At 34.7% G+C, this 144,179-nt stretch overlaps 9 protein-coding genes and 3 pseudogenes across 15 annotated transcripts; 7 read left to right on the top strand and 5 right to left on the bottom strand.

Annotated features, from left to right (window-relative positions):
- The first annotated feature begins 5,630 nt into the window (after positions 1 to 5,630).
- Positions 5,631 to 12,832, top strand: LOC142621007 (UPF0481 protein At3g47200-like). Of its 4 annotated transcripts, XM_075794332.1 has the most exons (4): positions 5,631 to 5,787; positions 6,508 to 6,564; positions 8,378 to 8,467; positions 11,343 to 12,832. In XM_075794332.1, exons 1-4 carry the CDS (start codon positions 5,767 to 5,769, stop codon positions 12,630 to 12,632), a joined length of 1,458 nt encoding a protein of 485 aa, XP_075650447.1. In that variant the 5' UTR covers positions 5,631 to 5,766; the 3' UTR covers positions 12,633 to 12,832. The 4 variants fall into 4 exon arrangements, with proteins under 4 accessions (XP_075650447.1, XP_075650444.1, XP_075650445.1 ...); XM_075794329.1 differs by lacking the exon at positions 6,508 to 6,564; XM_075794330.1 differs by lacking the exon at positions 8,378 to 8,467.
- Positions 12,833 to 46,467: 33,635 nt separating this feature from the next.
- Positions 46,468 to 49,790, top strand: LOC142620758 (UPF0481 protein At3g47200-like; annotated as a pseudogene).
- Positions 49,791 to 53,316: 3,526 nt separating this feature from the next.
- On the bottom strand, positions 53,317 to 55,781 carry LOC142620756 (protein FAR1-RELATED SEQUENCE 5-like). The gene is made up of 2 exons (XM_075794073.1): positions 55,640 to 55,781; positions 53,317 to 55,534 (listed from the first exon to the last, which is right to left on the bottom strand). Exons 1-2 carry the CDS (start codon positions 55,779 to 55,781, stop codon positions 53,700 to 53,702), a joined length of 1,977 nt encoding a protein of 658 aa, XP_075650188.1. The 3' UTR covers positions 53,317 to 53,699.
- Positions 55,782 to 67,578: 11,797 nt separating this feature from the next.
- LOC142618471 (protein FAR1-RELATED SEQUENCE 5) lies at positions 67,579 to 72,606 on the bottom strand. Of its 2 annotated transcripts, none has more exons than XM_075791412.1 (3): positions 72,466 to 72,606; positions 71,382 to 71,833; positions 67,579 to 67,945 (listed from the first exon to the last, which is right to left on the bottom strand). In XM_075791412.1, coding segments are annotated over exons 1-3 (654 nt in total). In that variant the 5' UTR covers positions 72,467 to 72,606; the 3' UTR covers positions 67,579 to 67,744. The 2 variants fall into 2 exon arrangements, with proteins under 2 accessions (XP_075647527.1, XP_075647528.1); XM_075791413.1 differs by having other exon boundaries at positions 71,382 to 71,872; positions 72,466 to 72,595.
- Positions 72,607 to 79,122: 6,516 nt separating this feature from the next.
- LOC142618982 (protein FAR1-RELATED SEQUENCE 5-like) lies at positions 79,123 to 84,621 on the top strand. The gene is made up of 3 exons (XM_075792055.1): positions 79,123 to 79,374; positions 83,198 to 83,619; positions 84,241 to 84,621. Coding segments are annotated over exons 1-3 (627 nt in total). The 5' UTR covers positions 79,123 to 79,373; the 3' UTR covers positions 84,445 to 84,621.
- A 1,737-nt stretch (positions 84,622 to 86,358) lies between these two features.
- Positions 86,359 to 93,627, top strand: LOC142618654 (protein FAR1-RELATED SEQUENCE 8-like). The gene is made up of 3 exons (XM_075791625.1): positions 86,359 to 86,647; positions 89,309 to 89,909; positions 93,172 to 93,627. Exons 2-3 carry the CDS (start codon positions 89,355 to 89,357, stop codon positions 93,379 to 93,381), a joined length of 765 nt encoding a protein of 254 aa, XP_075647740.1. The 5' UTR covers positions 86,359 to 86,647; positions 89,309 to 89,354; the 3' UTR covers positions 93,382 to 93,627.
- A 1,250-nt stretch (positions 93,628 to 94,877) lies between these two features.
- LOC142618801 (putative CRM domain-containing protein At3g25440, chloroplastic) lies at positions 94,878 to 99,580 on the bottom strand. Of its 2 annotated transcripts, none has more exons than XM_075791826.1 (4): positions 99,175 to 99,580; positions 98,374 to 98,695; positions 96,524 to 96,931; positions 94,878 to 95,574 (listed from the first exon to the last, which is right to left on the bottom strand). In XM_075791826.1, the coding sequence occupies exons 1-4, from the start codon at positions 99,297 to 99,299 to the stop codon at positions 95,038 to 95,040; spliced, it is 1,392 nt and encodes a 463-aa protein (XP_075647941.1). In that variant the 5' UTR covers positions 99,300 to 99,580; the 3' UTR covers positions 94,878 to 95,037. The 2 variants fall into 2 exon arrangements, with proteins under 2 accessions (XP_075647941.1, XP_075647942.1); XM_075791827.1 differs by having other exon boundaries at positions 98,374 to 98,673; positions 99,175 to 99,571.
- A 3,109-nt stretch (positions 99,581 to 102,689) lies between these two features.
- LOC142620755 (uncharacterized) lies at positions 102,690 to 103,586 on the top strand. The gene is made up of 3 exons (XM_075794072.1): positions 102,690 to 102,801; positions 102,952 to 103,157; positions 103,263 to 103,586. Exons 1-3 carry the CDS (start codon positions 102,690 to 102,692, stop codon positions 103,584 to 103,586), a joined length of 642 nt encoding a protein of 213 aa, XP_075650187.1.
- Positions 103,587 to 110,396: 6,810 nt separating this feature from the next.
- On the top strand, positions 110,397 to 110,771 carry LOC142620754 (F-box protein PP2-B1-like). Its single transcript, XM_075794071.1, has one exon. The coding sequence runs from the start codon at positions 110,397 to 110,399 to the stop codon at positions 110,769 to 110,771; it is 375 nt and encodes a 124-aa protein (XP_075650186.1).
- Positions 110,772 to 113,955: 3,184 nt separating this feature from the next.
- On the top strand, positions 113,956 to 114,505 carry LOC142620753 (F-box protein PP2-B1-like; annotated as a pseudogene).
- A 4,720-nt stretch (positions 114,506 to 119,225) lies between these two features.
- On the bottom strand, positions 119,226 to 126,659 carry LOC142618653 (uncharacterized). Of its 2 annotated transcripts, XM_075791623.1 has the most exons (3): positions 126,475 to 126,642; positions 124,832 to 124,892; positions 119,226 to 121,267 (listed from the first exon to the last, which is right to left on the bottom strand). In XM_075791623.1, exon 3 carries the CDS (start codon positions 121,205 to 121,207, stop codon positions 119,399 to 119,401), a length of 1,809 nt encoding a protein of 602 aa, XP_075647738.1. In that variant the 5' UTR covers positions 121,208 to 121,267; positions 124,832 to 124,892; positions 126,475 to 126,642; the 3' UTR covers positions 119,226 to 119,398. The 2 variants fall into 2 exon arrangements, with proteins under 2 accessions (XP_075647738.1, XP_075647737.1); XM_075791622.1 differs by lacking the exon at positions 124,832 to 124,892 and having other exon boundaries at positions 126,475 to 126,659.
- Positions 126,660 to 130,791: 4,132 nt separating this feature from the next.
- LOC142620752 (nucleosome assembly protein 1;2-like) lies at positions 130,792 to 140,718 on the bottom strand (annotated as a pseudogene).
- Between the last annotated feature and the right edge of the window lie 3,461 nt (positions 140,719 to 144,179).

Here is a 144,179-nt window from a genome sequence, read left to right as displayed (position 1 = left end):
TCACAATTTTCATTTGAATTTTCACGATTTTATACACTTAATGAATTCGAATTTTTCAACAAATTTGTATTATCTGTACATCTAATGTACACTATTTTTCCTTAAGTTTTCACGGTTTTGTACATTCAACGAATTCAAATTTTTAAACAAATTCATACGATCTGTACATCTAACATACATACTTTTCCATTGAATTTTCATTATTTTGTACTTTCAATGAAGTCAAATTTCTCAACAAGTCTAGGCTATCTGTACATCTTATGTACACCTTCACGATTTGGTACGTTCATTGATTTTCCATCGATTTTTTCCCGAATTTCTACATTCGACTAATTCAAACTTTTTTACATATTCAAATTATTCGAGGCATTTACCATTAGATGATTTATAAGAATCACTCATTTTTCTTTCTTGGAGTTTGTCCATTATTCATATGGTTACATATTTTTAAAAAAACACAAAAACCATTTAAGTGCAATAACTGTGCCAACGCTAAAAATAATTTATGCAAAAAACAGTGAAATTTTTTATAAGAAAACAGTGAACAATTTTACTTAAGGCAAAAAACAAATTTTATGAATGTAGTAAGCAGATTCGAATATACAGTAAACATGATGTGCAGAGAGCAAATTTTATTAATATAGAAATAGATTTTATCAATGTAAAAAAATAGATTCGATTATTGTGAAATTCAAACATGAAAAAGCATTCAGATTTGGCATTTAAATTTAGAAAACACAATTTCACTAGGTGTTTTATGAGAAAACAGCGAACGATTTTTTAAATAGTGAACAAAAAATAATTTACGCAGAAAAGAGAGTGACCAATTTTTTAAATAATGCTGAACAAAAAATAATTTTAAGCAGAATGCTAGAAATAGTTTATGCAAAAAACAGTGAAAATTTTTTATGAGAAAACAGTGAACAATTTTACTTAAGGCAAAAAACAGATTTTATGAATGCAGTAAGCAGATTCGAATATACAGTAAACATGATGTGCAAAGAGCAAATTTTGTTAATGTAGAAACAAATTTTATCAATGCAGAAAAATAGATTCGATTATTGTGAAATTCAAACATGAAAAAGCATTCATATTTGGTGTTTAAATTTAGAAAACACAATTTCACTAGGTGTTTTATGAGAAAACAGCGAACGATTTTTTAAATAGTGAACAAAAAATAATTTACGCAGAAAAGAGAGTGAACATTTTTTTAAATAATGCTGAAAAAAAAATAATTTTAAACAAAATGCTAGAAATAGTTTATGCAAAAAACAGTGAAAATTTTTTATGAGAAAAGAGTGAACAATTTTACTTAAGGCAAAAAACAGATTTTATGAATACAGTAAGCATATTCGAATATACAATAAACATGATGTGTAGAGAGAAAATTTTATTAATGTAGAAACAGATTTTATCAATGTAGAAAAATAGATTCGATTATTGTGAAATTCAAACATGAAAAAGCATTCAGATTTGGCATTTAAATTTAGAAAACACAATTTCACTAGGTGTTTTATGAGAAAACAGCGAACCATTTTTTAAATAGTGAACAAAAAATAATTTACGCAGAAAAGAGAGTGAACAATTTTTTAAATAATTCTGAACAGAAAAGAATTTTAAGCAGAATGCTAGAAATAGTTATGAGAAAAGAGTGAACAATTTTACTTAAGGCAAAAAACAGATTTTATGAATGCAGTAAGCAGATTCGAATATATAGTAAACATGATGTGCAGAGAGCAAATTTTTTTAATGTAGAAACAGATTTTATCAATGCAGTAAAATAGATTCGATTATTGTGAAATTCAAACATGAAAAAACATTCAGATTTGGCGTTTAAATTTAGAAAACACGATTTCACTAGGTATTTTATGAGAAAACAGCGAACAATTTTTTAAATAGTGAATATAAAATAATATACGCAGAAAAGAGAGTGAACAATTTTTTAAATAATGTTGAACAGAAAATAATTTTATGCAGAATGCTAGAAATAGTTTATGCAGAAAACAATGAACAGTTTTACTTGATGCAAAAAACAGATTTTATGAATGCAATAAGCAGATTCGAATATATAGTAAACATGATGTGCAGAGATAAAATTTTATTAGTGTAAAAGCAGATTTTATCAATGTAGAAACATAGATTCAATTATTGTAAAATTCAAACATGAAAAAGCATTCAGATTTGGCGTTTAAATTTAGAAAACACGATTTCACTAGGTGTTTTATGAGAAAACAGCGAACAATTGTTTAAATAGTGAACATAAAATAATTTACGCAAAAAAGAGAGTGAACAATTTTTATGAGAAAACAATGAACAGTTTTACTTAATGTAGAAATTAAATTCATATTTTGAAATTAAAATCTATGTATTTTACAATGCTTCTATTTAAATAAATAAAAACATAAAAAAGCTACTTATGTTTATGTTTATGTTTATTTGTCGATAATCCAAAAAAAAAAAGTTACAAGGTACTCGAACTTAGTGAGCTGGAGTACTATAGAAATAAAATAAACAACATTTTATATTTATGTTTATTTGTCGATAATCCCAAAAAAAAAAAGTTACAAGGTACTCGAGATTGGTGAGCTCGAGTACTGTAGAAATAAAATAAACAATATTTTATGTTTATGTTTATTTGTCGATAATCCCAAAAAAAAATTACAAGGTAATCGAGCTTGGTGAACTCGAGTACTGTAGAAATAAAATAAACAGCATTTTATTTATAAAAGGTACTCGAGCATGTTATACTCGAGTATTGTGTTGCATGATACTTGAGTATACCAAGCTCGAGTACCACATTACTTGTTTTATTCGCCAAATTTCCACCTGAGCAGTGCCACGGTGTCAAAACTTCTAGGAACTCGAGTGTCTTAAACTCAAGTTCCAAATGGTACTCGAGTTTGCCAAACTCGAGTACCATAAAAGTGGTATTTCCCTATTTAGTTCCGAAACAACGTTTTTTTGCTAGAAATTTCTGAAAATTGTGGTATTTGGCCATTTTGGCCAAAATATCCCTATATATAAAAAGTGCCAAGTCAGTTAGTGCTCCAGTACTTGCGCTACACTACTTTGTTATGTTCAATTTTATAGTGCTTGCACTACAGTTTTTCGGTTTGTTCATTATCCACCGTTATGCTTGCCTCCGTTGAACTTGCATATATAATAATAATAAAATATTAGTGGATTCTAGTTAGCTTAACTGGTAAAGTCTCTGATGGTTGTATAAGAGATCTAGGGTTCAGTCCCCGCCTACACTAAAAACTGATTGATGTCTTGGTCTGATAATAAAGAGTTATTATTAGGAGCGAACGCCATAGGTTGAAACTCTTTCAAAAAAAAATTTAATAAAATATTAATACAAGTTTTCACAATATTTTCATAATTGTTGAGAAATTGAGATGTTAATTTTTATAATATAATAAAAAATCATACGGAAATCAACCACACCTAAAAATAAAGGTATTTTGAATAAAAAAAAGTGCTACATCCACAACATTTTCATAACAAACCTTAGATAGTAAATTGTTATTCTAATTTAAACTTACTAATAAAATTACTTTTTTACCTACTAATAATAACCCGTAACAACCTGCTACTTATGATTTGTAATGAAAATATTGTGAACATAGCATTTTTCTTGTGAAAATATTAAGACATCTTGTTGTGATCACAATATTTTCACAATTGCTGAGGTATCAATTCTTTACAAGTCAAAGTAAAGTATAACAAAGTTGTAAAAGTATTATGAAAATGTTATGCCATTCTTTGTGTTTCTAGAATTTTTTTTTATTAGTCAATTTTTGTTGAGTCAAAATTCACAGTTTCATGTACAGTTTTCTTGAGTTGAATTTTTGTATTTTTTTCTTTATGCACTATTTTAAGTAAAAACACATAGTTTTACACAAAAACTTGGAAATGTATTGATAACTTTTTCTTTTCTCATAAATTTCTTCTAAAAATATTGCTTATACCAAGCCCTTAGACATCCAATAACTATTTCCATATGTTAAAACTAATTCAACCTAATTAAAGTTACTTCCGACTTAAAAATTCTCTAAGAATTCTAGAATTTAACTAAAGTATAAAGACAAACTTCTATGATAAATTTATTGAACAACACCATATTCCCATTAAAAGAATAAAAAAAATTGTGCCTATTCAATATATTTCCATAATGAATAAATTTTGATAAAACATTAAAAAATGTCATAGTATCACAATAGCAAATATTGTAATAGGAAGTAGAAAGTATATACATAAATATATCAAAAAGTATCTTCTTTTACCTACTAAAATGAAACAATTCAATCTGGCTATTTATTTACTCTACGTATCTATCAAACTAACAGTGAAATCATCTATTAAAAGATTTCTACCACAAAGAACTTCCACCACAAATCTTTGAAGATTAAGAAAATTCGAAGAACCCATGATGAACATGAAAAACGTGAAGCACAAAAAATCTCTAACAAGCACACAGCTAAAGATTAATTGCAATTTCATTCCTAAGTTTTTTTAGTGTGCGTTTGGGAGGGGCTAAAACGCCCAGCATCTGCGTTTCAGCCCCTTCCCTTTTTCTTTTTCTTTTTTCCCTTCACTGGGACGCGCATTGTGTACTGTTCATTGGCCATGAACAGTGATTTTAGGCCAATGAACAGAAATTTTAAGCATGAACAGTATTTTTTACACATTAAAAAATTATTTTGCTACAGTATTTTTTAGTTTTCAGTTTCAGCTACTTCCAAACGGACCCTTAGTCCACTTTCCAATCCATGTGGAGGACATCTTTTGTTCGAGTCAAGACTACGTTGACGAAATACTTCAATTAAAGACTTTTCTAAGGAGATCGAATCAGAGGATTATTCTATTGTATTAAAATCTAAATATAGAGAATTGTACCTATAAATTCATCAATACAAATCAATACAAATTTATACTTGTGAAACATATTCAATTATTTGATTTTAAAACTTGAAACTTTGTGTTTACAGTGGGGTCAAAGTAAACTCAAAAAGAAGCAAACGTCAATCCACAGTTTTTAACTTTTCAAGCGTTTTTTTAACTTTTCTTCTCTGTTAAGGGCTAAGCAACAAGACAACATTGAAATTTGAACCCGTTCCCTTTCATAAGTGGCGGAGCCACAATCGGACCGAAGGAGACTATGGCCCCCCAGAAATTTGGGGAAAAAATAGTAAACAACAGAAGTAAAAAAAAAAAAAAAAAACTTAAAAGTCAAAACCTCTGGATTGACATCTGTTTCTTTTTGAGTTTACTTTGACCCCCATTGAACTGTTTTTTTTTCTGGATTGGCGTGTAGACTACAGCCTTGCATCCTCCAATAGCAATAGGCTTCACATTGATTGACGTCTAATGTGTCCCGGTAAATGGTATGGATTGTATCAACTTGACTTACCCAAGGTTGATGCAAGAAGACAGGAGAAAATGTGACGAAAGGTCACGGAGAATAAATGACGTAATAGTTGCAGTGGTCTTTGAAAAAAACTTTTTTAGAAACTGAAAAAGTGTTGATAATTTTTTTTAACTTTTAAGAAAATTTTATAGAAAATAAGTAGTTTAATGTGTACTTTCGACCCTATATATATTGCAGTGGTCTTTTATAGTTTATACCTTATAGTATCTCACAATCTCAAATGCCCTCTCTCATCTTTTTCTTTTTCTTTTCCCACAAATCGCATCTCGGTCCAGCATTCCTATCTCGCCTTTGACTGCTAGTGCTAGTGCTAGTGCTAGTGCTACACAAACAATATGGCAACAGGTGCGACTGAGGTATGCTTTCGTAATATAATATTTCCTCGTTAAGTTCCAATTGTCTATCTATCTATTTATTTAATTTCTTGTTATTTATCTTGCCGAAAATCATCTCTTTTTTATACTAATTAAATCTTTCCATACAACGATTAGTTAGGGAGCTGTTTATTTATTTTTAACTTGTCTTTGTTTAAGTTTTTCTTTCTTTGAAAAATTCCTCTTTTTTGTTTAGACGAGAGATTAAAAACTTAAATTCAATGAAAATGTGATTAATATAACAAAAAGTACCTTCTTTTACCTACTAAAATGAAACAATTCAATCCGACTATTTAATTACTCTACGTCTCTATCAAACTATAGTGAAATCACCTATTAAAAAAAAATTATTTAAGTACTAAAATTATTTGTTCAATTAATTATTGTTTCAAAAGAAACCATTTTAAAATTCTTCATTCAAAATTACCATTGTCATCCAGTTAAAATATTTGCAAATCTTTTATGTGATTAGCTTTACAGGACAATGGAGGAGGACGATTAAATTTATTTATTTTTTATAAGAAGTTTATAAACATTAAATAAAAAATGATCATTATTCTTGTAACAGCACTGCAGCAGTGCATTTTAACATATTAAAAGATTGTGCCATAGAATGAACTTTGAAGTCAAATTATAGCGTATTGTACTTCACACGGTTCCTCCCCTAGCGTTTTTAAATCCTAGTGGCTCTTATCTTGATAGGCAGGAGGCTCTTCAACTACAACTGAAATCCAAAATTTGGAAATGTCAACAAGTGAGGTATGCTTGTTAAGTTTTAATTGTCTGTCTATCTATTTATTTAATTTCTTGTTATTTGTCTTGCCGAAAAATCATCTCTTTTTTATACTAATTAAATCTTTCCATACAACAATTATTTGCTAAATTTTCTATCATTTTTTTTTTTTTTTATTAACAGACAGCAGCATGTCTTATCTTTGAATAATAATAATTTTTAAAATACCGTATGAATATAATATAATTGGTTTTAGGCAAAAAACACTATTTTTGATCTTATATTTTGGATTCACAATCAATTTAGTCTCTATATTTTTGTAGCAATTAATTTAGTTCCTGTAATTTTTATCTTGTAATCAATTTAATCCTTACTGTGACTTGGCAAACGGACTGCACACTTAAGCTTACATGACAAGTAAAATAATATTAAACAAATTTATTTGATATTTGAATAATGTCACGTCAGTATTTAAAATTTATAAAATAAATAAAATAATATAAATTTCCAATATTAAAGAAATAAAATTATTTGTAAAAAAACCTCAATTTTTCTGCATTCTCTTAGCAACTAAACACGCCAACACCTAAACACAAAATATCATATTTACCGATCACCAACTCTCCTAAACAAAAAAATAACCCAAAAATCCAAACGCAATAGCATCTTTGAAAGAACATGTTCGGTCTAATCCTCTCTCTTCTCTTTTTATTCACGCATACCCACTTGGAGCAAAACAAAACCTTTGCCTTGAAAGCCAGCTCGTTAAATTGAACCATTAACTAGGAAGAAGAACACCATTTGATGCAATGTTTTGAATCCCTTCGTCCATCAGATTGGTCAAACCTTACCTTTTTTTTTTTTGTTAATTTATGTGATGAGAAAGCACAGGTCCACAAAGTTAAGCAAATAACTCAGTTATGCCAACGGATTATCCAAAAAAAAAAACTCAGTTATGCCAAAGATGCATCACTCTGCTACACGATGTGGGAGTTTTGTTCTGATTTGGGTTTTCTTGCTTTGGTTTTGCTTGAAATCTTACTTCTTTCATAGATTGCAAACATTTCTTTTTGCCTATACCAAGCCCTTAGACATCCGATAACTTTTTCCTAATTTTAAAACTACTTTCAACCTAATTAAAGTTACTTCTGACTTAAAAATTCTCTGAGAATTCTAGAATTTAACTAAAGTACAAAGACAAACTTCTACGATAAATTTATTGAACAACGCCATATTCCCATTAAAAGAAAAAAAAAATTGTGCCTTTTCAATATATTTCCATAATGAATAAATTTTGATAAAACATTTAAAAAATTTCATAGTATCACAATAACAAATATTGTAATAGGAAGTAGAAAGTATGTGCATAAATATATCAAAAAGTACCTTCTTTTACCTACTAAAACGAAACAATTCAATCTGGCTATTTAATTACTCTACGTTTCTATCAAACTACAGTGAAATCATCTATTAAAAAAATGAAATGAAATTATTTAAGAACCAAAATTATTTGTTCAATTAATTATTGTTTCAAAAGAAACCATTTTCAAATTCTTCATTCAAAATTACCATTGTCATCCAGTTAAAATATTTGCAAATCTTTTATGTGGTCAGCTTTACAGGACAATGAAGGAGGACGATTAAATTTATTTATTTTTTATAAAATTTTTATAAACATTAAATATAAAATGATCATTATTCTTGTAACAGCAGTGCATTTTAACATATTCAAAGATTGTGTCATGGAATGAACTTTGAAGTCAAATTATAGCGTACGTATTGTACTTCACACGGTTCCTCCCCTAGCGTTTTTAATCCTAGTGGCTCTTATCTTGATAGAAAGGAGGCTCTTCAACTGCAACTGAAATTGGAAATTTGGAAATGTCAACAAAATCTAATATAATACCAGACATATTGCCAACAAGTGAGGTATGCTTTCATAATATAATACTCCTAGCAGTTGAGTTTTAATTGTCTATCTATCTATTTATTTAATTTCTTGTTATTTATCTTGCCGAAAATCATCTGTTTTTCATACTAATTAAATCTTTCCATACAACAATTAGTTGCTAAATTTTCTAACATTTTTTTTTATTAACAGACAGCAGCATGTCTTATCTAGTCCCTACATTTTGAGTCCACAATCAATTTAGTTCTTATATTTTTGTAGCAATCAATTTAGTTCTTATTATTTTCATTTTACAATCAATTTAGTCCAAGTGTTATCTCACTAACGAAATATGCTTACATGACAAACCCTTTATACACTAAAATTTTGAAAAAAATAATAAAATAATATAAACTTTCAATATTAAAGAAATAAAAATATTTGTAAAAACAACCTCAATTTTTCTGCATTCTCTTAGCAACCAAACACACCAACACCTAAACACAAAATATCATATTTACCGATCGCCAACTCTCCTAAACAAAAAAATAACCCAGAAATCCAAACGCAACAGCATCTTTGCAAGAACATGTTCGGTCTAATCCTCTCTCCTCTCTTTTTATTCACCCATACCCACTTGGAGCAAAACAAAACCTTTCCCTTGAAAGCCAGCTCGTTAAATTGAACCATTAACTAGGAAGAAGAAAACCATTTGATGCAATGTTTTGAATCCCTTCGTCCATCAGATTGGTCAAACCATACCTTTTTTTTTTTTTTGTTAATTTATGTGATGAGAAAGCACAGGTCCACAAAGTTAAGCAAATAACTCAATTATGCCAAGGGATTATCAACAAAAAAAAAAACTCAGTTATGCCAAAGATGCATCACTCTGCTATACGATGTGGGTATTTTGTTCTGATTTGGGTTTTCTTGCTTTGGTTTTGCTTGAACTCTTACTTCTTTCATAGATTGCAAACATTTCTTTTTGAAAATCAACCATTTCCACTGAAATTTGTGGACCCACTTGAGCAATCTGACTTATGCTCTCTTCAATCTACACCGTTTCTTCAGATTTCCTCTTCGGACAATTCTTATTTTTTTTCCTTCTTATTTTTTTTGAATCCCAACCGTTCGCAAAGTCAATCCACATAGCTATGAGTTACCAGCAAACCCAGTAAAGTTGATACTTTGACCTTCAACTCTACAATTCAAATTTTAATTTTAAATAGAGAAATTAATTTTTCTGGGTTTATGTTGTTCTTCTGGGTTCAGGTTCTTATTCTTTGTTTCTTTGGGTTTATGATTTTTCTTTTTTGTTCAAATTTTTCTTTTCTTTTCTCCTTTAGAATTAAGAAATTAATTTTTGTTTATTTTTTTAATTTAAATGTTGACATGGCTTTCACTTAAAATTATATCGTCAAGCACCGCCTCATCCATCAATAATTTCAGACAAAGAAAAACAACAAAAACAAAAAACCTAACTCTCTTTTTTTTTTTCTTTTTTTTTGTTGGGAATACAGAAAGAAAAGCTATAAGAACAAATTATGGTCAGAAAGATCGGATTCTGACAGCCGAATAGCTTTTTGTTAAGAAAGATATTACGTACACAACATTTTCACAATAAATCACAAAGATTAGTTGTTATTGGTTCAAATTTAAACTTAACACGAAAATTACTTTTTTGCTCTAATAATAACAACTAGTAATAACCTAATACTTAAGATTTGTTGTAAAAATATTGTGAATATATCATTTCTCTTAACAAGAGAGAGAGAATAGTATCAATATTTAACGGCTAAAAATATACGAAAGAGATTTCAGCGGCTTTTTTCTTCTTCATCATCATCTGGGTTTTTTTTTTTTTTTTTTTTTTTTTTTTTTTTTGGAGTTCCCGCTTGGTAATGAGAAATATGAGAAAGAGACGGAGTTACAATGAGGTGTTGTTTTGTTTTGTATGTAAAAAATAATAATTAGGTATTATTAGAGCCTGATAGAGAGAGCCCTAAAAAATAATGATGAGGTTTTAATTTGTGAACCCTATCTTGAAATTTAGGGATCATGCGTCTCGCACGTGACTTGGGGGCTAAGGGTCAACTCATTTTGTTAACTTTTACTGTAATGATGTGACTTTGATTATAACCAAACCTCCCATGTATATCCTGATTTTTTTTTTCCTTCCTGTTCATTTTATGGTTGTTGATTTTGTAAAATTTTTTATATAAATAAATAATTAAATAAAGTTTTGTTCACATATTCTCTTAGAATATTAATTAATAGACTATTTTAATAATGTTTTAATATAAATTTTATAGGAAATATAAATTTTTTTTTTTCATAAAAATTTTAAAAATATTTTATAAACAAATATTTTAAAGACATTTGTTAACTTTTTTCATCCCAAATAAGTGAAAGTAACAATTTTTTTAATTAAAATAAACAAAAATGAAACAATTCTATATTTTAATTTTAATTTTCTTTTATAGGCTTATTTTCACTTAAAGTTCCTTCTTTTACATACTAAAATGAAACAATTTAATCTGGCTATTTAATTACTCTACATCTCTATCAAACTACAGTGAAATCATCTATTAAAAAAATAAAATGAAATTATTTAAGTACCAAAATTATTTGTTCAATTAATTATTGTTTCAAAAGAAACCATTTTAAAATTCTTCATTCAAAATTACCATTGTCATTCAGTTAAAATATTTGAAAATCTTTTATGTGATCAGCTTTACAGGACAATGAAGGAGGATGATTAAATTAAAATTTTATAAACGATTAAATATAAAATGATCATTATTCTTGTAATTTTAACATATTATAAGATAGTGCCATAGGATGAACTTTGAAGTCAAATTATATCGTGTTGTCCTCACCTAGTGTTTTTGATCCTACTGGCTCTTATCTTGATAGATAGGAGGCTCTTCAACTGCAAATGAAGATGAAATATTGGTAAATGACATCCGAGAAATGTTTGCAATGGCGAAGCAAGATATCTCAACTGGGAGTTTGGGTTTGATCAGTGTTCCACATCACCTTCGCAAACTGGATGAGCAACCCTTCACTCCTCTGCTTATTTCAATTGGCCCTATTCATCGCTCCAATCCAAACTTACAAACCATGCAAAGAACTAAAGTACAGGTTTGTGAGCGTTTCTTGGAAGAGGCTAAGATGGACTTGAAGAATTTCGTAGAGTGCGGTGGATCGTGGGAAAATGAAATTCGCTCTTGCTATGAAGAGACTATTGTGTCCAGCATAAGCAGAAATGATTTTGTGAAAATGATTCTGGTGGATGGGATGTTCATTCTTGGGTACTTCTTGTACTTTATACCACCTATCAAATTTTTGGGAGTGGACGGTAAGATGCCAGAATGGATGCTTACAATTTTGAAAGCTGACTTGGTATTACTTGAAAATCAGCTTCCTTTTTTTGTTTTAGAGAGGTTGATCCAGAAAGCAAACTTAGGAAATCGCTCTACTTTAATGGAACTTGCTTTTGATTTCTTTCAATGTTACAACTTTCAAAACATGGCCTTTCAGGAATTGGACTCAGAAATAGAACACTTCACAGATTTGGTTAGATTGTTTTATCTAGGTAAATGTGAAGACTTACCGGAAAGAAGCTCTGGAGGGGCTAAACTAGCATACTCTGCAACCCAGCTGCATGAGGCAGGAGTCAAGTTTGAGAAGGCGACAAAACGTTATAGAAGGAATAGAGGCTTCCTTGACCTAAGGTTTGATTCAAAGAATGGAGTGTTGGAAATCCCATGCATTACATTAAATGATGAGAAAATACGTCTTATTCGAAACATTAGTGCATTAGAGCAATCCTCTTTTGTAGGGCACACATATGTTACCGATTTCTTTGTCATCTTGGATTTCCTTATCAATACTTCCAAAGATGTAGATTTACTTTGTGATAAGGGAATTCTTGTTAATTACCTTGGCGACAGCAAAGCAGCAGCAACAGTTGTCAACAGTCTTAACACCAATATCTTATGGGATTATATGAACCCTAGATACTCAAAAATATGTGAAGATTTGAATGCGTTCTATAAGAAACGTTGGCATAGATGGAGGGCAACGTTATGTCGTCAATATTTTAGCACTCCTTGGAGAGCTGCTTCTACCAATGCTGCTATTATCCTTCTTGTGCTCACAGCCATACAAACTGTATGCTCTCTGAAGTCCACAAAGTGGTGACAAATATGTAGTAGTTTTGCTAATCACTTTAGCCTTTGTTATCTGTTAAGTATCTTTTGTTTTCAGTTGTTACTGTTTTGAACAAGGGTTTATCCTTACCAATAGGAAGTCTTTTTGAGTGTGATAGTGTTGGAATTGGATCAGATAAGCACAGTGCTTATCTATATCCGTTTAATTATCCTTTTGAGTTCTGTAATAATTCTATTCAAGACTGCATGTTTTTCAATAATAATTTTATTAGAAAATTTATCAGAAACTTTAATTGCTATTTGGGAGTTTTGGTTTTTATCATAGATTCAAATTGGTTGTAGGGAGAAAGGACAAAATTGTGATTGGCTTCTTGTCACGTGGATCCATCTTTTTTTTTTTTTTCCTAATCACAATCAACAGCATGAAGAGTTGTGACGAAAGTTGTGTATTTTTTTGTGGTACTAGAATTTTTGTTTTCTATTTATTATGCATTAGGTCCTATCAATAAAAAAAAAAAATACTATAAAATATTTATTATGCATTAGGCAAGATAAATAAATAAGCGTGTTATATTTTGTACAGATTCTGGGAAATTTTGATTTGTACATCATGCACCATGTATGCCAAGAAAACCGTGGCTGATTTGTACATTTCCAAATTTTAATTTTTTATTACAAATTATTGAGTTGGCAATAGCACTTTATGGTCACCACTAATTTTGGAAGTTCACGTATTTGATTTGCCACTGCAATTCAAATAATCCCATTAAGCTCACCTAAATTAAGAATTGATTTCAGAACTCAACTGCTATCTTAGCAAAGATTCTCAATACACAATATAACCTAGAATGTCCAAGTTCAGACATATATAATAGCTAATCGGCAAGCTATTTAGCCTTATTAATTGCATGAATGGAGAGGAGAAGCATTTTAAAGAGAAACCTTTTCCTTTAGCTATTATCTTTACTAGTCGCAGACACGCGCATTGCGTGAGATAATTTTTTTTTAGGGTGATCTTATTAAATATATTTGGGGTAATAGGTAATATCACTCTCCCATTCTGTTTATGTTAATAACAAAATATTTTAAATTTATTTAAGAATCTGTTTATAAATGTTTAACCATGGTTAGTAAGGACACTACTCATAACTTTAGAATTAAAATACAAATTTATAAAATACCAAAACATTTGAAATGACAAATCTCTCCATAACTCATTGGGAAAAGAAAAGGGGGAAAAAAAAGCAAAAGACATTATTTAATATTTTGAAATACACTTTAATTTAAAATAAGAGAATTTAATTTTAAAATTAAGGATAATTTTGGAACCTACCTTAAGCACAAGCAAGTTAGTACACAATATTTTAATATTAATTTAACAAAGTTTGGTCAAACAAATGTAAAGGATGAAAATATTTTTTCCTTTCAAATTTAGGGTAGAATGTCATTTCCTCAAACCTCAAGGAAGGGGAATGTAATTACCCCTATATTCTTCTTCTTCTTCTTCTTCTTCTTCTTATTCTTCTTCTTATTAATAATTGAATTTTCATTTTCTTTTAAGTTAATAAAAACCTTACATAGACCTTTTTATTTATTTATTCATAAAATATACAATTTTTTTAACCTTTACATATCTTTTTTTCAATGTGAATCTTTACATATACTTTAAGTAAACTCTATATATTCCACTTCTTTAGATGTGTAAAATCATAGACTACTACTTCATAATGATAGTAGCTAATTAGTTTTATCACTTTTTTTTTCATAATTTCATTTATAACATTTTTTTACTATTATCATATATTTTCTGGCTAATGATTTTCATAACGAAGTTAAATGAGATGTAGCATCATTTATTAGATTTTTAAATGTAATTGTGTATGAAGATCACACACACACACACACACACACACACACACACACACACATATATATATAAAGTTAAATGAAATGTCAAAAAAGGGATTTTAAAATTTTCTAACTTTATTTCTTATGTAATTTCTATTATTACATGAGAACATCTACTTTTAGTTATGAATTAGAGTTTGATTAGTTTTAAGTTTAAATATATTACTATGATTGTGTTTGTAGGGGTATTGGGCCCAGTAATTTATGAAGGATGGCCCAACGAAGTCTTTTGGGCTAGAAACCCAAATCCGAAGACATCAAAATGATCGTGGAGTATCTAAATGTCCAAATACGTCCGAGGAGTAGATTTGTCCTCGGATTGTTAAGCCGAGGACATAGGAAGAGAAGTTTAGTGTCCCCGGGTTATGTTATAAAGAATCCTACGACTATGGGAATACACGGTACACGTGGAGGACAATAGAAAGAGCGGTGGAATGTCTAAAGTAAAGCTGCTACCACCGCCCATACATTAAAAGCTCTGTAATTGATACGATGACTGTATAGATGGAAGGATGGGACCTGAGCATGGAGCTTGGAGCTTGGAACTTGGTCCCTAATCCCAGCGGGCTTTAGGGAAGAATGGATGGGACAAGTATCCAAAATCAGGATTGCAACCATAAAGTGGAAGATAATAAATAGAAGGGGAGACATACGAAGAAGTGAGAGGCTTTTTCAGGAAGAAAAAGAGCCAATAGTAGATGATAATCAATATTTGTATCCAAACTCAAGGAAATATTATTATAAACTATCCTCAGATTTCGTCCGAGGAGTAATTCTCAGTCTGACTTTTGCAAACAACTCTTTAATTTGTCTCATTGGGCCCAAAGCTCGTCCTTTCCCTGATTGTCTAAACCATCCTTGAAATCTAGATTACAAACCCATCTTCTACAAATTTATTGTAAAGAAAGGCCTTTCAAGCCCATCTCCCTCTAGTCATAGTTTGGGAATTTGAATTGTGTCCTTACAATTGGCGCCGTTTGTGGGAATTTAGTCTTTAAGGAAGTTTAGGACATCATGGTAGGATCAGGACCACAACGCAGCGCGGAGTCCGTGGGCTCCCAGCGTGAGGATCACCCCTTACATCCTGATCACGGAGAGAACCGAGAAGGAAGTGTACATACTACACACACCATCAGAAGTGCAAGCCATTCGCAAGGAGGAAGCAGAGTTCCTTATGAAAGAAATGTCAGGGCCATGCAGAAGGAGATTGACGGCCTAAGGAGGAGATTGCGTCAAAAGAGGCGAAGGGGAACTCCTCCGGTCTCTGACCCCTCTTCGGAAGGATCCGAGGATGACAATTACGGGCAGAGATCCAGAACTCCCCCAGGTGAATATTTCTCTTCCGAAGAAGACAATCTGCATGGGAGGCATGGCAGAGACTACCCCTCTAGGGGCTTGGGAAATGACGCAATGGGAAGAGCGTTACACCAAATCTCCAAGTCACCCTTCACGCGCAGATTGGAGGAAGGGAGGTTACCTCGGCGCTTCACACAACCAACCTTCACTATTTACAATGGTCGGACAGATCCTGTGGAGCACGTAAGCCATTTCAGCCAGAGAATGGCAGTGCATTCCAAGAATGAAACTTTGATATGCAAGATTTTTCCTTCTAGCCTGGGGCCCGTGGCCATGAGATGGTTTGACGGCTTAAGGGCAGGCTCCATTGATTCTTTCAAAGAGCTTACTAGAGCATTTGGTTCTCGCTTTATCACGTGCAGTAGAGTTCCTCGTCCATTGGATTCTTTATTATCCATGGCTATGAGGGATGGGGAAACCCTGAAAACGTATTCGGACAGATATTGGGAAATGTTCAACGAAATTGACGGAGACTTTGATGATGTAGCAATAAGGACCTTCAAGGTCGGCCTACCAACGGAGCATGACTTGAGGAAGTCCTTAACGAAGAAACCGGTCAGAAGCGTATGTCGACTGATGGATCGCATCGACGAGTACAAAAGGGTTGAGGAAGATCAGCAGCAGGGAAAAGGCAAGGCGAAGGTTATCCCACAAGAAAGGAGGGATTTCAGGTCGGACAGATACAACAACAATAAGCCTGCGCGGGATTTTTCCAGGCAGGCTGGTCACATACCCCCACAAGTGGTCAACACCGTCTTCAGGGAGCCGGTGCAGCAGCTGTTGGAGAAAATAAGGCATGAGCCTTTTTTCAAATGGCCAAATAAAATGGCAGGGGACCCTTTGAGACGCAACCAAAATCTCCATTGCCATTATCACCAGGAGAGGGGTCATACCACCGAGGATTATCGCACTTTGTGGAATCATTTGGAACAATTGGTTAAGGAGGGAAAGCTGAAGCAGTTCCTGTACCAACCTAATGGGCGAGGAAACCAATCAGGAGTGGCAAACCACGACGGCCCTTCGTCGAGACCTCCTCTAGGTACTATCAATGTCATTTTTGCAGCACCTGGAAGGACTGGCTCAGCTCCTTTCAGGGTAATGTCAGTGGCTCGAACATTGGCCGAAGAGTCACGGGATCAGCCGAAGAGGATTAAGGCAAGTATCCTGCCAGTCCTAGGTTTCTCTGAAGAGGACAAGATGGGGACCATCCAGCCTCATGATGATGCCTTAGTGGTAACCCTCAGAATAGGGAACTATGATGTAAAGAGGGTAATGGTTGATCAAGGCAGTGGTGCAGATATCATGTACCCTGACCTATTTAGAGGCTTGAATTTAAGAGTTGAAGATCTTATGGCATATGACTCACCCTTGATAAGCTTCGAAGGGAGAGCTGTCGTCCCGAAGGGACAAATTAGACTGCCTGTGCAATCAGGTCCGGAGGTGGTAGATGTAGATTTCATCGTGGTTGATGCTTATTCTCCCTATACGGCTATTGTAGCGAGACCTTGGCTGCATGCGTTAGGGGCTGTTTCCTCAACCTTGCATGTCAAAGTCAAATTTCATTCTGGAGACCAGGTGGTGGAGTTACTTGGGAGTCAGTCTGTGGCTCGACAGTGTGTCACGGCTGCAATTCTGCGTCAACCAGAACCAGACTCCTCGGCCGCGGCTAACGGAGAAGCATAGCAATCAAAGTCTCTTGCCACAGCCGAGGTTGGAGTTCAGTTGCCACAGGAAGAGAAGACGGAGCTGATTTTATTTTTAAGGAAAAATATGGATGTATTTGCTTGGAATGCGTATGAGGCCCCTGGGGTTGATCCGAGCTTCATATGTCATCATTTAAAGGTCAATCCAACTGTAGTACCGAGGAGGCAACCACCTCGGAGGTCCTCCAAAGAACATTCCGAAGCCGTAAAAGAGGAAGTGCTCAAACTCAAGAAGGCAGGTGCTATCAAAGAAGTGTTTTATCCTGAATGGTTAGCCCATACGATGGTGGTGAAAAAGAAGAATGGGAAGTGGAGAGTTTGTGTAGACTTCACAGATTTAAACAAAACTTGCCCGAAGGACTCATTCCCAATGCCTCGGATTGATCAATTGATTGACGCTACTGTTGGACATCCTCGGATGAGTTTTCTTGATGCTTTCCAAGGTTATCACCAGATACCTTTAGCCGTTGAGGACCAGGAGAAGACTGCATTCGTCACTCCTACGGGAAATTATCATTATAAGGTAATGCCTTTTGGTTTGAAAAACGCAGGGGCTACCTACCAAAGGATGATGACGAGAATGTTTGAGGCACAGCTAGGAAAAACTATTGAGGTATACGTGGACGATATGGTGGTAAAGAGTAAGAAGTTTCTGCACATCTGGAAGATCTGAGCAACACTTTTCAGAAGCTAAGAGAGTATAAATTGCGGCTCAATGCCTCTAAATGCTCTTTCGGTGTGGGATCGGGCAAGTTTCTAGGATATATGGTGACTCATCGGGGAATTGAAGTGAATCCTGCTCAGGTTAAGGCAATAAACAGCTTACACCCACCTCGGAATCCTAAAGAAGTGCAAAGGCTAACAGGTATGACTGCTGCTCTCAACCGATTTATATCTCGGTCCGCGGACAGATGCAGACCTTTCTTGCAATTATTGAATAAATGGAAGGGTTTTGAATGGACCGAGGAGTGCGCGGTGGCTTTCCAACAGCTAAAAGAATATCTCTCATGACCGCCAGTTATGTCTCGACCAGAAGTTGATGAAATTCTGTTTGCATATATTGCAGTGGCTAACCATGCAGTTAGCTTGGTTCTTATCCGAGATGACAATAATATCCAGAGACCGGTTTATTATGTAAGAAAATCTCTGCATGAGGCCGAGCTGAGTTATTTGCCACTGGAGAAAGCTATCTTGGCGGTGGTACATGCTACACGAAGACTTCCCCATTACTTCCAGTCTCATATGGTTGTTGTTCTTACACAACTCCCTCTTAAATCAATTCTGCGAAGTGCAGATTATATGGGAAGAATTGCCAAATAGGGAACTGTCCTAGGAGCTTTCGATATCAAATATATGCCTCGCACCTCTATAAAGGGACAGGTCATCGCGGACCTTGTGGCGAAATTTGCTGAGCCTTCGTTAGAAGACTATCAAGAAGGCATGGGTAAAAAGTCAGTAGGCATGATTTCGTGCGAAGGGCCTCCATTATGGAAAGTCCATGTTGATGGAGCAGCAAATCAGAGGGGATCTGGTATAGGACTAGTTTTGATATCCCCAGAGGGAATTACTTTTGAGAAATCTTTGAGATTAGGATTCTCGGCCACCAACAACGAAGCAGAGTATGAGGCCGTCCTCGCAGGGATGAACATGGTTCATAAAATGGGAGGAAAGACGGTGCAAATGTTCTCAGATTCACTGTTGGTGGTAGGCCAAGTAGAAGGGAAGCTAGAAGCAAGGGATTCCAGAATGCGAGAATACCTAACCCAGGTCAGGTATATGCAATCTAAATTTGAGTCTTTTTTACTATTACATGTATCCAGATGTGGCAATACCCATGCCGACTCATTAGCCACGCTCGCAACATCCTCGGCACAAAGTCTACCATGAGTTATCCTTGTTGAAGATCTGTTGAAACCCACTGGGACGGATGGTAACTCCACTCAAATTCTTCAAATTAGGACAGGGCCTAGTTGGATGGATCAAATAGTAACATTTCTCATAAATGACATCCTGCCTGGGGAAAAGGCTGAAGCAGATAAAGTCCGTAGGAAAGCCACTCGTTTCTGGTTATCCGAGGACCAGAAATTGTACAAACGTTCCTTTTCGGGACCATATTTGTTATGTATGCACCCCAAGGCAATGGAGCTACTTTTGGAAGAGTTACACGAAGGGATTTGCGGAAGTCACACAGGGGGAAGGTCTTTAGCTCACAGAGCCCTTACTCAAGACTATTGGTGGCCAAATATGCAGAGGGAGGCGCAAGATTATGCAAAGAAGTGTGACCAATGTCAAAGATTCGCTCCAAATATACATCAACCAGGGGAAGTCCTGAATCCTCTATCTAGCCCTTGGCCTTTTGCTTAATGGGGCTTAGACATTGTTGGACCATTCCCCAAAGCAACAGGAAACAGACGGTGGCTCCTCATGGGAACAGATTATTTCACCAAATGGGTTGAAGCCGAGCCATTATCAAATATCAGAGACATGGAAGCAAAAAAGTTTGTATGGAAGAATATCGTTACCAGGTTCGGCATCCCTCATACTCTCATTTCGGATAATGGTTTACAATTTGATAGCAAAGCCTTTCGGAAATACTGCTGTGATCTGGGCATCACGAATAGATATTCCACTCCGGCTTATCCCCAAGGAAATGGGCAAGCCGAGACTGTCAACAAAGTAATAGTGAGCGGACTAAAAAAGAGGTTGGGTGACGCCAAGGGGAGGTGGGTGGAAGAACTGCCACATGTCTTGTGGACGTATCGAACTACACCACGAAGATCCACAGGTGAAACACCCTTCGCCATGACTTATGGAGCCGAGGCAGTAATACCCTTAGAAACTGGGTTCCCAACCCTGAAGAAAAGCTCCTTCATTCCAGATGGCAATGATGATCTATTAATAAGAAACTTAGACTTAGTTGAGGAACGACGAGAAAACGCCATGGTGCAACTAGCTTATTATCAACATAAGCTCAAGCAGGGGTATGATTCTCATGTGAAACTTCGACCTCTTGGACCTGGTGACTTAGTATTAAGGAAAGTTTTGGGCACGACGAAGAATCCTGCATGGGGAAAATTGGGGCCCAACTGGGAAGGACCTTATCGTATTACTTCGGTCGCAGGAATAGGGGCCTACAATCTGGAAGATTTGGACGAACGTGTTGTACAACGTCCCTGGAATGTAAATAATCTACGAAGGTACTATTACTAAATAAAAGGCACTTTGGCTGTTTTTTTGTTGTAAATTGATATCCTTTACCAAATGTTAAACAGAACCTAAGTTACGTCTGGTCCTCGGATCATCTACTTTGGAAAAATTAACATTTCAATTTGTTCGTCTAAGTATCAAGCTGAAGTTTGGTATGCCTGGATCCTCGGACCACATACCTCGTCTAAATTGATATTCTTTACTAAAGTGTTAAACAGAACCTAAGTTACGTCTGGTCCTCGGATCATCTACTTTGGAAAAATTAACATTTCAATTTGTTCGTCTAAGTATCAAGCTGAAGCTTGGTATGCCTGGATCCTCGGACCACATACCTCGTCTAAATTGATATTCTTTACCAAGTGTTAAACAGAACCTAAGTTACGTCTGGTCCTCGGATCATCTACTTTGGGAAAATTAACATTTCAATTTGTTCGTCTAAGTATCAAGCTGAAGCTTGGTATGCCTGGATCCTCGGACCACATACCTCGTCTAAATTGATATTCTTTACTAAAGTGTTAAACAGAACCTAAGTTACGTCTGGTCCTCGGATCATCTACTTTGGGAAAATTAACATTTCAATTTGTTCGTCTAAGTATCAAGCTGAAGCTTGGTATGCCTGGATCCTCGGACCACATACCTCGTCTAAATTGATATTCTTTACTAAAGTGTTAAACAGAACCTAAGTTACGTCTCGTCCTTGGATCATCTACTTTGGGAAAATTAACATTTCAATTTGTTCGTCTAAGTATCAAGCTGAAGCTTGGTATGTCTGGATCCTCGGACCACATACCTCGTCTAAATTGATATTTTTTAGTAAAGTGTTAAACAGAACCTAAGTTACGTCTGGTCCTCGGATCATCTACTTTGGGAAAATTAACATTTTAATTTATTCGTCTAAGTATCAAGCTGAAGCTTGGTATGCCTGGATCCTCGGACCACATACCTTGTCTAAATTGATATTCTTTACCAAGTGTTAAACAAAACCTTAGTTAGGCCTGGTCCTCGGATCATTTACTTGGGAAGAATTAACATTTCTTTTCTTTTTGTCAAAACATCAAATCTTTGCATACCTAAGTCAAAAGACCATATGCCTTATTTTTACATAGTTCAACTAGAGATCCAAAATGAAGAATCAATTACTTAAATGCATCACTTAATGCAGTTCCCGGCATAATTAAAACTTCCTGGAGTATCAATTTCAATTCAGGTTATTGCTATTAACTTTGGTAAAGAGCAAAAAGATGGTACTTTTGGAATAATATGATCAAAACAAAGCAAAGAAGTAAGAATCATCTAAACAAGGAAAACAACATTCGTGCTTATATTAGATTCCAATAGTACTTTTGCAATTACACTTAGAAATTACACTTAGAGATAAAATAAAATAAAAATAAAAAAGAGAAAGGCAACAAGCAGTCATTGTTTCAGCTTAATCTTCAGAGGGCCTTTGGGGTCTTGAGGAGATGGAAGCTGAACCGAGGACTCAACGGCAATTCCTTTGCCTTTGGGATCATCTATCAAAGTAATTGGATTTGCCTGATCACCCAACTCATCCTTTGAAGATTCCTGAAGGTCACTTGAGGGCTGTACGTCTTCAAGTGCCTTTTCTTGTGCTGGGTCAACTTGTTTAAGAGCATCTTCAGGAAGAGTTGAGTCTTCAGCCAAATCACCTCCCTTATCCTCAGATGATCCCTGGGCAGCTTCTTGGGCAGCTTCAGGAATGGTAGAAGCTCGAATTGCAGGAGGATAATAGACACTCTCTGCTTTCCAAAGAGTGGAAGAGGCATTAACCCCAGCTTGGGAAAGTGCCTCATTCCACACTTGGAGGCAGTAATGCCTACATACCTCGGGAACCTAAGCTTTGAAAGTTTCGGTGACCTCCTTCACACCTATATCATAACCGTCTTGCTCGGCTTGGTCCCTTGAGATCTCGGCCTCTTCTTTTGCTTTCTCAGCCTTTTGCTTCTCCTCAAGGGCTTCCTCTTTACCCTTGATGGCCTCCTCTTTGGCCATCTCAGACTCGTTTAAATCTTTCTTGAGATCCTCAATGAGCCTTCGTGCTGCTAAGAGGTTATCGTCGGCTTGACAGAGCATTAGGCGCTGATCCTCGGCCTGTTTAGTCGTTGTTTTCAGATCAGCCTCTAAGCCTGCCTTATCACTCTCTGCCTTAGCCAACTTTGTTGAGACCTCCTGCAGTTTCTTCTTGTGAAGGTCCGAGATCTTTTGGGCGGTTTCACGCCTGGATTTCTCGGCCCTTAGAGATTTGTAGGAGCTGATGGCAATCTCTTCTGCCCTATGGGCAGATTGAACAGCCTACGAGCGAAACATATAAAACTTAGAAATATATATATATATATGTAATAAAAATAAAAGCCAAGGTTTTAGGGGAAAAAACTCACCATTGCAAGCTCCTTCTTCAAGGTCATAAAAACGGTGTGGTCCCTTTTCTTTCTAAGCTCAACCATGTCCTCGGGGAGTAACAGCGCCTGCTCCAATGCATCTGTGACACATGCAGCTGTCCCTTCATCGGAGTTTCTGATGGACGCGTCCACGGTGATGGCCTCGTCGTCCATGGACATGTCAAGAAGCCATATAGGGGCGCGCATGGCCACCTGTTGTTCAGTTCTTCTTTCCGACCTAGTCTGCATGGTGCGGGCCTGCTTTCCACCCTTTTCCACCTCGGGCTCCTTAGAAAGAGAGCCCTTTCCTGCCTCCACCACTTCCTTCCCTTTCGGCTGATCCCTTTTTCTTTTAAGATCAGCTATGTTGGTGCGTTGAGTTTGGGAGGATGGGGGAGGAGGAGGAAGCCTAGTTTTAGGGCCTTTGTCAGCACCCTTTTCTTGAGTCTGAGGGTGCACCTCTTTAGGAGGTTCTTGGACTCTAGGGCCCTTGTCAGCGCCCTCGAGGACATCTTTTAGGCTGGGCTTAGTCTTACGTTGAATGCCCATATTGTCAGGTTCTTGAGTAGTAGCCTTTGAGATTTGTGTAGAGGTGCCGAGGATGGGAGTTGAATCTTCAGGAGAGTAGGGTTGATTAAAAACCTCAAACTCGTCCTCGGAATCTGATACCTCAACTATTTCTTCTCCTTCTTCCTTTACGGTAAAGTGGGAAGACGCAGCTTCACCAGAGATTGATTGTGTGGAGAAAGGGACTGTGGGAATCCCAACTGGAACGAATTGTGGTGGTTGGATTGGTTGAGTGATCAAAGTGCCTTGAGGAATGGTAGTCCCCTCCGTTAGCAAGAAACCTTCAACGGCAACGCTGATCCGAGGAAGGCGAGGGTCGTAGGCTTTGATCACACACTTCGGCACCTGAAAAGCTTTGGATATCGGAGTGTAGCCGAGGATCAGATGAGCCGCTCGGAGTTGGCCGTCGGTATGCACGAAAACCTCAGCTTGTAGGATCCTATCCAACCGTCCAAAATCAACAAGATTAGGATGACGATCGGCGGCGTGTGAATCTGTAGAGTTATCCAAGTAAAAGTGGGTAAGAATAAGTAAAAAGACAAAGGATAATAGTATGTAAAAGAAACTTCACCTAGAGTCCCTTCCCTTGTCGGACAGGGGAGGCCGTCGTGCCAATTTCCTGATACGATCAGGAAGTCGTTTTTTAGGCCCTTGTTTGATTCAGGCAAACATTGAATTAGCCTAACTTCTGGGTATCTAGATTTTAGGTAATATTCGTCTTTTTTGCTTAAGTAGTGGAGGTTATAAACCCAGTTCACGTCGTGGTGAGTGAGCCCTAGGTTCATCTTCTCATTTAAGGCATCTATGGAACCAAGGATCCTAAAGACATTTGGGGCGCACTGGGTGATAGCTAATCTAAAAGCCCTAAGATAATCCCTAGTCACGGTTGCCATGGGGATTTTAATTCCCCCTTCGATGAACGCAATCATCGGGATTACAACTTCCCCCGTTTTTCTTTTTGTATAATATTCTTCCTCGTTACAGTACCTAATAGATACATCCGAGGGGATTTGGTACTTAACCTTAAACTGCTCTATTTTTTCATTTGAATCCACCAGGGACGCAAATCTACCCATCTTTAAAAAAAAAAAAAAAAAGGGGTGGGAAGAAAACTAGCAAAGAACTACGCCGAGGATGAAAGATAAAGAGAAAAAGAGAAGATGGGAAGGAAAAAGAAACAAAAGAAACAAAAAGCTGATAAGGAGGGAAAAGAGTATTGAAGAACTTACTTTTAAAAAAGAAGGAAGCACGGTCACCTCGGACAGGGTACTTGATAGAAAGAGAAAGTACGGGGAGATGGAAAGTATGGCAAGTACGTTATGAGGTTACTGTAGTGTGAAGAAATTTTTGAAGAAAATTGGTATTTATATATCAAAAGGTGTTTTGAAGCGGGCGAACTCCCGCCTCAACACAGGAATCGCTCTCGACCATTGGATATGTGTCACATCATTGAAACGTGGGAGACATAGAGGCACCAATAATTAATTCGGGGGCGTTTCGCATACCGAAGCATCGGGAACACGCGATGGGTAATTCATAAGTTATTTCCGTCAGCAATATTGCCAAGATTCTGCAGGGTAAAAAGGTCTTTTAAGTCGAGATCCTATTTTCCTCCCGAGGTGAAAAAATAAAGAATCTCGAGGGGCTATTGTAGGGGTATTGGGCCCAGTAATTTATGAAGGATGGCCTAACGAAGTTTTTTGGGCTAGAAACCCAAATCTGAAAACATCAAAATGATCGTGGAGTATCTAAATGTCCAAATACGTCCGAGGAGTAGATTTGTCCTCGGATTGTTAAGTCGAGGACATAGGAAGAGAAGTTTAGTGTCCCCGGGTTATGTTATAAAGAATCCTACAACTATGGGAATACACAGTACACGTGGAGGACAATAGAAAGAGCGGTGGAATGTCTAAAGTAAAGCTGCTACCACCGCCCATACATTAAAAGCTCTGTAATTGATACGATGACTGTATAGATGGAAGGATGGGACCTGAGCATGGAGATTGGAACTTGGTCCCTAATCCCAGCGGGCTTTAGGGAAGAATGGATGGGACAAGTATCCAAAATCAGGATTGCAACCATAAAGTGGAAGATAATAAATAGAAGGGGAGACATACGAAGAAGTGAGAGGCTTTTTCAGGAAGAAAAAGAGCCAATAGTAGATGATAATCAATATTTGTATCCAAACTCAAGGAAATATTATTATAAACTATCCTCGGATTTCGTCCGAGGAGTAATTCTCAGTCTGACTTTTGCAAACAACTCTTTAATTTGTCCCATTGGGCCCAAAGCCCGTCCTTTCCCTGATTGTCTAAACCATCCTTGAAATCTAGATTACAAACCCATCCTCTACAAATTTATTGTAAAGAAAGGCCTTTCAAGCCCATCTCCCTCCAGTCATAGTTTGGGAATTTGAATTGTGTCCTTACAGTGTTTAATTATTGATTATTGATTCAATTTTTTGAGTGAATGTAACAGTTGATTTTATTATACTGTAAAGTTTTTAATGTTCTCCATATTGGTCATATTTATTTTTTATTTTTACTTTTCCTTACAACCTCTTTGCTTTCCAATTAATAGTTACTAACTGACATTTGATTTTCGTTTTCTTTAGCATCTCTCTCTCTCTCTCTCTCTCTCTCTCTCTCTCTCTCCATAAGCAACCTACTGTTTTCCAAAATTTGATGATGATGATTTTATTGCATTAAATATACATTGTAGTTTTTTTTTTCATTTAATTTTGCTACCCTTAAGTTAGTATATCCATAACTATTCTTTATATTATATTTGGTTTGATATTATTATTATTATTATTATTATTATTTAGTGTTTCCCAATTGGCATTTGTTTTGTATTATATTTTTTCTTTGATGTATTGGGTTTGAGAATGAGTGTGTCCCTAGTATTACTCCACTTTATGAGGACACTGTTATTTATTGAATTTAAGTAAAATTTTAATTTTTTAATTTTTTTTAATAAAAAGGAGAGAAAAATATAAATAATTTAATGATATGGAAGATGTGGGGAGATGAATAGTGATATTAGGGTAGAAGGTAGTGGGGAGATGAAAAGATAAAGGTAAGGAAAAAGCTTGGACAAAGTGTAAATGTAAAAAAAAAAAAAAAAAGTACAATTTTTTAAGGATAATTTTATTGATTTGAATTTAAATAAAATATTCCATGTTTAATTATTATTAAAAAAAAGAGAAAATATAAATAATTTAATGAAGTGGAAGATGTGACTGAATTTAAATGTTGAATAACATAAGATGAGAAGAAAAAAAAAGTAAAAATAAAATATATATAACAATAAATACCAATAAAGAGAACAATTGCACATAAAATATTTTTGTTTTTTTCTTATAACTCTAATTAAGATTGATGTTTTTTTTTTTTAATATGTGTTTTTGTATTGTGTTTTTTTAATTTCCCATCAGAAAGTCTTTTCTTTCCCTTTTATAATTTTGATTGAATTTTGGTTTGGATTAATACATAGTTGTTTTTGGAAATAGGAATTTGAATATGCCTACCAGTTTTTTGACTAATAAATTATTATAAAATCTATTTTTTATTTCTTTATTTTTATTTTTATTTTGGTTAAGTTAACATTGTAATTTTGTGATGATTTTTTATTATTATGATAATTTCCTTATTCCTTAAGAGATGAGTTGTATATTTAGCAAATGTAACAAACTACAACAAAGTTAGAAGAATATGGTTCACCTTAAAAAATATTAATGAAATACACAAAAATATTAAAATGATATATTTGTAGAGATAAAAAGATTTAAAAAAAAAATAAGTGCAAAAATCTTCTTCTTCTTCTTTTTTTTTTTTTTTTGAAAAAAAGACAATGCTTGAAGTAATTGTTACTTTTTATATATTACACTTCATTGCATAATATTTATATTCCCAAGCATCGCGCGAGTTTGCAGCTAGTTTCCTATAAAAACTAAATGATTCTACAAGTCTTCTATTTGGAATAAATTTTAATCTTAGGTTGCTAAATGCAAATGTAGTAGAAACATGGTGAGAGAGAATAATGGGTTGTGCTCATGGTTAGTGTAATAAGCATGTGATATGATTGTGGGCTTCCTTTATAATAGGATCTTTTGTTCCTCTTAGAGCAAACAAAATGACGGCTTATCCCCACCCAAAATGTTTTCATATAATGACAAGCTTTATCTTTTAACATCTAAGAAATGCAATACAATGGCCAAATGATATGCCCCTTTAATATATTGTCTCTAATCAAATAAACAAAGGCTCCTATCCCCTTTAGGTACAGGTTTATACGGAATTCAATTGTTTTCAATTTTTTCTTTTCTCTGTAAGAAAGAACCATCAACCTTAACTAACCAAAAAAAAAAAAACAGAGCCATCAACATTAATTAGAGTTATAAGAAAGAACAAAAATAGGATAACATTTAACAATTAAAGAGAAAAAAAAAACATTTTAAAAAACATATCTAAATGGCATTAACCAATGTGGAGTTTTAAAGAACTCTTGGTTTACGTAGAATATAATAGAGAAAATAAAAATGAGACTAATACTAATTCTAGGAAACATATATAGAGAAATAGAAATAAGGATGCAAATTAAAGAACATTGGCAATACCATCAATCCCGTTTGAAACTTAATCATAGCTCCACTAATTTGCTAACTTTCAACTTTTGGCTGGTATATATTTAGGCATTCTCCAATGCTGTAAAATTCCTTATTGTCTAGTTTTACTTGAATTCCGGCTAACTACCCGATTAAATTAAGTGAGAAAATGAGCATAATGATTCTAGTGTAGGAAAAAAAAAAAAAGAATTCCCAAAGATTAGTAATTTGGCATAAATAGAAGAATGTATAAAAAAAATGATCAAAAAATTGAGAGAGAAAGATAGAGAAAACCTTTTTTTGAGTAATTTGGCATAAATAGAAGAATGTATAAAAAATTTATCGAAAAATTGAGAGAGAGAGAGAGAGAGAGAGAGAGAGAGAGAGAGAGAAAACCTTTTTTTGTTAGAGAAAACCATGCATAGAATGGAATAGATAGTTACAAAATTATAGTAAAAGAGTGTAAATAAGAAGAGACGAAATAAAGGAAGATGAAGAGAAAGAAGAATAATAATATTTATGTAGAGGGTAGTGGAGAGATGAAAAGAAGAAGAATAGTATTTATGTAAAGGGTAGTGGGAAGATGAAAAGATAAGGATGGAGAAAGATTGGAAAGAGTGTAAATATTAAAATAAAATAAAAAGTAAATGTTAAAAACAATTATAGGAAAATTGGAAAGAAAATGACAATGAGTTGGACGCTGACGTGGCTCAACTGAAGCGTAGCAACAATAAATGCTACGCTTCAGTTTTTAAATATATATAGATTCCTATGCTAGTAACGAAACACTAGAAAAACTTCTTTTCTTTTTCTTTTTTTTTTACTTGTTAAGATGATAAGTTTCAATTATAAAAATAGTCACCAAAATATGACTTTTAAAATATAAAAATTTTTGAAAAAAAAAAAGTCAAATAGAAATGAAAATCCTTATCCCTAATTTATTGATTCCTACATTGTATGTTGTTATTTGGATGGTCATAAAATTGTGTAACCTTAAATTGATATACATTTAATTTAACGAGTGTCCCTGTGTACTCATTAAGGAGGTTTCAACAGGTTCTCACCTGCATTTAGAAAATAGCAAAAACTAATAAAAACAAAGAATCAATTGAATTATAAAATTCAGTCTTAGTGGGTGCTCCTGCTATCTTTTTTGTTCATTAATTTTATTTTTATTTTTTAAAAAGTCCTATTAACTAGTGTTTACTACCAACTAATGTATTGTGAGCTTATTTACTTTTTTTTTTTTTTTTTTTTTTTGCGAGATAAAAAGTGACTATCAAATTAAAGGTATAACATGCTCATCATGTTTTCTATCAACATCCCCAATGCTAAAAGACACTTCTTTTTAGAATGTGATTCCTCTAGCTAATCCTGGTCAAGTCTTAATTGTTAGTAATACTGTGATTGCAATTCCCTTGGAATGTTTTTTTTTTTTTAAAATGGGATTAATTATGATTCATTGATAAATCATTCAATTTCTCGCTACCCATTATACTTCTTCACTCTCTTGGAGTAACAAAAAGAATTTTTCTTTAGCTAGTTTATTGCAACTAAAACAAGACTGTTTCATTCAGCTAGTAACAAGTGTTCTGCCGCAACGATTCCATGTATCCTAGGCAAGTTCAGCAATACATTGGAAGAAAATTAGGAGAGTTTTATGGTCTGCTACTGGCAAGAAGAAGAAGTATTGTTCTTAGTCTTGAAGAAGATCTTAATGCTACACTTAGAAGATCTAAAAATTAGAGATGGGAAAAGCACTTCTTTGTGGTATGATATTTGACACCCCTTCAAATTTTGTGTCTTGATTCAAAGAAGATTCTTCAGGTGGTGGCTTTTTTGAGTATGCAGCTTCTTCTTCTTCTTCTTCTTCTTTTTTTGGCTGAATGGAAAATTTTTATTAAGAAGAGAGTTGAGAAACAACACCAACATCTTCCAAAATTACATCCATAAGATTCAAAGGAGCCGAGCTTGGGCCAAAGAAACCAAAGATGCTATTCAGCAAAGACCAGTGGGCCAATATATGGGCAGCCCTGTTAGCAACTCTGGGGACCCAATCAAAAGAGATAGGTCTATTTATAATTACAGTTTACTAAACTTTTGATCTCACCTATAAGCTTACAATTCTTCAAGGAACAATGACACATGAAGATAGCCCTAGAAGGCTTGAATAAAGGTTTTGCAATCACCCTCTATGCATACCGTGGTCAGGTTGCAATGCATAGCCATGTAAACTGCATTTTCAAATCGCCTCTACTTCTGCTTGGACAGCGACATTGCGATTCACAGCTCGAGTAAGGTCCAACTCAACTATTTACATTGTTTTGATAATGGTGGTCATGGCTAAAAGTTGGTATTTATAAATCTTCTACTAGGATATTGCAAATGCAATCAGTTAGTCAGAATGTTGTTTCAATTGGAAGGGTAAAGCATTATTCACTTCCTTTAAAAAATCATAGATTCTAGATTCTAGATTCTAGTATTTTTGGAACAAAAGAAAATAAAGGAGACAAGAGGAGAGTAGCGAAGAATGGCCAGAATATACTAATCTGGAATTACCCTTAAAATATCAAGTGCAGATTTGTAGGTATAAACCCCAGTAAGCATCAAAAGTTATGCATTTGGTGTCATACAATCTGAAATTTTCCCTGTAGAAACTGGATTCCTCTATTGTTTCTTTAATGTGCTTTTGGTGGTGATTAGAGTGCCTTCAAATGCAGATTTTTACTGAAATTTTATTTGCTAAAAGTTGATTAAAATATACTGAAAAGTTATACATGAACAAAAAAAACAGAAAAGTTACTTTAAAAAAAAAAAAAAAAAAAAAAGTGGTGATGGTTTATTTGCTGAAAGTTGATTAAAATATACTGAAACGTTATACATGAACAAATAAAACTGAAAAGTTACTTTGAAAAAAAAAAAAAAAAAGTGGTGATGCCAAGGAGAGTTTATTTGCTGCTTAATACCCCACAAGTAGAATTCACACAGCATCAGCTGAATCAGTAGTTCACATCATCCTCTTTTTTTTTCTTTTTTATGTAAAGTACCAGCCAGCCATTTAGATTCTAAATATGATTATAAAGCATCTACTAATGGCCAATTTGCTAATCAAAGTTTTTCTGCTATGCCATGAATTGGAAGAGCAAGCACACAACTGCAAAGTGCAAAGTTTATTGAAGGCCCCACATTCAGCAAGAATGGTTGGTTGAAACTTGAATATGTTTATTTTGTAAAAATACCGCTGCTGAAGGCCTGAAATTGTATTGGTTATTTATATATGGCTGGTTTTACCATTTAGAGTCATAATGTGCGATTTCAATTTTTACTCAATGGTAAATACAATAAATCAGGTACAAATTCATAGATTTGAATCAAAATGACTAAGAAACCCCAGTAAAAAATTAAAAAAAATGATGAAGGTTTCATTTTCAGTAGCCATGCCACAAATCAATCTAAAGACAATTTCAGTCAAAGCACCAAGAATACATTTGTGGATTCAAAATCGAATTGTATATATTGATGCCTAACCTTACTAGCATATCTGAAAGATAAATAACAATACTATATAATTGGAAGATTAACAAGATTTTAGTACCTAAGTTTTGGATCAAAATAGTATTACCTTTTAGGCAAAACTCGTTTGTGAGTCATAGACTTCCAATCCCCAACAATATGAACACAATAGAATTCATCCAAGAGAGTGAAAATACAGCTTAAAATGGAAATTTTCAAATTGAAGTTTTGGCTCTAACTTCATCTTGATGTTTGATGTCCTATAATTTTTTCGCTCTATGTTTGCGGGGATCATGAAGTGGAACAAGAAATTCAATAGATGCTCACACTCCCATACCTAACTAGTTTGCAAGCCTAGTAGATTGCTTAGGTTCAAATCCTGCCTATTAAACCTAAACCAAAAACAAAAGAGTAATGCTACAAACACAATATCTTTTACAACTGCTGAGTTAGTAAGATGTTATTGATTCTCATACCAACCCACCACTAACACCATTTTAGTGTCTACTATTATTAACTTGCCATCTCAACAGTTATGGAAATTTTATGACTAGAGTTATTAAAAACAAAAACAAACCAGCACCAACTCGCTAAACACCTCACCAAATTTTATTTGCCTTATTTATTATACAATAAGAGGAGTTCAACCTACAATGCCAGACTAAAAAGAAAAACCTACAACTAAAATTTATATCTTGAAAATAAATGATACATAATCAAAGAAATTGTACAGAGACAAATCAAATTGAACATCTACTGCAGCCACTAGCTATGCGAAAGGGCTAACCTCTTTGATTCAATTTTCCTCACACTTTGAACTATGTCATCAATGTTTCTAGATAGGTGATGCGAATGGTCCTCCATATCTCTTAGAAACATATCAAGTTGTTCTTGAAAAGCTGCAGATCGCTTTTGCTCTCACCGTAACTCAGCAGTCAATTCTCGAATTTTTACATCTTTCTCATCCTGAATGAAATATCAACAAAACTAAAAAAATATTTGTTGAATAATTATATACTTTACTAGAGGTCATATAGACACGTACCTTTGGTGGAATAAATCACCAAATGTTCGGATCTTGTCCTTTGCTTGCTTTACGAACTCCTTACAATCTCCTTTGTGGAACACCTCCAAGTCGCAAGAGAGGCTACTAGAGTCTCTCCTAATTTCCACGCTCCAAATTCTAGGGAACAATTGATGGTGCCCTAGAGAGATGGCATATTTTGAGAGAGTACTCAAAACTATATGTATGTTCTCAAAAAACTGTGTCTATCATCTTTTTTTTAACTGATATAGGAGTATTTTAAAAACTAGTAGAGATCCACTTATTATCAGATATATGTGATCCCTAAAAGATCTCATCTGATAAATTTAAATTACTCCTCTACTGATATTGATAACTCATATCAATATCTGTTAAGTTTAAATTACCCCACAACTGATATTGATAACTCATATTAATATCAGTTAGTTTAAATTTAAACTTACTTATCAGATAACCCATGTGGACGATTCATGGGCCATGGTTTATGGGTTGGGTCAAAGCCAACCCAATTTCTAACATCTCCCACTTGTCCACACTGGATACTACTGTAAAAAATGGCTCCTCTCAATCTCTTGTCCAATCCTCTCTTTATACAGAAAAATGGAGTGTGCGACCTGACGAGAAGGTGTAGGGTAGGAGTACTATATTAAGTCACCATTTAAAACTAACATAGTACATCACTCATAATATCTCGTCTATGCCCCAAATTATTTGATCACACCCAATCAAGTTTCTTTAATCCCTCATGAGTTCAAAAAACTCAAAGCAACACTTGATTCTATACCATATAATATGCTCATGATTATGTTGAAAAAACAAATTCCTCATAATCGCCCGGGCTATGAGCCATAAAATAAATGGTGTGTTCTAAACAATCTTCCCCAGACACTCATGTCAATTCATTCACACTTGACTACTTTCCTAGACATGCTCCGCGAGACCGTATATATCATGGCCTTAAGATAACATGCTAAAGTAGTGACATTAAGCATTCACTTCATGACATAGTTCTAGGTCGAAAAAAGGCACAAAATGGACCATATAATGGTCGACTAGGGCTCACATAGTGATGGAGTAGGGATGTATCCAATCACTCCCTTAATTGGTCAGCTATAGCACATACAGTATAATTTGTATGCTATGGTGGAGCTCCCACTCAATTGGGCTTGTCACACTCAAACACCGTACAAATCTTAGTCCAATTGCCATAAAGGCAACCAACCTGAGTTTCTCAGCACAGTTACACATAAGTTCCTGTCCAAGATCTCACATGTGGCTTTATTCAGGCTTCATGAAGTTGTGGATACACTTCAAGTGCGACTCCCATAAGTCTCATCTTAGCCTAGCTAAGGCGACATTCATTATATTATCTTGTACGCCTCTCTAAGCGTCAAGATGATCACTTACTTGATTTACAAAAAAACAAAGTGATTACTATGTCTCATCCTACTCGCTACTCAATCGCTAGGGTGATTGTCTATGTGAGTAGACTGATCTAAGCCTAGTGACATATTCTCAAATAATGTGTACTCAGTATGCAATATCAATCACATCACAAGATGAATCAAAATGAATAACATCATTATTGCATAAAGTATGAATAAACATAAATGTCCATAAGGTATCAAAAACATATCAAATCCTACAAAGTCCCAAACTCCTAACATGAGCCTGAAATGCATCTCTAGCAATGGCTTTAGTAAGTGGATCAGCCACCATCCTGCTAGTGGAGATATGTTGGAGGATCACCTCTCTTTGTGTAATAGCAAGGCGAATGTAGTTATAACGAGTCTGTATGTGTTTGCTTTTGCTATGATACTTAGGATCTTTAGCATGAGTGAAGGCTACCATACTATCATAATACATCTTTACAGCTTCATCTGCAAGAGATGTCACCTTTAGGCTTTGGAAAAAATCTCTTTAACCAAACAGCTTCTTGTGATGCTGCTGAACAAGCAACATACTCAGACTCCATTGTGGATAAAGCAATGCAAGACTGTTTCTTACTGCACCAAGAGATAGCTGCACCACTAAGTAGAAATGCATAACCTGTAGTGGACTTGCGCTCAACTCTATCACTGGCCCAGTCAGCATTAGAATAACCTCTCAATCTCAAATCTCCACCCTGATAGCAAAGAATGAGATCTGATGTCCCACGAAGGTATCAAAAAATCCTCTTAACTGCTTGCCAATGAACAAGTCCTGGATTACTTTGATAGCGACTAACCTTACCAACTGCAAAATAAATGTCTGGTCGAGTACACAACATACCATACATCAGACTTCCAACTGCACTTGCATAGGGAACTTTTGCCATATCTCTCTTTTCCTTTTTTGATTTAGGGCAATTTTCAAGGCTTAATGTATGTCCCTTCTCAATTGGAGTGTCTATGGGTTTGGAATTATGCATTCGGAATCACTCTAAGATCATCTTTGTGTAAGTTTCTTAAGACAAGCCAAGAAGCTTCTTTGAGCAATCCCTGAAGATCTTAACTCCAAGCACATAATTAGCCTCACCCATGTCCTTCATTTCAAAAATAGAGGACAACCACCTTTTGGTGGTGACAATCATCTCCATATCATTTCCAGCCAACAAAATGTTGTCCATATACAAAGACAGGATAAGCAAACTCTTTCCTGATCATTTGACATACACACAATGGTCTTCTTCTATCATTTCGAAACCAATCAAGATAATAGCTTTATGAAATTTGAAATTCCATTGTCTAGACACTTGCTTTAGGCCATAAATGGAACACTTAAGGCGGCACACTTTGCGCCCTTGTTCCTTGACCTCAAAGCCAATAGGTCGATCCATATAGATCTCCTCGTCTAGTTCTCCATTGAGAAATTCAGTCTTCACATCCATTTGGAAGAGTTCCAAATCCAAATGTGCAACAATAGCTAGAATAAGGAGAATAGAGACAAATCTCACTACTGGGGAGAAAGTCTGTTCATAGTCTATCCCTTCTCTTTGGGTATAGCCTTTTGCCACGAGACGAGCCTTATATTTGTCAATCGATCCATCTACCTTGCGCTTTATTTTTAAGACCCACTTGTTTCCAATGGTCTTGCGCCCAGGCAGAAGGTCAACCAACTCCCAAACTTGATTCTTTGCCATAGAATCCATCTCATCCCTTATAGCAACTATCCATTCATGTGAAGCAGGTGAAGCTAATGCTTCCTCAAAGGAAGCAAGCTCATCAAGGTCTAGTGAATCACATATAAAAAATTCCCTCTCAATCTCAAAATGACGACGGGGAATAGTTCCACGTTCACTTCTACGTACCTTGGATCCTTGTGTGTCATTATCTAGCAATTTGCTCCCACTAGAAGCCAAATCACTCCCACTATCTTTGGCGATTTCAGGATGAAGTTGTGATTCTCCACCCTCGCCCAAAGATGGTATGACACCTTCAAGTTCTTTTAGCTCATAAAGTTGAAGATCTTGTTTTGCTTCACTGATGCTTGGAAAATCATTTTCAATGAAGTTGACATCACGAGACTCTATCTCAGTCATTCCACTATCAGAATGTTCACCATACATTACATACCCCTTTGAGCTTTCTGAATATCTTATAAAGATTTTCTTACTTGCTCTAGGGCCCAATTTCCCATACTTATAGGAAGTACTGTGAACAAAACCTGCACAACCCCAAGGCCGCAAGTTTTCCAAATTGGGTTTTGCACCAGTCCATAACTCATATGGTGTTGTGGGAACTGACTTAGAAGGCACACGGTTAAGGATGTTGGCAGCAGTCAACAATGCATCCCCCCAAAACGAAATTGGAAGGTTAGCTTGCGCCATCATCGATCTAACCATCTCTAATAGAGTACGATTCCTTCTCTCTGCAACACCATTTTGTTGTGGAGTGCCAGGAATCGTCAATTGCCCGCGTATCCCTTTTTCCTCACACAGTTCCTGAAACTGTTTAGACAAATATTCACGACCCCTATCAGTTCGAAAAACCTTTAGGTTCCTTTCTAATTCTCAACCTCCGCCACAAAGCACTTAAAGCAATCTAATGCTTTAAAGCGGTGGGAGATCAGATAGACATAACTAAAACGTGAATAGTCATCTATAAATGTGAGAAAATAAGAGGCGCCATGGCGTGCCTTAACATTCATAGGTCCACATATGTCCGAATGGACTAATTCCAAAGGATGAGTTGCCCTTGGAGCCTTACCAAAAGGCTTACATTAGTGATAGACCCCAATAGGCCTTCTCTAGCTAGTCTAGCCAATCTATCTTTTCCTATGTGTCCAAGTCTAGCATGCCACATTACAGAATCAGAAACATCATCATTATGAGCAATAAAAGAAAAGGAGGAATGATCTAAATCCAACATTAGGAAATTATTAGATAAATAACCGTGTCCATACAAGGTTTTATTTAAATAAAAATCCAATTGAGGACCATCGAAATGGAAACTAAATCCAAGTCTAAGCATAGTAAGTACTGAAAATAGATTACATTGGACACCAGGTGCATGAAGTACATCATGAAGAAGTAACGTACGTCCCATATGCAATTTGAGCTGGTAGGTTCCAACTCCTATGACTTCTTCTTGAGCTCCGTTACCCAAAATAACGTATTGTGTGCCTGTTGGTATCTTTTTGTAATCCACACACCCAACTCTATCTCTGGCTATATGTTTGGTTGCTCCCGAATCTACAATCACCTAGGAATAGTATGAGCAACAAGAACATGTGTACAAACATAAGTAATAGCAGAATTTTTAGGAAAGGATACCTTCTTCGGCTCAGTGCACTCACGAGCGAAGTGACCCTTCTTACCACAATTGTAGCACTTGATCTTTGCCTTGTCCTTCTTAGCACGCTTGCCCTTTTGGCACTTTGCTATCTTGCCTTCTTTAGGCCCAAGGTTACCTGCTCCTTTGGCATTCCTCCCTTGTCCTTTGCGTTTAGGCTTGAATGTCTTCCGCTGCCCAGATTGGGCGACAAGGAGGGTGTTTTGGTGCGCCCCTATGCGCTCTGCCTCAAGCTCGAGATGACGAGAAATATCAGCAAAAGGCTTGATATTCTCAATATGTGTCAAAACAAGTTTCATTTGCCCCCAAGTAGGTTCAGGCAGTGAACGTATCACCGTTGTGACCTGTTGTTCATTAGAGAGATTATTGCTAGCAGCCTTTAGGTCACGGATCAATGCTGACATTGTCCTTAGATGTTCAGCTATGCTATGTTTGGAATCCATAACATATTGCTCAAACTTCAAAGTAAGAGCTCGCAACCTAGTTTCTGAAGTTCCTCCATAGGCAATCTTAAGCTAGTTCCACATCTCTTGGGCATTTGGGTAGTTCTCAAACTCCCTAATAAGATCATTGTGCATGCTACTTAACATAGTGAAGCGTGCACAACGATCTTTCTTAACCCAAGACTCATAGGCCTCTAAGTCACGGCGATGTTAGGCAGTATTCCCATTTTCAGGTTGCATCATCACATTGGTTAGGGTTTCAAGGACCTCTTGTTCATTAAGCAGATATTGAATTTTTCTATGCCACATATCATAGTTGGTTCCATCTAGTTTTTCTCCCTTAGTTAGATCAGCAACTACATTCTTAGTGGCCATGTTCGCTACATTCATTACACAAGTTGACATTAGCACATACATTTTTAAATTTTATTTCCAACCAACTAGACCATGATATTCCTTTCTACATAGTGACATCAAAAATTTCGTTAAGCTCATAATCATCTCTCACTATGTAAATTGGAATAACACATCTAATTGATTTTTAAATAAAATTTTGTGAATAATAAAACATCACACAATCCACATATTAAATTATACATATAACATGTGTCCATACATCTTTGTGCACAACACATTGTGCATGGGCTCCACTATAAACCCTATTGGTAATTTCATACAACATGCTAAGACAAAATTTGAAAATTATAGGTAAACCTTGAAACACATCCCCTTACATGGCTTCCAAAACTAAATTACATTGCCAAAAACAATGGCCCAAAAAATTGCCAAAAAAACATTGGCCCAAAAATTACATATTTAAGTACCCTACTACAAAGATTCTATTTGTAATTAAAAAATTGGGGATGCCACGTTACCAAATAATTTCAAAAAATTGTCTTATCTATCCACAATAACAATAAATAAAAATATACATGTTGCATAAATTACCAATATAATCTCTAACTATAGAGATGAGCCAAAAAGTCTCACAAACCCTTTGAACACATATTCAACAATGCATTCATATAATATCAATTCAACCATATCACAATATGCTAAAAAGACATCATAAATTAATTCAAAAATTAAAACCATGCATAATTATAGAGAAAATTAGAAAACTAATCTCACAATTTTCCCATACCACAATTCTATTTTAACATCACAGTAAAAATGCCACTACAATTTACATATATGTCATATTAAAAAAAATGTGGTCTAAACAAAATTAAGAATATATAATGTTTTACTATAAATTAAAATGAATAAATAATGAGAAAACTCACTGTGCATGTTATAACATTTAATTTTGATATAATTTTCTATATTGTTATAACTCAATTCCTTTGTAAACTATGTTATAAATTCACACAGCATTTGTAAATAATATTACAAATCCGCACAGGCACGTAGCACAATTTCCTTATCAAAACAAAACCACACAGGCCACGCAGTTAATGTCCTTATCAAAAGTGTAACAAATACACTAACGTGGGCCTTTGATTGTGTGCAACCGAAACAAGGACAAAAAGGAAGATGTGTTCTAGTGTATCTAGCTAATACGGTCAAAATGGGCAAATAGCCATAGATGCTGAAGAATATAGTTAGTAGGCATCAGTTCAAAAGTATATAAAATAGTAACATCTCGACTCTTTAAGAGTCGATTTTGGGGTATAAATCGACTCTTTAATGCTCGATTTTCATGGTCTGATTCTGTCCGATGTGGCATTTTTTTCACGTGGCGACTACTTGGAAATCGAGTCTTAAAGACTCGATTTACAAGCAAAATTTTTTTTTTTTTCTAAGTCCATCCGTTCCCAGTGCAAAACCCACCGCCAAAAAAAAAAAAAAAAAAACCCACCTGGGTCGCGCTGCCAGGCCGCGACCCTGCCTGGTCGCGCTGCACCCAGGGCGCGCGACCTGGGTCGCGCTGCCAGGTCGCGACCGTGCCTGGGCTCGCGACCCTGCCTGGTCGCGCTGCCTGGGCGCGCGACCTGGGTCGCGCCGCCCGGCTCGCGACCTGGGTCGCGCCGGCTCGGCTCGCGACTCCGGGTCGCGCCGCCCGGGCTCGCGACCGGGTCGCGCGCCCAGTCGCGCGACCCGGCGCCGCGACCAGTCGCGCGCCCCGGGTGCGCCGCGACCCGGGTCGCGCGCCCTGGGTGCAGCGCGACCCAGGTCGCGCGCCCTGGGTGCAGCGCGACCCGGGTCGCGCGCCCATGCACATGCGACAGCAGGTCGCGGCCCGGGCACGCGACCTGTGTGGGTTTTTTTTTTTTTTTTTTTTTCGCACTGGGAACGGATGGACTTAGAAAAAAAAAAAATTTTGCTGGTAAATCGAGTTTTTAAGACTCGATTTCCAAGTAGTCGCCACGTGGAAAAAATGCCACATCGGACAGAATCAGACCATGAAAATCGAGCATTAAAGAGTCGATTTATAGCCTCAAAATCGACTCTCTAAGAGTCGAGATGTTACTATTATATATACTTTCAAACTAATGCCTACTAACTATATTCTTCAGTATCTGTGGTTAATTTCCCATTTTGGCCTAGCTAATACACTACATCACCGTGGGGCTCATTATTATTTTTTAGATGACCACTCCACCAATTAGTAGTAACGTGGCTCTCCAGGACTCATATTTGGCTGGCCCTTGAATAGTGAATACATATTCACTTGGTCCTCCGTGTAGCCTCACAATACGTGGCTTACATATTTTATGGTGTTCAATTTTAATCACAACTTTATCATTTAAAGTCTAAATTAAACATGTAAACACTCAAAAAAAATTACAACTTTTTATTTTTCTCTCTACATGCCATAACATGCTTCAAAAAAATTACAGATCTGAAAATTAAAAATTACTTAAACTTTTAATTTTTATGCATGCATATAAGATTACATATATTAGAGATCATGACATCATTTAAGAGTGAAAACAAGCATAAAATAGCTCTAATATCAATATTGAATAATTATATACTTTACTAGAGGTCATATAGACACATACCTTTGGTGGAATAAATCACCAAATGTTCAGATCTTGTCCTTTGCTTGCTTTACGAACTCCTCACGATCTCGTTTGTGGAACACCTCCAAGTCGCAAGAGAGTCTACTAGAGTCTCTCCTAATTTCCACACTCCAAATTCTAGGGAACAATTGATGGTGCCCTAGAGAAATGGCTTATTTTGAGAGAGTACTCAAAATTATATGTATGTTCTCAAACAAACTGTGTCTATCATCTTTTTTTTAACTGATATAGGAGTATTTTAAATGCTAGTAGAAATCCACTTACTATCAAATATATGTGATTCCTAAAAGATCTCATCTGATAAATTTAAATTACTCCACCATTGATATTGATAACTCATATCAATATCAGTTAGTTTAAATTTAAACTTACTTATCAGATAACCCATGTGGACGATCCATGGGTCATGGTTTATGGGTTGGGTCAAAGTCAACCCAATTTCTAACAATATTGATAGTAAAATGTAAAGAAGCTTTTCTCCAACAAAAATATAATGTATTTTTTATGGCTCGAAAAATCAAATTATCAAATCAAAGAAATCATAACAATTAAGGTACCCATTTTAAGGTCAGAATTCATTTGCTCAGAGAGAGAGAGAGAGAGAGAGAGAGAGTATTAGTATTTTTGTTCTTCAATTATCTATTAGAAAAAATTATCAGGAAAAATATCCAACATCATTGTCAAGGACAATATATTTATAATGATAGTGGATTAAAAGATTCAAAGCACTAACATTTTCTTACGTGTTAGGGGACTTAGAAAAGATAATGCCACTGATTTTCCTGCTCTTCCATTCATATAGTGGAAAAGCTAAATGCTATAAAAAATCATCCATTGGTCAAGTGTCATCTAGTGAATTAGAGAAGCCAAGATCTGGAGGACTTTGCTAACCTTTTTCACAAAACAAATTAATATCTCAAGAGTGAGCTATGGCTTTTCCAAGCTTTCAGAATCTACAATTTTGAAATCATTGACTTCCAGCCATTCTCAGTGTTGTTAAAAGTTCCAGGTGCATTTAAATGCAAATGACTCTTAGAGCCTAGACAGAAAATGCAAAGCGCAGGTGCACGCCTGATTCAATTAAAGTGCACATTTTTAAAAATATAATCTAAAGTCTAGAGAAATATTCATAACATTTAATTTTAAAGATGAAATAGCAATATATTTTGGGTAATAATACCAAAAAATTCCTTGAGGTTTGCCTGTAAATCACTTTAAAGAGTTATCTGCTAACCAACAACCTTTTATTTTCTTCTAAATCTTATCCTGTAGGTTTTGATATATATAATAAGAAATATTCTTGTTTGTAGTTAGCACAGCCTAAGAATAGTGTTTTTTATAATCCAATAACTAATTTTATGATCCAACGGTTAATTGTAATTGATTCATATACTTTGAAAGTTTGAACTTTCCCAGTGCACCTTACGTGCTTTCATTCAGGTAACAAAAGTGCTTCGCTCCTAGAGCTTCACCCTCTGCACGCTTGCACCAAGGCACTTTTAATAACATTGACCAATATTAAAGGAATATTTGCCTTCTTTTCTTCAAGCATCTAGAACTTTGAGCATCTTATTCAGTAGATGACTAATTAACACTCATTCAAAGATATCATTATCTTTTATAGAAATCTAAACATAAACAGCATTAATACTGCTTCAAAAAGGCCTTCATTAAAGAAAATAATAGTTTGGTAATCAGAAAATTTTCATTTTAACAATGTTAAAGATTTCAAGATGTACAGAAACAAGAAAAAAAAAAAAGGCCTCAAATGAAGATGATTTATGAGCAAAAGAGGTTCCATAGTGCGGGAACCAAATATTTTGCTGATTAAACCAAATTTGTGCTTATTTGAAATTTGAATGATTTTTATTTTTATTTTGATTGAGGATTTTATGGAATTGTATTCATGGCATGATTATAACGTTCCTTGTTGATGTAAGCTTGAAAACCCTATTAAAAGAGGTTCCAGTAAATGTTTGGGACGTTGAATTTGAATGATCTAATGGATAAAAAATGCCCAGTTGAGTTTCCTGTATAGCTTGGTGGTGATTCCAAGCAGTCCTAGGTAGTTGAAACCTAGAGTTTGTGCCCATTTCCCTTGTTTCCCTTTATTTTCTATTTGTGTATCTACCTGTGTTGCATCAGATTTAGTATCAGAGCAAACCTCAATCCATCACAGTTTTGCTTTTCCACACCAATATCCAAGACACCATCACTGGCATCAACAATATTAACAAATTCGCATCCATACCCACAAACTAGAAATCACCCAATCTGCCCAAATCCAACCACCCACAGTGATCAAAACACCACAAGCTCCAAAAGACCAAGTCTCTCCCACCTAGGGGAATTGATGCGGGTACTAGACATTATGTTGATTTGAACCAAATTTTCTCTCATTTGTACTCCAAACATAAGCAGTCTATTGACACTGCAAAATCTCTCCACAAATTTTTACCTTAACAAAAAGTGAAAATTTATTATTTTGGAGAACAACTAACATTAACATATCCTTCTATGTCAAAAGTAGCATCATCCAATAACAAAGATACCCGACAAGGGTTCGATGCTTCTCGAAGAGATCAAAAACACAGAAAGGATAACCTTTCTAAGCCCATATAATTAAACAAATTCATGTTATTAACCTTATTATCAACCAACATAATTGCATCTTGTAACTAAAACCAATTTGCGAACAAGTAAAAGCTTCAAATCATCTAAACCTAACTTAAGGTTCTATTGCATGACTATAGGACATACATTATTTATGCATTCTATGATGGAAATATTATGAAAGCATCAGAATAACTGTTAGGAGGAAGATCACAACATTTTTTAACTTTTGAAAATAGGGAAAGATTTAATTACAACGAAGGAGGGGGGATTTGAACCATGGATATCATGGACACACCAAGAGGTGCCTAGTAGTTGAGCTACAACTCTTTTGGCTAACGACATAAACTAGAATAAAATTTAACCTTATTAAGAACTAAAAAATTTGGTACTCAACTAACATAAAGCTACCTCCATGATCTGTTAGATAACCAGGTTATAACAACTTGAAATTTTCTATGATGCTACTGTAACAGTATAAGAATATAATGGTTTAAAACCACATTATACTAGTAGATAATGCAATCTATATATATATATATATAATAGGTGAAGCAGAGAGAAACTTCAATTGCAATTCTAAATTCTAATCCTAATTTTGTGTCATGTGTCAAGATTCATGTGGTTCTATTTATCTAAATTTAAGTGGATCAGTTGTAATTCCGGTATACTCTTTTTTTTTCTTTTCTTTTTTTTCCACACTTGCGTATTTGAAGGTTCATCTCCCATTCTCCAATAATAACTTTCATATACAACTTCCCTGTTGTTCAATGGATGCTATGGAATTTGATAAGAATCTCTCGGTATCAATGATGCATGTATTTGGGTATTTCTATATTTTATATAAGAAGAGGTTTTCCATAGATTCGTATTGTACTCCCAATTTTAATGGTCCTGGTTTATGCTTCATAAGGTTTGATTAATCCTTTCTTTCATCTGCCTATACTTTCATTTGTTCTTGTGAATAATTGTTATTTGTTACTTAGATAATATTGATTTTCTAGGTTTAAATCTTCGAAACTTATAATTTACCTATGAAAAATTTGATGACACATGCCTTTTGTTAAGTTAAAGATTGCACCTAGAAAAAAGAAGAAAGTATGAAGGAAAATTTTTCATTGTGTATGGTTGGATGTATTGGATGAAGAATTTCAATTATAGCATATAACATCATTTATTGTGAAAATTTAAATATTGTGATAAGGTTTTAGCAAAACTCAATTTCTTATTGTTGGAAGATGATATTCGTTATCATTCTTAAAAGTTTTTAATGAGTGGATATTGTTTTTAGCAAATAGATATCAAAATTCTTATACAAATGAGATTAACTTTGTATAACATACATACATAGTTTCATAGTTCTTCAAATAAAAATTCTATCTTAATTTTCTTACTCAAGAGGTAACATGTGTCTTGCATGTGCCACCTACACTAGTGTGTGTCTGTGTGTATATATATCAAAAACTATTTACATTCTAGTTTAGTAAAATTTTAATTATTAAACTTTTTTTATTTAAACTATATATATATATATATATATATATATATATATATATATATAGTGGCAAATCTAAAACGGTTACTGTATGAAATCGACTTCCTTACTATTATATTTTTCGACTTTTTAATGAATTTTAAGTTGCTTGTGATAATCAATTGTTGAATTTGGTTTATCCACTCTATTGATATCATTTCGGTCTCCCTCTTCTAGTTTTTTTTTCTTTCAATTAAAAAAAATTTGCAAGGAATATTATTAATCTATACATAATTAAAGTGGAAGTTCAACAATTAAGTTAATCCACATTAATTTTATGCTTTTCTTAAATTATATTGTCAATCTACTGAAATCTTATATCAAGTATCTGTATAATTTTTAATACTTCCAATTTGCTTATATGTTAAGGGTCTAGTTAACACCCATATAAAAAGTTGTCAAAAAAATTAGTTTTTCTTTTTCTTTTTGCATAATTTTTTTTAAAAAAAATATGGCCTATACCAAGCTCTTAGGGCATTTGATAACTTTTCCCATATGTTAAAACTATTTTCAACCTAATTAAAGTTACTTCTGATTTCAAAATTTTGAGATTTCTAGAATTTAACTCAAGGACAAAGACAAACTTCAATGGGAAATCTATTGAACAATACCATATTCCCATTAAAAGAAAAAAAATTGTGCATTTTCAATATATTTCCAAAATGAAGAAATTTTGATAAAACATTAAAAAATGAAACAATTTATTGGGAAAAATTCTATATAACTATGAAGAAATTTCAGTAAGTACAGCGGAAGCACAATCACACAAGAACACAAAGATTTATGTGAAAATCCTTTCTTCTTGAAGGAAAAAACCACGGAACATACTCTGAATAATTTCACCATATTAAATAGATTTTACAACACTTAAAGATACAACTTGAGTAAATAAAAAAACTATCTTTTTCTTTTCACTCACTGTATATCTCTCACAATTTTCTCTTACTCTTTATATTTTTCTCCTCCTTTGCTAGCTCTCACTCATGCAGGTCTCTAAGACTGCACTATCCTCAGTCTCACTCACTAGGACTTCTCTTCACTCCTCTTCTACACCAAATGGCCGGATGGCCTTCTTTTTATTTCTTCATCTTTTTTTTCTTTTCTCCCTTTTCGCACTCTTGACATCAATTCACAATAAATACAACCTACTTACCTTTTGCAAATAACAAAGATGACTTCAACTCCTCTTTTTGGCAAGCTTCTCCAGCAAGTTCACTTAAACTTTCTGACTTTTGTACGTGATGAAGAAAAACTAAGACTATTAAAAGACAAGCTCATTAAATGAGCATGTCTGTTACAAGTGGGTTGGGCCCATGGTGCAGGGCACTCAACACAATTCAATCTAGCTATATTTAATTACTCTATGTCTCTATCAAACTAACAATGAAATTATCTATTTTAAAAAAAACAATGAAATCAAATGATTTAATTAGTACCAAAACTATTTGTTCAATTAATTACTATTTCAAAAGAAACCATTTTAAAATTCTTCATTCAAAATTACTATTGTCATCCAGTTAAAATATTTGCAAATCTTTTATGTGATCAGCTTTTCAGCACAATGAAAGAGGATGATTAAATTAAAATTTTACAAACGATTAAATATAAAATGATCATTATTCTTGTAACACCAGTGCATGCATTTTAACATATTAGAAGATAGTGCCATAGAATGAACTTTGAAGTCAAATTATAGCGTGTTGTACTTTACACGGTGTGTGTTTTTAATCCTAGTGGCTCTTATCTTGATAGATAGGAAGCTCTTCAACTGCAAATGGAAGTGGAGATCTGGCACTTAACATCACAACAATGTCTGGAAGTTCGAAGCAACTATTCTCAATTGGGGATTTGATCAGTGTTCCAGATCACCTTCGCAAACTGGATGAGCAAGCCTTCACTCCTCTGCTTATTTCAATTGGCCCTATTCACCGCTCCAATCCAAAATTACAAACCATGAAAAAGTGTAAAGTGCGGTTTTGTGAGTGTTTCATTCAACGGGCTAATATAAACTTGCAGAATTTAGTACACGCAATAAGAGATAAGGAAGAAGAAATTCGCTCTTACTATGCAGAGATTGTCAGGAACGGAGCTAGAACTTGAAGTTAGGAGGGGCAGTTTTGTTGTTGGTTGCGTGTGGTAGCTTTAGCCTTTAGCTTGATTGCTTAACAGCTAATATATATATATATATATATATATATATATATGTGTGTGTGTGTGTGTGTGCATCCAGGTATGGACAAAATTATTTTTTTTAAAAAAATTTATAGGGTCAAGTCGTTTGTTTTGGATAAAATTGGTTGATTGAGTTTAATTGTTTTTAGCTTTACTATTGGTAATTTTTGTTGAAAAATTTTTTTGGGCTTGTTTATTTTGCTTTAGATTTTAGATTGGCATTTAAAAGGAGAAAAATTCTAGAATTTCAAACTTTTTTACCAATTATTAATGTGATGAGTGGTTATTGATAAGTAAAAATGTGATATAAGCAATGGACCCAGATGCAAATCAATAAAATTTTACTACGTTAACAGTTTGTAAAAATGTTATAGAAAATTTTGTGGCTAGAGTAGTATTCTTAAAAGAATCAATGATAATGTTAAGGGGGCTAAGTGTGATTTTATATAACAAAATTGCTAAAATTAGTGTCTATGTATATATTAATTTCTATTTTTTTAAAATTGTTGGGGCAATCCAAGTCTCCCTTCGTCCCTAAACTCCACCAATCATAACTTGCCACGTAGGAAAGTTGTGACAAAAATTGTCATTCAGCTACTAGAGACTAGAACATATACTGCTCATTCATTCCCTACAAACTATAGTAATGCATATGTGGTGATAATAATTACCATTTTTCATGTTATGTTTTTCCATATTTCAATACAACAAACATCATATTGCAATTTTGAATATCTTGAAGGTATATGCTATTAATTCACAAATCTTTTTGCAATAGATTGCAAATAATTGACCAAAATATGTTGGATTAAATTATTGCAATGATATTTTCATTGTAATAGATAATTACTTCATTTTGTCATTGCAATAGATTATGAAGTAATTGATATCGGGTTATTGCAATGATATATTTGTTGAAGGTTCGTGTTTGCGATTGCAATAGATTGCAAAAGAATTAATATCAAATTATTGCAATGATAACTTCGTTGCAATAAACTATTAGTTTAAAATTTTCATTGTTAGAGATTGCAAAAATAATTGATATCAATTTATTACAACAATTTTAAGTTATATTAAAAAATTTATTGTAACCGAAAATTATAATGTATTGCAATTTATTATTGTTGATGCAATAATTTAAAAGTTACTATTACAACAATTTTAATTAACACTTGATGTAATAGATTTTTTTTTGGTGTAGTGTGAGTAGGACACTACTTCTTAACTAGGTGTCTTCTCCTTGGTCTTTGAGGCCTTCTATCCAATCCCAAAAACGGTTAGACCATGAGACTTGGTCATGTAAACTCATGCTCATCTTCCTTAAGATAGAGTGCTTAGAGTAGTAGTGTGACTGTTGTGTCCAGCATAAGCAGTGATGATTTTGTGACAATGATCCTGGTGGATGCGATGTTCATTCTTGAGTACTTCTTGATATCTTACTCACATTTGGAAGAGGACGATCCTACAATCAGGATACCAGAATGGATGCATCCAATTTTGCAATCTGACCTAGTATTACTTGAAAATCAGCTTCCCTTTCTTGTTTTAGAGATGTTGTTCTAGCAAAAAAACTTTCTGGCTGAATCAGAGTTCAAACTCCTTTCTTTAAGGGAACTTGCTTTTGATTTCTTTGGATGGTACAACTTTCAAAAGATGGCCTTTAAGGATTTCAAGGTGCAAATAGAACACTTGATAGATCTGGTTAGACTCTTTTATCTAAGTGAAAGTGAATAATTACTATTCGGAAGACCTGGAGGGGCTAAACTGTCATACTCTGCAACCCAGCTACATGAGGCAGGAATCAAGTTTAAGGTGGCCCCGAAAAAATATGGTAGACGCTTTCTTGACATAAGGTTCGATTTAAAGAATGGAGTTTTGGAAATCCCATGCATTAGGTTAAATGATGAGAAAATACGTCTTATTCAAAACATTATTGCATTAGAACAATCTCATTATGTGGGGCACACATATGTTACGAATTTCTTTGCTATCTTGAATTTCCTTATCGATAATTCCAAAGATGTAGATTTACTTTGTGATAAGGGAATCCTCGTTAATTACCTTGGCGACAGCAACGTAGTAGCATCAGCTGTCAACAATCTTAACACCAATATCTTATGAGATTATATGAAACCTGAATACTCAAAAATATGTGAAGATTTGAATGCATTCTATAAGAAACCTTGGCATAGATGGAGGGCAACATTATGGCATCAATATTTTAGCACTCCTTGGAGATTGGCTTCTACCTATGCTGCTATTATCCTTCTGCTGCTCATGCTTGCACAAACTGTATGCTCTCTAAAGTCCACTAAGTGGTGACAGATATGCAGCAGTGCAGTGGCACTCATCCATATTAGATGTGGATCATTTTATCTTTTGTTTTCAGTTTTTATTGTTTTGAATAAAGGTTAACTTATGATTAGGAAGTCTTTTGAGTGTGTTAGTGTTGGAATTGGATCAGATAAGCATAGTGCTTATCTGTATCCATTTAATTATCCTTTGAGTTCTGTAATAATTCTATTCAAGACTGCATGTTCTTTAATAATAATTTTATCTGAAAATTTATCAAAAACTTTAATTGTTATTTGGGAGTTACGGTTTTTATCAAAGAATCAAATTGGTTGCAGGGAGAAAGGACAATATTGTGACTGGCTTCTTGTCACTTTCACATAGACCCATCTATTTGTTTTCTATTTCCTATTGAAACTACAGAGGAAGAGAGTATTGTCCATAGCAAAGGGATACATTATGCATTAGGTCCTATCAATAAAAAAAAAATTACTATAAAATAAGGACAAAGTTTAACTACAAAACCAGTTGTAGCTTTAGGCTACAAATTATTCTAATAAGATGACATGTGTAAAAAAAAGTATGTGCATTACACATGATTACTTAAGTAAACTTAACTTAACTAACCCTAGTTAACTACACCACCTATTAAAAAATAAAAAAAATAAAAACTAAAAACCCAAAAAAATATACGGATAATCTCTCTCTCTTTCTCTCTAAACTGTAACCCAAAAGGCCATAACCTAGCTCCAATCGATCATCCATCTCCACTGCCGGCCGGCCAGCCCAAATCCTCCTGTCTCCACCGCCGACCAACCACCTCAATCTTCCTCTGTCTCCACGGCCTGCCAACCACCTCAATCCTCCTCTGTCTCCAACGCCGGCGCACTCAATCTCCGCCGCTTCACCGGTTAAATTCCTTTTGTTTATTCATAGATAACTAAATTTACTTTTTTTTAATTCTATTATTTTTTTTCTGAATGAATCGTGTTTATTCTATTCATAGCTCTCACTTTCTTCAATTGGGTCAAGAATGATTTAAGTCTCAGATTGTCAAAGTCATTGTTGTATGAGTGATAGGAAATGGGGTTTGCCTGGATAGTTTTACTTGTCGAGTTGTTGTGGAAGGACATAGAAACAAGACTAAGTTGCTTTCAGCTTTGAAATTGTTGTCAGAGCTTCAGGGATTTGAAATTCCTATTTTTGCTGACTTTTATGAATATCTAGTGGTCAAACTGTGTGAAGAGAATCGGCCAATTGCCGCTACAATCAAAATTTTTAAAACTTTATTTTCTACATTTTTATTCTGTTTTTGAATTGAAACAAATCTAAAAGGTGTTGGAGAGATCCTATATTCTATTTACAAGTATTGTTTCATAGTCTGCAAAAGGAGAAATTTTTTTGAACCTTTTTCTATTCTGTCATCTCAAAAGAACTTGTCTATTTTCTCATGGGTACATTTAGAAGTCAGTTTTCATAAGATTAAAAAATAATAGCTTATATATTTGTTGTTCATAGGTGACAAATTCGAATTTTTCTAGCTGCTTACTATCTCCCATGTCACGTTTCATGTATAACTAAAGAATGAGTTAAAATCTATGCTTAATTTACAAGTCAAGAATGTGATTTTTTTTTTTTTGGTTTCTCTCTCTTTGCACAGCAACCATCACTGACAACACTGAATTCAAGAGCTTATACAGACAGAATATCTCTGTTTTTGTTCCTTCTACACATGGTTGTTGCTGTTGGGTTAGTTTGTTTTCTTATATTCAAGGGAATTCAAGGCCTAATACAAGCGTCAGAATCTATTAAAACGAAAGAGAAAAGGGTGTTGCAGTTTTATCTGCCACAAGTTGAAGTTGCATATTTTTTGAGCATTACTCTTGCATTGGCATGGCAAAAGGCAGTCAGGAAATGGCCTCTATTTGTGGTTCATTTCATACTATGGAGCTCTTTTGTAATGTCCCTATCTGCTGGAATTCTCCTTATTTGCTTCCAAAAACCTACCACTGAAGGCATTGGAGTCTGTTTTATTGCCTTTGCAATTGGCAATGGATTGTATGCTTGTTGGGTCACAACGTGTATTAAGTTTTGTTGTAAGATCTTGATGAAAGCACTTGAGCCAAGTATTTAGTCCTTTACCTGAGTGGTACAATTTATTATTAAAATGCTTATTTCTTATCTGCTAATGCAGTAATTTGAATTTCTTTGACAATTATGTGGCAGAGGCATTAGCTTGGAAAGTTGAGATGGTGTATAAAATTTAAAACCCAATCTCACTGCATATAGGGCTATAATAGACTGCTTGTGTAAATCTCTAGTGTAAACTTTATAGGCTTCTAGATTTATACATTCTAAAACTCTAGTGTTTGTAAGTAATTCATGGAGAGTCACCCATGTTGCTTTTGGAGATAAGATGAATTACTAAGTGCTTTGATTTTAAGATTGAATTTATTTGTTGTACAGTTTTTCTATTGTGGGTAAAATATGTACTTTTTGAATTGAACTTTTGGCCTTAAAACTTGTTTTTAATTCAAGTATAAATGTCAATGAAAAATTCTATTATGTTCTAATGAATTGGTTGTAATCTTCTTTATATTTTTAAAACAACTCAATTTTCATAACTTATTTGAAATTCTAAACATTAAGTAAATTCATTATGTTAAAATTAACAAAAATTATGCTCAAAAGTAAAGCGAAAGTATATAAATCGTCAAATTACCTTTTCTTAAAATTAAAAAAAATAAATAAAATCAAGGAATTCATAATTAACAATTTGCACATTCTATTAAAAGTTATCCTTAGATTCATTACAAAGTATTTTCAAAGAATTAACAAAAATACTAAAACGAAATCAGTAGTATTAAGCTTAGGTATGAATGTTTAACATTTATCTAATTGACCTTACATCATGATCTCTACGTTGCATCCAATGGACAATCTTTAGTACGGAGGATGTAGCAATTATGTCTCATTTTCAACACTTTATCTTGTTTACCTCTACTACTATACTTTTGAAAGTGTAATCAAATTGATCATGATGCAAACAAATAAAAAAAATTTAAACAGTAGTATTAGTAAATCTTCAAATAATTTCATGTGCACCACTTTTGCATCATCTCACCTGGAAGCAGCTGGTATTCCTATGACATTGTAATGACAGCATCAAATAGGCCAACACACATAATCAAGCAGAAATGTCTTGAAAGAAAATAATTCAGTTGATTCCCAACCATCTATAGTGACACATCTTTGGTCATTGGAAGCATTTATATATATATATAGTTGATGGTTTATTAGCATTGAATTAATCTGCCAATGGTCTAACCATTAAAAATAGTCTTCAATATGCCAATGACATCACAATAAAAAATACTAAAAGGTTAACAGTTTGCCAATAGTCTAACAATAAAAAATAGTCTTCAATCTCTAACAAATAAAAATGCATAGTCTTCAATCTCCATCCAATAAAGTTTCACCCTAACTCCAACCTATTTAGTGCTTTTGCCAAAATGGTGCTCTTCTTGGATAACATCAGAAGTACTTGTTGAAACTTGAAAACAATTGCAAAGAATAATTGTCACAGACTGTAACAAATTTATGTGCCTACAAGATTGATATATTATAGTGGAATGTAACAAATCTTACTTTATTTAGGCTTCCAAGTGATTCAACTTGTCTCGCCTCACAAGCTTTTTTTTGTAAGCCACTGGCATGTTTTTTAGCACGTATTGTTTTGCTTTGAGATTTACCATTTTTCTTCTCTAATGCAGATTGCAATCTTCTCTTTGGACGCCCAACAGTAGGTTTGGTTTTAATCCTATATATGCTATCACCTTGTAAAACATCTGCAGTAACATCACCATGGACTTCTATGCAACTCTCCATATTATTCGAATGACATTTTTTCTAATCTCTTGCAAATCCCTCATTAATTTTTCAAAAACATTCTTTGGTATGTTTATACATTATCTCATTCTCTGCTGCAAGTGTGGAAATTTCACGAGCATTGTGACTCAAATGAGAGTCGCGTTTTCCTATCGACTCTTGAGCATTACCTTTAATATCATTGCCATGATAGTCCTTGATAGAACCAGCCCTTGCATCTTGCGTCCATCTTTTCAATACATATTGGACAGGAAGTCTTTTAACATTTTTATGTTCAAGAACTTTCAAAGCATGGGCACAAAGAATTCCTACAAAGCTGAACTTCTTGCAACTGCATTCCACCGTTGTAGTTGAGGCTTCATATTTAACTATGTGCTCTTGAATTCTTTGACTATATTTGACCTTGTATTCTGTGATAGTATCAGATTTATTAGCCTTGTAAATAGTACAATCAGCAATCTTCATATATTCATCTTGAAACATTTGAAAATTTTCTGGGGTGTACAGCTCTACAACATGTCTCAACATCTCTACATTAGATTGTAAAATCGGTTTTGTTTGCCTCATTTTGAAATCTGCCTGTAGTTCTTGATGTCTCTTATCAACCAAAACTCTAGAGTAATGTCCTGAAAAGCGCACAAAATCATGTTTTGGTTTCAAGTATTTCTTCAACACACTGTTTATTGATTCACTACGTTGGGTGCTTTTCATATCAACAGTGAACATATGTCGACCATATACCATAGCCCATTTTTCTTTCACATCAAATATGCTACATAACCGTTTATTATCAGTAAGACCATATTCCTTAAGCATATAATCCCATGAAACAAGCCATTCATCTTCATCTTCATACTCATACAAACAATCACTAAAATCATTTGCAAAATGCTTAGATGAATGAAATACATGATGTAGATTCTTAGCAGCATTCTGATAAATATGCCATACACACAAACGATGATTAGATTTAGGAAATACCTCTATTATTGCTTTAGCCATTGCAGCAGATTGATCTGTAAGTATAGTTCTTGGCTGCTTTCTTGACATTGCATTTAAAAAAATTTCAAACAACCACTTAAATGACTCTATAGTCTCATCATAAAGTAAAGCTGCACCAAAGATAATTGATTGTTTGTGATGATTAACCCCAACGAATGGAGCAAAGGGACGATCATATCTATTTGTTCGATAAGTTGTGTCAAAACAAATAACATCTCCAAAGTGCCCGTAATCAACTATTGATCTAGCATCAACCCAAAAAATGTTCATGATTTGACCATCATCATCAACTTGTATTGAATAAAAATAAGATGGATCTGCCAATTGCATCTTATGAAAGTACTCCATCATAGTAGGTCCATCTCCTTTCCTCAAAGCCATACTCCTCTCATTATGTACATAATTCTTATAATCAACATCCATAAACCCAAGATTTTCACGACTCCCAGCTTGCATGCTCAATAATTCAATGGTTTGTTTAATTGATATTCCAGACCTCTCTGCATCATTTGCAATGGCTTTTTGAGCAGATGAAATTTTTCTCTTTGATCTTAACATATGTTTCATTGGCGAAGGAGCAAACTCATGATTATGTTGACCATGAAAAGAAACAACATGTAACATACCATCCTTTTGAAGATGACAGGTCATCTGTGCTAAACAACCTGTTTGTGAAATTGGACGACGATAAGATACATTTTCGCGACGTTTGTCGACAGCTCGTTCACCCTCTTTTGAGCAACTAAATGTTCTCCTTATAATTTGCCCTGCATTTCCTCGCTTTACATAATGTTTCCGTACACTAAAGCCAATTCGGTGAGCATATTCTTTGTAAAATTCATATGCACTCTCATCACAATCAAATTTCATGCCAATTGCTGGAGTATTTGATTTGTTTGGGCTTCCAAGAGTAAGTTCTACTTTAGTCTCCTCCTGTTGATCAACTATATAACCAATGAATTCATCTTCCAATACAATTTCTGGTACTTCTACAATTTCCTTGCTATGTCTACTTAGAGTAATTGAATTTTTTGGGCTTCCATGAGTAGGTTCTATTTGAGCCTCCTCTTGTTGATCAGCTATGCAATCATTCAATTCATCTTCCAATAAAATTATTTGACTAGTATCCATCATCTGTAGTCAAGATACATATTCAAAATCAAATTAGAAAAAAGGAAAAAAATTTATAAACAATATTAAAAAAAAATTCCAATATTCAGGACCCATTAAAGAATACTCTCCATGAATTACTTACAAACACGAGAGTTTTAGAATGTATAAATCTAGAAGCTTATAAAGTTTACTCTCAGTTGCTTATACTTTTGAAAATCAAGTCAATATGAACAAGAACAACAATTTTTTTAGATGAATCAAAGATAAATTCAATACTAAAGAAAAATGAATACAATTTGTACAACTTAGCTAAATTTAGTATAAAAAAAAACTACAACAAAACCATACTACAAGACAGCAAATAGTAAGGAGCCAGAAAAAATCAAATTTGCCACCTGTGAACAGCAAATATATAAGCTATTATTTTTAATCTTATGAAAACTGACTTCTAAATGTACCCATAAGAAAATAGACAAGTTCTTTTGAGATGACAGAATAGAAAAAGGTTCAAAAAAGTTTCTCCTTTTGTAGACTATGAAACAATACTTGTAAATAGAATATAGGATCTCTCCAACACCTTCTAGATTTGTTTCAATTCAAAAACAAAATAAAAAGGTAGAAAATAAAGTTTTAAAAATTTTGATTGTAGCGGCAATTGGCCGATTCTCTTCACACAGTTTGACCACTAGATATTCATAAAAGTCAGCAAAAATAGGAATTTCAAATCCCTGAAGCTTTGACAACAATTTCAAAGCTGAAGGCAACTTAGTCTTGTTTCTATGTCCTTCCACAACAACTCGACAAGTAAAACTATCCAGGCAAACCCCATTTCCTATCACTCATACAACAATGACTTTGACAGTCTGAGACTTAAATCATTCTTGACCCAATTGAAGAAAGTGAGAGCTATGAATAGAATAAACACGATTCATTCAGAAAAAAATTAGTAGAATGAAAAAAGTAAATTTAGTTATCTATGAATAAACAAAAGGAATCTAACCGGTGAAGCGGCGGAGACTGAGTGCGCCGGTGTTGGAGACAGAGGAGGATTGAGGTGGTTGGCAGGCCGTGGAGATAGAGGAAGATTGAGGTGGTTGGCCGGCGATGGAGACAGGAGGATTTGGGCTGGCCGGCCGGCGGTGGAGATGGGTGATCGGTTGGAGCTGGGTTATGGCCTTTTGGGTTACAGTTTAGAGAGAGAGAGAGAGAGAGAGAGAGAGAGACAGAGAGATTATCTGTATATTTTTTAGGGTTTTTAGTTTTTATTTTTATTTTTTTTTATTTTTAATAAATAGTGTAGTTAACTAGGGTTAGTTGAGTTAAGTTTACTTAAATAATCATGTGCAATGCACATGTTTTTTTTTACATATGCCATCTTATTAGAGCAGTTTGTAACCTAAGGCTACAATTGGTTTTGTAGCTGAACTTTATCCATAAAATAAATAAGCATTTTGTATTTTGTACAGATTCAGGAAAATTTTGATTTGTACATCATGCACCATGTATGCCAAGAAAACCATGGCTGATCTCTATGTTTCCAAATTTTTGTTTTTGATTACAAATTATTGAGTAGGCAATAGCACTTTATGGTCACCACTAATTTTGGAAGTTCAAGTATTTGATTTGCCACTGCACTTCAAATAATCCCATGAGGCTCACCTAAATTAAGAATTGATTTTCAGAACTCAGTTGCTTTCTTAGCAAAGATTCTCAGTACACAATATAACCAAGAACGTCCAAGTTCGACATATATAATAGCTAATCGGCAAGCTATTTAGCCTTATTAATTGCATAAATTGAGAGGAGAAGCATTTTAAAGAGAAACCTTTTCTTTTAGCTATTGTCCTTGTTCCTATGCTAGTAAAGAAACACTAGAAACACAATTTTTTTTTTTGTTGCTTGTTAAGATGATAAGTTGTAATTATAAAAATAGTCACAAAAAATGTGACTTTTATAATATAAAAATTTTTGAAAAAAAAAAAGATCAAAGGGAAATGAAAATTCGTGTCCCTAATTACGTTGTATGTTGTCATTTGGATGGTCATAAAATGGTGTGACTTTAAATTGAGATAGATTTATGTTAGTGGGTGTCCTTATACACCGATTAAGGAGGCTTCAAAAGGTTCTCACCTGCATTTGAAAAATAGCAAAAACTAATAAAAACAAAGACTCAATTGTGTTATAAAACTCAGTCTTATTGGGTGACCCTTCTATCTTTTTTGTCCATTAATTTTATTTTTATTTTTTAAAAAGACCTATTAACAGAAGTGACCATCAACTAATGTACTGTGAGCTTATGTGTTTACAGAAGTGACTGTCAGTATTAGTGTTTACCACCAACTAATGTACTGTCAGCTTATTTACTTTTCTTTTCTTTTTTTTGCGAGATAATAAGAGACTATCAAATAAAAGGTGTAACATGCTCACCATGTTTTCTATCAAGGTCTCCAATGCTTAAAGGCACTTCTTTTTAGAATGTGATTCATTTAACTAGGCCCTGGTCAAGTCTTAATTGTTAGTAATACTGTAATTGCAATTCCCTTAGAATGTTTTCTAAAAAAATGGGACTATTTATGACTCATTGATACATTATTCAATTTCTCACTACCCATTTTACTTCTTCACTCTCTTGGAGTAACAAGAAGAATTTTTCTTTAATTGGTTTATCTATACTACTATTTAAGACGCTTTCTATATTTGGACTGGACATTTTTTTAATTCTAAAATAACCTCACAGCCTACGTTTAAGTAGGGGGGGCAAGCTTGAGGATAACTCTGTAAAAATATATCTCTAACTCTCACCTAAAACATTTTTTACAAAATATGATCACTCTCCCACTAACCTACTTCTTGAAAGCAACTATATGTTTATTGTTTTTTTATTTTAAATAGAAAAACAAGTTAAACAAAAAAAAGTTAAGCAATACCAAGTTACTGTTTTTTTTTTTTTTTTCCTTTAAAAAAAAATCATCCTCCGTTTATCTTCCTATCAATTTTTTTTTTGTTAAGTCTCAAGTTTATCCCAAAAAAAAAAATGAAATAGATATATACACATTTGATTACAATTTAAACTACAAATTATAATAAATGTAAATTATTAGTTTTTACCAAAAAATAGAAGTGCTCAGAGACTAGTTACAACTAAAACAAGACTTTCATTCAGCTAGTAAGAAGTGTTCTACCGCAACCATTCCATGTATCCTAGGCAAGTTCAGCAATATATTGGAAGAAAATTAGGAGAGTTTTATAGTCTGCTACTGGCAAGAAGAAGAAGTATTGTTCTTAGTCTTGAAGAAGATCTTAATACTACACTTAGAAGATCTAAAAATTGGAGATGGGAAAAGCACTTCTTTGTGGTATGATATTTGACACCCTTCAAATTTTGTGTCTTGATTCAAAGAAGATTCTTGCATGATGCTCCAACTAGTTAGTTGCCACAATCATCAAACTAATTTGGAGTTATCTTGAGTCAAATTTCTTAATAATGGCACATTAACTGAAACAACTTTACCCAAAAACATTAGTCTTTTGTTTCCCAGAAACCAATAGCAGAATAAAAGTTTAAAAGTTTTGATCCAGGTCTGATCTCCTTGAGGCCCGGCTACCTCAAATTAGTCAGAAATTCTTTTTCCGTTTCTTTGTTTTTTTTTCTGTTTTGGATCGATATGGGTGGATCTCGCAATTTTTTTATTGAATCGAAGTTGTTTCAATTGGTGGTTGAGGAAGGGGGGAACTTTTTCTCCCTTAAGATTTTTGAACGAGGGAAGTATTTCATGCACTCAGTGTTTATGGGTAGGATTGCAGCAAGTTGGTTAATGCAAAGCTTGGAACAAATGGTGCTTGGGGTCAACCCCAAACATTTCTTCACGCTCAAGGATGGAGATTCTGCATACACAGTGCAACGGGGTTCTAACCCGTTTGGGCTTTTTATTTTAGTAACAGAGTTAAAAGTTGGCGGGATGAGAAGATCGATCATTATTCCGGCGGGCAGGGCACAACAAGGTTGGAGGGCCTTTGGAATTGAATTGCGGAGAATGTTGGAACCTTCTCATTATGCGTTGGGTTCAAAAGCCATACCGTATAAGGCTAAGTTGGGTTCAGTGATTCATCCTTCCCGGTCCTTTGCTGAAACGGTAAAAGCGCCTGTGCAAGTAAGGAAGCCTTTGCACCAGCCCTTCATTAGAGAGACAGAGAAGTTTCAGGTTGTGGAGAATACAACGCAGCCTCCGAGAGACGAAGTGGGGATTCAGGTGGTGGCTCTTGAAGCTCCGGCTGATAATGTTTTACCGTTTGCCGTGGGTGGTGTGGAGGGGAGCCACCGTAGTATTAATGGTGCTGCTAGGCTTAAGGAGAAAATCCCGGAACAGAATAAATTCAGATTCACTAATTTGAATTTGAAAGCTGTTGATTCTGGCAGGGAGCGTCAATTTAGGAGTTATGGCTGGTTAAGGAAAGGTTTGACTGTGGCAGTAGATGAATTTGGTAAGAGGCGGGTGTCTTGGCAACGTTATAGGGGAGATAAGCAAGCTGTTAAGTGGGTGGAACGTGAGGAAATTTCTGCCCAGGTTGTGAAGGAGGGAATGGACAATGGGCCTTTTGAAGCCCATGCAGTTAAGTGTTGCCCAGGCCCACTGTTGACTAGCCCTTTTGTTTTTGAGGCAGGGGCCTGTTCCAGACAGTCAGAACTTATACCCAGCCCAGGTCTTACAGGCCCAGTTGCTGAGGATGATAAGTTAGAGTCAAGCACGTCGGGTCTGAGCACATTCTCGAAGGGTGCGACTGTCTCAGCAAGCTCGGTGCTCGGTTCTCTACCACCAAGGAGGACGACGAAGGCTCCGGTGGATTCCATAGGCTCGACTCCTCCCATATCGGCGCTGGAAGTTTCTGGCGGGAGTGGGTCTTGCGATCCGGTGAGTTCGAGCTGCCTTACCCAGCCTCCTACAGTGCCGATATTGACGTCGGAAGTGGTGCAGGATGCTTGCGAGGTGGGTTCGTCAACAGCAGCTCCGATATGCACTTCGGTTGAGCCGGCAGTGATGAAGGTGATGTCTTCAGGGGTTTTGGTTGAAGAGGTGGTGGAGATGTCGTCATCTCCGACGAAGACGATGGAGGAGGATGATGAGTTGTTGGGTCCGGAGGTAAGGGCGACGGAGCACGAGGCCTCTGATGGTAAGATGGTATTTAAACATCCTCCCACTATTAGGGAATTGGTCAGTGACTTGGATAAATCATGGGGTAATTCCAAAGAATGGATGCTACAATTGCGAGATGGTCGACAAGTAGTGATTCCGTTAGCTCTATATCGATCTCCAGAAAGCGTGTCGGATTGCTCAGTCACTGATGTAGAGGCTGTAACAGGTAATGACACTGTTATCATTGACGGTCAGCTAATTAGTTGGTCAGAGGACTGTGATGGGTTAGTTGAGTCTGTGTCTGTTGTTAAGGAGGCAGAGGAGGAGATGGGGGATTTTGATGAGAGGTTGATGTCTTGGGAGTGTAGTGGCAAGCCGTTAGAGGTGGTACCTTTGGCCACAGAAGTTCCTTTGGATATGGAGTGTGGTTCTGAGCGGGGGGTTGGGTGTTTGGAGTCGGGTGATGGTAATAATTTATCAATATGGGTAACAAATCGGATTAAGGCTTTTAGAAAATCAGTGGGCACCTCCTTGGAAGGTTTTGAGGAGCAGATTACGGGATTGCTGCTGGCTATAGAGGCCAAGAAAAAGAATAATAAGCTTAAGGCAGTAGATGATCTTATGAAGCACGGTAAGTCAGGGCAGAAAGGTCAGCGGGAGTTGAAAAATTTATTGACTTCTCTGAATGTTGAGGTTGATTCAACGAAACCGAGGAATATAAGTAAGGAGAGGGCTGTGGTGGTTCATCAATGAATTTGAAGATTATTTCTTGGAATGTTAGAGGGCTGAATGATAGGGATAAAAGGCTTCGGATTCGTAATTTGGTAAGGAGATGGAAGCCAGATATTATTTGTATTCAAGAAACTAAAATGGACTTGATAACTAGAGATGTGATTCACAGTTTATGGAGGGGCCAACATGTCGATTGGTCTTATCTAGGCTCTTACGGAGCTTCTGGAGGGGTGTTACTGATGTGGGATACACGGGTTGTGAATAAAGAGGAGGAGGCTGTGGGGCGATTTTCAGTTTCTTGTAGATTTACTAGTGTGTCAGATCAGTTTGTTTGGGCGTTTACTGGTATCTATGGTCCTAATTCTGTGAGAGATAGAAGATTCTTATGGGAAGAATTATTTGGCTTGAATAGTTGGTGGAATGTTCCATGGTGTGTGGGTGGTGACTTTAACGTGGTTAGGTTTCCTTCTGAGCGTTCTGGTTCAACCTCTTTTACTAATGCCATGCGGGAGTTCTCCAATTTTATTTCTGAGCTAGGTCTCATTGATATTCCGCTTCAAGGGGGATCTTTCACTTGGTCTAATACTCGTGAAGTTGCTTCGAAGGCTAGGCTGGACAGGTTTTTGTTTTCTGTAGATTGGGATGATAAGTTTCCGTCTGTTTCTCAACAACGCTTGCCTAGGCTGTTATCTGATCACTTCCCGATTGTTCTTGAGGGTGGTTCCTTTCAGAGCGGTAGGAGGCCATTTAGATTTGAGAATATGTGGCTGAAAGATGAGGGTTTCGTGGAGAGGGTGCGATCCTGGTGGGCATCTTATAATGTCCAAGGAGCTCCGAGTTTTGTGTTGGCCTATAAATTGAAGCTTTTGAAAAATGATTTGAAGAAATGGAATGTGGAGGTTTTTGGAAATGTTGAAGATCGGGTGAGAAAATTGTGGCAAGAGCTTCGTGATTTAGAGATGATTGAGGATAGTCGAACTTTAGTTGCGGAGGAAAGGCTGGAGTTGGAAAGAATTCGAGGTGAATTAGAAAAAGTTACTTTGATGGAGGAAATCTGTTGGAGGCAGAAGTCTAGAGTCCTTTGTCTTAGAGAAGGGGACAGGAATACCAAATTCTTTCATCGTATAGCTAATTCTCACAGAAGAGTTAATTCCATTGATAGGCTTATGGTAGATGGTGAATTGTCTTCAGATCCGGAGGCTATAGCTGGTTGTATCTCTCATTTTTATAGGCAACTATATGCTGAAACTGTGGCTCATAGACCTTTACTAGATGATGTGGAGTTCTCTTGTATCTCAGAGGATGATGCAGTGTGGCTAGATAGGCCTTTTGACGAGGAAGAGGTGTTTGGGGTGATTAGTGATTTTAAGGGTGATAAGGCTCCTGGCCCGGATGGCTTTTCTATGGCGTTCTTTCAGTCTTGCTGGTCTTTGTTGAAGGCTGAAATTATGGCAGTGTTCCAAAACTTTCATACTCAGGCTGTGTTTGAGAAGAGCCTTAATGCTTCTTTCCTTGCTCTTATTCCCAAAAAGGTGGATGCTGTGGAGATTAAGGATTTTCGGCCTATTAGTTTAGTGGGTGGGATCTATAAGATCATTTCTAAAGTGTTGGCTAATCGTCTCAGAAGGGTGGCACATGGGCTTATTTCGAATTCTCAGAATGCATTTGTGAAAGGTAGACAGATATTGGACTCTTTCTTGATTGCTTCAGAATGTATTGATAGTAGATTGAAGTCAGGTGTTCCGGGAGTGTTGTGTAAGTTGGATGTGGAGAAGGCTTATGACCATGTAAGCTGGGGTTTTTTAATGTATATGCTTCAGCGTTGTGGGTTTTCAGAGAAATGGAGAAAGTGGATAATGTGTTGCATATCTACTGTTAAATTCTCCATCCTGATCAATGGTAGTCTTTCTGATTTTTTTGGTAGTTCTAGGGGGATTCGACAAGGGGACCCCTTGTCTCCGTTGCTATTTGACATTGTTATGGAGGGGTTGAGTCAATTGTTGGATGTGGTCGTTACTTCGGTCGGTTCTCCTTCTCTCGTAGGTAATTCAGCCGGTAACTCGGTGATGGTGTCTCATCTTTTGTTTGCCGATGACACTCTTATTTTTTGTGATGCCGATGCTTCGCATATAGCTTGTTTGAGAGCGATCCTAGCTAGATTTGAGGAGGTCTCGTGCTTAAGGATTAATTTGGGGAAATCTCGAGTTGGTTCCTATAGGGGAGGTCTACAATATGGATGTGTTGGTGGGGATGCTGGGTTGTAGGCTATCCTCTCTTCCTTTGAGATATTTGGGGCTTCCGTTAGGAGCTAAATTTAAGGAGTCGTCTATTTGGAATCCTATTTTGGAGAAGATGGAAAGGAGATTAGCAGGGTGGAAGAGGTTGTATCTATCTAAGGGGGGTAAGGTAACTCTTATTAAAAGTACTCTTTCCTCCTTACCTACTTACTTCCTTTCTCTTCTGCCTCTTCCTGGGAAGGTGGCGAATCGTATGGAGAAGTTACAGCGAGATTTTTTATGGAGTGGTCTTAATGGTGACTCTAAGTTACACTTGGTCAATTGGGCTCAGGTTTGTAAGCCGTTGCAGGTTGGAGGGTTAGGTATTAGAAGATTGAGGAGTTTTAATGCTGCCTTACTAGGAAAATGGTTATGGAGGTATGGTACGGAGACCGATGCTCTATGGAGGAGGGTTATTGCAGTGAAATATGGGAATGATTGGGGTGGTTGGTGCAAGAAAAAGGTGACCAGTGCTTATGGTGTTAGTTTGTGGAGACATATGAGGAGTGGTTGGACATGTTTTTCTAAACTCCTTATGTATAATGTGGGTGATGGTACTCGAGTGAAGTTTTGGAAGCATGTATGGTGTGGTGATCGTACTTTCCAAGAGGCTTTTCCGGAGCTCTATAGTATTAGTAGGACAAAGGATTCTTCAGTAGCGGAGGTTATGTGTTGGTCTGGTGGGAGGATTCATTGGGATGCTAAATTTCGTCGTCCTCCACAGGATTGGGAACAAGAATCCTTTGATCGATTTATGGACATGGTCTACTCTTCGACTGTACGGGGTTTGGGTCCGGATCGGTTGTGTTGGAAGCCAGCAAGGAGTAGAGGTTTTGAGGTTAGAGGTTTCTATCGTTCTTTCTACCCTCCTACCACCTTACCATTCCCTTGGAAGTTGGTTTGGAAATCAAAGGTTCCTCCAAGGGTAGCTTTCTTTTCATGGTCTGCTTCTTTAGGTAAGATTTTAACAACAGATAATCTTCGCAAACGACGAGTGCTAGTTCTGGATTGGTGCTATATGTGTAAGAATTGTGGGGAGTCGGTGGATCATCTTCTTCTTCACTGCCCCATTGCTTGTGAGTTGTGGTCGTTGGTGTTTTGCCTATTTGGAATTCATTGGGTTATGCCTCAGAAGGTTATTGAGTTGTTTGAGTCTTGGCAGGGTAAGTTTGGAAGACATAGAAATATAGAGTTGTGGAGAATTGTGCCTCATTGCTTGTTATGGTGTATTTGGCGAGAAAGGAATGAGAGATGCTTCGAGGGCTGTGAACGCTCTATACTAGAGATTAAGTCTTTATTCCTACACACTCTCCTCGATTGGAGTGTGGTTTTTTGTCATTTTTCTTGTTCTTCCCTTCCTGTTTTACTTGATTGTTGTAATCTTGGTTATTGATTTATGCCCCCATAGTACATTCCCAATGTACTCGGGTTGGCTGTTCTTCATTTTTTAATAAAACTTTCGTTACTTATCAAAAAAAATTTGGAGTTATCCCGGTGGTGGCTTTTTTGAGTTTGCATCTTTTTCTCTTTTTTTTTTGGCTGAATGGAAAATTTTTATTAAGAAGAGAGTTGAGAAACAACACCAACATCTTCCAAAATTACATCCAAAAGATTTGGAGGAGCTGAGCTTGGGCCAAAGAAACCAAAAATGCTATTCAGCAAAGACCAGTGGGCCAATACATGGGCAGCCCTGTTAGCAACTCTAGGGACCCAATCAAAAGAGATAGGTCTATTTATAATTACAATTTACTAAACTTTTGATCTCAGCTATAATGCTTACAATTCTCCAAGGAACAATGACACATGAAGATAGCCCTAGAAGGCTTGAATACAGGTTTTGCAATCACCCCTATGCATACCATGGCCGGGTTGCAATGCATAGCCATGTAAACTGCATTTTCAAATCGCCTCTACTTCTGCTTGGACATTGCAATTCACAGCTTGAGTAAGGTCCAACTCAACTTTATACATTGTTTTGATAATGGTGGTCATGGCTAAAAGTTGGTATTTATAAATCTTCTACTAGGATAATGCAAATGCAATCAGTTAGTCAGAATGTTATCAATTAAAGGGTAAAGCATTATTTATTCATTTCCTTTAAAAATATCATAGATTCTAGTATGTTTGAAACGAAAGAAGATAGAGACAAGAGGAGAGGGAAGAATGGCCAGAATATACTAATCTGGAATTACGCTTAAAATATTAAGCGCCGATTTGTAGGTATAAACCCTAGTAAGCATCAAAAGTTATGCATTTGGTGTCATACAATCTGAAATTTTCCCTGCAGAAACTGGATTCCTCTATTGTTTTTTTAATGCGCTTTTGGTGGTGATTAGAGTGCCTTCAAATGCAGATTTTTACTGAAATTTTATTTGTTTATTTGCTGAAAGTTTATTAAAAAATAATTATACTCGGAAAAAGTGAGACATTAAAAAGTTATTCATGAACAAATAAATTGAAAAGTTACTTTCAAAAAAAAGAAAAAAAGAAAAAAAAAAGTGGTGATGCCAAACAAAGTTTATTTGCTGCTTCATGCCCCACAAGTAGAATTCACACAGCATCAGTTGAATCAATAGTTCACATCATCCTCTCTTTTTTTCTTCTTTTTTATGTAAAGTACGAGCCAGCCATTTAGATTCTTAATATGATTATCAAGCATCTACTAATGGCCAATTCGCTAATCAAAGTTTTTCTGCTATGCCATGAATTGGAAGAGCAAGCACCCAACTGCAAAGTGCAAAGTTTATTGAAGGCCCCACATTCAGCAAGGATGGTTGGTTGAAACTTGAATATGCTTATTTTGTAAAAATACCGCTGCTAAGGGCCCGAAATTGTATTGGTTATTTATATATGGCTGGTTTTACTATTTGGAGTCATAATTTGCCATTTCAGTTTTTACTCAATGGTAAATACAATAAATCAGGTACAAATTCATAGATTTGAATCAAAATGACTAAGAAACCCCAATAAAAAAAATGATGAAGGTTTCATTTTCAGTAGCCATGCCACAAATCAAGCTAAAGACAATTTCAGTCAAAGCACCAAGAATACATTTGTGGATTCAAAATCGAATTGTATATATTGATGCCTAACCTTACTAGCATATCAGAAAGATAAAAAACAATACTATATAATTCAAAGATTAACAAGATTTTAGTACCTAAGGTTTGGATCAACAAGTATTTACCTTTTAGGCAAAACTCGTTTGTGAGACAGACTTCTAATCCCCAACAATATGAACACAATAGAATTCATCCAGGAGAGTGAAATACAGCTTAAAATGGAAATTTTCAAATTGAAGTTCTGGCTCTAACTTCATCTTGATGTTTGATGTCCTGTAAATTTTTTCGCTCTATGTTTGCAGGGATCATGAAGTGGAACAAGAAATTCAATAGATGCTCACACTCCTATACCTAACTAGTTTGCATGCCTAGTAGATTGCTTAGGTTCAAATCCTGCCTATTAAACCTAAACCAAAAACAAAAGAGTAATACTACAAACACAGTATCTTTTACAACGGCTGAGTAAGTAAGTTGTTATTGATTCTCATACCGATCCACCACTAACACCATTTTAGTGTCTACCATTATTAACTTGCCATCTTAACAGTTGTGGAAATGTTACGACTAGAATTATTAAAAACAAAAACAAACCAGCACCAACTCGCTAAACACCTCACCAAATTTTATTTGCCTTATTTATTATACAATAAGAGGAGTTCAACCTACAATGCCAGACTAAAAAGAAAAACCTACAACTAAAATTTATATCTTTAAAATAAATGATACATAATCAAAGAAATTGTACAGAGACAAATCAAATTGAACATCTACTGCAGCCACTAGCTATGTGAGAGGGCTAACCTCTTTGATTCAATTTCTCTCACACTTTGAACTATGTCATCGATGTTTCTAGATAGGTGATGCGAATGGTCCTCCATATCTCTTAGAACCATATCAAGTTGTTCTTGAAAAGCTGCAGATCGCTTTCGCTCTCGCTGTAACTCAGCAGTCAATTCTCGAATTTTTAAATCTTTCTCATCCTGAAAGAAATATCAACAACACTAAAAACATATTGATAGTAAAATGTAAAGAAGCTTTTTTCCAACAAAAATATAATGTATTTTTTATGGCTCGAAAAATCAAATTATCAAATCAAAGAAATCATAACAATTAAGGTACCCATTTCAAGGTCAGAATTCATTTGCTGGAGGAGAGAGAGAGAGCGACGGAAACAACATTAATATTTTTGTTCTTCAATTATCTATTAGGAAAAATTATCAGGAAAAATATCCAACATAATTGTCAAGGACAACAATTTTTATGATGATAGTGGATTAAAAGATTCAAAGCACTAACATTTTCTTACGTGTAAGGGGACTTGGAAAAGATAATGCCACTGATTTTCCTGCTCTTCTATTCATATAGTGGAAGGGCTAAATGATTGACTGCTATAAAAAAATCATCTCATTGTTCAAGTGTCATCTAGTGAATTAGAGAAGCCAGGGTCTGCAGGACTTCGCTAACCTTTTTCACAAAACAAATTAATATCTCAAGACTGAGCTATGGCTTTTCCAAGCTTTCAGAATCTACAAATTTGAAATCATTGACTTCCAGCCACTCTCAGTGTTGTTAAAAGTTCCAGGTGCATTTAAATGCAAATGCCTCCTAAAGCCTAGACAGAAAATGCAAAGCGCAGGTGCGTGCCTGATTCAAATAAAGTGTACATTTTTAAAAATATAATCTAAAGTCTAGAGATATTCATAACATTTAATTTTAAAGATAAAATAGCAATATATTTTGGGTAATAATACAAAAAAAATACTTGAGGTTTGCCAGTAAATCACTTTAAAGAGTTATCTGCTATCCAACCTTTTATTTTCTTCTAAATCTTATCCTGTAGGTTTTGATATATATAATAAGAAATATTTTTGTTTGTAATTAGCACAGCCTAAGAATAGTGTTCTTAATAATCCAATAATTAATTTTATGATCCAACGGTTAATAGTAATTGATTCATATACTTTGAAAGTTTGAACTTTCCCAGTGCACCTTACGTGCTTCATTCAGGTAACAAAAGTGCTTCACTCCTAGAGCTTCACCCTCTGCACACTTGCACCAAGGCGCTTTTAACAACATTGACCAATATTACAGGAATATATGCCTTCTTTTCTTCAAGCATCTAGAACTTTGAGCATCTTGTTCAGTAGATGACTAATTAATACTCATTCAAAGATATCATTATCTTTTATAGAAATCTAAACATAAACAGCATTAATACTGCTTCAAAAAGGCCTTCGTTAAAGAAAATAATAGTTTGGTAATCAGAAAATTTTTCATTTTAACAATGTTAAAGATTTCAAGATGTACAGAAACAAGAAAAAAAAAAGGCCTCAAATGAAGATGATTTATGAACAAAAGAGGTTCCACAGTGCGGACACCAAATATTATGCTGATTGAAACCAAATTTGTGCTTTTTTGAAATTTGAATGATTTTGATTTTTTTTTTTCTTTTTTTTATTGAGGATTTCATGGAATTGTATTCATGGCATGATTAAAACGTTCCTTGTTGATGTAAGCTTGAAAACCCTATTAAAAGAGGTTCCAGTAAATGTTTGGGACGTTGAATTTTGAATGATTCAATGGATAAAAAATACTCAGTTGAGTTTCCTCTATAGCTTGGTGGTGATTCCAAGCAGTCCTAGGTAGTTGAAACCTAGAGTTTGTGCCCACTTCCCTTGTTTAACTTTATTTTCTATTTGTGTATCTACCTGTGCATCAAATTTAGTATCAGAGCAAACCTCAATCTATCATAATCTTGCTTTTCCACACCAATATCCAAGATAGCATCACCAACACCAACAATATTAACCAATTTGCATCCATACCCACAAACCTGAAATTACCCAATCTGCCCAAATCCAACCACCCACAGTGATCAAAACACCACAAAATCTCACCCCACAGTTAGCCAACACCTAAAACTATGACCCAAATTGCACAAAAATCCACAGTTATCACCTTGCTCCAACCCATCACTAGAGCTCAACCTCCACCAAGAACCCATCCTGCCACCATCTAGAAAATCCATAGCCCAAGCCCCCGCCATGAGCCCCACCATTGCCATCAAATCCATCATTCCCCTGTTGGCTCTTGGAAACCTCCATTTGCCACTCATTAACTTCAACCTCGTAGCCAAGAGTGACCCATAAATAAATAAATAAAAGACAAGCATGATGCGTACCCAAAGGCCCAATGTCCACAAGCCTTCAAATCAACTCATTTGAAAGGTAAACAACACTCAAGTCCAGCCCAAATCAATCCCTCAATCAACCTGACACATTAAATGCCCAACCCATTACCCTAACCTAACCCATTTTTAAAAGAAGAAGAAGAAGAAAAAGAAATAAAACCCAACCCATTACTTATGGGTAAGCCTGCGCCCTCTTTAACTCCACCCAATGACCTTGCGGTTGGATGGAGGATTGCTCAACACTAATTGACACAAGAGTACTACCTATAGCTATACTCGAAATGACCAAGTCTCTCCCACCTAGGGGAATTGATGCGGGTACTAGACATTATGCTGATTTGAACCAAATTTTCTCTCATTTATACTCCAAACATAAGCAGTATATTGACAATGCAACATCTCTCCACAACTTTTTACCTTAACAAAAAGTGAAAATTTATTTTTTTAGAGAACAACTACCATTAACATATCCTTCTATGTCACAAGTAGCATCATCCAATAACAAAGATACATGACAAGGGTTTGACACTTCTCAAAGCGATCAAAAGCACAGAAAGGATAACCTTTCTAAGCACATATAATCAAACAAATTCATCTTATTGACCTTATTATCTACCAACATAATTGCATCTTGTAACTAAACTAATTTGCCAACAAGTAAAAACTTCAAATCATATAAACCTAACGTCAGGTTCTATTGCATGACTACAGGACATACATTATTTACGCATTCTATGAGGGAAATATCACGAAAGCATCAGAATAACTGTTAGAAGGAAGATCATAACATTTTTTAACTTTTGGAAATAGGGAAATATTAGTAAGCTAGCAGGATTTTTTTTACGAAGGAGAAATTTTAACAACATTTTTTTTTTTTGGATAATTCAATACTTACAACGGAGGAGGGGGAATTTGAACCGTGGATGTCATGGACACACCAAGAGGTGCCAACTAGTTGAGCTACAACGCTTTTGGTTAACAACATAAACTAGAATACAATTTAACCTTATTAAGAACTAAAAAATTTGGTACTCAATTAACATAAAGCTACCCCCATGTTCTGTTAGATATCCAACTTATAACTGCTTGAAATTTTCAATGATGCTACTGTAACAGTATAAGAATATAATGGTTTAAAACCACATTATACTAGTAGATAATGCAATTTTTATAAAAGAAAAGAACATATTGGCAACTATTTGTATAGAAGTTAATTGAGCACTCACGGGTGTTTGCGATAGAAGCACACTTCGTCTACCATTAGCGGGTGTAACTACCAATGGATGATTATGCTCCTTCACAAATCTTGTAACAACCCATTTCCCAGTTTTCTCTTTCTTCACCACTATCATTGCCTTACAACCTTCCCTTGTGATTGCCCGAGGTTTCCTATTTTCACTTCTTTTGGGCCTCAATTTACGAAAACCCTCTTTATTACACACAAGTCGACGCCAAACAACTTTCCCATCACGCATTGATCTCCGAAATGCATCAACGCGCATGATGAACCCCATGCGAGTGGCGTATGCATCATAGAACACCTTGGCAGCCTCCTCAGATTCAAAATCCATACCCACATACGGCTCCATATCTGAACTCCCTTCAGTTGAAACCAAATCCTTCCCATTAGAACTCTCTATCAAATCCCCATCCTCACCCGAAGAATGGTGTTCATCCACTGCCAGAAAACCATTTTGCACCCCTCATAACAACCAATCTCAAAAAAAAAGTAAAATAAAACAAAATAAAATCACGTCAAGGCCATCCCCACTCAACAACAAGTTCATCTATTCAAAAATCAATGACATACAAACAGATACCCAAGATAAATGTCTACAAAATCTCATTTAACCAGATTTTGGATGATGGGTACAAAAATTTACAGCATATCTATGAAGCTAACACAAAAACCAGTATTGACCCACATAATATAACAAACTAAAACTAGGATTACAAATGAGTAAAAACAAAACAAAACAAATTCAACAACAAGCTCTTCTATTTAAAAACAAATGTTATACAAACAAGTGACTACAGAAACTCACTTAAGCAGATTTTGGATAATGGGTATTACGATTTTATAGCATATCTATGAAGCTAACCCAAAAACCAGTAGTAACCCACATAATATGATATCAAATTAAAACTGGGTTTGACATTGAAAACTATTTTCCGGACTTAGAATTTCATTTCCCAAAATTTTCGGGGCAAGCAAACAGAAACAACTAAGTTTGCCAAATCTTCAAAATATATATATCAAATTGAAATGACATGCGAAAGAGAAATAAAAGAAGAGTGAGTGATTCTTACTTGAATCAGAGATCTAAAGCCCAAAAGCAACAGCAAGAGAGGAAGATTCTTCGGAACGCAGAGTTCAGTTCAGAATTCAGTGTGTGTGGTCTACTACTCTTATGTCCTGCCACGTCAGCATCCGTTTTGGTTTGCTTGCTTATTTATTTTTATTTTTTAATAGAGCGTTTTATTTTCTTGAAATAGGTTTGTTTGCTTATTATGTTATAGTTTAATAGCCTTAATTGGTTGAAATCTTTCAGTCAAAAATTTATTTGAAAATGGAAATCTTGAACTTTTTTTTGCTTCTCTTTCTTTAATAGGATATGTAAGCTTAATTAGTAGGTTGTAAGTTTGTTTTGATATTGTCTTAAAGGAGTTTAAGTTTATTCATAACTCTTAAACTAGGGGTATTCATTGGTGAGGTTGAGTTAGTTTTAAACTTGATCTGGCACTTGACACGATTACCTTTGTGAAGGATGAGATCTGCCGTCAATTGAATGGATCAGTTTGGTCAGATTTTCAAGTGGGCAACCTAAGACTCAATCTATTTGAGGTTATTTCGAACTATTGAACTCATTCTTTTTCTATCCACTTTTGGAGTAAAGATTAAATTTATTTGACTAAAGTTTGCCCCACTCTTAAGGTAATTAAGTGAGATTCTCCCTTCTTGAACCAAGTGTTCGTTAATATCAAATTATATGTTGTTGCAAAAGATGAGAATTATGGTAGATTAATGGTCAACATAAAATTTAGTCCCTCTATTATAAATGGATCAATACAAATATTCTAACCTTTCTTATAATAGAAGTTATTTTCTTTGAATTTTTGGTTTGCCTAAAAGTAGCACAGAATAAAATAACTTAGCCTCCAATAATCTTATATTGTGTTATGCACTTAGACACTGTTGACATAACTATAGCAACTTAGTCTCAAATATCTTAATTTCATGTTCTATACTTAATCACAATCCTTGAATCTAAATTATGTTTTCATTCCTTGGCTTTAAGTCTTTTATTTTTAGATATTACCAAACCCATTGACCTTAATCACAAAATGAAATAGCATCATTCTTCTACACCAGCTCGAGGCAAGGATGGGATGTAGCCTTAAAGCAAGAATTTTGCATTGAACACAAAGATTGAGCATCCTAAGCCACCCTTTTGCAATTTCAATTTTTCCATCCAAGTTAGCTTAAGTAACAGGCCAACAACAAACCATTGTTTTCAGACCCGGACCGGACCGGGAGGTCGGACCATGAAAATCGAGAACCGGGATGAAAATCGGTTTTTTAAGCATAAAGAACCGGATTTTTTGTTAATTCCGTGAACCCCTAAACTGGGGTTGGCGCACAAACCGGTGGCAAGAACTGTGCAGTCCAACCCCTTAGCAATTTTTTTATTTATTTATAAAAACAACTTAACACAATTTTATTCTACTTAATTAAATTATTTATCTCTTATAAGGAATAAAAAAAATTATAATTAAAATCCTTCAAAAATATTCAACTTTACTTCAAAAATTAATCATAAATTTAATGTTTTCATGGTTATTATTTTATTTTATTAACTTTCCTATTTAATTATTAAATATATGATTAAAAATCATTAAATTTTTCTTACAAATATAGATATATTAGTTAATTTTACTAGTTTTATAAATTTAATATCTATATTTAGGATTTAATTAATTATTAAATTAATTATGACATCATCACAGTTCAACCTCGGTTCGACCTCAAAAATCTTAAATCTCTCATTTTTACAGTTTAATAAACAATCCAAATTTTAAAACCATGCAACAAACTCTAGTGAGCTCACCTTGGTTGCTACATTACTACCATATGGATTAGCCACTGTCTCTCGTCTTTTTAACCTTCGTGAGGAAAACTAGAATACTGGGTAGATCCTATCAGTCCAATGCTAACAAAATCAAAAGGCCCAGCCCAAGTGTGTCCAGTTTGATTTGATAAAAGACATTTCACATTTTGCCAAACTCTGTTCCTATAGATCAAACAACTCACTTGGAGGAATGCAGATCGTGGTCCCTACACATGGCCTAGCTATTGGCATGGACCATGGAGGCTGTACACTTCGGGCCTTTAAATTTAAAAAATTCACTTAAATACCAACAGAGCACTCTCACTTAAAAAGCAGTGCTTACAAATATATATATATATATATATATATATATATATTAATAAAAGATCTCTTGTTTTAATTATATAAAATTCAAAAAATATTTAATATAATAATGGTTTAAGTATAGGTGTCCCTTGTTTTATTTAATAAAATAAAATAATCTTGCTTTTAAACAATGGACTTTGAGATAATTCATCCTTCTAGTAAGAAATGCGTTTGTGCTAAAACTGTAAAATTGAAAACGATACTAGATCAAATTCTTGTTTTATTCAATATTGAACCTAACCTAGTATGATTATCTGGTTCATACAATTGTACATAAAACTCAAAATCAAAACAATTTTAGTTCATACAAATCTCTCTCTCTCTCTCACCTAGGTCACCAAAAAAAAAAATGATAATATATTTTAGTCCACATAACTATTTAAGTTTTGAGGATAACACTTAATCTAGAGTTTTGCATATAAAATAAAATCACTTATGGTATTTGTTTTATATTAAAACAATATGTATATATGTTGGTATATAAGCAACTCACTATTTGTACGTTTTCATAAATGTTTAATGTGTTACCCATGAAATAACACTAGGGGTTAAGTGTTAGGCTCCGAACTTTAGAGAGATTCCACATAAGGAATTTGTGGATTTTGATTAGTAATTGTGTGGTTTCTTTTTGTCAAGATCCATTAAGTTTGAGCTATTTAAGTACCCCAAAACTATAATTTTTAGTAAATATAAAAATTTAAAAAGCAAAATTCTATCATTTTAGGGTATTCAACTTTTTATAGTTGACGAATATTAATTGGTAAAAGGATCACATTGTTAATGATTTTAAACAGACTTGGTAAGCAGGTCAGGTCAGATAAGTTCGAGTTTGATCTAGTTGAGTATAATTTTGAAACATATCAAACTAAATTGGGTTGCAAAATCTGTGACTCTTACTTGCTCCTTGTTGGGTTAGTTCAATTTGGTATGACCAACACCTTCTTTGAAAGAGGAATTAAAAAAAAAAAAAAAAAAAAGGAACTTAAGTATATTATTTTGTCTTCCTTTCAATAAAAATAAGAGAATAAAAAAAATAAAAACACTTAAAAATAAAAGTTAAATAGTACCTAAATTCTTATGTTTTAGGGTCTAAGATTCACTAGTTTAATAATTTCACAAAAGAAAAAAAAAAAAAAACGGATGTCATAAACCAAATATAAACCTCAACTGCAATTGTCATTTGTTAAGCATGAAATAAATTTAAATCATCTACAAAAAATAATCAAATATATAAAGCATTAAGAATAAAACATATCATGATAGGCAACAAAAAGTAATTAATTAATATGGAAATCTATAAATAAACTTATGAAAACTACTTAATCTACTCAATGTTAATATTAGATCCAGAGCTCTAAATATTAATATTTAGGGATTGTGTGGGGAGCAAAAAGAGCTTGATGGGAATGTGGGCCGTTGGGCCATGCTAAGGAAGGCCGACCTGCTCTTGGGTTTAGAACTTGTCAGTGCTACGGGTCGGCCCATACGCCGAGGATCCGAGGATCCAGCCGAGGATGAATTTCCCTTCGGACGGACACCGGAGGACCCGGAACTTCATGGTAAAGGTTAGGGAATAACATAGTCAAGACCAATGGTTAAAGGGGGTGAACCCTTGAATGTCCTAGAAGCGCCGATGTTAGAGAAATACCAAAAATAAAGGCTTCCACCTCCACATTAAAGACCCTGCACCTACCACCCTGGCCGCATTAATGGGGAAGTGACACCTGAACAGTGGAAGGGAAACTTCTGGTTACTATTCAAAGGCACCGAGAAAAGAAATATCTAGGCTAAGGGGGATTTGGGGCAACACGTGTACAAAGTATCAAAAAGAGGAGTATTTAAGGAGCAACCTAGAACAGGAAATAAGACTCACTTTTTTGTAATAAAAAAGGAAAAGAAAAAAAAAGAGAAAGAGATAATATAAGAACAACCCTCGGCTTACATCCGAGGAGGCTGATTTACAATATTCTTTGTTGTTTCCAAGTGCTTGCAATCTTTTGGCTTGTCATTTAATCCTCAAACACTTCTAACCTGGGTTTCAAGCCCACACTCTACAAATTCATATTGATTAAGGCTCATTGGGCCTGAGCCCGTAACTGTTCTTGGGGCCAGGTGCAATTGTGCACTTACAGATTGCATCTCAAGTTGTGAGCAATTGTGTTAGTATTTTAAGTATAGAAATTTTATATAAAGTTTAGTATACAATGAAAATGGGTTAACAATAAAGAAATAAAATTTTAGATTCTATAACTCTGGTTTTTCTGCGATGGATTAAATATTACTTTCAAATCCATATAATTAACTTCCAGTGAGATCAAAGCTGGTATAAACAAATTCAAACAAGCAGGTGTATTTCAATGTCAAACATGCAAATACAATAACTAAATAATCTAGTAATAACAATAAGCCAACAACCTAGGGTAAAAAATACAAACACAAAATTATGACATTATGCGAAGAAATAATATAGGAAGTACTTGCCAAATTCATCAATTGCTGATTAAAAAAGATAGCACATAGCATATAATTTGATAACATTAATAAAACTACCAAAATGTTTTTAACCTAAATCCCGAATATGTAATAACCAATTCAGCCTTATTAATTGAGGGTTTTTTTTAAAATAATTTATTAAAACATCATTGTTAAGGTTGCCAACTACTAAACGCAATCACTATATCCTTCAATCACTAATCAGACTGAAGGTCTAAAGAGAGAAGATTAGCCATGGTAAGGATTTTGTATGAAAAAATTATTGTCAAAGTTGCCAACTACTAAATGCAATGAGAGCTAACAGGTGACAGTTTTGATGAAAGAAAATAGATCATATACTATCTCCTTCAATTACTAAGTGTGGAGGAACGAACCTCTCCAATTAGAAGGTATTGTCATTTTCGAAAAGCTTGTTTCCTCAAAGTTTTGCTCAATCCCACGTCAGAGAGAAACGCCTCCCACCCATGCCTTATAAGCGCTTGGCCTAAGAGACGCCTCCCACCCATGTGTAGTAGTGGTATACTCATCCTTAGGCCAAGCGCTTATAAGGCATGGGTGAGAGGCGTCTCTCTCCGACGTGGGATTGAGCAAAACCTTGAAGAAACAAGCTTTCCGAAGAGGACAATACTTTCTAATTGAAGAGATTCGTTCCTCCACATTAAGCAAGACTAAATATCTAAAGAGAGAAGATGAGTCATGGATAGGGTTTTTATATGGAAAAATTACAATCAAGATTGTCAACCACAAAATGCAACAGGAGATCTTAAGTGATTGTTTAGACGAAAGAAAGTCAAAGCGTAAACTATCTCCTTCAATTACTAGGCAAGACTAAGGGTCTGTTTGGATAGAACTTATTGCTGAAAACTGAAAACACTGTAACAAAATAATATTAAAATGTGTGAATAGTACCGCAGGACCCATTTTTAATGAAAAAGTTGCTGAAAAGTGAAATTTGTGGGTCCGTAAACAGTGCACGGATGCACTGTTCACAGAAGACTGGGTCAACAATTGCGGCTGGAAAAAAAAAAAAAAACTAAAAACGCTGAAACGCAAAACGCAAAACGCAATTTCAGTGGAATCCAAACGCCCTCTAAATCTCTTAAAAGAGAAGATGAGTGATTGATAGGGTTTTTGTGTGTGTGTGTGTGTATATATATTAATTAAGAGTCCGTTTGGATAGAACTTATTGTTAAAAACTGAAAACACTGTACAAAAATAATTTTTTAATGTGTAAAAATTACTGTTCATCCCAAAAAGTACTGTTCATTGGCCTAAAATCACTGTTCATGGCCAATGAACAGTGACATATGCGAGTGGAAAAAAAAAAAAAAAAACGGGCTGGACGTGGACGTGCTGTGCTATCCAAACGCACTCTAAATCAAGGATGTCAACAGCAAAATACAATTGGAGATTTTAAGTGACTATTCTGATAAAAAAAAAAAAAAAAAATCAAAGCATACATTATCTCCTTCAATTACTAAGTAAGAATGAGGGTCTAAAAAGAGAGGATAAGTCATGAATCAAGATGGAAATAATGAATTTATTTTCTTTTTGAAAAAAAAAAGAAAAAGATTGACCTTACTCTACCCACCATTTTAGGGGTGTTTGTTTTGTATTTTCAAACAACAATTTTCAGTTTTTAAACGGTTTTACATGTATTTCTACATACTTTTTCACCAACACATATTTCCACAAACGTTTTCAAACAACAATTTTCAGTTTTTAAACACATATACCAAACAGGCTCTTAGTATGCCGATTTTCTGACATGAATTGACATATTTTTCATATATTCAAACATACACACATTTGTTCATTTTATTTATTTATTTATTTATGGTTCAAATCCATTTTTTGAGGCTATTTTTATTTATTTATTTTCACTCAATAGATTAAAATAACAGCAACCTAAAATTTATAGAGATCAACAACAACAAAAAAAAAATTATTATTATTATTTTTTTTAAAGAAGCAAATCAAGAATCCAATTACAAAGCCCACATGACTATGAGCCGAGCACCCAAGTTCTCCTTTGCCAAAGGGTCTCTCTCTCTCTCTCTCTCTCTCTCTCTCTGCGTCACATGACACCCAAAACTCCTTTCCACGTTTTTTCTCAAAACCCAAACACACTCTCTTTTCTATAATCTATTGCTTCAGTTTTTGAAACCCAATTTCTCAATTTCTCAATTCTCCATAGTCCATGAAAGCCAAACCTCACTTCTCCCACTCCGTACCATCGCACACACATACAGTAAGTCTTTTTTGTTTTTGTTTTTTTTTTCCCTTTTTATTTTTCTTTTTAGTTCTTTTTTATATCTCTGTAATTATGAGCTAATTTTATCTGCTCTGTTTGGTTGATGAGAAAATGTGTGGGAATTTGATATATGCATTTCTTTTTAATTTGTTGAAACTTTGTTCAGACTTTCCGAAAAATCAACATGTTGAAAACTGTACTATTTGATTATTGTTTATGTTTTTTTTTTTGGTTGAAAAAACAATACAGAGTATATGAATGGGCCCATTTTGTCTTATTCTATTTGTATTAATTTTTGTGGGTTTTTTGTTAATTCTGATAAGGTAGGGAAAGCTTGTTATGATCACTTCAGTGAACTCTTTTTTGCTAATTATGTTTCTTTACACCTTGAATTATTATTAGTATTTTCATACCCAATAAAAAATTTTGATTTTTTTTTAGTAAGTATAGTAATTTTTTAGGGAAAAACTTATAGGTTTAGTTCCTTAGATACTATTCAACCATATGGTTTGTATTGACCAATGTAGTAAAAGTAATGTTAAATTTCCCAAGTACAATTAAATCAAATCTTGTGATTCATTGGTCAATGCAACAAACGAGTAATGTTAAAGACACATCAGTTGGGTTGGCAAGTTTTTACTGGTTCTCGTTTGAACTCACCCCTGACATCGCTTTTTTACCTACCAATAATAATTTGCCACCTTGACAATTGTGAAATATTTGTGGCTCTGGACTTATTGGCAACCATATGGTTGAATCTAATTGGAGAACCTCAGGTATAGTATGTAGGTTTTGAACGTGCAACTTCACTTTCTATCTATTCAGTAGGAGGAAGAAGTGCAGTTTGAGATGGATTTGGGAGAGTCTCCATTTAGTTATATGTAATTAAAAGTATGATGATTTCTTTCCCGCCAAATCATCAGCATAATCCAAATGAGAACTGCCCTCGAAATCATGCCACTCTTGTGACGAACAAAATCCCTTTCCACCCTGAGTTAAGGAAAAAAAAAATCCCCTTTGCAATGTAACAAAAGTAATTTAAACTGATCTCTAAAAACAATTAATCATGACCCCCAATTTATCTTAGAAATACATTGTAATGATAAACCAGAAAGACTCAATTACCTGTAGATAACTTGAGCTGTGGTGCCTATATGCTTAGCCTATTACTTTAGTTTATGTCTTGTCAATTAAATCTAGAGTCTAACTGTGTTTATACCACAAGAGTTTCCTTTAGAAAAAAATTTGCATTCTAACACACAATGACTCAGATTACTCATGAAATTACCAAAAATTTGGGGGGGGGGGGGGGGAATTTATAAATGCCTAAGTTATCACCAAGGCATTCATGGTCCTTGAATTGTGAACTCAGGTGAGTCCAAGTGGGGTAGTTTTTTTTTTTTGGTAAGTTTACACACGCACCTAGTGGACTCTGAGCCCAAAGCCTTGCCCTCCACCCTTGAGCTATAGCTCATTGGCAATATGTTGTAACTTTCCTTGGTAAAGGTTGTAGACAAAGCCTTTTTCTTATGAAAGGCCATAGTATGCATAATCTGACCAAATTGGACAATCCAATACACTTGTTTTAATATCAAGTAGATTTTTCTTTGGGTGCCTTTGCCTAAGTAGGCCAACCATAGGTCTAGTAAGTGAATGTGCCCTAAGGAGACTTGAATCTATTTTATTGCTTCAATTTCATAAACATTTTAAAATAAAAATTGCGGGGGCCGGGGCACACAATATGTTGAAATAAGTCAAATGACACTGTTCTGACCTAAAGTTTAAGAGGAGTAGCGAAAATTCAATAAACTGGAAGTTTTTTAAATTAAGAAGATAGCATTCTTACTTTTTATTATTATTATAAATAAGAAGATAAAATTCTTATATGCATACTATCATGGGTTTAGTGGGCAGCTTGCCAACCTGTGCAGCCATTTGGTGCCAACAAGGGTTGCAAACAAACTAATGGGTATTTTATTGGTAACAATACACCTGTGTGACTTACTCAAAGCTATATTGGTGCAAAACACACACTTAGTAGAAATATGGCTACTTTTGTATTAATAGTATGAACAGTTTATAATACAGCTAAACCCAATGTTTTGGGACTCAAGCTTTTTTGTTGTCGTAACAGTTATAAAATACAATGAGGTGGGAAGAGAAGTAACTTCAAAACTAGCTGGCACTACTAATCTAGTTAAACATTATGCTAATTAGTCACCATCCCACAAAATAGCATTCTAACTAGAATCCTAACTGATAAGATGATATAATAATATGCTTGGGTGACAGTAATCCCATAAGTTAAAAAACAGCCTTAATCCTAGAACTAATTATAAGAATGTTAGATAAGCCAAGAAATATTGCAAGACAAATGGCCATAGGCAAAGTCACATGCCCTGGACAAGCTTGTTTGTGACATCCTTCACATTGTATTATGTGACTCTCTTGTCATGGTCTTCATCACTTCTTTCAATGTAGTGATTTTTGTTCTACCATCTTGAACTTTAGAGCCTTGAGAAGGTAGGTAGGTGATATTAACAAGTTTCTCCTACTTGCTTATGTCCTCATGAGCTGAAGGGCCCCAAGTCCAAGTTTCAATTCCCCAGGTTGCTGCAAGACCCACAAAACTTAGATTGACACTCCCTGGATAATGTAGTAGGGTGTTCAAATATAGCATTGGAACAACCTCATCTGCCTCGTGAAGTTTAGTGACTTTAGTCCCATTACCAAGTGATGGTTGTCTATCTCAGTGACTGAATCTCCACTCTCCCTTCCATCTTCAAAGTTAAGTGGACATCCTTAATCTCCAAAGTTCAACTCAATTGGGCTTCCTTAATGATACTTTGGAATGGCTTAGCTTTAGAGTTTAGAGTCTATGGTTTGAATCTAAATCTCGTCAATTGAGATTCGCAAACCCAAGCACTTTGATTCCCTTAGACTAGAGATTCTTTAAGTTCCACCTGTGTCCAGAAGGGGTAGAAATTCAACTTCTCTTCCTCTAGGAAAGACTTCCAAGTTCCTTGGCCCTAGATGACTCTGGCTTGTCACCTTTGGCCTTCTTCAACTTCTTTATTGGAATCGACCATCTCGATACCCTTAACTTGATAGTTTCTCACTTTTTGACAAGTCACTTTCCTTTCATTTGATCACCTTGTTTGCTCATACACAAATTGGATTCACAGATAGGTGATCACCATTTTTAAATGTGTAGTGAAGTAGACATTACTAGCTTAACAGGTGGTTTGATCATTACTTTCCTTCTAGATATATATTTGATTTGTACCTTAAAAATGAGGTCCTATCTCAAAGGTGGTCAAAGGTGGTTTGATGAGTTGGTATATTTATGTACTAAAAACTATGTTATCAAGCTTGAAACACTTCTCAAGTTCCTTTATTATTGTGCACTAATTCTTTGCAACTGTGGTAAAGCTTGAAAGATGACCTGAGATACACATACCATGTGGTTGAGAAAGCTTTGCATCATAATTGCCTGTTTGACTGCAATGCCATTCTAATAATTTTCTGAGTAAGTTTGAATGTAAAAGAAAAACTCTTGATTGATAAGCTTTAATTTAAAACTTTTGAAAGCAAAAGATTCAAACAGAATTTGATTGGACATACTTATATAAAAAATATAAAAATAAAAAAACAGAATTTTGATTGGACAATAAAGGAAATGGCTCTACTCTTTTTATTATCATTATTATATTCTGGCTGGATAATGCCATCACTCAAAAATGTGAAATGAGTTGTATTATCTTCAGTTGATGTATCTCACCAACATAAATGTCGATATCTACATGGATTTTTGTGGCAGTGGATTTGGAGAAAGAAGTTGAGGTAATAAACAGCTCTCTTGAAGTGAACACAGGCTCATTTGAAGAAGGTGCAGTTCTTGAACCTTATGTGGGTATGGAATTTGATTCTGAAGATGCTGCAAGGAAATTCTATGTTGAGTATGCTAGACGGGTAGGATTTATTGTGAGAATAATGCAACGCCGCCGTTCTGGGATTGATGGGAGAACACTTGCCCGTCGACTTGGATGCAATAAACAAGGTTTCTCTCCTAATCATAGGGGGACAGTTGGACCAGAGAAAAAACCACGACCTAGTGCACGAGAAGGATGCAAGGCTACTATTTTGGTGAAGATGGAAAAGTCTGGGAAATGGGTTGTTTCAAGATTTGAAAAAGAGCATAACCATCCTCTGGTTGTTACTGCCAATGGGTTTAGCACATCGGTAAGTTTACTTGACTTAAGTAATTGTTAAGGTTGATTAACTTCACACTTGTTCATTATTTCTTAGCTTAATTCTTTTAATCGTTGAGTTTCTCGCTTGAGCTTTTCTCCATTTTGCAAGTTCATTCAAAGTCTTAGTTCCATATCATTTGTGTGACTGTTACTGAGTTGTTTCTGAACTTGATAAATTGATGTCAACTTTTGTTGTTATAAGTAGACCAGTTATGGCATATTCCATCCCAAACTCCTCACTTCCCAGCGGTGGAATCCATGAGCTAGCTCATGGCACTTCCTCATCCTATAATAATGAACTGGAGAGTGAGATCATGTGTCAAGACTCATTGGGTGTTCATGGACTCCAGATGATAAACATATAATTTGTTTAAGATTCATTTTTATACTAGAGAATCAAGTGATAGCCCAACAGTAATGACATCATTTGCAATGCCTCAATGTCTGTTGTTCAAACTCCACCTTCCCCTCTCCCCCCACTCATCATCTCCTATCCAAAAAAAAAAAATACTATGTTGTGGATCAGTCTTATCTTTTTGGTTTCTTTCCTGTATAGTTTTTGATTCATTTCTGATTCAGCTAAGAAATGAATATTTATCCATTCTGTCAGGGTGATAAGGATAAGAAAATTGAAGAACTTACAATGGAGTTGGAGCGTCAGGAGCAGCTGTGTGCTGCTTATCGAGAAAAACTGCTCAGTTTTATGAATAATGTTGAAGATGAAACAGAAGAACTGTCCTCTAAAATCCAAGTTATAGTTGACAATGTGAGGAAAGTTGAATCAGAAGTGCAAAAACATTCCCGCCATAGATAGCCTTGGCATCTAAGTATATATTTGCTGTGTATAATCCATATTGAGTTTCATGAATCCTTCTGGTGATCTCTAGGGCTTACTAGAATCAGTTTCTATTAAGTCCAGAATGTATTCAGCATTGTACCGGCTTTAAATTGTTTTCTAGTATAAATGGAAGTTCAGTAATTGTTCTCTCTCTCTCTCTCTCTCTCAACATAATTTCAGGATATCTCTCGTTCTTGTTTGTTCTTCTCTGTCTACATAGCTAACTGTAGTAATAAAATTTCCAGAGAGTATATAGATCCTAAAGAGCCAGAATTGATTCTTGCTTTTGAAATGGTTTCTATTTTAAATTCAAAATTAGGAGAAGATAGTACATACCTCACTACCATATGATATGTTGAAATTATTTGCAGAAAAATGTTATTGAAAACAATTATATTTTCATAGAATATGAAAATAATATTATTTCTAACTTTTTTTGGAGAAGGATATTATTTCTAACTTTGATTCTCAGTTTAGAAAAATAAAACCATTGTTTTTCAATAGATCTGAGTTTTTATTTTACTTGGGGTTCTTTCAAAGGTTAAAAATTTTCAAACCTCCAAGGATAGCACAATTGGATGGGGACTGCATTTCCTAAAGTAGAGTTTATTTTGACAAATTGAGTAATATTATTGACACAATATTTTGTACAACAAATTTCATAATTATTGAATTGGTAGATTAATTTTGATTTCATATACGCTCACTATTGACATCTCTTTATTATCTACTATGACATCTCTTTATTATCTACTATTAACAAGTTGTAACCTTGACACTCGTTAAATATGTTATGAAATATGTTTGTTGTGACTTTAGACTTGTGGAGCTAGAAATTATATTTTCTCCAAAAAAGCTTAATTGTAAAAGAAATATATTTTTTTACACGGAACAAGCCCATATGATAGTACACAACCAAACAGGCCTCAAGGACATAGATGAGCCCAAATCCTTTTATTCTTTGGGGGATGAAATAAAACCAATTATTTTTGCTTTAAATGATACGCTTCGGCCTTAACAAATATTGTTTGTTCAAAAAGCTGTCAATAATATCTGAAGTTTAACAAAGTTAATACCAACCTTAAAGCTTTCTCATTAGCTTTAGTAAAAAAATTATATTTTAAATCTCATTTTATTTACTTTACAACCAATTTAACAATACACATTAACATTCCACTTTTTTTTTTTTTTTTAGGCAAAAGCATTCCACTTTTTGTTTTGAGAAACAGCATTCCACTTTTCATTGTGCAATAAAACATGATATAGAAATATAAAATAATAATTTTCTATATTATTTTTTTACACTAACAAAGTATCAACTCAAATTTAGGACACCCACCTAGCCACTACAGATTTGAGACACCCACCTAACCTCATCTCAATCTTGTCATCCAAACCCAAACCTAGTAACCCAAACTAACCCAATCCAAAAACCACCGAAATACTCCAATTTAAAACAATGAATGAAAATGCTCTTACAAGCTTAGAATTGGTAGTAATAAAAGGTTGAACCAAAATTAAACTTGCTTATTAAAATCAATTAATTTCTCTCCTAAAGTTTCTAATTATGGAGGGAAATAGAATTTAACATTTGAGTAAAACGCAATAGAAATAAATAACAATGTTATTTTAATCACATTTTTTTTTAATATTAAAGTTCTAAACAAAAGATATATAACATTTTAAATTTTTAAGGTTTTTTTTTTTTTGTTTGAGAATCATTAAGGTTTTATTTTATTTTAACTTTAACCTCCATCTTTTACTGTTTTACACCAGGTATTAACTGCTGTAAAAAAAAAAAAAAACAATTTCAAATTTTTACTGCTTTCTTAAAAATAAGTAGTACTATTTTTAATTTTTTATCAGGTGTTAAATTACCATTTTTTGTGTCTCATCAAAAACACAATTTTTGTTCTCTTCTTTCTATCTAAAGTCTAAACCCGCTCCGTTTGGTTTCCATGAAAACGTGGGAAAATAAAAAAGATTGAAAATTTGAAACTTTGAGTCTTGGGGCTGAAACCATCTTGAATTAAAATAAGATAAAAACTCTAACCAGAGCAATCCAAAATTGCTTTATTAAGAGTTTGGGTGAAAGGAGGGTTCTGATTTCTAGTGATTTCACCTTGATTTTCTCAGCAACATTTATTCAAACACCATGCTCTGAGAAAACCCATGTCAGGTATGGACTCAAGTTCTTATCTTTTTAAAGTTTCAATATGTATGGTTGTTGGGTTTTGCTAATTACTGTGTAAATTTGAGATTTTTTTGGCTTTGTAAAATGTATAGGCTGATAGTTTGTTTTGCAAAATTTGATTTTGCTACACCCTTCTGTGTTGTAATTGTAAAAAGCTATTGTTCAATCCCTCAAATTCACAATTTTGATATATAAATGTTCCCACCCTGCAGTTCTTCAGTAATTATTTCAGTTTTAAGAGGATTTTTACCTTCTTACTAACAACTAATAATGGATTAGGAAGTTCCATTTCATTTTTTGTTTTTTGTTTTTTTTTTCGTTTCTTGTTGCTACTCAACTAATGACTTGTATGATTTGTCTGTTCCCTTTATAATTGAAGAATTGTTGCATTATGTTGGGTTGTAGGTGTAATTCAAGTTGGCTTGCTTCTATATAATATTTGTTTCTTGATTTAATTTTTTTATTGGAAAGTCACACTTGCACCTCATGGGTGATCTTACCTTCCATCCATTATTAGGGAGGAGGAAATGTCATTTGAGTTAGAGCTCCTTGGCTTAATTAGGTTATACTCATGCTCTTAAATCTGGATTGCTTGTTTTACTTAAAACCTTGTCATTGCTTGTGGTTCTCTTTTGAAAGAACTCAAGTCTGTCGTGACAGAACCATGGAATCTTGCAGAAACTTGGGCTGGTTTCTACCTATAAAAAAGTCATTGTTGTATTAATAAGAAAAATATAAAAAGGTTTCTTATTTTGACATTTAAATAATGAAATTTTTATGCAATTAATACCATTTTTCTTGCTCGATTTTTTATTTGAAGAAAAGAGCTTTTCATATAAACTAACTGTCCTCTTTCTGAGTATTTTTTACTACTTATAGTAGAAATTGTATTAATATTCATAATATTAACATTAATTAATAAAATATGAATATTCGTATTTGCAGAAGCATACATGCATATGCATGTGTGTTCGGGGAATCAAGCACTCATGTATACACCGACATCCATCTTGCGTGCACAAAACATGCATTCAGGGTTACACTTACACCCTTACTTCTGTAACTACTAAAAGGTTGAATGAAGGCACGTGCAGTTTCTAGAAGTGAAAGTGAAACTTTAATGAATGTGACACGGGACATATTTAGAGAGTCTATCCACATTTGCTTGTGGTGGGCTTTTGGTTTGGAAAAGTTATGATCTCATGGTTAGTTATGGCAAGGGAAAGGCTTTAGGGTTTGAAAAGATTCAACTTATGGTGGCTGATGGAGCTGGGAATTGAGGAATAAAAAAAAAGATTAGGATTGTAGTTTTAGGGTTCTCTCAAGGGGTTATTTGATGGCTATTTGATTGAGAAAGTATGTAAGTTTTTAGGCATGTAAGGAGAAGGGCTTGATTTTGGTTTGTAAAGAATGAAAGATAGATAGTTTTTTGTTGTTTAAGGGCTGTATAAACAGTAATGGTGTGCCAAATAATAACAAGAGAAAAGACTCATAATTCCATGGTCTCTGAATTCGAGTACATCGAGCACATATATGACTTTTTCTTGTTCTAGTAGCATTGGAAATCCCAATTGGACTTGTAAACTAATGACAATAAAATCTAAATGAACGCTAGCTTGGACTTGAAGAAAATAAACCAAGACACTTCAAATCTCGTAAAAAATTCCAAACTTGACTCAGTTACCTAATATCTTTGTGATTAATTTGGATAGGAATATTTAAAGAGAAGGATTTTGTTTTTGATTTTTAGTTTAAATTAAAGTTGTAATTTTAAACCATTAATAACTGTTAATGTTTAGTCAAGAAAGGTGCATGCACAAGAATTATTGTCACCAGGAATGTAAGCTTTCTAAATCTTTTTTTACTTTATAAGAGTAAACTAAGAGCCTGATATTTTGCATTTAATAAATAGATGTGCTCTATGCTACTGTATTGTTCACCTATGGGCTGAAGTTGTGTTTGGCTATATGACAATTTAGTTCCACAAAACTTTGCAATTGCTACAATTTGATTGCCTAGAATTCAGAGTAAAAATGAATCGTTGAGGGTTCTTTAGATGGAACCCTAACTATTCACCCCCCCCCCCCACCCACTATGGTAACATCTGGCATTCTCATGATAGCAAGGTGCTCCCCTTTATTTTGAATACCCCCCCAATCTGATTTACTTCAGAAGCTACCAAGGAATTCATTAGAGGAATGTTTCCAATGGAAACCAAGCATCTCGTGGTTTAAAAATGCCGAATCTCGTAGTAAGGGTTGGAGAAGGGTAATCACTCATTCTTAAAACCAGCATTCTTAAGACCAAAGAGTCAGGAGGAAAGAGGGGGGGGGGGTGGAATGTAGCAGTTGATGTTTGTGTACTAATTGTGATAGGACCACCACTGGAAAAATTGTGATTTCCTCTAATAATCATTTTCTTATCTGCCTTGAGAATGATGCCTTTATTCTGTTTCACTATGATTTGCCAAATGCAGAATGCCTCATGTTTTGTTTTTCTGTTCTCATTAACTATGTTCTTGTGGCATCTTTGGTTTTTAATTTTATGCTAAGTTGTCCAATCTTTGTGAAGATATTGGAAATAGAGTTTCTCAGCAAAAAAAGATATTAGAAATAGTGTTGATTTAATATTACCTTCTGCCTGCAGCTTCATGATGGATTGGAAGCATATCTAAATCTGTTCTGGGAGGATAATGGAAAGCCCATCTAATCAAGCTTTTGATTCAGATGAGAGTGAAAAATGTTTGCAAATTGAAAGCTTTGTTGAGCATGAATTTGCTGATTATGATCTTTCAAAGGATGTTGATGCTTGTATAGGTGAAATTGATAAGATAGTAGAACAACCAAATGAAAGTTTTCCGTTAATAGGCAATGTGTTAGAACCATACATAGGCATGGAGTTCAAGTCAAGAGATGATGCTCGAGAATTTTATATTGCTTATGGTAGGCGTATTGGGTTTACTGTACGAATTCATCATAATCGGCGCTCACGAATGAATAACATGGTTATTGGTCAAGATTTTGTTTGTTCAAAAGAAGGTTTTCGTGAAAAGAAGTATGTGTACAGGAAAGATAGAGTTCTTCCTTCACCTCCTCTCACCAGAGAAGGTTGTCCTGCAATGCTGAGGCTAGCTTTAAGGGATGGAGAAAAGTGGGTTGTTACCAAATTTATACAAGAACACAATCATACATTATTATCTCCGAGTAAAGTTCCATGGAGAGGATCTGGGAAAAGTATGATAAGTGAGGTATGCTGTTTTTGAAATTTTCTATGATATGATAGGTATTGTTGCTTATTGTGATGTCAATTTGAATTTTTCAGTTGTACGGAGTCAATTGGTTATGACAAATTTTTTGTTACTGGTGGCAACCTGCTTGGCTCAAGCCAGATTGCTTTAGCCTGTTAAAAACAGGACAATTCAGTTGCAAACTTGTCTGAAGACCTCATGCACTGGTCTTGGTTTTCAAATTAAAGCCACAGCTCTGTGGAGCTGTTCAACATACTTTATACTGGGCTTCGGTTTTGTTAGCCCATTTGGGCTTTTGAAGTGTTGGCTGATGTGATATATGTCAACTTATATGCTTTGTTTATACTATTTCTATTGATCCCACTTGCTCAAATGCACCATGAACCATAGCATGTAGATATGTACAGCATAATACAATTTCATATGTTTTGCGCACACACACATACATATATGAACCCATTGAACTTACCCATCACCTCTTATTATCAATAATGTGATTAACAGGAAATCTCACACAAAGCTTACAAGAAAAGATTCTAACACATGCAATAGAAGGTAAAAAGAAAACCATAGTGATGAAAATCATGAACAGCTTATGCTTTCTATGTCTTATTTTTCATAGCATCTTGATTACGTATTGTTTTGGGAATTGTGAATCCCCTTGTCTTTTAGCTATCTATGTTATGTTTTGTTATGATTATGTCTTTAGTATTTTAAAGATGTGACTAGTATTTTAAAAGGTCATGTGACTAGCACGTGAATTTTAACAAACTGGATGTTAGGATTTCATTGTTCTATGTGAGATGGAGGATTAGGATTCTAGGGTTACTAAAGAGTATTATAAATAGCACTATTTTGGTTCATTGTAGGAGCCTTTGAAGTTGATATTTGATTGTTCCAACATCAATCCTATTATCTTTTCTATGCTAAATCTTGTTTTTTTGTTGGACTTTCGTCTTAAACTGTTCTACACTAGATCTAAGTTCTCTTGACTCCAGTTATGGCATATTTCTAATACAAAAGGTCCAAAATGCACATGTTTGTAATATAATATGCAGTCTAATTATTTTAATTACCCTGCTGCTTAAAATTTAAATATATTTGACATTATTCTACAGCTTCTATAGCTAACATTAATAAGATTTTTATTTTCTTCACCTTAAGAACATTAGGCATATTTTCAACCAAGCCATTTTTTTTGCTGAATAACCAAGCCATTTGATCTGTGATTGAGAGAACTTTTTTTTTTTTTTTAATTTCTTTATTGAAAGGTTCTCACTTCTTTCAAGAATGGGTTATAAACATTTGTTTTCTACCAAATTACATATTAGCAATAGATTTCATGATAAATCAAGGTGGTTTCTGATATTTGGAACAATTTGGACAAGGCATCATTTGATTCGGTGAGCAGACTTTTAATTTTGAATACATTTTTTAAAAATATATAGATTTTTGGATGATATGTCTTCTTGGCCATTGTATACCCTTCCACCTGTTGAACCATTTAGAAGAGGGTGAAGTAACAAAAGATTTGGTAGTGGGAACAAGATTAAATCAATTTGTAGCTCTCAACTCACTGAGGATACATGTAGCACTAGCAACGTTTTACCTTTTCCAACCTTTGATTAGATTTTTCTAGTACATGACTTGGGACAATTGATACAAAGAAATACAAAAATAAGGAGGTTATTAAGTAGTGCAATGTGTGGATTAAAACCGTTTCTGAAAAGGTAGTCAAGGCAACAAGCAAGCTCAGATGAAATATGTCAGATTGCAAGTTTGAAGGTTTTAATTCCATGGTCGTAAAAAAACTGTTTATTGCTATAAATTAAAATTGATGGATGCCTTCCCAAAATATCAGAATTGGCTGGATGGAAGAAAATGTATTTATCAAAGGGTAGGAGATTTACTCTTCTTAAGAGTACGTTGTCTAGAAGTCCGACAAATTTCCTGTTCTGTTTACTATTCCTACTAATGTGGCTAATAGGATAGCAAAGATCCAATGGAATTTCTTGTGGGGTAGGAGAGAAGGGGAATTTAAGTTCCAGTTGGTCAATTGGAACCTCATGTGTTCTCCAATAAATTTTGGTGGATTGGAAGTGAGGAAATTGAGCACCTTAATCATGCCTTATTGGATAAGTGATGATGGAGGTCTCACGTGGAGCACAATATGGGTAGGAGTGGGGTGAATGAATGTCAGAGCTGTTAGAAGCCTCATGGGTGTAGTTTATGGAAGGGTATTAGAGCTAACTGGGTGTTCTCTGTTTTCATTTTTCATACTGGAGGATGGTACGAGGATCAGATTTTGGCATGATGTATGGTTTGATGATTGTTTCCACTAAAAGACAAAATTTGGCATGGTTTGACAACACCAAAACACATGGACCTTACAGTTCCTGTAAAAATTTATATCCAGATTTACATTTGATTGTGGATAATGGGGATTCACCTATTGTACCCAATTTGTGATTTATATCCAGTTGAGGTGTGCTCTTATTATGAGTGTTTATGAGGGACCATTAGTACTCAATTCCTTTGTGTTAGGAGAGGTAATGTGCCTAAGAAGGTGGATTTCTTTGTATGGGACATGAGCCATGGGTAAAATTTGACAGTGGATAATCTAATTAAGCAGCACATTGTTCCGGTTAATTGGCATTGCATGTGTGAAGGTAGTTTTGAATCAGTGGATCATTTATTAATATATTGCCCATTTGACCGTGACTTGTGATCATTTGTGTTTTTGACTATTGGGATTTATTGGATGATGCCAAAGGATGTCATAGATGTTTACTTATGCTGGAGGGGATTGTATAGTCGGCATAAGAATAGTGTAATTTGGGATGCAATGCCTCATTTTCTTATGTGCACTATTGGGAGAAAGTTGGATAATTTTACCTTCAAAGGCATGGAGCTATTTGTTGTTAAGATTGTCTATTTCTTGCACTTTTTGATTCAATGTTGTACTATAATTAGGAGTACTACTACTTTAGTTTATTTCACGGATCTCTTTAATCTTCATTTTTTTTTTGCTGAGTCATTTGTTATTCTTTAGGAGTCTATAATAGTATAATGTGAGCTTTTCTGATTGAATAAAATTCTTTTTTAGTTTTATTTATATATATTTTTAAAAAGGTGTTAAAGGTAGGATGGCTAATATTGCTTGCTTACGGGAAACACATTAGAAAGGTCAAATACTTCCTATTCTAATGTAGTTCTCCTTAATCTAGTCCATATGTTTTTACCTTGCAGTTGTTACATGCAGGATGAGAAGGATCAAAGAATTCGAGAGCTGACCCTTGAACTTAGCAATGAGAGACAACGATGTAAACGTCGCTGTGCTGCTTACCAGGAACAGTTACATATGGTTTTGAAATATATTGAGGAGCACACTGACCACATGTCAAGAAGAGTTCAAGATATAGTTCAAAATGTAAGGGAACTTGAGGAGGAGCAGCAGGACTCTGATTTTTAATAGGATTTAGAACTTGAACATTTTTCTCTTTATTGACTTCATTGGGCCCTTTATATCACTAATTTAACAGGAATTACTTTAGGCCATTCTGTGTAGGTTTGATGGACACTTCTGAAGGATGAATGATGTCCATTTGTTGATGGTTCCTGTCTACTAACAGGAATCACGCTGTAAATTGCATGGAGAAATAATATACTGCGATCTATAACATTACTGCAGTTTGCTATTGATTGTATTTATGGAAAAGAATCTCGACTCTCAACTCTCCAAGTGCAATTTCCATGGTAGCCACTAAGTTACTCTACCTTTTTTCCCCTTACCTGATAAAAGTAGATGAGTCTGATTGAATCAAATCGGCTGCATCTTTCAATAGAGTCCTTTCACAAAACAAGGACTGTCTTACAACCGAACACCGGCTAAAGTTAGCAGCCTGAATTGCCTTGCTTTCCAACATGTGATGCCTTCCAATTCCTAAAGCACTAATAAGATGTATCTTATGTAGTTATGTATCTCATATATGTATTCTTCCTCTTATAGTGTGTGGATTTCATAATTGTGTGTGGCCTACACGCGCAAGAAGGGAGGATGCATATATCATGCATGAGATACCTTCTTAATACCAATGTCTTTTACTATAATGCTGGAATGCCCACAATTCATGTCGAACAAATTGCTTTGACCGTTGTCTTTGTTTCTATTTCCTCTGCTTCTTTCACCATCTTTTCTCTCATAGACTATTATAGACTGGCCATTTTATGTTGTATGATTGCTTCTACTCCTTTTCCACGAAGATCATGCAAAAAAATGCCCCATCCACATTGAGCTTATACTTTCCGTTTGGTGGTGTCCACTTGCTCCCCAACCTATTGGCCTTTTCTTATGTGTTATGTTATCCATCTATTCTTTCAAATACTCGTGCACTTTTTAGTGTTCTCTCTATTTTCTGGCTCTGCTTCTACCTTCACTTTAGAAGGTATTTTTCCCCCCATATACTTTACAAGGGAAAAGTTCTTTCCTCCCATTCCTTGCCTTCCCAAAAGATGTCCAAAAAAGGCAAAACTGAAGCGTAGGATATCTGGGTTTAAAGTTACAACGCTTAGAGTACATGTGGGAGAACACTGCTATTAGGTAGGATGTCTATTTGGAAAGAGTAACTGAAGCACACCTTTCACTTAGTTGAAGGTACTACAAAAAAGGTAGCTAACATTTGAAGCTTCAAGGCTCTGCCTAGATAGAAGCACATGCTAAAGACATAAAGAAAATGCTTCAAAAAATCATTGCCAAGCAAATATGTTCTTTTAGTTGTCTAAAAGCCAATCACAGGCCCCTAAGAAATTTAACTAGCGTGTGAAGGTTGCAATGCTTCTCAGAGATCTAAGCACGTTTTAAGATGCCTATTAGTTCTAATTCAAGTTGAACCATTTTGTCTTGTAGAAATAAAACAACGTGTGAAGTCATGACTTGAAGATCTACTGGATGAGAGTATAACTTAGAGATAAAGAGAAAGACCTTGGCGGTGATCACCCATCCAAAGCAACAAAGAAAATTTCCCTTGCAACCAAACACTACTTCTAAAGGAAAGAAAAAGAAGATTGAATTAGCATCTAATTAACCACATCAATACCAATCAGGCAATCATTCATAATTTAAAACCCTCTATCGTCTCCTTTTCTTTAAGAGTGAAGCAGCACGCAGAAATATACGATCAACCTCGTCAAAATTTGGTGAGTCAGAATCTTTCTCCCATGATTTGGCAGTTTTTGAGTCTGCAGATATTTGACGCAGGTGCTCCTCAAAATCTTCACATTCTCCATCACTTTCAACTGGGAATTTTTCAAACTTATCCAAATAAAGAGGTCGTTCCGCCTTATTCTCAGTCTCCGAATCAGATTCAGTCTCAAAAATATCTGATAGATCTTCAGAATCTGATGCCATACCTTTATCCATCATAGGATCATCCTCAGAGCATTCCTTGTTTCTATTCAAAATTTCTTTCAGCTTATCGGAATTGTTCACTTGGAAGTTTGAACTGCTCTCGGGATCAATTCTTCCTGTTTCAGTTCCTTCAATCTCTTGAATATTCTCAGGCACACTTTTAGCTTGTGCTTGGAGCAACTCAAGATCCTGTTCAAGTTTTGGAATATATTTTCTTACAGCTCGGAGGCCATCTCTATATTTGGATTTATCCAAAGCCTGCAGGTGAGTGAAGAGAGAAGAAAATGGAGTATGAGAACAAGCAATGATGTATGAAAGCCATTCATAGCAAAAAAAATGTTGAAAGGCTTTATAGATATATGACAATACTAGATTAGTAAGGTGCAGGCATGGGATTCAATCCACTTTGCATGTGGGATAATAAAACTTATCAACAGTTATTGAAAAGAAAAGATGAAAAATGTGGGTAAAAAGCTATTCTATCTTTCACAAACCACCCCCCCCCCCACAAAAAAAAGAAAGAAAGAAAAAACCCTTTATGTCAGTGAAGAGAGACATTTGAACAAGGACATAATTAAGCATCAAAGAGTCCAAGGGCAGCTTTAAACCCATTTCCAAATTTTAGATGCCTAAAACAGACACTCCACATAACCAAGGGCAACCCATTTATGCATGCAGTTTTCTTAAGTGATACCTTGGGATCCAACCAAATAGAAGGCTTACGTGACAACGGAACATGCTCTGAATTATTCCTGAACTTTAAAGGGCTTGATTATTAACCTTTCAGAAGAGTTCAAGCAATTTATTTTACAAGAGCATTTAGCAGCAAGAAATTGATCCAGACAATGTAAGAATACCGTTAGGGAATAACGACTTCAAAGACATAGATGGTTAGATGTTAGAATTAAGTTATTACAGTGGTTGTCATTTCCTATCCTCTTCTTTAATATTGCAGAAACACCTACCTTTTCCTTCCCCCCCCTTTTCTTTTGGGAAAGAAAGCTACCACAGCAACCCACCCAGAACTATGTTGAAAAATAAAAAAAGAAAAGATGTCCCAAACCCCAGAAATAAGAGTCGATACAAGATTGGACAAGAAGGATGCTTTGACATCTGAACCGATTTTACATCTCTAACAGTTCTGCATTTACATCTCTAACAGTTGATTTTACATCTCATATGTAATATAAAAGAAAGAGATCAGAACCTTCTTCCTGGAGAGAGTGATCCTGGGTGACATAATCTCTGTTGGCGGCTGAGAATAGTTCTTCCCCCTGTACATAATAATTGTGTTCTCTTCATGAATGTCAAGCACAATTCCTCCAGTCAATCTTGCCAGCTCAGCAGCAATCTCTCGGACCTCCTCTGGCGAAAATGTCTTGACCACCACCTGCAGAGTCTGGTGCTTTTTCCAATGCAGATGCATGTTCAAAATTACACCCTGGTAGATTCCCCGTCTTCCAACAGGCACGTAATTCTTGCATTTGAGACCCATCTTTAAAAAGAAAAAGTGTTCCTCTGGGGTCAATACCTCTGGATCATGAGTTGTTTCTGATGTCTCTTTAGGTTCAATCTTCTTAAGGCCATCAACAAATCTTTCCTCTTTCTTTCGAGCCTGGAAAAAGACCAAGCAAGCAATATAAATACATTTATAAAAAGAAGCTAGAGAAAGACATAGAGTAATGAGTTTTAAGATCAGTAAGTCATTTATGATTGATGCAGCCTCAATAAGTGAAAATCAATACTGAATTTACATAATATATTACTTGCAAATGTAGACAGAAGATCCCAAAAATCATGGAAATACTATCTAGGTTAAACTAAACAATTTAGTTTGTAAATTAGTGCGAGCTATTAATGTAAAGATAAAAAAAACAAAAAAAACTATAGAATCTTTGTACTTTGAAAATCAGATAAGTGTTTTAAATGTTCTAGGGTCCTTCCAAGTAAGCTAACTGGGTTAATAGTTCATTTTGCTACAAAAATATAAATAATATTTTATCCTATAGCTCTGGCCTTGACTTGTTAATGAGTAAATTTGTGTTAAAAATATTTTAGAACTACTGTCTAACAGAAGTATAGTCCGCTTTGAGCTTACAACATTAACTCCATTGCTAGAATTGTCTTATACAACACTCACTAATAAGACCTGAGACAAGTCTTAGGCCCAAAGCAGATGGATAAGAGCAAACATAACATCATGAAGTCTAAACCTCTACAATCTCCATCATTCAAAATTGAAATCTTGTATAGATTCTACACAACAGCAGTAAAGAACTACAACATGCCACTCAAACGAATGTAAGTCAGCCAAATAACGGACTCCACTGTCTATATATCAGAGACATTTCCACCAAATGCAAGATACCCTTTAGGTATCTCCCCATCCATCTGAATATCATATAATATAGAATAGCATAACTTATCCAAGCATAGCAACCTTCATAAATGTAATAGTTTAACCCAAAAAGCCAATTAGCTCCACTGAAACTCCTCCAGCCTCTAAGTTTAAGTTATGACATGTTAATACAACTCTAGCCACATATAAGTGCATATTAGGCTTGGAAAAAGTAAGATGACATGCAAGAGACCAACAGCTAGAAAGCAGTTAAGCAAGTGTGGAGCATATATCCCAAAAGTTTAAATTGTCAATGGTATGGATATTTTTTGCCCGTCCTTTTGATAAGCAAACCAAGTCACATAGTTTGTATAACAACAACACCCAAGAACACTCTCATTCCAAAGAAAAGTGATCTAAAACTCAAAAATCACATTCAAAACTGCATACATGGCTGCTACTCCACAAAAATAAGACTGTATCAAACTTTAAAATAATTGATATATGACATATTACTAAGTAAATAAAGAAGTATCATCCTGTTAAGAGCATTTATTACCTGTTGAAAAAATTTAGGGAATTTGATAGGTTCTGTTGTCTATCATATTGGGTAACTTAAATCATTCTAATCCATGATATATTTACATAATAATAAAAAGAATAGGAAGCTTTTCTTTTGGACTATAAAAATGGGGGGACAAGCAAAAAAATGGACTTACCTTACTCAATTTGTAAAGAATTTTTTCTTCCGCAGTCATTCTTTCATACTCTTTCTTCTTCTTCCACCTAAAAAACTTCAGCCACCTCACAACTGCTCTTTTACCCTTTAGCTTTTTTCTCTTCACTTTAGTATCAACAGTACCACCAACAATTGTGCTCTTCTCGGGCTGCTTTGGTGGTTCCAAAACTTTGTCAGCTGAACTTAAAAATGCGTCTGAATGAATCCATCGACGCCCCTCAATGGGAAAACTTTTAATATGACAGAGGATCCGAGTTGCAGATTGCTCCTGACCCAGGACCTTGCATATAAAATCACCCATGCTATTGCAGTGTGAGGTAATCTTTAAGCACATTGTTTTCCCGTAAGAGCTAAGTAATATATGAATTACCAAACTCACCAAAAATGGGGAAAAACATAACTTCAACCTCTAATTAAATTCTCACACACACACTCGATATCAAATATTTATCTAAATTCTTTAACTCAAACATTGCTCTAAGAATAATAATTCATGCCAACAAATTCTAAACACTTTCAGTAACTGAAATGCTCTGAGTCCTAAGTCTACAAAGAGACAGTAGTATACAAAGTCAAAATCTTTGTGAAACTGAAAGCCTCCCTTCTATTCATCCACTGAGTGGAGTAGAAGAAGAAGATGATGAAAAACCCATTACAAAATTTGAGTTGTAAATGTAAAGACTGAATCTTTGATGATTTGGGAGCTACCAAACAGAGCAAAAAAAAAAAAAAAAAACAGTTATTGAATGCAAAAACTCTATGTTACAGTAGAGAGAGATACCTTATTTTGCGAGGTGGGTATTTGGAAAAGACGAAGAAGGGAGTGAAGTAGAAAGCATTGGAGAATAGATTCTTGAAAGGATGAGACTTGGAGAGCGTCCCAGAAGCTAAAACCCTCGCAAACATTTTCTCTTCTATTTTATTAAATACTGTAGTATTTTCTTCACGAACCCACACCACCAACAACTATCAACCCACACCACGAACCTAGCAACCCAGCCACGAACCCAGACCAAACTTCGATCCAAAAGTAATGTGACTCCTAAGCCATGTGCGTTGTTGCTTGAGATGCCAGGTGTGACTTGTCTCTTCCCCTATGATAGGCTGCCATTGATGATGTTCAGATGAAGGCCTGGGTCTTACTCCCACGAACCCACCCCCCAAAAAAAAAAGAGACTAGAGAAAATATTTTTCTAAAAATAAATAAATAAATAAATATATATATATATCTTTTTTTCTTTTTTGGCACTTGTTGCTCCAATAGATTGCCAATGGTAGTTTACTGTGTAGCAAGGTTGTTAAATATTTTGAGGAGGGCACTATTGATGTAACATGTATTTTGCTGTTTGTGATGCTAAAAATGATAATTTAACTTTTTAGCACCACCAAATGCTCATGTTTATTAAACTGAAATGTATTGACTTTTATTTTTATTTTTTATTTTTTATTTTTTGAGAAAAGAGTATTGACTAATCTGGTTTTAGCTCTTTCTATGACATATTTTATATGAAAAGCAAGCGGTAACCAGTAAATTGTGGAAATTAACTCAAATAAAAAGTATAAGATATTTTTGGCATGCAACATAATAAAAAAAAAAAAAAAAAAAAAAAAATATATATATATATATATATATATATATATATATATATATATATATATGAGGCATTAGGCATGCAACATAATAAAAATACACAAAATCTACCATACGATTACGGTTTAATATGGAACCCATTTAAAATATTGAATGTACCCCTTTATTGCGTGTCTATATATATATATATATATATATATATATATTTAATTTTTTATAAAAAATTTAACACCCATTAAATTTATTAGTGAATTGTTCATACGATAACAAGTGGGCTGTTTTTTACAACACTCAATCGCAATCTAATAAGCATTTTATACATAAAACAGCAATGCAAGAGTTAAGTGTTGCGCAATGTTACCTCAAATTGGTTCAAATAAAAAGAAAATCAAGCACATGCCAATAATTGATGTTTAAATTACTACATGATATTAATAAGATATATCTATAAAAAGACAAATACTAATAATTACAACCCAAAAATGAATTTGGAAATATTTTCATGAAAAACAATCATCTAGGGGCAGAGATAGGAGTTTATGGGTTTTGTTTTCGAGGGAAGAGATGAGATTGGTTTGGCCTCTAATGACTCAAGAAAAAGCGCTAGCCACACTAACGAGGATGTTAGGGATTTAAGTGGGGAGATTGTGATGCCCTAATTTGATTGATTGTGTGACGTGTGTGAGTGTTTGATGAGTCCCGCATCAGGCATATATTGAATTATTAACAATTACAATGAGCTTTAATTGTAACTAGTCTTTTTGAGGTATAGTGCAGATATGACTAACATTTTTTCTTTGTTCATTACATATGGTATCAGAGTCAGCCCGATAATCCTGCGTAGGCTCGGAGACACTACCCCACAAAGTGGGCCCTGATGAGGATGCTAAAAATTTAAGTGGGGGATTGTAATGCCCCAATTTGATTGATTATGTGATGTGTGTGGGTGTGTGATGAGTCTCACATTGGGCATATACTGGGTTATTAACCAACTACAAGGAGCCTCATATATGTAACAACCCAAGAAAAAGCACTAGTCACATTTGTGCTATACCTCACATCTGGTTGTATCAATAGTTTGTAGATGCGTAATATTATTGGGCAAATGTGTAAATCTTAAATTGAGATTAGTGTAAAATTATGACACTAAAAAAAAGCATCATCTCACATACAAAGTGCATATGATTAGGCTAGTTTTTTTTTTTTGAATGGGCTAAGCACTAAATTATATATATATATATATATATATATATATATATATATATATATATATATATATATATATAAATTTTAGAAAAATTATAAGTGCGAAGGGGAATTATAATAGCCAATCAATAAATTTTAAATATTTTGTGTATTTTCATAATTAATTTTATTATAATTAATATATTTATATTTTTTTATTTGGTGATTTTATTGTAATTATACCTCTCTAAACGATTTTTTATAATCTTAATATTTTTTTTTTCTGTTTATGCCAGCTTTATTATATTTTGTTTTTCTTATTTAAGTTTTAGAAGTGTGTTTGAAAATTATTGAAATCTTTGTAAAATTTTTGAAAAAAGAGCACTAATTCACTAAATTTATTTGGAATTTAGTTGATAACTTGATATTAAATTAATCTATATATACTATAAAACTAAAACCTCTGACCTATGTTTGACTTTTTTTTTTTTTTTTTACTAGAGCTTGCCATGTAAGATTTTGAGTTCTCTCATTTTTTCATGTCAACACTATTTAAAAATAAAAAAATCAAATATAACTCTTACTTTCACAAAACGCGGGGTATCACGTTCACAAAACTTTACGTAAGGCTTTCTTTCTTTGTGAAAAAATTTCAAATCCATTCCATGGGTTTATCTCAAGTTTTTAAAACTGTTTAGCACTGTCAATAACATTGCATATGTGATAGCTTAAATTCTTCATTTATCATTGATTTTTTTATAGTCAATATTTTATCTGTGCATCACACGGTTTAGCAACTAGTTATGACATTTTGCGGTCCAATCTCCATAAAAGCCTTTTTTTTTTTTGATAATCTCCTCAAACCTTATACATCTTCATTTTTTTTTATTCTTAAATTGGCTCAATTATTAAAACCTTGTGTTTTCTAAAAGGACCCCAACATCTCGAAAAATTATTGGGTGTACAAGAGGATCACCACGTCACCCTTGTATACTGATATTCATGCCTAGTAAATGACGACAAAGATGACAATCAATCAAATGAGAATTATTGTCCACAAGTTCTCTATAATATCAGAATATGCAACAGAAGTATGAGAAGCATGAGAAGCAAGCATCAAGTCAAGCCTTGACAGAAGCAAGACCAAGTGAAGCTGCAGAATTACAAAATAAAGAAAACGACTAGTAGTTTTAGGACTGAAACTACATGTAGCATTGTATTTAATACTGTTAGTGACTTAATGCTGTTAGTTACCACACGTGAGCTAGTTGGTTACTTTAGTGTTCACACGTGCATAGTTCAGTTATTATAGTTTAGTTAGTTACTTAGTTTTACTTACTTTGTACTGTATATAAGCTGTAACTCTAATCTTTCTAATCATATTGAGAAGTATTTTTCCCAATTCTCTGATATGGTGTCAGAGCAAATTCCCAAATTCTAGGGTTCTTAGGGCTTATACTTCCTCAATTTTCTCTGAGAAAATTTCTTTCTTTCCCTAAGAAAATTCTTCATTGTTAACAATGGTTTCTACTGCAACTCAAGGTGCCACTACATCAGAGAATGTTGCATCTTTGTCTTCGCAAGATTCACCAATGGATGATCCTGTATTCTTGCATCACGCAGAGAGTCCGAGTACAGTTCTTGTGACTTAGCCTTTGATTGGTGGAGAGAACTACTCAGCATGGGCTTGAGCTGTGAGGAAAGTGTTACTCACCAAGAACAAACTGGGATTCATTGATGGTTCTCTCACTTTTTCATCTCCAATGGTGTCTACTCCTTCAGCTGTTCAGGCTTGGATTAGATGTGATAATATGGTTGGAACTTGGTTAACCAACTCACTGTTAACAAAACTTCAAACAAGTATCATTTATGAAGACACGACTTTGGAGATTTGGGCTGATTTGAGGAATCGATTTGCACAGAGCAATGGACCAAGAATCTACAATCTTCAGAAGGAAATTGCTGATCTACACCAAGGTGAAGTTTCTGTAACTGACTTCTTTACTCAATTGAAAGGGCTTTAGGACCAATTGCGAAGTTACAGTCCATTTCCTTCTTGTACATGTGGAAAATGTGTGTGCAATGTGAATAAGAGGCTTAGTGATTTGCAAGTTAGGGAATCAGTGTTGAAGTTTTTAATGGGTTTAAATGAATCTTTTTCCCAAGTGAGGTCTCAAGTGTTGCTCATGGATTCTTTACCTTTTGTTAACAAAGTCTATGCTTTGTTGATACAAGAAGCGATGCAAAGATCAGTTCCTCATCAATCTGGTGTGAAGGTTGATTCAACTGCTTTGGTTGCAAAGATGCAAACTTTTAATGCTGGTATTACCTCTGGTGGTAATGGTGTCAAGGGCAAGGACAAGCCTATTTGTACTCACTGTGGCAAGATTGGTCATATAGCAGACAAATGCTATTGATTACATGGCTTCCCTCCTAGTTTGAAGTTCAAAAATAAGCCTCCAATGGTTCATCAAGTCTCTGCCATTCAGTCACACGAGTTGATGCCTTGACCAAATCCCAACAGTTTAGCTTTTACCCAGAATAGTGTCAGCGGCTTCTTGCATTGATTACTCCATGTTCTCCTCTTGTGTTTGCTGTTCAAGGCATGGATATTCATGGCAAGGATGCTTCTTTAACATGTGTTCCTTCTTCTTCTTCTGCAATGGTAGGTATAGATGTTTCTCATTCTGTTTTTTTTGCAAAGGTGGTTAATAGAAGGGCTTACAATTCTGATGTTTGGGTTATTGATACTAGAGCTATTGACCACATTGCTTGCTCAATGAATCTTTTGTCTTCTATTATTGCTATTACTCAGTCTATAGTTGAATTGCCTAATGGTGAAACTGCCTCTGTCACACATATTGGAACTATTATACTTTCTTCTTCCCTCACACTTCATAATGTCTTATGTGTGTCTTTTTTCATCTTTAACCTTCTTTCTTTTAGCACCATCACTAAATCTCACCCTTGTTGCCTTCTTTTCTTATCTACCTTCTGTTTTATCCAAGACCTTACTTGTTGGAGAACGATTGGAGTGGGGCAAGCAAATGATGGTTTGTATCTATTACAATCTGGTAGCACTCATCAACATTCTTCAAGCTCTCTTGCTGAATTCCTGGCAAGTCATAATCTGAATACTGTTTCTAATTCTTTCTCAGTTGCAACTTCAGCAAACACACTTTCTTCCCTCTGGCATAGCAGATTAGGACATCCATCAGATTCTAGGTTACAAGCTTTAAGTCATGTTTTTCCTTTTCTGAAAACTTCTTGTAATAATGCTTGTAACATTTGTCCTTTGGCTAAACAAAAACGTTTGCCATTTCCTTTTAATAATAATCTCAGTGCTTCTGCATTTGATTTGTTGCATATAGATGTTTGGGGTCCATATTCTACTCCTACCTTGGATGGTTACAAGTACTTCTTGACTATTGTTGATGATGCAACTAGAGCTACATGGGTTTACTTAATGAAATCTAAGTCTAATGTGAAGTCTCTTATTATGACTTTTCATACCATGGTTTTTACTCAATTCAATGTTAAAATTAAGCAAATGAGGACTGATAATGCATTGGAATTTAATATGCCAGATTTCTTTGCTTCTAATGGCATTATTCACCAACACAGTTGTGTTTATACTCCACAACAAAATTCTGTTGTGGAGAGAAAACATCAACACTTACTTTCTATTGCTAGGACCTTACAATTTCAGTCAAATTTGCCTATTCCTTTTTGGGGTGACTATGTTAGGAACCTAGAGGTTCCCAATGGAGATGGGTATGAATTGTAGGGAGATTGGTGTGAATTGTAAGGAAATTGACTTAATTCGAGGTAGTCACCCTCCATAGAGAAAGAGAGATTAAGAGAGAAAGAGATGCACTAATGCACTAAGAAGTTGGTTTATTATTCAATTCATATCTAATATTGGATTACAATCATGTATTTATAGGAGACTCGCTCTAATTTCTTTGGCCCACATGACCTTATCCTATTGTAACTAATATTCTCCATGTGTATTAATAATTCCAACATGTGCTAAATGTGATTAACATTGGTTTTATTATTTCCCATGTGCATTAATATTTCCAACATGTGCTAAATGTGATTAACATGCTTAAAATTGTAACTAACTAACTAACTAAATCTCATTACAACAATTATTATCCCTATACTTATAGCATTCCTAACATTATTAACATGCTTGGAATTGTAACTAACTAAATCTCATTACAACAATTATTATCTCTATACTTATAGCATTCCTAACAGACTATGTGCTCACTGCTGCATACTTGATCAACAGACTTCCTTCTCCTTTGCTCAACAATAAGACCCCTTTTGAACTTCTTTTTCATAAACCTCCTTCTTATGATCACTTGAGAGTTTTTGGGTGTGAATGTTTTGCTTCAACCATTGCTAATACTAGGTCTAAGTTTGATCCTAGGTCTAGGAGATGTGTTTTCATTGGCTACCCTTTCAATGTCAAAGGTTATAAGGTTTTTGATTTGCACACTCATACTGTTTTTATTAGTAGAGATGTTGTCTTTCATGAATCAATTTTTCCTTTCCTTGCATCTGTTTCTCATTCTAAATCTGAGCTACCTGTTCCTTTACCTTGTACGTCTCCTCTTCCTTTTGATGATCTGCCTTCATCTTCCTCTTCTCATTTGGTTTCTCCATCTGCTTCTTCTATGGATGATACTATTTTTCAATTGCATCATGAGGTTGATGATGAATTTATGCATGATGTTCCTGTTGAACCTCCTAAACCCCTCATTGATCCCATTCCTTTAAGAAACTCTTCTAAAGTTCATAAAAGACCTTCTTATCTCCAAGCCTACCATTGTAACATGGTTACTTCCACTCCTACTACTGCTGTTCTTCACACAGGTACCTCTCATCCCTTAACATCTCATCCTTCCTGTAAGTCTCTTTCTCCTTCCTTCAAAACCTTTTGTTGTTCTATCTCTTCAATCGTTGAGCCCTTACACTACTATCAAGTAGTTTCTGATCCAAAGTGGCAAGATGTTAGGGCTGCTGAAATAGTTGCTTTAGAGGCTAATAACACTTGGACTTTGACTTCCTTGCCTCCCAACAAGAAGCCTATAGGCTGCAAATGGGTTTATAAAGTCAAGTACAAGTCTAATGGGTCAATTAAGAGGTATAAGGTAAGGCTGGTTGCCAAGGGGTTCACTAAAAAAGAAGGGATTGATTACACTGAGACTTTCTCCCTTGTTGCAAAAATGGTCTCAGTTAAGTGTCTTCTTGTTGTGGCAGCTGTTAAGGGCTGGTACCTTGGGCAATTGGACGTTAATAATGCATTCTTGCATGGGGATTTGACTAAGGAGGTCTATATGGCTCTTCCACCAGGGTTCCATAGCCAGGGGGAGATGGTTTCAAGCAAGCCTCAAGACAATGGTTTGCTAAGTTCTCAAGTACTTTGATTCAAGACTTGGGTTTTGTGCAGTCTAAGGCTGATTATTCTCTCTTCACTAGGTAGACAGGTCAGTCCTTCTTTATACTTTTGGTTTTATGTGGATGATGTTTTATTGGCTAGCAACAATAAGGCAGTAGTAGATGAGTTTAAGGTGTTGTTGAATCAGAAATTTAAACTCAAAGATTTGGGGGATTTGAGATTTTTCCTTGGACTTGAGGTTGCTAGGTCAGATCAAGGAATTGTATTGTGTAAAAGAAAATATATTCTTGAGGTGTTGAGTGATGCAAGGTTTCTAGGATGCAAGCCAGCCAAGACACCAATGGAACAAAATGTCAAGCTAAGTAAGTAGGCTATTGTACTTGATTATTACCAGGCTAGACATCACCTATGCAGTTCATAGGTTAAGTCAAAACATGGCAGACCCAAGGAAACCTCACCTAGATGTTATGTATAGAGTTTTGCAATACTTGAAGAATGAACCAAGAAAAAGAATATTGTTCTCATCAAAATCAGAGCTTCATGTTAAAGCTTTTGCTGATTCGGATTGGGCTTCATGCCTTGATACAAGGAGGTCAGTGACTGGTTTTAGTGTGTTTATTGGGGATTCACTAGTATCATGGAAGTCCAAGAAACAATGCACAGTGTCTAGGTCTTCTGCAGAAGCAGAGTATCGAGTTATGACTGTGGCTACTTGTCAGATTTTTTGGGTGTTGTATTTCCTTAGAGATATTGGGATTGAACACAAGAGGGAGGCCTTACTATTTTGTGACAGCTAGGTTGCATTGCATATTGGCTCAAATCCAGTTTTTCATGAAAGGACAAAGCATATTGAGATAGATTGCCATGAAGTGAGAGACAAGATGCTTGATAGAGTTATCAAGTTAATTCATGTGAGAACACACTGTCAGATAGCTGATTTGCTCACTAAGGCATTAGGATTTAATCAATTCTCTAATTTGGTTTGTAAAATAGGAATGGTTAATATACATTCTGCAGTTTCCCTTGAGGGGGAGTATCAAAATATGCAACAAAAGTATGAGAAGCATGAGAAGCAAGCATCAAGTCAAGCCTTGACAGAAGCAAGACCAAGTGAAGCTGCAGAATTACAAAACAGAGAAAACGACTAGTAGTTTTAGGACTGAAACTACATGTAGCATTGTATTTAATACTGTTAGTGACTTAATGTTGTTAATTACCACACGTGAGCTGGTTAGTTACTTTAGTGTTCACATGTGCATAGTTCAGTTAGTTACTTAGTTTTACTTATTTTGTACTGTATATAAGCTGTAAGTCTGATCTTTCTAATCATATTGAGAAGTATTTTTCCCAATTCTCTGATATATAACATTAACATACAGTCCAGGCACTCTATTAAATAAGCTCATGCAAATGTGTGTTTATTTTAGTACATGAATATATATATATATATATATATATATATATTATTTTACGTACTTTTTAAAATATCCTTTATCTTTTTTTTAATCCTTTATCTTTATGCCATATTTCATTGAAAATATTAAAATATTTTATTCTATTTTATTTTATCTTTTTTGACACACAAAAATCACTATTTCCTCTCTTCCTTCATTCTCCTAAAAAAAAAAAATAAATAAAAAATAAAAAATTAAATAGTGCTATTATTAATGTTATGTGTTTTTAAGTAATTTTACATAATTTGGGTGTATTTTGAGCCTAAAATGTGCTTATTTATTTATTATACAATCACAGTGCTTATTTATCTTCCAACAAAGTCAAATTACCTCTAACAGAATGAAAATTAATTATCTAAGTTAACAAACTGCAATAACAGCTGACTTAACCACAGTTAACTGATTACAGCACCAAGAAAATCCATGCTACATTTTAAATCTAAATCAACAAGTAGTTGAAAGAATATTCTCTAAAATGGCACGTCTCCCAGCCTTATAGCTTTGAAGCGGTAAAAAAAAAACAGCTTGGACCAATCCCTCGTAGTCATGAACAATTATCCCCCAACCCTGCTTTCAAGTCCGAATGACAGTGGCAACAAGCAAAATTTGCTTTAAATAACTATCGAGTATTCCTTAAAAGTGCTGAACTACTTGCTGAAGTATGACAGAATGATCTCGCCACAGCCCATCCACTCGGCACAGGTTTTGAACAGTCCAGATTTTCCATACAATTGTGCAGAACAAACACAGCTCATTGGACCGTAATTGATCAACTAGCTCATGAAGCAGCCACCAATGTAATCCCTTGATACTGGGTAATCCCTTGTATCAACTGAGCATGTATGACCGTAATGCATGAATAGGTTTATTGATGAGCCTTTCGATGTACACAGGTACTCTCCGTAAGGATCTTTCAACGTTGGAGGTTGTCTTTCGCTGGTAAAGCTCCCTTGCACACAAGTAGATGACAACTCTAATTTCATAAGCTCGTGCCCAATGAGCCAGTTAAGGAGGATTCAGCTTTAGACAAAGCTTCCCACACCAGAACTTCTATCTTCAATTCCAAACAATACTAAAACAGATGGGACTATTGGAATATTCTAAATATCAAGAGGCATAAATGACTGCCTTAAAAGATCAAGCCTCCAGAAATGAGTACCATATCTATCAACTCAGCAACCTTAGCTTCAGGAAGAAAGTAACTTCAGGTGATAGTATCTGATGAGATTCAGCAGCAGGAAGCCATCTATCTTTGAAAATACAGTTTCCCCATTTCCAATCCTCCAACACAGTCCCTGTTTCAGTATTTTCCTTCCAGCTAATACACTTTGTCAAGTATATGATGGAGCATGACCCAACTTGGCTTGACGGAAAGAACAGTGAGGATATTACATGGCCCTCCAAATTCTTGCTAAGAATGAGTCTGGATCATTCGAAATTTTCCACCCTTGCTTAGCCAACATAGCAAGATTAAAAGATTGCAGCTCCCTGACCCAATCAACCATTGCTTTTAGGAACACATAAGTTGTCCCATAGCCCAATGCATCTTCTTTTCTGAATGCTTCTGTCCCCACCAATAAGCAGCTGTCGTTTGAGTGAGTTCCTTGCATAACCTCACAGGTAGTTGGAAGAAGCTCATAACATAGGAAGGGATGGCTTGTATGACTGACTTTATCAGAACTTCCTTCCCAACAATAGGCAGATTCTTCTCCTTCCAACCATATAGTCTACTCCAAACTTGGGATTTTAAATCTTCAAATGCAGCACGTCTAGAGCAACCAATAAAAGCTGGAACCCCAAATAACAATCAAAACTATTTGTTAACAACCAGACCTGAAGGTTTCTCATGACAGCCAAAAACACGGAGAATCTCATCACAAGTCGGACTTGATGCTTTCCCAAAGACGACACAATTATCTGCAAAGAATAAATGATTCAAACAGGGACCTCCACAACTAGCAGCAGCTCCAGATAATCATTTGTCTTGCTAAGATTGTATTAATCGGCTTGATAGTCCTGCACAAAGAAGAAAGATATATGGGGAGATAAGGTCACCTTGGCGTAATCCTCTGCTGGAACTGAAAAGTCCTTTTGGAGAACCATTGATTAAAACCAAGTATGTAGGAGTAGAGATACACTCCAGAACCAAATTGATCCAGCTCTCACCAAAGCCTAACTTCTGCACCATCATTCATAGAAAAGACCACTGAACATTATTTAGACCACTGAAGGCAACCACTCAAGCAGCCTACGTGCTCTATATGATTAGCCGATTTATTCAATTACATGCACAAATTAAACAGGTTCCCTAAATTACCAGTGTATGTTGGCTGGAAATCTGTGGCAGGATTAACACTTGTATGCTGTCCCTGGCCACACCATATACAGCTTACCTTGAGTTCAAGACAACTACAGCTTACCTTGAGGCTGTGCTTGGACTTGTTGGAGGCGAAATTCATAAGCAGTCTGTCTATTTGGATGCAGAAAGAGGGCGGAGGTTGCAATACCAGATATTACCAATGCGAGTTGGGTTTTTTAACAGCGGGCGCAGCAGCATTATGGGATTTCACGCACCACAGCCACAGCCTAGGGAAAATGAGGAACAGGATGGCCTCAAGTATCCCAAGAAGAGAGCAGATGGATGGCAGGAGACTGAGTTGGGTGAGTTCTTCAAAGGATCAGGAGAAGATCATGAGGAACTTGAACTGAGCGTTTTGGAGGTCAAAGGTTGGTGACTAAAAGGGTGGCCTCATTCGTCAAGGGATTGATATAAAGCTAAACCATAATAGAATTTTGTTGTTTTGATTCAATTTAGTAAGGTGATTGAGGAAAAGGCAAAAGGAAAAAGGCAAAGAATGTGGTATGGGATGTCGGACGGCCTTGTGATGAAAAAAATATTAGGAGCCAGATATATAGCACTAGTACAGCACATTGTGATGGTACCAGGTGCAAAGATGACAAAAGCATGTCTAACACCTGTAGCTCAGAAATCATCTTGCGTGGGTGGATTTTAAAATTTTATGTCTCTCTGCTTATTGTTGTAATTGGAACATGGATTTCAGCCAATAAATTGAATGGAAGTCTATGCTTTATTCATCTATTTTAATTAATTTTTCTACTATAATCTTTCTTTAATATATAGATATTCATTAGTAAAGTAAAATGATTAATTTTTTGTTTGCACTGTGACTAGATTATTTTCATCGAGACAAAAATACAATTCAAATAAAATGTTATGTGTGTGTGTGTGTGTGTGCTTGTGTGAGGGAGAGAGAGAGAGAGAGAGAGAGACTGCAATATCAGGGATACACCTGGTTGAACGGGGTTGGACGTGTATAAGCTCTACTCATATCATCTCTCACCCTCGAGCACTGGCACCGCATTGTTTCTTCTTTGGCCAAAAAGTCTTCAATCTGCTTCTTTAGAGTGTTAGCTTGCACACCAATCACAGGATTGGGAGAATGATCAATAACCTGAAGTTCTTGTTCTCCTGTACGAATTTGATTTTAAATATGACCAAAGCAAGTCTCTGCCAACATCTTCTACAGGCCTACAAACGTTCACAAACTCTATACAAGGGGATGCCTATCACATTCACAGAAGTCCACACCTCCTCAATTAGTGCTTCACAACTTGGATTAGAAAATTAAGCCATTTCAAAACTAAAAGGCTTCCTTGTACATTGCTGAAGGAACAGAGTCAAGAGGAATAAAATTAACAGAGTGATCTGAACCAGTTGAAGGAACATGCTCAACAACAGTAGAAGGAAACATCTCAATCCAAGAGGCAGAAGCCAATGCTCTATCCAGGCGAGCACAAGTACATGTAAAATCAAAATCATTGTTAAACCAAGTGAGAGGGGAGCCTCTAAAGTCCAACTCAGACTTAGCACAGTCCTCATTACTCTGCTAAATAATTTAAATTGCCATGATGGTCTAACAGCACCTCCAAAGCTTCATGAGGCCCCAAGAGTTCTTTAAAATCACCTGCGCATAACAATGGCAAAGACTGAATTCCATGCAATGCCTTAACAGCGACTAACTCTCCTTATGTTTTGAGGAATCTGGTTGGCCTTAAAAACCAGTAAAGAAAGCACCTCCAACATCATTTATAACGGTATCAACATGAGACCGAGAATAAGATGAAACTGTATGATCCACATCTGCAGACCAATACAAAGCAAGGCCACCATAAAGACCAACTTATTCACATCAAAATCAATAGCAAGAAGTTTGTTTTGGATAAAAAAAGAACCTTGGGATCTTTTTCCTTTTTCAAGTTTTGGATGCTTCATCTCAGGCCGAGAAGAATTGTCCAACTCATTTGCATAAAAAAACGTTGCAGAGTAATATGTGAGCCCAAAAAACAATCAGAACATTCTCAGTACCCCTGACATCATCCATAGCCACCCTTTCATCAGTGTTTTCAACTGCTCCACTCAGAGAACCACCATCAGTAACGGTTGCAGGAACAGGAATTTCAGAAACAGCTTGGTTCATTGATGAAGAAGCACCATCCAGACCAGTGCGAGTTGCATTTTCAGAATCACACCCGTAATCATGGTCCATAATAAGGAGAAGCCTCAGAATGAAGAACCGAGAGACTCAAACAAAGAGAACAATCCTTTGCGTTGCCCCATGAAAGTAACTACAAGTGATAGTATTCGATGAGATTCAGCAGCAGGAAGCCATCTTATCTTTGAAAATATAGTCTCCCCATTTCCAATCCACCAACACAATCCCTATTTCAGTATTTTCCTTCCAGCTAATACCCTTCACTAAGTATATGATGGAGCATGACCCAACTTGGCTTGAAGGAAAGAACACTGAGGTTTGGATTTGGCCTTCCAAATTCTTGCTAAGATTGAGTCTGGATCATTCAAAAATTTCCACCCTTGCTTAGCCAACATAGCAAGATTAAAAGATTGCAGCTCCCTGAAACCCAACCCACCATTGCGCTTAGAAACACGTAAGTTGTCCCATTTAGCCCAATGCATCTTCAGTTTTGAATGCTTCTGCCCCCACCACTAAGCAGCTGTCATTTGAGTGAGTTCCTTAAATAACCTCAAAGGGAGTTCGAAGAAACACATAAGAAGGGATGGGCTTGTATGGCAGACTTTATCAAAACTTCCTTCACAGCAATACTTGGGATTTTAAACCTTCAAATGAAGCATGTCTAATAAAAGCTGGAACCCCAAATAACAACCAAAACTATTTGTTTCTTGACCAACCAACACAATTGTAAATGAATCACGGCAGATTTCTGCATATTTTAACTGAAGAAAACTTGGGTTTTTGCTCTGTTAGCAACCTGACAGTTTCTCATAACAGTCAAAAACACGAAGAATCTCATCACAAGTTAGACGTGATGCTTTCCCAAAGATGACACAATCGTCTGCAAAGAATAATTGATTCAAACAAGGATTTCTGCAACTAGCGGCAGCTTCAGATAATCGTTTGGATTGCTCAGATTGTGTTACTTGGCTTGATAGTCCTGCACAAAGAAGAAAGATATATGGGGAGATAGGGTCACCTTGGCTTAATTCTCTGCTGGAATGAAAAAACCTTTTGGAGAACCATCGATTAAAACAAAGTATGTAGCAGTAGAGATACACACAGAACCAAATTGATCCAGCTCTCACCAAAGCCTACTTTCTGCATCATCATTCTTAGAAAAAACTGCACAACATGATCATAAAGCTTTACTCATAATAATAATAATATGTAACTATTATTATAAGCACTCAGAATTTGTTGACAGAGTTTTGTGTCAATTTATTGAGTTCATTTAACTTATGTACGATTTTTTTTAGTATTACATTTTTTTTTAAAGTTTTGTCAAATTTAATTTTTAATCCAAAGAAGGCAACCACTCAAGCAGCATACTTGCCATATATGATTAGCTTATTTCTTCAATTACATGCACAAATTAAAAAGGCTCCCTACTGTGGCTGAGCTTATCAGTGTGAGTTGGCTGGAAATCCATGGCAAGATTAAAACTTGAATGCTGTCCCCGGCCACACTGTCTACGGCTTACCTTGTGTTCAAGACAACTACAGGGTGATATTTATTTGAATTCCAACCCATTGAGGCTGTGGTTGGACTTGTTGGATGCGAAATTCATAAGTAGACTGTCTATTTGGATGCAGAAAGAGAGCGGAGGTAGTGATACCAGATAGTACCAATGTGAGTTGGGTTTTTTAACAGTGACCGCAGCAGCATTCTGGTGTTTCAAGCACCACAGCCACAGCCTAGGGAAAACAAGGAGCTGGATGGCCTCAAGTATCCCACAGAGAGAGTAGATGGGGTGGCTGGAGACTGAGTTGGGTGAGTTCTGCAATGGATCAGGAGAAGATCATGGGGAACTTGAAATGAGCATTTTGGAGGTCAAAGGTGGTGACCGGAAGGGTGGCCTCATTCTTCAAGGGATTGAGATAAAGCTAAACCTCAATAGAATTTTGTTGTTTTGATTCAATTTAGTAAGGTGATTGCGGATAAGGCAAAGAATGTGGCATGGGATATCGGACAGCCTTGTGCTGAAAATAATATTAGGAGCGAGATATATAGATCTAGTACAGCACATTGTGATGGTACCAGGTGCAAAGATGACAAAAGCATTTCTAACACCTGTAACTCAGAAATCATCCTGCGTGGGTGGATTTTGAAATTGTCTCTCTGGTTATTGTTGTAATTGGAGCATGGATTTCTGCCAATAAATTGAATGGAAGTTTATGCTTTATTAATCTATTTTAATTACTTTTTTCTGTTAAAATTTTTCTTTTATATATAAATATTCATTAGTAAAGTAAAATGATTAACTTTTTGTTTGCACTGTGACTAGATTATTTTCATCTTGAGACAAAAATACAATTCATATAAAATGTTATACATGTGTGTGCGCATGTGCGTGTGAGAGAGAGAGAGAGACTGCAATATCAGGGATACACCTGGTTGAATGGGGTTGGACGTGTATATGCTCTACTCATATTGTCTCTCATCCTTGAGCACTGGCACCACATTGTTTCTTCTTTATCCAAAAAGTCTTCAATCTGATTCTTTAAAGTGTTAGCTTGCACGCCAATCGCAGGATTGGGAGAGTGATCTCTAACATAAAAGTTCTTGTTGTCCTGTAATAATTTGATTTTAAATATTACCAAAGCAAAGTCTCTGCCAATGTCTTCTACAGGCCTACAAACGTTCACGAACTCTATACAACGGGCTGCCCATCACATTCACAGAAGTCCACACCTCCTCAATTAGTGCTTCAAAACTTGGATCAGATAACCAAGCCATTTCAAAACTGAAAGGCTTCTTTGTACATTGCCGAAGGACCAGAGTCGAGAGGAATTAAAATAACAGAGTGGTCTTAACCAGTTGAAGGAACATGCTCAACAACAGTAGAAGGAAACAACTCAATCCAAGAGGCAGAAGCCAATGCTTTATCAAGGCGAGCACAAGTACATGAAGAATCAAAATCATTTTTACACTAAGCGAGAGGGGAGCCTCTAAAGTCCAACTCAGACTTAGCACAATCCTGCATTACTCTCCTAAATGATTCAAATTGCCATGATGGTCTAACAGCACCTCCAAAGCTTCATGAGGCCCCAAGAATTCTTTCCAATCACCTGCACATAACAATGGCAAAGACTGAATTCCATGCAATGCCTTAACAGCGACTAACTCTCCTTATGTTTTAAGGAATCTGGTTGGTCATAAAAACTAGTAAAGCGCAAAGCACCTCCAACATCATTTATAATGGTATTGACATGAGACTGAGAATAAGACGAAACTGTAAGATCCACATCTGCAGACCAATACAAAGCAAGACCACCAGAAAGACCAACTTATCAGAGAAAAAGCAATAGCAAGAAGTTTGTTTTGGATAAAAACAGAACCTTGGGATTTTTTTCCTTTTTCAAGTTTTGGATGCTTCATCTTAGGCTGAGAAGAATTTTCCAGCTCATTTGCATAAAAATACATTGCAGAGTAATATGTGAGCCTGAAAAACAACCAGAGCATTCTCAATATCCTGACATCATCCGTAGCCACTTGTCATCAGTGTTTTCAACTGCTCCAATCAGAGAACCACCATCAGTAGCGGTTGCTGGAACAGGAATTTCAGAAACTACTTGGTTCATTGATGAAGAAGCACCATCCAGACCAGTGTGAGTCGCATTTTCAGAATCACCCCATAATCATGGTCCATATTAAGGAGAAGCCTCAGAATGAAGAGCTGAGATACTCCAACAAAGAGAACAGTCCGCACCATGAAAGTAACTACAGGTGATAGTATCCAATGAGATTCAGCAGCAGGAAGCCATCTATCTTTGAAAATACAGTCTCCCCATTTCCAATCCACCAACACAATCCCTATTTCAGTATTTTCCTTCCGGCTAATACGCTTCACCAAGTATACGATGGAGCATGACCCAACTTGGCTTGAAGGAAAGAACAGTGAATATAGTATTTGGCCTTCCAGATTCTTGCTAAGATTGAGTCTGGATCATTCAAAATTTTCTACTCTTGCTTAGCCCACATAGCAAGATTAAATTATTGCAGCTACCTGAAACCCAATCCACCATTGCGTTTAGTAAGACATAAGTTGTCCCATTTAGCCCAATGCATCTTCAGTTCTGAATGCTTCTGCCCCCACCACTAAGCAGCTGTCATTTAAGTGACTTCCTTACATAACCTCACAGGGAGTTAGGAGAAACACATAAGAAGGGATGGGCTTGTATGACAGACTTTACCAAAACTTCCTTCCCAGCAGTACTTGGCATTTTAAACCTTCAAATGCAGCACGTATAGAGCGACCAATAAAAGCTGGAACCCCAAATAACGATCAAAATTGTTTGTTTCTTGACCAACCAACAGAGTTGTAAATGAATCACGGTCAGATTTCTGCACATTTGAACCGAAGAAAACTTGCGTTTTTGCTCTGTTAACAACCTGACAGTTTCTCATAGCAGTAAAAAACGCAAAGAATCTCATCACAAGTCAGACTTGATGCTTTCCCAAAGATGCAACAATCATCTGCAAAGAATAAATGATTCAAGCAAGGACCTCCACAACAAGCAGCAGCTCAGATAATCATTTGGTTTGCTAAGAATCTCTTCACTTTAGCTCTACAAACTTGGGCCGAACTGCTATCGCTCCTGAACGCAATTCATAGAAACGGTATCTGCATTCCTTAAGGTAGTTTGTCACAGCTGCTGGAATGACCGGAGCTCCTCGGCTATGTTTACCTCTACCTGTTATGACCCCTAATGGTTTTGGCCTCTGCCCTGATAGTTCAATTTGTTGCAGACGGCATTGCAAAGCTCGAATGGCTTCATTTGCATGAAGCCCATGCAAATCCAATCTCCATAAATCGTCTGTTCTATTCACGGATTTGAATATTTCCGTGGCTGCCCTAGCGTTGAGACAATTAGCAACGAATTGTGCTTCTTGAGCCATCAATGAGTAATGATGACCGGAAACACAATCACCTCTTCGATATGCATCATTGGCTGCTCTTGAGTACTGGGATACTGTCCTGTTAATGATAATCTCAGATGAGAAGAGAAGATTTTGTGGTATTTAATAACATAAAACTTAAATGGAAAAAAAAAAAATCATTATCATGCAAATACATGTTGCCATACTTACCTTATCATTTTCTGTGCATCTTTTCTGTGGAATTTGTAGACATCATCCCATTCACACTCAGAAAGCTTTCTAGTATCCATCATCTCAGCAATGATCCTGGTTCTCCACAGGGATAAACTTTTGTCTGTCATTTGTCACATGGAAAGTAATTAGTGTCACATGGCAAGTAATTAGAATTAGAATTTATTTTCACAAGTAATTAGAAGTAGAATTCATTTCCACATTGGTTGTTTGTTTATTCTCTTCAAAGCTGTCATTGGCAGGCCTTATCCATATTATTATTTGCAGCTGCAATGATGTTAGGAACCTAATGTGTTGTTGTGCTAAGGCTGAGTCTACTATGAGACATTAGCTTAGCTTACTATCATGCTTAGTGCTGGTGCTGTGCTATTGATGCTGCTGATTGGGCGGAGAGGCCACTGTGTCAGTGCCCTGATTCTGCTTTGTTGCTGTATGCTGTGTTAGTGACTGCAGTAGTGAGTTCGTGTGTGTGCAGTGTGCTGTGTATGCTGCTGCTCAATGGAGAATGTTAGTTGTTAGTGTCCTATTGTAAGTGCATAGTGTTCAAGTAATTCAAGTGTCATGAAACTTCAACTGTTAAGTTGCTGTGATGCCAAGTTACGGTTGCTATATGGTGCTGGAGCCCAATAAAGCAGTACTAAAGTCATAATTATAGCCTGTAGCAGTGGAGTATAAGTGGAGCAATGCCGCAGTGCAGAAGAGTTAGTGCAGCAGTATGCAGATTGGCACTGGTTAAGGTTGTGTATAGGTATCAGATATATGCGTGTGCTAGATGATAGCAAATCGGGGATATTGCCAATAACTAATTTGCTAATAGCACATATAATAATTCACATGAGCATGTGACTAACTAGTGAGTTGTTAGTGAGCTGTCAAAAAGCTAGGAGCTTGTTACTAATCAATTGAAATTTTTTTTTTTTTTTTTTGGTGGATAATTCAGAAAATTTTGATTGACACAAAGTTACAACTTGCAGACATATCAGCAAACCCCAACAAACAGAACAACAGTAACAGGAAATTGCAAATTCAGGTCAAATAGGCAAATTAACATTCAGAAAGATAGACTGACTAGTACATACAAGTAACTTATTGGCTTAGAACTTACAAGGTTTTTAAGTTAACCAAATTCCAATATTCTGGAGGGACTGTTCCAGAAAATTAATTTGCTTCAAGATTCTTACTTAAAAAAATTTTCCATTCAAATTGCTAGCAAGTTCATTTTAAAGTACACAAACTTACACATTTGCACAGACTCTTTTGTTCCATGAAAATAAATTCAACAGTGATGTGGGAATAAATATTTCCAGCTTTTGAGTTCCGACTTCCAAAGAGTAACCAATTACAGTTTAAGTGACAGAACAAAACAGGGAAAGTAGATAAGTCATAAGAAACACTGATCCAATTGCCCATACTTTCTGCTGCATTATACAACAGGTCAACTAATAGTCTAAAACCAGGCCTCAATTTCATGTACTAAAATTTCCATTACTATTTTTCTAAAATAAATGAAGGGCGACCACATAGCAACCAATAGTAAATGATAAAACAATCAACCAAAAAGAAACAGGATACGATAACCAAACAATGTTTCATATGTAGTTACTCCTCTAGTTTAAATTACATCACTTCTACAAAATATTAATCTTAAAGAGTTCCTGTGTATGACACACTCAAAACACTTTGGAAGATAGTGCTCAAGAAACCGCAGGCTTGCTATCATAGGCCTCTCTTGCTTCAAGTACATCTGGACGATACCGTTTGGAAAGGACTTCAACTTGTTCAGCAAATGACTTGTTTGAATGCTCACCGAGGTGTTTGACCATCTGGTCCCATCGCTTTTGACATACCTCTCCCGACCTATGCTCAAGCAAATCATCCCAGTCCACATCTTCTATGCAGCAAGCATCCAAGCTGTAAAGAGCATCCAGCAGGCGGTAGTCATCAGCATCAGCCCATAAACCTTCACTGACCATAGGTGATGTTAATTGGTTATACCACTTCATGCAGCAAAGCACATTGCTTCTGGTAGATAACTTATCACTAATGGCTTCCCAAGCGATATTATCTCGCAACATACCATGCTTAGATTTCTTTTCTTCACTGGCCTTCATTCGCAGATCCAAGTTTACTAAATCAAACAAGTTCTGATACTCCTCTTGGGACCAACGTCCTTTCTTCATATTGGGCAGTTTTATTCTACGCCATGTATCCTTTACATGAAACCTATGTTTGCCAAGCGCATCAGCCATCAATTTCCACTCTGACCCATGTTTTTTATGAAAAGATCGGATAAGTTCATACTCTTCTTGAGTCCATTTACGGTTCTCACCTCTTTCAAACAAAATATGGGCTCGATAATATACACTCTCAGTAGGCCTCCAAGGTAAGGCTGCTGCTATTTCCTTCCAACAATTTTTAGTCTTACGGTGAGATTTACAATGAAGAACCATGTTTAGGCCTTCATCACCTAACTGGTGTTCCTCTATGTAATCAAAAACAGCCTTTTTAACCATCTCATCTTCTTCTTGTGAAAACCTCTTACCTCGTACTAAGCTGTCATCTTGATCACTATTCCCTTCAATTGGAGCATCAGATGAAGGAAAAACCACCAAATTATCTGAGAAACTTACTCTCTTAGGTGTTCTCTTCAGTGGAGAATTTTCGTTATGATCACTGGTCTCAATATCTTTCCTTCCTTTCTTTTTTGTAGGCTCAACCTTTTCTGTGTTTTTCCTATCTGAGACCTCTCTTTCTTTTCCCATGTTGTTCTTCACAGTAACATCACCACCCTCTGTGTCCCTCTTCCTTTTCTTCCCCTTTTTGTCTACTACTTTACCATCCTTGGTTTCATCATCGTCTCTTTTCCCAATGCTATTTTGCCCCTTAACTAGCTCATCCACTTTGTTATTCTCAAGGGTTTCATTAGTACAAGAAGCTGTCTCAATTCCATCTTTGTTTTTTTCCTCCTTATGCTTCTTTTTCTTTTTCTCCTTTTCACCTGCTTCTTTCCCATACTTCATTTCATCATTGTCTCTTTTCCCAAAGCTATCCTGCCCCTTAACTAGCTCATCCACTTTGTTATCCTCAAGGATTTCATTCACATAAGAAGCTGTCACAATTCCATCTTTGTTCTTTTCCTCCCTATGCTTCTTTTTCTTCTTCTCCTTCTTTTCATTTGATTCTTTCCCATCCTTTTTTCCATCATCGTCTCTTTTCTTAAAGCTATCCTGCCCCTTAACTAGCTCATCCACTGTGTTGCCCTCAAGGATTTCATTCACATACGAAGCAGTCTCAATTCCATCTTTGCTCTTCTCCTTCTTATGCTTCTTTTTCTTTTCTTTTCTCTCTTCATTTCTCCTCTCATCCTCACTGCTCATTTTGATACCCTCCTCCACTCTCATAAGCACATCATTTTCACTTCCATTCACCTCCGATATATCAGCTTCATTTCCCCTGTCTTTCTTACTTTTATTGCCTTCCTTGCCAAGTGTTTTCTTACCCATGTAGCTAATAATCAACCTCCAACTTTTAACTCGTTGCTGCCAAAATCCCTGCTGCAGAAGCTGAAAAATAAAATAAAATGGCAGAAAATTAAAAAATATTTCCAACATATTTGTCATTTTTTAAAGTGAGCAAAGAGATTTGACAAAAAAAGGTTGTGAATGGGAAACAGATATAGATTGTGGTTGTCATTTTTTTTTTCTTCTTCCTACTCATTTGAACTAAATAGTTGACATTGTTATGCTTATAACCATGGTTTTGAAAACCGGACCAGACGGCCCGGCCGGTTCAACAGGGAACCAGGCACCAGTCCGGAAACCACCCCCCCCCCCTGGAAACCAGTCAAAACTGGGAACCAGAGACAAAAACGGTTTTGCCTTGGTCCAGTTTTTAAAACCATGCTTATAACGCTGCAATGTAAATGATGGTTTTTAATAGTAGAAACAAAAACTACTAGCAATAACTTAAAACACAGAACCCAACCAGCATTATGAAATAACCCTTCAACCCTCAAAGAGATTTTACGAAATTGCAATGATTGGTACAGTAACATACAATAACAATCAGAATTCAACTGAAACCAAAAAAACAATGAAGTGTAAGACTGTTAAACAATCAAGCGGCCACTTTGGAGACTCAAATATAGCCCAAAAATTCTTGGTTTTGTCTCTCCACAGCCCACATAAAGAAGTATAGATGGAATCCTAGAACATAAGGATACCAGCCATATAGGAGATTTTAATATTGAAACAGAGATAGGACACCCAAAACAACATAATTAAGCATCCATTTGATATCAGTTCAGTGTTGAGGGCATTTTTTGCAACATACCAAGGCTGTTGGTTTTGCAAAATTTGGCACCGAGACCAAACCAGAGGGGAGGAATAGTAAACCGAGCAAATTGTAATTCAATTGGTTCAGAATGGTCAGTTTCCAATCTGCTTCAAAAACTCTTGAATAAAGTTTCTAGTTGGGTTGCTGATACATAAAGATGGCAGGGGAAAAGGAACTTATTTAAACCCCTTAAAATGGTCATTTACAGAATACAACCCAATCACAATTTAATAAAATCTGTTTTTATAAGATAAAAAGCCCAAACAATGCAATAAGTAGCCAAAATTAAATATAAAGAACCAATCTTGAATGTTAAATATCGCATTAAGATTAAGACTGGAAGATATCCAAATCCTTACAATGGGTCTCAGTTAGCACAATTGACAATCTCCCAAATCCTCAACTTAACATAATACTAAATTTTCCACAAGAACTATTACATGTGGATTAAAATCTCAACCATCAAAGCTTCTTCTTTTTTTTTTCTTTTTTTTTTTTCAAAAAACAAAATTCTAATCAACAGTGCTACATACACAAAAAATGTCACAACTTTTTTTTACAACTTATTGAGATAGCAAACTATGATTAGTGTAGCATCACTTTCACTAGAAGCACCGTTGACATCACTTTTATAGTGCACCAATCACAATCTGTCATGTCAATAGTGCTGAAAAATATTGTGAAATTCGTTATGTCTTTATACTTATTGAATTCCAATCTCCAAACTCCTAAAAGCTCAAGGTAGTAGTAAATCAAAACTAGAAAATCCCAAAATGACCATAGTTTAAATAAAGAAAGAAAACCCATTAAAAAAAAAAAGTTTCAATCAAATGGGTCGCAAAATTTGAGTCAAATTCTCTTTTTATCAGAAGCCCAAAACTTCCCTCAACAACACTGGCCTGAGATAACAATCCTATTACTAATACTTAGAATATAGAGCTCTAATCCAAAAACAAAACTAAATATATCAATTTAGCATAGCTTTAGCTTCAGCTCAAGACTAACATTACCCAAATCAAAAAACCTCCAATCTCTCTCTCTCACACAGAAATAACTTCACAACAAAGCTGAAATGACCATGGTTTAATTAAGGTAGCAATAGAAAAACCCCAAAATGACCATAGTTTAAATTAATAAAGGAAACCCATTAATGAAAACAAGTTTCAGTCAAATGGGTCATCAAAATTTGAGTCAAATTCGATTTTTTTATCAAAAGCCCCAAAATTTTCCCTCAACACAACACTGACCTAACATAACAATCATATTACTATAACTATAGAATAGAACTCCAATCCAAAAACCTATAAATTTCATATTCAAATGACTACATATATCAGTGCTTTTAGCACATCTTTAGCTTCAGCTCAAGACAACTTTACACCAAATCATAAAACCTTCAATGTCTCATACAATCACACACACACACACACACAGATATAAATTCACAAAGCATACAAACATATCCATAATCATTCATACTCCAACAAAAATACCATATTAGAACAATTTTCAGAAAAAATCCAAAAAAAAAAAAAAAAAAACCCACAGATCCACAGATGACCATACCCAAACCCCACCTTTCAAACCCAAATAAAAAAAAAACAAAAATCACCAAATCTTTGTCACCCAACCAAGACCTGAACCAACAAAAGAGGAGGAGAACGATTGGTGGCGTTTTCCGGTGTGTGATTCGTTACCTGTGGTAGTTGTAGAGGCCGTGGGTCTCTCTCTGCCAAACGCACACAAACCTAGACTCAAACCCGAATCCAAACAGAAGCACAAATGCAAACTCTCTCTTCCATGGCTGTGGAAACACCAAAGCTAGTGTCGGTAGCACCCGATCGGAGCTTTCAGTGAGGAACCTTATTGGTAGGGATGGCCATGGGTAGGGTATGGGTATACCCGATCCATACCCGACCCGAAAAGCTTACCCATGGATACCCGAATATCAATATCCATTAATATCCATACCCGAATTATTATCCATGGATATCCATACCCTACCCGAAACCCGAAACCCTTTTTTTTTATGCAAATCATTTTAACTTAAAAACTAACCAATAGCTTTATCTTAAAAAATAAAAAACTAATCAATAAAAAATTAAAAAAATTTATTGATTAGTTTGTATCTACTTCTTTTTTTTTTTAGAGAGATATAGTTTCTTCCACCCTGCTCTTCTCCATTTTCTCAATGCCATTTCATGCACTATGAACTCTAAATGAAGATTCCAACACAATGTCCATAGATAGAGTAGAGACAATACATGATATCATGAAATTCAAGCACATTAATTATTCTTTTGCAAGCCCCTTGCACAAGATAAAATTAGAGTGCATAGATATTGAACTATCCTCTGGCTCTATGCCAAAGCCAAACAAAACATGGAAGGGAAATAGATGCACATGAATGTCACTCATCATCATTTGATAAGCCACAGTAGATCAGACATTTGAAGCACCCGAGTCAATGAGACAATAATCAAAATTATTGGTTGCACAATGCACAATTTTTAATCTTGGCATGGAGCAGCCCAAAATTAGTTGTACAACATTAATGAATTTCAAGTAGTATAATTTATTCAGCAATCTAACAACTCTAATTAGCTAAGTTGCATTATACTTTTAACAACATATAAAAGTATAATCTTATCATTCAACTCAGTAAGGATACATCATAGACATTTACGAATTTCAAGAAGAAAATAATTTTAAAAATGGCATCAGTAGTGGGAAAGTTTTGTCTGACAAATGACAAAAATATACATAAAATTGCATCATGAGCTGCTCTCTACCTACAGTGGAAACATGGCAAATGTTCATGACAATAGAGGTTACCTCGTCTCTTCTTCCACACTGGAAGGAAAAAGAAAATTGGTTATAGGACAGCATGGAAGGCAATACTGCAATACGCATCTAGAATTTAAATAAAATATATAAAATTGAGAATAGAAGGAATCAAACAATTGATATGTGGAAATGAAGAAATAAAGAATTAATCAATTGATTTGAGAACAAGAAAGAAAAATGAGAAGGCACACATACATTGACAGTAGTACAGGTATTGCCTATAGTGGTATATACCATAAGTTATGAAAACCCATGTAACTAAATTCTGTTTTCTTTATAATAAAAATTTAATAAAAAAAAAGAAAAAGATTCAGCATACACTGATGAGTTGAATCTAAAGTCCTGTGCTACATGACAGCAACTTTTGAGATTTCTCATGTCACTAAAAATGGAGGGAAGATATAAATTCAATGAAAGAAGAAGAAGAAAAAAAAAAAAAAAGCATAAACAAAAGTTTGGAAAGAAACATTCTATTGAATCTTGAGCAAAATCTGAAATTCTTTCCCCAACCCCAAATGGAAAATGATCTTAAAAAACAGATAGAAGTGTGCGGTTACCAATTGTGCACTTACCAAAGCCTTACCTGAGTACCTTCCATATAATCCATTTCACACAACTGGCCACACTGAAAATTGACTCAGAACCAACTAATTACACGAAAAATCATGAAAATGATATGCTGTAATATTCCTATATTCCGTCTTTCAATCGACACATACAGCCAAGCTCCAACACAACCAAATTAATTCAGTCCTTGACCATTTTCTTCTACACAGATTTGGATTGATAGCAAAACAACTTACTGGAATCTCATTCTTTCTTTGTATGAAATGAAAAGAGGCTAAAAGATTGAAATTAATCCAATCAGATATCATGCAAATTTAGAAAGGCAATGGAGCTATTCAATTGCTTTGTCATTGATATAATTTAACCATACGAGGATTACTCCCTTAGGCCTTAGGCCTTAGGCAAGCCAAATTTGTGGACTTGCAGAATTTGAGAAACAGAGCACAAGAAGAGACTATAACTTGGAAATTTTGTTTAGAGCTGGTCTGTCATATTATATACAAAATGAAAAGTACACCAATAGCCTAATTCATTTCATTTTCTTTTAAAATTTGAACTTCAAGTCTAGATAGAAATAATTAACCAAGCTGGGGGTCTGGGAATTTTGGCTTGCCTCTGTACAGAAATTCACTCCTCTATAAATAGACATATCCCCAAATAGAATCAAACACCTTAATGCAATCAAAAACCAAATCTAACACATACCCAGTTGATAAAATTCAATCAAAAACCAAATTCGACACATACCCAGCTGAATTCAAACTCTAAAACCAAAATCTAACACACACTAGTTGACAAATTCAATCTAGAAAAGTAAACAAAAGTTAATAATCAACTGAACCCAGATACCCACAGAAAAGATTTTTCTTTTGAAACCAAACAAGCAAAGAATGAGTCATTTACTTCAATACAACAATCCCAACAGAACCCATTTTCTAAAACCAAAAACGTATATCACTGTTTGTTCAACTGAAAAAATATTTGTGCAAAATAATAAATAAAACGAAGAAATTGGGCTTGCCTGAAATTATGATTTTGGAATCAGAAACGAAGAAATTGTTCCACTGTTTTTGGTCGCCGATTTCAGCTCCGAGAAGCTGAGCACTCGCAGAGTCGCAGATCGTTGGCTCAGGGACTCGTTGGCTCAGAAACACGGAGTCAGAACAGAGAGAGAGAGAGTGACGGTGAGAGAGAGTGACGGCAGAGCCTGTGAGAGAGAGAGATTTAGGTTTTTTTTTTAAATTTTTAAATACGGGTCGGGTAGATATTCTCCGTACCCTTCCCGAATAATTCGGTTAATATCTATACCCTACCCGTTAAGCTCTACCCATCAAAGACCGGGTATTTTTCGAAATATTTAAATTAGGTAGGGTTAGATATCTATTACCCAATGAGTATGACCATTCCTACTTATTAGGTTGAGTAGTCGGGTAAAGATGATTTTTGTTTGGTTTGAAATTAGGTTTTTACCCAACTATTTAAGTTTACTATTTAATTTATGATTACAATTTAAAAAGTTGATCATAATTTTTTAATTTTATTAAACCTAAATCTTAAAATATTAAAATAAATCAAACTAATAAATTTAAACAAAATTATAAAATATAAAACTATCAAATTTTAAAAAATACATAGTTAAAAAAAAAAATCAATAGCGCCAATTGGGTTGAGTTACTTGAGTTGAAAATTTTGACAATCCAAACTTAACCCTATCCAAGCTTCAAATTAAAATAAAATTTACAAACGAACTGAACTCATCAACCCACAAAAAACCAATTTGAGGTTTAGGGTCAAGTTGAGTTGGGTTGAACAAGTCAACTGGATGACATGAATACAAACTCCTAATTTCTCTAATCATAATGTTTATCTAATTGAATCATTTTAATAGATTGTGTGTATGTGTGTGTGTATATATAACTTATTTGATTAGAAGTAAGGTATATGTGATTAGTTGTTTAAAATGTCACATATAATTTTTTTTTTTAAAATCTCTTAGAAGGAAATTTTGTCCTACTTTTATATAATAAAATTTTTTTAAGATGAAAATACTATTTTGGGTTTACTTTCAATTTAGTTCTCACTTTTTTTTATAAGATTATTCTCACTTTTTTTAGTAATTAATTTGGTTCATATTATTTTTAACATGCTGTCCAGTTTGTCCCTATTGTCACACTTATGAAAAATGTCTACGTGGCAAATAATTTGCACTGTTGGCATGTCTAATGGCTAATATTAAAATATTAAATGAGATATTGATGTGTCCAAATTTTAGTCATCACGTTAGTGTTTTGTTGGGAAAAAAAAACCACATTAACTTTTAAATATATTTTTCTTTTCATTTGGATCTAATTGAGAAAAAAAAATTGTTAATTTGATATATTAGTTTATAATTAAGAAAAATAACAATAGAGGTATTATATATCACAATTTGAAGTTGTATTCACAACATGTTTGCCATACCCAATAATAAGTAATTATAATAATTAAAGTTCTTTATAATCACTTATATAGTTTTTTTTTTTTTTTTTTTTTGCTGAATTAATCACTTATATAGTTAAGATCAAACTAATACTTGTCCACAATTAGACTCAACAAACACCCACATAATCTCTTATACTCTAAAATCATATAATTTTTTTTATAGGTTTTGGCTAACCTCTGTTACTTTTTTTAACTGGATATCTCATTTTGTTTTAAATAACAATGGCAAGTGATTGTAGGGGTAATGTGACAATTTCTCATTAAAATAAAATGAGATTCCAGTTAAAAAAGTACTAGAGGTAAATCAAACATTTTTTTTTTATATTACATTATTGATATGCGCTCAAACATGTTTTTAATTAGGGTTATTAAAAAAATCATTTTTCTAAATCAACACTTGAAATTGACCTGATTTTAAAGTTTTGATTGGTTTTTCACCCGGTGGTTGCCAGTCGTTTTTATTTTTCAATTTTTCAGTTGGGTCTTTGAACTAATACATTATATTTATTTAAAAAAAAAAAGAAAAAAAAACTTTACCTATACCTCAATGCTTATATTTATTTTCACATTTTATTTGCTTGTCTTGAACTGAGAAAACTACCCACACTAAACCATGACTTTCTCGGTCAGTATTCTATTGTATTGGTTAGTGTTAGTTGTCCAAATGGCAAAATTGAAACCTTCGATTCAATACCAAATCTCCCCTTGGACTGATTGAACCAAACCACATTTCCCCCTAATTTTAACTATTAAAGTGTCATTTCCTCAAATAAAAACATAATTTAAAAAGAAAAAAAGTTATTTGTAAATTTTTGGGAAGTTCTAATTTACTTTTGGTCAATATGGTAATCCATAGAACAGTACTTTTGGTGGGATGAGAGTTGAGACTAACTAGCTTATTAATTTTTATGTAGTTTTTTTTTTTTTGTTTATAAAATTATTGAGTATTAATATAAGTAATATGATTTGATTTTTTGTAATGCAGACGAAACTAAAAATATATTTGAATTAATATTATAATATAAAGTGAACAATTCAATTGATTCCATTGAATTGTTCATAGAGAAATCCATAGATTCCATTTTGCCTATGTTCTCAAGAATACTTCCAATCAAGAGATTATATAACAAATTCAATGATTGTAATTCTCGAAGATTGGTTACTTCCTCAGGGATCTCCCTTGATAAATTATTATGAGAAAAGTCTACACTTTTTACCAATTGGAGAATTGTGCTATATTCAAGAATTCTCCCCTTTATCACAAGCAATGCACTTTCAAGGGGGAGTGATGCACCATAAAAATATTTTGAGGGCTCAACTTTCATGTGGTGGTGTGAATTATTATTTGTGGACATGACACTGAAATTTTTAACACATCTAGGTATTCTTCCAGATATTTTATTATGTGAAGGTCTAAGAGTTGGAGCGAAGTTAGAGTACAAAGTTCTTCCAATATGTGACCATGAAAATTATTTGAATAAAGGCTAAGAATCATTAAGCTTGAACATCTACGTCCTATCCATGAAGGTATACTTCCAGCAAACTCATTTTCACCAACATCAAGAATCACCAACTCTTCACAATTTTTCAAAGATGGCAACTTTCCAGAGAATTTGTTGTTGTATAAATGCAAAAATTCAAGAAAGAGTCAAAAATCCAATGGATTCAGGAAGGCTACCAGTGCAATTGTTGTTTACCAAATTCAACAACACTGACCTAAGATAACAATCATATTACTATCACTATAGAATAGAACTCTATCCAAAAACCTATAAGATTCATATTCAAATGACTAAATATATCAATTTTTTTAGCATATCTTTAGCTTCAGCTCAAGACAACTTTACACCAAATCATAAAACCTTCAATGTCTCGTACTATCACAAACACACACACATATAAATTCACAGAGCATACAAACATATCCATAATCATTCATACTCCAACAAAAACATTATATTAGACCAATTTTCAGACAAAATCCAAACAAAAAAATACCCAAACCCCACCTTTCAAACCCAAATTTAAAAAAAAAAAAAAATCACCAAATCTTCGTTACCTATGGTGGTTGCAGAGGTTGTGGGTCTCTCTCTGCCAAACATTCCCCTTGACATTTGACACACAAACTTAGACTTAAACCCAAATCCAAACATAAGCACAAATGCAAACTCTCTCTTCCATGGCTGTGGAACACCAAAGCTAGTGTCAATAGCACTCGATTAGAGCCTGCAGTGAGGAACTAGCAGTAGCGGTGGTGAGGAAAAGCTCGAAATTAGGTTCGGCCTAAAATTAGGTTTTTACTCAACTATTTAATTTATGATTACAATTTAAAAATTTGATCATAATATTCTAATTTTATTAAACCTAAATCTTAAAAAATTAAAATAAATCAAACTAATAAATTTAAACAAATTTTTATATATAAAACTATCAAATTTTAAAATACATAGTTTTAAAAAATATAATAGGAGAAATTACACTTTACACACCTGTGGTTTTCTCGAAAAACACTTTGCTTATTTGTGGTTTAAAAATTGGCACTTTATCCACCTAAGATAAGTTTTATCTGCCTCCAGTTACCCACTTTGTTAAAAATAGGAATAAATTTGTATTTTTGCTACCCTTTTATATCCTTCTCATCTCAAAACATAAAGAACTAAAAAATTCAAGAGAAAATAAGGTCTAAAAGCTAGGTTTTGTAAAAATTAAAACCTAATTTTTAGATATTTTTTTCTCTAACCTTCGAAGGAATTCATTGTCCCATGCTTGAAGTCTAAGAGTCTTCATGTTTCGAAGAACTTCTGAAGTGGATTTCATCCTATTGTCCTGGGCTTCCATGATCCTAGATTGGATCTCTTACGCACTATTGTAAGGGGTATATTGCAACCCATAACTTTTAATTCTCAGTTTTTGTGATGGGTTTGGCATTCTTAGATCCCTTTCTTGGCTTCTTCTTCAAGATCTTTGTGTCAAGCTTTTCCCATGAAACCATTCAATCTCCGTCCCACAGAAAACCCCAAATAAGAAGAGACTCAAAGAAAGAGGAGACAATACATTTCAGTAGAACAACAGATATGGAATTACCCAATTGCTTTCGCCAATAGGATCATCTTCATCAATCGTGTGATACGTTTTTGTAAGGACAGAATTCTTGAAAAACGGATTAGTATGAAAGAAGATTCCAGCTTAAAACCCTTTGGGACTTCAATTCTACACCACTTGATATCTTTGAGGAACTTAAGAGCCTCTTCATCACACTCCATGATCTAATCCAAGGAAACAACATATCATAGTTCCACAATCAATACAATATATAACAAAGAACCCTTAATCCCACAAATAAGGGAATATCCAAAATAGATCATAGTTCCTCCGCAGCTAGTATTTCATTAGTCTTCATTGCCGTAAGCCAGAAGTCAGGCACTCCTTTTTCTGCGTTCCCTGAGAAAATCATAAATCAAGTTCAAGCAATAATAGTTCTCAATCAAATGAAAACTTGAACTGTAAGCCAGAAGTCAGGTACCGCCTGTGGCTTTGTCCTCTTCTTGATCCACACCAGCTTCACTTGTAACTCCTTCTACTTCAACTACACCATTCACAATCTCGTGTCTCTGCAAGGACACAATCAACAAATTAACTGAAAAGATACATACACCAACCCTGCAGTTGAACAACACTGGAGTTGCAATCCAAATAAGATAACCCAAGGCTAAACTTAATTTATAAACCTCTAACCTGGAAAACATGCTAATGATAAAAATTTAGTAATATCAATAAATATGATGCAGAACTTAGGGTATGTTTGGATAAAACTTATTGCTGAAAACTGAAAACTGAAAATATTGTAGCAAAATAATTTTTAAATGTGTGAATAAGAGACCCATTTTTAATATATATATATATATATTTTTTTTTTTTGAAAAAGTGCTTGTGGGTCTCATGAACCATGCGTGAATAGTACATGAATAGTACCTTTGGTCTCCCGCATAGTAACTCCATGTGCATGAAGAGTACTCGTTATTGTTCACGCACTGGAGAAAAAAAAAACTGAAAATATAGCAGACTTAAAACGCAGCAGTAAAACATGGATCCAAACACATTCTTAGTGCCTGTCAATATGATGAATACCTTTGCGAAAAGTGGTTCATAAAGCTTCTGGTACTTAGCTTCCAATGCCCATCTCTCTCCTAAAAAAAATTTGCCTCTAGGTCATTATGCTAGTTCTTCTGCCAATTAAAAGTTAGGTTTTAATTTTTACAAAACCTAACTTTTAGATCTTTTTTGCTTTTGATTTTTTAATTTTTTTTATGTTTGGAGAGGAGAGAGACATAAAAGGCTAGCAAAAATATAAATTTACCCGTATTTTTAATAGAGGTGGGTAACGCTAGACTAATGGAACTTACCTCAGATGGATAAAGTGTCAATTTTTAAACCATAGATAAGTAAAGTGTTTTTTCGAGCAAACCACAGGTGGGCAAAGTGTTATTTTCCCAAAATAATTATAGCGTTACTTGAGTTGAAAAATTTGACAATCCGAACTTAACCCTATCCAAGCTTCAATTAAAAAAAAAAAAAATTTACACATGAACCGAACTCATCAACCCACAAAAAACCAATTTGAGGTTTAGGGTCAAGTTGAGTTGGGTTGAATTAGTCAATTTGGATGACATGAATACAAACTCCTAATTTCTCCAATCCCAATGTTTATCTAATTGAATCATTTTAATAGATTGTGTAAAGTGTGTGTGTATATAACTTATTTGATTTGAATTAAATTATATGTGACTAGTTGTTTAAAATGTCAGATATAATTTTTTTTTAATCTCTTAGAAGGAAATTTTGTCCTACTTTTATATAATAGAATTTTTTAAAGGTGAAAATACTATTTTGAGTTCACTTTCAATTTGGTTATCACCTTTTTTTTTTTTTTTCGATAAGATTGTTCTCACTTTTTTTAGTAATTAATTTGGTCCATATTATTTTTAACATGCTATCAAGTTTGTCCCTATTGTCACACTTATGAAAAATGCCTACATGGCAAATGATTTGCACTGTTGGCATGTTTAATGGCTAATATTAAATGAGATACTGATGTTTCCAAATTTTAGTGATCACATCAGTGTTTTGTTGGGAAAAAAAACCACATTAACTTTTAAAAATATTTTTCTTTTTGTTTGGATCTAATTGAGAAAAAAAATTGTTAATTTGATATATTAGTTTATAATTAAGAAAAATAATGATAGAAGTATTATATATATCACAATTTGTAGATGTATTCACAACATGTGTGTGATACCCAATAATAAGTAATTATAATAATTAAAGTTCTTTATAATCACTTATATAGTTAAGATCAAACTAATTAGGGATATGCTATTGTTTTAAAACTCGATTTTTAGTTTTGAAAAAATCTGCATGGAACTTGAGTTCCTTGAATGGAACTCGAGTTCATGGAACTCGAATTCCATGCAGATTTTTTTTTTTTTTTTAGTTTGATTGTCTATAACTAGATTTTCGCCAAATCAAGTTTTTCATTGAAACTTGATTTTTAGAAAATCGAGTTTAAAACAGAGAGCATTTTGTTAGAAAGTTTAGCTGAAAGGGGTATATCCCCATTTTTGCGGATTGTAAAAGGGGAAGTCACCTGCATTTTCTATTTCTTTTATTTTTGTGGATAAATGATAACCACGTTGCAAATAAAAAACAAGAAATTACAAATAGAAATTTACCTCAATTTTTTCAGGGATATTTTTCCTCCATTTCAGTTTGGAAAAATTTCATCCAACCCATTATGTAGTCAGTCATAAAACCATCCATGTCACCACAAGTGTATTACTTGAACAAAATACATGACGAATTATATAAGTCATGTAACTAAAACTACACATGAATAGGTTTATCAATTGCTATGCACATAATAGGTTTGAGCAATATTCTCCAACTAGTCTGGAGCTAAACTTATATTTTTATTTGACAAAAATACAAAACATACCCTCTAATTTTGACCAGAATTTATTTCAGGATTCTAATTTTACTTTTGTTCGATTGATTCCCCAAATTTTCAAAAATTTTCAATCAAAAGCTCCTTTAGTTTATGTTACACTACACCATTAAACACACCCAAAATGACATCAAAATTTTCAAGTATTTAATAACTAAAATTATTATTTTATCATTATGTCTAAATTAAAACTTATCTTAAAAAAGTTTTTTTTTCAAAAAAAAAATCTACAAACTTTCGTAGTATCTTTCATCATCTACCACGAAGCACAAACCGTAGATTATACTAAGAAATGTTGATGTGGAAACTACTGGATACTCAAAAAAAAAAAAAAAAGTAGCGTCGGCAAATAAAAAATTCCCAGGACGCAAAAACAAAAATGCTAGCTGAAAATCACCACTCGACCCACCAATTTTGATTGTTCTTGAGACAAATCTGCTGCCAACCACAAATCTTGAGACCAATCGCGCATATAGACCCTATGTTGTGCTGCATTTAGAACTTGCGACTGTAGGTGGGGTTTTGGCTGCGTTTTCAAAAAGCGGCTAAAAACTCCTACACAGTTTTTTTTTTTTTTTCTTTTTTTTTCCCTTGCTAAATCACAAATTCTTGCCCAAATTTACATAACCAAATACAAAACAGAAAATCACAAATTCCTGCCCAAATTTTCATAACCAAATACAAGACCAACTATAGTTGGTCTTGTACATCACAAACAGCTATATACGTAACCAAATTTTCATTGCCAAAACAGCTATATACATCACAAACGTTGCAGGTTCCCAAAACAGCTATATATACATCACAGCTGAACCAAATTGTCTAAATTTGGCAAGTTCCAACAAGTTTACAAGTTTTCAACTACAATAATCATTTCCATCCTAATGCTTAATTAACCATCTACACCCACAAAATACCCTTTGGTTGACTTCACAAAAGGCATGCCCTATAAATTTCAGCTATCTTGACATCTTCTACTTTCAAAATCACCAACATAATTGGTCACTTTCCTCCTCACTGCTTCTCCTCTGATGAGTGAGGTGCATCTGCTTAGAATGAGTGGTTAGTAGAGTCCAAAGAGTTAGTGAGTAGAGAATTTTAAATTACATTTAAAAAAGAGGACCACAGTTCTTAGAGTAGAGAATTTGCATAACACACTATGCATACCTTTGTGGAACAATTTTAACATCAAAGTTTCTTCTCCACATCTAAAGAATTTGCTCAAGGACATTTGTAGAACGGATCTCATACCCAAACAAAGATAAGCACCAGTTCAGTAAAGACTTTAAAGAAATTCATGAAAAGAGCACAAAATAATTAAAGGAAACCATCATGAAAGCTAATCAAAATATATGACAGAAAGAGTATATCTTAATGAATGAATACACAATTGACCACAACCAAGCACCAGCAATATGAAGCACTCCCCCTCCAAGATGATATGTGATGCATGAAGTTGAATCAAATCTCTATAAAATTATAAACTCACAATACTCATACCCAAAACTAATGGTAGGTCCTTTCACCATCAAGCTTATATCATAAATTCATTGAGATTTATGTAACACAGCAAACAAACTATAGAATAGAAGTGATCATGAAAGTGGCATCAAGCACTAAATAGAAATTTAAAAATAATGAGCACTCTCACTACTTGTATGGTTTGGAAAAACATGACAGTGTATATTTTTAGAGAAATTTTGTTTTACCTATGGATTCACAGTTTCATTCCCATTATTTTTGTACTACGGAGAGTCCCCATCAGGCATTGCCATCCTAAATATATTAAAGACATTGTATTAATATCATATAACAATGCATTGCAAAAAGTTGTGTATCGCTAAATAACATTTGTTTGCTACCTGAGAAGGATTTGAATCACACATTTGTGGGCTAAGTTGGGCAAACATTTCTCTCATGTGCGTCAACACTTCGGCCATTTGCTGTTGGTGCCTTGCTTCTGCTTGGGAGAGTTGTTCTTGATGTCTTGCTTCTGATTAAGAGAGTTGTTCTTGATACTTTGCTTCTAATTGGGCTAGTGATTGTGTGAGTTGCTCTTCATGCCTCGCCTCAAATTGAGCTAGTTGCTCCCTAAGGGAAGTCTTCAACTCCGAAATCCTTTAGGTCGTTCTGCTTGACGACGGTAGAGTCAATGTAAATCGTGAAAGGTTTGTGGCACTTTTTCCTAATGTGGTTCATCCAAAACCCACCCCACGTACACGTCTAGAGCGCTTTGGACCCATCACTTGGACTAGAGGATTCCACCACCAAGCTCTCCTTGTAATCGCATGTTGTATTCATTCAAAAGTTCTCTCATCCTAGCCTGTTTTTCCACAAGAACCAAATAACATATTACACACCATAAACAACACAAACACAAAATACACTAAAATTCTATTCAAATTGTGTTTACAATGTTCTCCTCTGCTTGGGGAGTAACAGCAGCCCCATCTTTGGTAGAGTATATTTTCTCATACACATTTGCGCGCTCGATTGGTACCCCTTTAGATTTCGCCTACATCATGAACATAATCCATACAATAAACACAATTGCTCTCATAATTGTCATGTTGTTTATCATTTGCATTGACTAAGGCGTTCATGAATTCTAGGTTTATAACTCCCATCAGTAAAAAAGTTAAAAATTATTTTCAACATTCAGTGTGATTCAAAAGCATAAAATCAGCTTATGTGATACATGAAAAAAGTAAATTAGGTAGTAATTATACATCAAAGTAAATTATAGGGAAATGCTAGCGAATGCCTTTGGGGCAATGATTAATAATCCATTTAAAGAAAGTTTTTATGGGAAAAAAAAAAAGAAAAACCAATTAATATTTTGACAGTTTTTTCATTTCCTATAAAAATGATGTCAAAATTTTTTTAAAATAGATTGTTAATCATTACCCTATGAACAACTATGAGTATTTTTATAAGTCATAAGTTCAATGAAATTACACGTCATCATGTTTCACATGGTATCTCAACTCTCAAGTACGCTTGGACTCATGTTTCACATAGTTATATCCCAAAACACACACCAAAATAAATAAATAATTAAAAGATAGTTTATTGAGAAGATCAATTTAAAAGCTTCCTTCTCAAAAAAAAAAAAAAAAAAAAAATCGAAAGCTGGAAAAATTATTATTGAGATCCAAGTGGCTTGTCAACGCCAGATTTGGACCTTTTATCTGTTTTTTTTTTTTTTGTTTTTTTGCTGAATATATAGATTTTGACCAAATATGATACTACTTTTATTTTTTTTCTTCGAATTATGATATTACTCTGCTTGAGATGTATAGGAGCTGAGGTGGTTTTGAGAAGAGAAATGATATGTCCACAATATTTTCATAACATTTTTACAACAAATCCTAAGTGACAGATTGTTATTGTTTATTATTGTTGGGACAAAAAAGTAATCTTAGTGTTAGGTTCAAATTTGAACCAATAACAACTAATTATTTGTGATTTGTTGTAAAAATGTTGTAAAAATATTGTGGACGTAACATCTCTCGTTTGAGAGTGAACAAAAACTAGTTGTAATTAATAAGAAAGTCAATATGGGATTTGGAATTTTGGATTATTGGAATTCTCACTCTTGAGGCTTCTCAAAATGGAAATTCCGATGCTTTTGAGAGTATTAAAGGACGTTAATATTGAAGAAGAAAGATGTTGCTCTTTTTATTTTATTTTTTGAAAAAAAGAAAGATGCTGCATGCTTAACTTTACAACGACATCGGATAAAGAGATTTGTTAAGTTAAAGCCATGTTTTTTCTTTTTCTTTTTCTTTTTGGGCTAATTAAAGCCATGTGAGATAAGACAAAGTTCAGTAAAGATAGGAATGTAAACGAGCCGAATTTTGTCGAGTAGTACATGTCCAAGCTTGGCTTGTCAAGAAAAATCAAAAGCTCGAGCTTGGCTTGAGATTGTGACAAGCCTAAAAATAGTATTTGAGCTTGAGCTTGTAGGAAAACCAAAAAGCTTGAGCTTGAGCTTGAGCTTGGCTTGACTTAACTTGATTAATTAGTCAAGCCAATATCAAGCTCAAACTCGAGCTCAAGTCAAGTTTTTGAGCTTGAGATCTAAAAAAATTACATTATTAAATGCTCAAATCTCTAAAATTAAGAAAAAAGAAAAAGAAAATAGTATACTCATTTTATCATGCATCTAGTCTTACTTATGATTAGCTATTATTCAAATTAATTATTTACATAATTAAATTTATTCATTCATCATTCATTATCTACAGTTTCAACAATTGTTCAAAATACAATTTTTACATTCACATTAGATGGTGAAAGACTAGAAAAATATCTGTTTGTAACTATTATGAATGAGAAAATATTGACATGTTTTATAACTTTACTTTAGATGATTGATATGGAAGGATCATATGTGACCTACTTAATTATTTATTTATTTTCAAATGTAACTAAAGTGGTTCTTTATCAGTTTAAAGGGAAGAAAAAAATTATGGTAATATAGGTAGTGATCTCATGCTGGCCATGTCATTATTAAGATATGTATAATGAATATATTTAGCTAACACATGTAAACTTATAAATGAGTCTATACTTGAATTGTTGTGTATCAAGCCTAATAACTCACGAGCTTGTTTGTGAACAATTGTTTTTGCTTGGGCTCAGCTTGTTTATTAAACAAGTCTAAAACTAAGGCTTAAACTTGACTTATTTATAAACAAACAAACAAGAACAAGATTTTTATCGAGCCGAGTCCGAGTTGTTTATGATCGGTTTAGTTCATTTACAGCCCTACGTAAAGATATTGGTCCCTGCCCCTACCTCTTTGCGGCAATGTCTTTTCACATTTGCTTTACAATATGAAATAAAAACGACGAGTTAGAACGTAGCAACAAAGCACATCTTGAATTGTCAATGGTTTTTGTTTGAGTAAACTCATGAGAGTTGAGAGTTGAGACACACACAAACATTGGAATCCTACACCATTTAACGCATTCCATGCCAATGAAACTTTGCCAGCATGCCTTAGATGTACCCATCCTATATTGGATTGATGCAATTATTATCAATGATTAAGATTGATAGTTGCAAAAAACAACTTTCAATCTCAACCATTGATTAAAAAAGATTTAAAAAAAATTAAAAAAAAAAAGTAAAAAAAAAAAAAAACTTTTGTGAAGGAAATAGATGAATTGCACCCGGAGGTAACTCGGACCCCAAAAGAAAATGAGTTAGGTGGTATACAATTGTTTATAATTTTTGTCAACAAATAAGTCAGTAACGGTGGAGTACAAGCCTAATCTTACAACAATATTATATAGATTGAAGATAGGTTTTCAATATCATAGTTGATTATAAATATAAAAATAGACTGTTTCTCATTTGTTTGTAGTCATATTTTCTTATTTCAAAGATCGTAAGAATATAATAAATAAGTTGCAATTTAAATTCTCAATACTAGAAATTGATTCACCTAGTCCGGTCCCAACTTATAAGAGTTTATAAACTAAAGCCTCAAATCCTTGAATATATAAGATGCAATTATAGATGAACTGAGCTGATCAAAATGTCCCATTTAGGCCATTGTAGTGGATTAAAAGCAATTTACTTCACACAAACTAAAAGCTAAAGGTGTGAGCACATAGGATAGGAAGGCTTTCATAAGGAGTCGACATGCATTACTATCATAGTCCATCGATTTGAACTTAACTATTTGCCACGTTCTTCTGTGATTATTCATTTTGTGATGCTTAGGGCTTGTTTGGTTAGCTGAAAAAAAAAACACACAATTTTTTGTTTTTATTTTCAGGTTTTAGTGGATCCTACCACTAAAAAAAACTGATTTAGTTTTAACATTTGTATTCATTTTTCATTTTCAGTATTATAAAAGTTAGATTTGAAAACAAAAGTTTAAAAACACATTATATATACGTCGGTGGAGTCCTTTCTTCCCTCACAAAGGGATGTGGGTCTCATTTGAGACCCATAAATGGAGCCCACACCTCTTATTAGAGGATTGGGAAATTGTGTATTAGTGTATTGTTTGCATCGTATCATAAAACTGCATATATAAAATAATGCATAGACATGTATATGTAGCAAATTATCTATTTACTGTCCCATACGTATCCATATCATATAATAATAACTATGATTGCAAAAAGCAATTATTGTATAAGATAACTAAGATTCTTGGACCCAAAAAATCCAAATAACTTCAATGGCGGGAGAAGCAAGAGCAATTAATTTGATCGAATAATAGCAACTTGTAGCATTACTAAAAACATTAGTATAACATAGGAAAAAAAAAAAACAAACAAGAAATATAATTTAAAAATATTATTCTCCAAACATGTGATGCAGTAGCGACATAAACTACTCGGCTTTAGCAACAACCACAGGAATGGCAACAAGTGCAACAGCCTTCTGTAATGTAAGTCCAAATTTGTCTTTTATGTCAATATCTTCTGGTGCCATTCGGTCAGGAAGCTTCCAATTAAAGTGGTGAATGAGAGAAGCTAGGAACAAGCTCAGCATTCTTACAGCAAGATCTAAACCTGGGCAAATCCGCCTCCCAGAACCAAATGGCATAAAAGAGAGGTTTGTGCCTCTGAAATCCACTTTAGAGTCGATGAAACTTTCTGGTTTAAATTGTGTTGGCTTGTCCCAGTACATGGGATCTCGTGCTATCGCCCATGCATTTACAATCACTTGGGTGTGTTTTGGAATGGTGTATCCACAAACTTCCACATCAATACGGGAACGAGGAAGAAGAAGAGGTGCTATTGGATGAAGCCGCATTGTTTCTTTAAGCACAGCTTGAAGATAGGGAAGTCGTGGGACGTCTTTTTCTTGTATGCTTTCTCCTATTCCAATTGTTTCAGTAAGTTCTTGTTTTGCCTTGGCCATTATGTCAGGATTGCGAAGAAGCTCAGTCATTGCCCATTCAATTGTAGCGCTAGTTGTATCAGTTCCTCCAATGAAAAAGTCCTGAAAAATTGTGAAGATGTAATTAGCCAAAGATGCAATAGAGGTTTTATAAGAAATTATGGAGCTCTTATATATATATATATATATTCGATAATTAGAAGTGAGGAGATTTAAACTACAAATAAATTTGTTAAGGTATCAACTAATAAAGCTACATGATTTTGACAAGTTTTGATATTACTTAAGCTAATTAGGTTTGCAAAACCGTAGTCTTGTTTTTACATCTAATATTTGAGTTCTTCTAAAACCGTACCATTTGACTCAAATTTTACTATATCTTGATGATATGTGCAATACTAATTAGTAAATCATCATTTGTTCACATGAATTAACTACTTTTTCTTCTCGACTTACACTCACACACACATTATCTTTGTATATTTTCAATACTTCAAAATTTCAAGATAATAAAAAATCTATAACTAGATCATCAATTAAATATTTAACTTTCAAGTTTTTTTAGTTAAAAATTATAAATCAAATATGAGTTTATGGATCAAATAGTAAATAAAGTTAGATTGTCGTGAAGTTTGATATGTGTGTTAAGAATATAGATAAAATGTAATCTAATGATGAGATTTTCAAATTATTTATTCTATAATAAAAAGTTATTAGGTGGTGTAATATTTCTTAAAATTATACCAAGTGTAACTTAAACTCATCTTTTTATATACGAGTTGGGTTTAAGTTACACCTGGTGTAACTCAAAATACAGTGTTACACCATCTAATAACTTATTATTAATTTCATATTTTGAAAATCTAACTATTGAATTACAAATTCTATATATTCTTAACATGCATGCCAATTGGATTTAATTGACCAATCGATCCATAAACTCATCTTTTATGATTTATTTTAAAATATAAAAATTTGAATTTAAACAATTGATTGATGATATAGTTATTGATCTTTAATCATTTTTAAATTTTATAAGCATAGAGAATAGTTGGTTCGTATCTAATTAAAAAATATTGGAAGTTGTAACATCAACCCACATATATATATATAGAGAGAGAGAGAGAGAGAGAGAGAGAGAGAGAGAGCCAGAACCGTCAGGAAAACTTTGATATTTAGACGGTTAAATTCCTCATGGCCCTGTTTATTGCTGAGGTCAAGGAGGACATCTAACAAGTCATCACACCTCGGTGATCCACATGCTCTAAATTCCAAACGTTGATCAATCATGTTGTCAATCAACCCATGCAGTCGATCGTAAGGAACCTTCGTACTCCGCCTTATACCTTGTAGATCAAACGCTTTAGCAAAGGAAAAAAGTCTGAAAGATTAGGCTTCCCTCCAAGCTCCATTTTACTCCAAATGAGCTCCTTTAGTTCTTGAATAGCATTCGATTTTGGATCAAATATGTCGACCGAAAAGATTGTATTCGATAGTGAATTCAATGTGGTTCCAAACACCAACGTCCCAATACTTATGGCCTCCCCAGCTTCACTAGCTTCATCCACACGCCTAAGTCCTAACCATACCGTCCACTGCTTGATGTCGCGAGCCTTGCAGTGCATCGAGTCTGTGCGTTGTGAAAATCTGACTTTTGAATATTTTTCTTAGGTTTCTCCATTTTTCATTGCCTGGTAACCATACCACTGACAAGTCGTAGTTAGTCTGTGCAGTCGCAGCATCTGGGATTGGTCTCCCTAGAAAAGCTTGATCATTCTTTTGGAGGATTTCCCTTGCCATTTCTGCAGATGAAGCAACCACAGTTACGTTGAAACCGAGTCTCACAGTCATGAGTGGACCGTACGTCTCAGCCAACTTGGTTATGGACTCGTGGGGCCTGTCACCTAGTGTAAGGAGGCTTCCGATGATGGGTTGGCCAGTTGGTCCCGGAGGAAGCTGAACCCTCTTCTTGAAAAGCCAGTCTTTAATATGAAGAAGGGCTTGCGTGAATATCAAGAGGAATAGTGAGTAAAGAAGAAGATTAAGGGTTCGTTTGGATAGAACTTATTGCTGAAAACTGAAAACTGAAAACTGAAAATACTGTAGTAAAATAATTTTAAAATGTATGAATAGTATCGCGGGACTCATTTTTAATGAAAAAGTTGCTGAAAAGTGAAATTTGTGGATCCGTAAACAGTGCACGAATGCACTGTTTACAGAAGATTGGGTCAACACTTGCGGCTGGAGGAAAAAAAAAAAAAAAAAAAAACTGAAAACGCAGACGCAGGAATAAGTGCAATCCAAACACCCTCTAGGTGGCTCCATTAGTAACTTCGAGCTATATTGAGTTTGTACTTGATAGGTTCTCACAATTGTTTCCTATTTTATAACCATAAGAGGAAGCCAGGCTGGCTAGCTTCTAGCAGTAGGCTAACTACGCAGGCCAAAAATTCTCCTAGATAGGCTCGTCGGCTATATTTATTTATTTGAAAAAATAAAAGTAATTTTGTCTTTTTTAGAAAATTTGGAACCATAATCTATTCCTTTTTAAAAGAGGGTGGAAATTTAGAACCACACTCTTTTTTTTTTTTTAAATTTTTATTAAGTCAAAAGATGCTCATTAGGTATCGTTTTTCATTTTTGAATATCGTTGCAATGGGGTCGAAAAGGACACTGAAAAAGAAAAGGCTGCCAAGACAAACTTTAGGTAGTCATAAGTCTAAATACATACTAGTTGAGAGAGATGCTAGTGATAATTCATAGCATTCGGGTTGAGAGAGATACTAGTCATAAGTCATAACACATCCTAATTAATGAGGCTCTAAAGGGAAATAAACAATTTAACACATTTAAATATTCATCATCATTTAGAGTAGCTGAAGTAATCAGTGAGCAATATGGGACTAAATGTTGGTTTTTTTAGCTTAATTTATTATTCAACTTATTTTTACTACTATTTATGGTCTTATTGCACTTTTTGGTATTATTCATGTGTTTTACTATATTATTTCAGTTAAGTTTTACCTTTATTTATAGTATTTTCAGTAAAAAAATTTCAGTTTCAGCAAAATAAGCGAATCACAAACAAACTTTGAATATACCCCAAAGAAACCATAAAGATGATCTTTCATATTGAAAGAGGACAGGCTCTAGAAACTTTAGACTATGTGGTGCATTACTACGTTACAATTTGGATGTCTATTTGGACAATTTGCCATTTTAATATTTATCAAACTATATGTATTAAAATATTTCGCAAGTTCAACTATTTTGACTATGTAACTAGTGCCTATTTGTAATCATTTATTTGGCAAATGTGAAATGTGGTATCATGAACTATTTGAATCGAGATTATGGTTGTCTTGAATCATGAG

The sequence above is a fragment of the Castanea sativa genome, chromosome 12 (assembly GCF_040712315.1).
Source record: "Castanea sativa cultivar Marrone di Chiusa Pesio chromosome 12, ASM4071231v1".
NCBI lineage: Eukaryota > Viridiplantae > Streptophyta > Magnoliopsida > Fagales > Fagaceae > Castanea > Castanea sativa.
This window is presented reverse-complemented; position numbering and strand designations above follow the sequence as displayed.

Coding starts and splice junctions, on each gene's coding strand:
- LOC142621007 (XM_075794332.1), top strand. CDS start 5,767: ATGGCAACAGGTGCGACTGAG. Junction 5,788..6,507: donor TGGCAACAGGTGCGACTGAG/GTATGCTTTCGT, acceptor TTATCTTGATAG/GCAGGAGGCTCTTCAACTAC. Junction 8,468..11,342: donor ACATATTGCCAACAAGTGAG/GTATGCTTTCAT, acceptor TTATCTTGATAG/ATAGGAGGCTCTTCAACTGC.
- LOC142620756 (XM_075794073.1), bottom strand. CDS start 55,781: ATGGATACTAGTCAAATAATTTTATTGGAAGATGAATTGAATGATTGC. Junction 55,535..55,639: donor ACATAGCAAGGAAATTGTAG/AAGTACCAGAAA, acceptor ACAAATCAAATA/CTCCAGCAATTGGCATGAAA.
- LOC142618471 (XM_075791412.1), bottom strand. Junction 67,946..71,381: donor TGCTTCTATCGCAAACACCC/GTGAGTGCTCAA, acceptor TATTTCTTTCAG/GATGAGAAAGATTTAAAAAT.
- LOC142618982 (XM_075792055.1), top strand. Junction 83,620..84,240: donor CCAATGGGTTTAGCACATCG/GTAAGTTTACTT, acceptor CCATTCTGTCAG/GGTGATAAGGATAAGAAAAT.
- LOC142618654 (XM_075791625.1), top strand. CDS start 89,355: ATGGAAAGCCCATCTAATCAAGCTTTTGATTCAGATGAGAGTGAAAAA. Junction 89,910..93,171: donor GGAAAAGTATGATAAGTGAG/GTATGCTGTTTT, acceptor TGTTACATGCAG/GATGAGAAGGATCAAAGAAT.
- LOC142618801 (XM_075791826.1), bottom strand. CDS start 99,299: ATGTTTGCGAGGGTTTTAGCTTCTGGGACGCTCTCCAAGTCTCATCCT. Junction 98,696..99,174: donor TACCCACCTCGCAAAATAAG/GTATCTCTCTCT, acceptor ACACTGCAATAG/CATGGGTGATTTTATATGCA. Junction 95,575..96,523: donor TCACTCTCTCCAGGAAGAAG/GTTCTGATCTCT, acceptor ACTCACCTGCAG/GCTTTGGATAAATCCAAATA.
- LOC142620755 (XM_075794072.1), top strand. CDS start 102,690: ATGGTTTCTACTGCAACTCAAGGTGCCACTACATCAGAGAATGTTGCA. Junction 102,802..102,951: donor GCATCACGCAGAGAGTCCGA/GTACAGTTCTTG, acceptor CTACTCCTTCAG/CTGTTCAGGCTTGGATTAGA. Junction 103,158..103,262: donor TACACCAAGGTGAAGTTTCT/GTAACTGACTTC, acceptor AATGTGAATAAG/AGGCTTAGTGATTTGCAAGT.
- LOC142620754 (XM_075794071.1), top strand. CDS start 110,397: ATGCTGTCCCTGGCCACACCATATACAGCTTACCTTGAGTTCAAGACA.
- LOC142618653 (XM_075791622.1), bottom strand. CDS start 121,207: ATGGGTAAGAAAACACTTGGCAAGGAAGGCAATAAAAGTAAGAAAGAC.